This window comes from Vicugna pacos, chromosome 29, assembly GCF_048564905.1.
Source record: "Vicugna pacos chromosome 29, VicPac4, whole genome shotgun sequence".
Taxonomy (NCBI): domain Eukaryota; kingdom Metazoa; phylum Chordata; class Mammalia; order Artiodactyla; family Camelidae; genus Vicugna; species Vicugna pacos.
The window spans coordinates 8,453,881-8,598,059 of NC_133015.1; the positions used below are offsets into that span (position 1 = coordinate 8,453,881).

The 144,179-nt window shown below is 41.9% G+C and overlaps 2 protein-coding genes and 1 pseudogene across 2 annotated transcripts; 1 reads left to right on the forward strand and 2 right to left on the reverse strand.

The window, feature by feature from the left end:
- Positions 1–16,434: 16,434 nt before the first annotated feature.
- Positions 16,435–20,279, forward strand: HEY1 (hes related family bHLH transcription factor with YRPW motif 1). The gene is made up of 5 exons (XM_006202386.3): positions 16,435–16,706; positions 16,972–17,047; positions 17,196–17,279; positions 17,568–17,649; positions 18,531–20,279. Exons 1-5 carry the CDS (start codon positions 16,618–16,620, stop codon positions 19,112–19,114), a joined length of 915 nt encoding a protein of 304 aa, XP_006202448.1. The 5' UTR covers positions 16,435–16,617; the 3' UTR covers positions 19,115–20,279.
- Positions 20,280–77,289: 57,010 nt separating this feature from the next.
- STMN2 (stathmin 2) lies at positions 77,290–119,272 on the reverse strand. Its single transcript, XM_006202388.4, has 5 exons — positions 118,889–119,272; positions 100,930–101,025; positions 96,838–97,010; positions 84,543–84,734; positions 77,290–78,642 (listed from the first exon to the last, which is right to left on the reverse strand). The coding sequence occupies exons 1-5, from the start codon at positions 118,905–118,907 to the stop codon at positions 78,583–78,585; spliced, it is 540 nt and encodes a 179-aa protein (XP_006202450.1). The 5' UTR covers positions 118,908–119,272; the 3' UTR covers positions 77,290–78,582.
- Positions 119,273–133,187: 13,915 nt separating this feature from the next.
- On the reverse strand, positions 133,188–133,285 carry LOC116286045 (U2 spliceosomal RNA; annotated as a pseudogene).
- Between the last annotated feature and the right edge of the window lie 10,894 nt (positions 133,286–144,179).

Sequence of the window (144,179 nt, forward strand, 5' to 3'; positions counted from 1 at the left end):
GCACAATGTCCGCCAGCTTAGGCAACTAGGTTATGGGAGTGCCCTTTGCTGACTAAGGAATCTGGGAGGAAGAGTGGGGTTGGGGAGAAGATAAGCTTATTTTTAGACTGGCATCCTGACGTTTCTTTTAATTTCATAGGCGAGTCCAAAGGGTACTTAGGTCACTGGAGAATTTCTGAGGATGCATCCTCAGTTGAGAAGAGTGTGCACCCAAGAAGCTAAACACCCTTCTAGAAGCTTTTTTCATCGCCAACCCAGATGCTGTCCTAGCTGTGGTAAGGACAGTCCCCCTACACTGCGGCAAAACTGTGTGTGAACATTTTTCTGCACTCAACTGATTGCCCTCACTGAGTCATCACAGCATCATGCCTGAAGCTCAAGTGAGATGGTGTATGAGTAGGGTGTTTGTGACATGTTGTCTCTTTGGTAATTCTAGGTTTGAGGATGCAATCTTTAATGGGCTTTTTCTTTAACCTCCCTAGTGCTGCTTCTGTGATTATTCTGATACCATGAGGAGATAGGAGTGTATGGCAGACATTTGCTCCAAATGCGGGGTCTAGCCTACGTTGTGTTTGGAATTCACAAGTCACAAGCATAAGTTGAATGAGATCTTAGGGAGCAGCATGAGGTAGCAATTAGGAGCGTAGATGATGGACTCAAGTTGCCCCCGTTGGAGTCCCGCTCTACCACTACAGGCTGCGTGACCTCAAGTCTATCTTACTCTGTGCCTCAATTTCCTCATCTGCAAAGTGGGTTTGATTATGATACTAATGGAATCTATCTCATAGGTTGGTTAGCAAGTTCACTATAAAAAAGATGCTTACAAAAGTACTTAGCATACAGGAAGTGTTCTTTGCTTGCTTGGTTATTGATTATTAAAAAAATAAATTATTTAAAAATGCCATACCTTTTTTCTTTTTGTTGATATATTCTAAAACAAGTCTTAAACACTTGGGTATTGATTAAACTGTTTCTCTGTGACACTGCCTGTGTAACTCGAGATGGAATCAAAAGCCCATCCCGGCTGACCTTCGGGCAGGTCAGCACCACATTTGTGGTCCCAAGGGCTTCTCGGGACTTGGCTCCATCTCAGCCACAGGTGGTCTATTACCTTGTTTAGCCGATTACATCCAATTAAAGGGAAGGCCTTAATTTGCCTTTCAAGCACTTGTAATCAGCTAAACTGTTTGACATCACTTCCTGATGCTAAGATCTCCTGCTTCCTCTTTCCCACACAAGAGCAGCAAAAAGAAACAGGTATTCAAATGAAGGAATTTTCAAAGTCTTTCTAAATTGTTCCTGGAAGGTGATTTCTCCTTCCTTTTGGCTTTTGATGCATTTATAAATCAGTTTGGTAACCATCTGTTGCAGCTTTGAACTAAATGCAAATCACCTCTTTTTAAGTCAAAGGAATGGTAGAATTTTTTTTGTAAAAAATTAATGAGAAAGAATTTATATCGGGTAATTTTCCCATTATAAAATATATGCTTCATATGGAAATTTGAAAAATGTAGAAAAGTAAATGGGAAGCAATCATCTCTGTCCCCACACCTACTATAAACATTTGCATATATTTTCTTCCAGTCTTTTATTCTGTGTATAGATTATGTTTAATATAGTTCTGATCAAAGTAGAAATACAAGTCTGTGTCCTGAATTTTGCTTCACTTAATTTTTAAAGTTTTTCCCACATTGCTATAAATTCTAAAAATTTTAACGGGTTCACTGTATTTTACTATGCTTGATTATTTTCTATCATGGAACATGAATTTAAAATATAGTATTTTCAATCATTTTCCCCCAGTATTTTTGATTTCTTATTTAGGATTGATTTGAAGGAGTGGAATAGGTAGGTCAAAGGTTATAAACATTTTTCAGGCTCCTGATTCATACTGTCTGTTCTAAAATGTCTGTTCCCACTTAACCATCGCATTGAGGACAGGCAAGAGTGCATTAACAGAAGGTAAAATTTCCTCCTTGTGCTGTTCAGGGGAAGCTGACAGCATTCTTATCTCCTTCCCTCCTGAGTCCCCACCCTCTTTTTAAATTATTGTGAGAAAAAAACCATTTTAACCATTTTTAAACGTACAGCTCTATTGCTGTGAAACAGATCTCCAGCAGTTTTTCATCTTGCAAATCTGAAACTCTGTACCCACTAAAACATAACTCCCTTTTCCTCCCTCCCTGCAAAGTCTGGCAACCATTATCTGCTTTCTGCTTCTCTGCATCTGACTACTTTAGATATCTCATCTAAGTGGACTCCTACAGTCCTCCTGAGTCCCTTTTGCTGCAGCGTATCTACTTGAAATTACTTGCAGGGGGCAGTCAGTTACTCAAGTGTGACCTCTGTAAGAGGCAAACACACTGCCTTCCTGTCCCTTATTGCTACCTCTCCCACCAAGGCCCACCCTTCCCATTTAAGCTCCGTATCATAATATATCCATATGTGAGTATATATTCATTTATCTATTCATCTCCCTCTTGGATACTACTACTTGGATGCCACACGGTCACTTACAACACAATATGGCCCAGACTAAATTCATCATCTTACTCTATTTCAAACCTGTCCTTTGTCCTCCAAGTTTTCTGCCCCGGTGGCTCCCACAATCATCCATCCTGGTTGTATAAGATGGAAGCCTGGAGTCGTCCCAGACTCCTCTGAGTTGCTTATTGCCAAAGTAAGTTTGGTTCCCATGTTCTGTCAGTTCCTCCTTCTAAATATCTCTCCAACCTGGACCATCATCTCCATCTGGCTCCTAATTTCAGTCTCTTACTGGGTCAGTCCCCAACCTCCTCTCCGTGCCTCTAGCGTTATGAGTCCCTTCAATCCATCCTCCAAACTACTGCCTGAGTTATCCTTCTAAAGGACAAATCTGATTATCTTATTCCTTTACTTTATTTAGCCTAATTGCAGAAGATTTAAGTCCAAAGGCCTCAACAAGGCTTTTCATGATCCTACCCCACTCCCAGCCCCACGCTGCAGCTGTGCACATCAGTTTGCAAAGCACCTTACACTCCATCAAGACCCAGACGCCTTCTCCCCACTCTCTGCCCCTCCCCCACCCGCCATTACCTCTTCAGAATGCCCTGTTCTCCTTTCCTCTCTCGACCATTTGTTATTTGTCATTGAAGTGTCATATGAATCACCCTTTCTCTAAGAGCCCTCCCAAATTCCCCTGCCTGGATCTGGCGCCCTTCCTCTGGCCCTCAGGGTCCCCAATACAGACCTCCACTTCTGAGTCAGCCTTAATTATTGGTTTCCATCCTTATCTGTCTCCTCAACTAGATTTGTAAGCAACTTAAAGACAGGTTCTGGGTGTTTCATCTCTCCATCTCCAGCTCTAGCCAAGTGCCTGGCACATAGGAGATGCTCGAAACATCCTTGCCGGTTGCACATTGAATGCAGTTACCCTTGATCTTATTTCTCCACTGCTCTGCCACTTTCCAAGACAAGGGCAGAAATTTCTCCGTATGGTTACGGCATACAAAGTTATACAATGAGTCCTTATAAAAGTCAGCTTTCCTCTTCTTTATAGAAAAGTATTGATAACATGGTATCTTCAAAGTGGGGACTTCCATTGTGAGAATGGAAGCGTTACTGAATCTTATAACCCACAAAAAGCCAAGAAACACAGACAGCACACATTTTAAAAGTTATTTGTTTGTTTGTTTAATTGAACTATAGTCAGTTTACAATGTTGTATCAATTTAATTTCTGATGTACAGCATAATAGTTCAGTCATACATATACAGACATGTTTGTTTTCATATTCTTTGTCATTATATGAATGAATTATATTCATTACTACAAGATATTGAATACAGTGTTCCCTGTGCTATAGAACAGAAACTTGTTTATCTATTTTATATTAGAAAGCACATTAAAAAAAATTAGGCCCATGTATTTTGTCACGCTTACTACTGTCCTTTGTTAGTGGTCTCTAACACCTTCCTGCACCCCTTCTAAAAGCTTAGCACCAAAGTGCATGAAACTCAGACGCTTGAGTCCAAGGACAAGCCGCTGACTCAAAAGTCACAACTCACTGTGTTTCACTCCTCCGGTCTCCGCCCGCCCCCCACCATTGTACAGTGATGCAAGTGCTTGTTTTACTCCCAGCGTCGAAATAGGTTGTTTTTTTTTAACATTTTTTATTGATTTATAATCATTTTACAATGTTGTGTCAAATTCCAGTGTTCAGCACAATTTTTCAGTCATTCATGGACATATACACACTCATTGTCACATTTTTTTCTCTGTGATTTATCATAACATTTTGTGTATATTTCCCTGTGCTATAGGTTGTTTTTAATAATAAAATAAACACACTTTATAAAACACCTTTCCTCTATTATCCCAGTCTGGGAAAGACTCACTGAACAAAATTGCGAAAGGAATTTTGTAGAGCATTTCTTAATCAGGTTAGAAGTTTAAGGAGACTTTCTCCTTTAATCCTGCTTCTTCCAATGTTCCCGCCCTTTCTCTCCTCTCAACAATCCCCGCCCCGCCCCGCAAACACACACACACACACACACACACACACACACGCTTTTTGGCTGCGATTGCAATTCAGTGACATTTACTCCGCAATCCGCACTTCTTCCCCTTCCCTTCCCACTCCCACCCTGCAGGGAGGCCGAGAAGGAGGCGCAGAGGAGAAGGGGAGAGAAAGCAGCCCCTCGTAGTATTCAGCCTGCCCGGCTCCCTACAGGAAGTGATCTTGCTGCTTTTAGGCCAGCCACACGCCTCCCAGCCAGCCAGCAGCTCTAACTAATTAGCACACGTGATGGGAATTGGAAACAAAGTCGCCAACAATAGGAGCGTGGGAACCAGGACTGCGCCGCAATTACAGCTCCCCTCCCCCACGGCCCCCTCCGCCCTCCGCCGCCCAGGGAGGGAGCCAGCCGGGGCCAGGGCGCCCGCCCGGGGACTCCCTGTCCCGCGTCCCTCCGGTGGGCCCGGCCGCTCCTCTGCGCCCTCTGAGCGTCCGCGCACAATAACGGGAAACGTGTTCAGAGAACCTCAGCTCCTGCCAGACCACGCGGGAGGTCAGTTACCCTTCGTTGGACGAGAGAGAGGGAAGAAAGACGGTCACCAGACAGCCTCCCTGCGACAGCTTAGGGACCCGCCAGCTTAGGAGCGCGCGGCCCCGCCCCGCACCAGGCACCCCGCCGCACGTCTGCAGCGAGGGGCCGGGACTCCGCGGGGGACGCGCTTGGGTCTGCTTCTACGTGGGCCGAGTGCTCCCCGCCCTTTCCGCATGATGCTGCCAGGGGCTGCGGCCGGCCGGGGCCTAAGAGCAGCGACACCCGAGAGCACCCAGAGCCGGCGCTCGCCTTAACTAGCGGCAAGCAGCTCCGTGCGCATGCCCCCAGAGGTCTTGTCCAAGGTTATTTCAGCTAGGCTGATGGAAATAGGCTTCTGACGTTTCCCAGTGCGCTTCCACGCATAACAGCTTTATTGAGATATAACTCACATAGCCGACTATCCACCCACTTAAAGTGGACCATTCAGTGGTTTTTAGTATAGTCACAGATAAATGCAACATCACTAGAGTCAATTTTAGAACATTTTCATCCTCTCAAATAAACAAAAATCCAAAACAAAACAACACCCTCTCACTAGCTTTCGTCTCTCTTGTATCCCTCCCTCCCTCTCCCCTCCCCAGCTCTAATGTACTTCCTTGCCTATAGATTTGCCCATTCTAGACATTTCACAGAAATGGGGTCATGTACCATGTCATCTCTGGTGATGGCTTCCTTTTCCTCAGCATGTTCTCAAGTTTCATCCAGGTTGCAGCACATATCAGTACTTCCTTTTTAGTGCTGAATAATAGTCCAATGCATGGACTATAAACACATTTTGTTTATCCATACATTGGTTGATGGACATTTGAATTGTTTCCATCTTTTGGCCATTCTGAATAAACATTCACACGCAAGCTTTTGCATGAATGTGTTTTCATTTGTCTTGGGTTGTCAATACCTAGGAACAGAATTGCTCTGTTGTGCGGTCAAGTTCTGTTTAACTTGTAAAGAAATGGACAAACTGCTTCCAAAGGGGCGGTCAGTTCCCAAACAGGAATGCATGATGGTTTCAGTCTGTGCAGATCCTCACCAGTATTTGCTATTGTTTGTCTTTTTTGTTATAGCCACTCTAGTGAATGTGAAGTGGTTCCTCAGCTTTTCCCGTGCTAGATTGCTAAAGCCTTTCTGTGTGTAAGAACTGGACTTGCATTCTTGAAGGGTCATGAATGGTAACTTACTAAATCAGCTGCTAAAACACAATAGTATCACTGGTTCCAGTGAAAACTGAAGTCGAAAGTAATTATTTACAAATGTATATCTGACTGATGGCATAGAACTGGCCAAGGATGCTCTAGTTAAGAGCTGATTTCTATCTGCTACTTCCCCAACCAAATCCCCACCCCCAAATCTCAGCTTCTGTCTGTACCAGACAAGTTATTCTCATGCTATGTGATTAAAAATGACCCTCTATATTCAAAAACGTTAACTGGCAGTAGAATGTTACTCTGGTTTGTGTTGTCCAAACCCAAAGTTATTTTCCTGGAGCCAGGGTGTTTGATCAGGGTTCAAGTTTGTTTAGATATAAGCATAAATTCTCATTTATAGGAAACTGCTTTTATAATAACAGTTATAATGTTTCTGTTTACATGACTAGCTGCAGATCAACAAAGGGGTGGGTTACCATGTGACATTAAAAAATGCAGACAGTAAGTTGTATTTATAGCAATGAAAAGAGCGGGGGAGAATCCCCTCCTGGCTTAACCTAGTTATTTCTCAAATTCAGAAATGACTGTCATAATCTTCCACATATTTCAATGCAGCATTTTTCTGAAGCAAAGATTCCATATAATGATTAAAGCAGGAATATCTTTGGAATATAGTTGGAAGAGGTCATTATTTAGCCAGACAAGCCGCAAACACTGCAGGTAAGGCATTCATTGCATCCCTGCTTTTGTTTGGTTTAACTGTGATTCTCAGTCTTGGCGTATTAGAATCACCTGGGGAACCTGAAAAGCGTATTTATGCCAGATGTCATCCCAGATGAGTTAAATCCCAATGCCTAATTTTTGTTGGTTTTTTGAGGGGAGGAATAGGGGGAGACTAACTTCAATATTTTGTACCAGATCCCCCAGATAGATTTCAAGTGCAGCCAGGGATGAAGTTGGTCTAACCCCTGGTTCCCAAAGTGTCGTTCCAGGACCAACAGCATCATCAGGTGGGAAGTTCACTGAAATGCATATTTTTGGCCTGAACCCAGATTTAGTGAATTAGAAACTCAGAAGAGGGGCCAGCCATCTGTGGCTTCACAAATCCTCCAGGTTATTTTAATGTGTGCTAAAGACTGAGAGCTACGGCTCTAACTAGGAAGCCTCCACTTTGGAATCACCTGAGAACTCCAGACAATTGCTGATGCCTGGGTTCCAGCCCCAGCGATTCCGATTTTAATTGCTGGACATGTGGTATAAGAATTGGGATGCAAAAAAGACAAGCATCCCAGATGATTCTATCATGTGACCAAGTTGTAAACAACAGATCTGAATCAGCAATTCTTACAATATGGTCCCAAACAAGCAGCATCAGTGTCACCTGGGAATTTGTTTGCAATGCAGACTGTTGAGTCAATTTGAGATCTACAGAATCAGATACCCTATGGGTGGGGCCCAAGAATCTGTGTTTTCTGAAGCCCTCTCTGTGATTCTGATGCTCCCTAAAGTTTGAGAACTACTCATCTAAACAGCACAGTTCTGGGTCTGAAATACACATATTTAGGGTGGATCACAGTTCAATACAAAACCAGTGGACCCTGGAGGAACACAATTTCTCTTCATATAATTAATAGGTATTAAGTTCTACTATTACCACTGTAATGTTCATCTAGGTTTTAATTATTTTGCCTCTGTAGGTTTGAAGGATGATTTTCTTTATGCTTTTATCTTTATTTGCTCATTTATTTGGGTTTCAGAGGCCCGAACGTTTCATCTGACGGGGAAACAATGGCTTCCTTTCTTCTCTATGGAGCCCTTCCCATGGGAAACTCACTTGGAAAATCCATAGTTTTTCAAGTCGGCAGTGACTTTCTTAAACATCAAACCATTACCTCAACCCACAAAACCATCCTAACATTCAAGTCACTCAATATAGGAATTTAACATATATCCTGAATTAATTAGAAAAGTACAAAGTTCTTACCATTTGAAGGAGCCTAGCTCACTTCAAAGGTACGTACTCAGTATTGTGTATCTCATGATGAGTTTTTGATAGACTTGAAGCCAAGCAACTGGTTTTCTCCCATACTGCTCTCTATTAGAGCGAAGTTTCTCTATCAGCAAAGACAAACGGTCTTTCAGAACAATGGTTCTTACAGTGCGGTCCTTGGGTCAGCAGCAGCAGTGCCACTGTGCCCTTCAGGTAACTCTCATGCATGCTAAAAGTCGAGAACCACCACTTTAGAGCAAGAAATCCGGGAATGAGTCTTGACTCTACTGAGCAGGGCAGTGCAATCTCCATCCAATGACCTGCTAAGTACTGCTCAGTGTTCTTTCAGAATTTCTTTCCCTTTCTCCCCCCTCCCTGAAACCATAGCCTTAATGCATGTTCATTCCCAGAAGATACCCAACTCCAGAACTTCTTTCTACTACATGTGTATTCTTTTTGTATCACCTCAGCTATGTGGGAGAAGGATTCAAAACCTCCCCTTTTTGTTTCTGAACCTAACTAGATCACCTTATCCTGTTTCACTTTCTTTGTGCTCATGGGCATGGCAATGATTTTGCACTGGCCCATCCCTCTCCTGCTTGTTTCCTTCTACTCGAGGTCCTCTCCTCCCCACTCTGGCAGAGATCCCCACATCCTCTCCTGTCTTCTCTCCTAACTCCACAAATGCCACAAATACAGGTAGAGGCAAAAAAGGCAGCGAGTTGCCCTTGACCCATGGGCACTGAAGTGTCTCATCCTGCTTGACTCCTTCTTCACTCACCATCCATCAGCATATTCTTACCCTCTGGCTTGTACTTAAAAGGTGGGTCCAAGAGACCAGATTCCATGAATAAACTCAAGGGGAACACACTGTGAGAATTCCTCCCAGGGAACAATATGGATGGACTTGTGGGCTCCTTCCCTGTCCATCTGGTTACAAGGGAGAACCAGAGAGAAAATGAAGACAAAGATGACACTGGGATGGGCTCTCGTTCAGTCTTCTCTAAGGTTTTTGTGTGTCCACACAGTTTCGTGTTGTGGACCTAAGAGGGTTCAATTCAAGAAGGAAGAATATATATAGTCTATAGTATGGTGCCTTGTATAGAAAATCTTTAATGCTCAACAGTAGTAAAGCAAGATCTTGTGTGTGTGTGTGTGTGTGTGTGTGTGTGTGTGTGTGTGTGCACGCATGAGCATGTGTGTGCATGTATGTGTTTTAAGGGGATCTAAGTTCACATTGATAAAATCTAAAGAATTGTTCATGATATTTCTCTTTCAAGATACACTACTCCTTTTCTCTCTACCTCAATTACTAGCAGTAATTCTCAGCAGCAATTCCCCTCTATGTGAGGACACACACACACACACACAGAGAGAGAGTGTGCAAGCAGCCCTCTGATGTCTCTTCTTATAAGGGCACTAATCCCATCATGAGGGCCCCACCCTCATGACCTCATCTAACCTTAGTTACTTCCTAAAGGCCCCATCTTCATACCATGAGATGGGGAGGCTAGGACTTTAGCATATGGATTTGGCGGTGGGGGGGGGGGCACAATTCAGTCCAAAGCAAGAATGATACCCAAATACCTTTCACTTCTTTTATCTTCTTATAATTGGAATGTTGTCTGGCCCCACTAGCCTTTGAGTACAAACAAGGTCACATTAATGCCCAGATTACAATGACTCTTAACACTTTCTGCCTATTGGGACTTTGTCTACTTTCTAAGTTTTCAGCCTGGCCCGGACAGTGCCTCATTAATGTTCAGGACCAAGTTCACCCCTGCCAGGCCCTCCTTAAAACTGCTGCTTTGCCCAGTCCCTAGTCTTCCACTGGTCCATTACCCCACACCCCAGAGCCCCATTTGGTGATAAATATGTACAGGGGTGGCACAAGGGTTGTGCAATGACCCTGTCCCAAGTTCGCAATGTGTTGTCAGCTGGGTGCCAATCAGCACTGTTTTCCCCACCAGGATAATTTATCATACAAACAGCTCTCTCAGCTTCTGGTCCTAATCCTTCTCTTTACTGAGTCTCAAAATCTGTCCTCTCTCTTTTTCTTCTTTTCCTCATCTCTGCCCTGGGCCCCTCAATCAGAAGGTAACACAACAAAACAATACCATTCCTTTCAACCTAAACCCCAAATGGACAACTTAGGGGGTTAGGGGCCCACCAGTTTCAAAGACATGAAAGTCTGTGAATTCCAGTTTGGGGCTCACCTGGAACCTCCCACTATACTTTGAATTTTAATAATTTTCAATCATTTCAGATATATTTATGATACATATCTATGAACACACAAGTCCTAAATGATGAAACATTTGGACACAGGATCTAATGACACCGGACGACACAGATAAGGCAGTACTGCCTGAGCATCCAGGCAACCCAGGAAAATAGTCCTCCACTTCCACTGAATGCAGCTGGATACAGGTTTCAAGAAATGAGGCACAGACTTGCTTTTCTGACACCCTAAGACTGATCTCACTTATATCCAGAGCTGTCTTGAAAGTGTGAAATAAAAAGTTTCACTGAATTATTTAAATTTTGAAAAGACACTGCAAATAAATAACTGAAATATTTTAATTGAGGGAATATGTTGCCAATTACTGTTTGCATCATTTGAATTGAGAAAAGAATATGCTGTAAACTAGCCTTTAAGGGAAAGAGGATGCCATGGAATCAAACCAACAGCAGGGATTCAGATACGACTTTGAGCAAATCTACTTCTCTCTGCCCAGGCTTCTTGTAAAACTGGGAAAAATACTAATTGCTCCTTCCTGGGTTATTCTGAGGATGCAATTACAAGCTTAGTTCTTAAAACTGTGCCTGGTGCATGGTAAGTGCCATAAAAGTGCAGTGAAGAAGTCTTTACATTTTTTTTTTCAAGGAATTGTTCTCTCCGAATAGTCAGGAAAGAATTTTTAAAGCCAAAGTTATATCCAGAACTCAATAATACTTTCTATTAAGTTGCTTTTCACTTATGCTTCATTTTATGTGGGTCACCAGTCGTTCATCACAAGCAAAATGCATCCATCCTTAGGCTAGAACAGAATTTCCCAAGGTTGGTTCCTGAGGATGCTATTTCAGTGGAATACTGGCAGATGTTGTGTGACAAAAGGGTTCTAAAGTTGATGAGTTCCGGAAGTGCAGAGTTAGACACATGACAATGAGGCGTCTTTACTAAGGATTTCTCAGAGCCATTTACGCTCTCAGGCGCCCTGAGATCTCCAGTAGTTTCCCAAATGTCTTTGAAAACAGATTATTTTGCAGAGAATCTTGAAAGATTAATGTTCTGTGAAATGCACTTGGCATTTTAAATATCCTTTTTCTTTTTTTTTTTTTTAAAGACAGAGTGATCCATCCTGAAGGAATTTTCCTGGTTTGCCTGGATGCTTAGGCAATACTGCCGTATCTGTGTTTCTTGCAGGAGCAAGAAAACCTACAGAAGCATCCTCTTAAGATGCTCAGCCCAATTCAGGATGAAGGAGCCCACGTTATCACCACTGTAACTCGTAAGCAGGAGGCGTGACATTTGTATAGTAGTATACAAAATGATTTGTCTCATTTTACCTTCTAAAAAACCAAAACTAGTACCAAGGGATAATTCTTAATTTACAGATGAGAAAACCAAAGCTTGGAGGAGAGACGTACAGTCATGGACTCAAGGTCACACGGCTAGGTCAGACCCAAGCAGGCAACTTGGAACTCTCTCCACCTCTTGCTGTAGAACTTTGCTGCCTGATGGGATTCCAATTCAACAACCCCTTCAGGGCCAACGCAAAGGGTCTCACATCTGACCTCAGGAAGGAGAGAGGGCAGTGGAAATGCACTTTTGCTTGGCATCACATGCCCCAAGGCAATGTGGCATTTGAGACACAGAAGCAAGAGAAGGCAGCAAGCATGAGGAGCAGAGGAAAAGTGGCATTTAGTCAAAATTTGGGTCTGCCAGCTTTGGGTGACTGTATCTCGTGGGTTCTCATCAAGGAGCCATGTCTGAAGCCAGTAAGGACGCAACTTACTTGTTCACGTGCTCACAGCACGGCGTGTTCAAGGCACGTTCCTTAAAAAGAGACTCAGAATGCACAACTTTCACTAGTAATCAATAGCAGGTGCTTCTTTTTTAGGTCTACTCAAAATAACCTCGTACTCTTCACAAGAAGCATGGTTCTTTCCCACCATCTTAAAAAGCTTTCTAGAGAGACTGCGTTGAATATATCCAATTACTAGATACGTATTTATTTCTCATTAGATGTGTAACTAACTGAGTATCAGAAGAAAACTGAGGGGTAACCTAGTGTTCAGTTTATTTACTTATTGGTAAATCAGATACATTAATAGTTTATAGTCACAGACAATAGCTCATAATAAAGCTGCTGTTTAAGTGCTTACTCATGGTAAATCACTGTAAAATGCTTTACAAAATTGATCTTATTTAATCTGAGACAATGGAAAATAAAATTATTAATTTTCCCATTTCACAGATAGGAGAACAGAGGCTTAAAGAGGTTAAATAACTTGCCCGTTGTCATGCAGCTAAGATGTTGATCTGAACATGTCTTTAACATGCACCCCTGTGAGCAGCTGGATAGGGACTGTGGCTTCCCAGCTCAGTGCTCCAGGCCCGGCTCTGTGCCCAGCACCTAGTAGGGGCTTTATACAGGGTGTCAAGTGAATCCATAAACAAGAAAGACCCGGATGTTTCAAACACCAGCTGGTTTCACCTAAAAGCTGTTTCCTAAAAGGCATTTTGCCCCAGAATAGATAAAGCAACTTGCCTACAAGCCCAGACTAAGGCTGTCTCTCTTTTCCCCGGGCTGCGGGTGTAATCTCTGGCTCTCTGGCACACCGTTGCCAGCTCCTGTCTATTCACAATCGCCTACACTCACTAGCAAACTGACAGCGAGAAGGCTTCACTGAGGACACCAAAGTCGGGACCTCCACGGTGGCCAGAGCCTTGATGAACAGACAACTGAAGACTCAGGGCTTCTTCCTGGGCCATCCCCTACTGTCTTTTCTGGCCAGCTGGTCACCCTTAAGCCTCTTTCATACAGAAATGCTGGAGCTGCACTTTGAGAACGAGCTCTTACCCTCTAGAGGTCTGACCAGTTCAGCCCTTTGGAAGCCCGGCCCAGGCCTGGCCCTGGGAGTGAATTTCCCTAATCTGGGCTATTTCTCTCTTCGGGGGCACATGGAGCATCTTTTCTGCAAGAGAACACAGAGAAAGGCAACCAGCTGGATATAAATAACTAAACCCGGACCCCACAGACCAGGTGAGGAAATGGGCCTGCATGCAAACTGGAAAAGGCTGCTACCTCAAGAGCGATAAAACAACAATGCTCCCCCGCCCCATTCCACTGGAAAAAGGCCCCTTCTGGAGGGCTAGGCCCGGGCAGCTCCTCTCAGGCTGGAGAGGGGGTCACTTCTGCATGTTTGCCTTGTTCACAGTGGGTTGCTAAGAAGTTTAAAACAGTTCTTTGCTCAAAGCTTCCAGGGATAAATCCCCGCCATGTAGCAGGTGGTACAACATTGGGCCTCCTGCTTTCAGTCCAACTCTCTCCTCTGATGCCACCATCCAAAGGAGGGGCCTTGATCCCTTCTTTCTTGGCTCTAAGTGAACCACCAGGTTGACCTCACCTCCATCAAAATCCCTTCTCAAACTCAGAAAAGGCCTACTTAGACCTCAGAAAGTGTTCTCACCCCCTTGTATTTCCAAGCATCGACACATCTACAACTATTTCACTTGTGTATTATCTCCCCCTAGAATGTGAATTCCTGGACGCAGAAACCATGTAACTTTTGGCTCCCTGTCACATTCTCAGGTCCCAGCACAGTGCCAGGCACACAGGAGGCACCCAGTAAGTATTTGCTGGATGGATAAACGAATGAGAGCCCAAGTTAAGAAGCACAGGAATGGACAATTTCAATGTAGACCCCTTTTTTTGACAGAAAGTAATATTGAGTATGGGAGGAATATTTTGTTTAGGTACTAATGTGGGTGAGGAATCCTCAACCCCACGTTGTCTTCCCCTCTCTCTCACCTAGCTGCAGCCTGCCCACGCTTCTCCAAGGCAGCAGAAATGGGCCAAAGCAGGAAAGGCTGACTCATGGTAGATTCCAGAGGCTGGGAAAATTTACAGAACCACAGAGGGTAGTGCATACACTGACTTCTGGGGCAGAGTGGCCCATCACTCTGGGGGAAGAAACTGAAAGTCAGAGAAGTCTGGAAAGCAGAGGGGAAAGGGTGGATGGTTTCCTATGCCTGGAACACCAGGTTCTACAAGGGAAGTGGCAAGTGGCAATGATGTGCTTGACTGAAGACTGCGGAGGCTGAACGTCTGGTTTTGTGACTATAGCAAACCCCAGGGAGCTCTGTGACCTGCGAGTAGGAGCAGAGAAAGACGACACTGGGTTTATCCTCGGGTGGACAACTGACAAGTGGCCTCCTGGTGCACCAGCAACAAGAAATCCACGTTGGCTGATGGAGAGACGCAGCCTAGACAGGGAAGCAGAGGAGGCCATTAGGAAGGACTGAGGGGTCGGAGGTGAAGGCGAAGTGGAATAAGAGGGTCAGCGAGAGCCAGGAAGGGGCGTAACGTGTGTGGGGGGGTGACAGGCTGAGAAACGAACGTAAACGTATCAGGTTCAGGCCACTGAGAGTGCGTGGTGTCCAAAGTGTGTTAAGAGGGCACTGAGATCAACAATTAAGGGGGAACAGAAATGGGCCAGCAATTCGCAAAGGTGAGAATACTTCTGTCATCCTCAACTGTATTTATCAAGCGTTCCCTCACTGACAGGATTCCAAACTCAGCAGCCACTAGAGTGGATTCAGAGGAGTAGGGATTGCTCTGCTCCTTTGTCAGGGCTAAGGAAGTCTGGATTTCTAAATTCAAAGCAACCATTCGGCTGCTTCTACAAATCAGGAATCAGTCCGAGATATACTATATATATTAAAAAATCTCTCTTCTTGAGGACTCGTGGAACTTCACGTAGCACCCAGTACACGCCACGCCACGCCACCACCGAGGCCAGAGTGTGTGGGGTGCGCACCAGTGTCTATGGGCCAGAGACGTGAGTCCCCGCAGGGAGGGCGGCCTCAGACGCCAAAGCTCAGCCCCGCCACCCTGTCGCCCGCTGAGAGGATCTGGCCGCCAAGGCCTGAAAAAAACAAACAAAAAATATAATGAATATCCCCAGAGGCCTTTTCCCTCTCTAGACAGCCGAGAAAACAAGCGCTTCACTTCCCCGGAAATTAGATGCACAGGGGAATTCATTTCATCCTGGAGGCTGGGAAGCCCCTGCGGAAGCGCGACCGGCTGCTGGTGGAGACACAGCTCCAGAAACCGAAAAAGAACAGTCCCTGAAGTCATGCCTTCCCTGCAAGCGCCGGCTCCCGGGCTGGTGGCCACTGTGGATGGCGCCCTGCCCGTCCGCTGAGCGCCCGGCGCGCCGCCCGGCCAGGTGCATCAGGCCTGTCTCCGCCGGCGGCGCGCGCCTGCCGCGCCGGGCACGGGCGGCCCCGCAGCCGAGATTTACCGCGGCGCAGGGCGGCGGCTTCGGGGGCCGCCCGGCGCCCAAGCTCGGATTACAGGTTCACACCGGGGGCCCGGCCCGCGGCCGCCCAGCCCCCGCCGGCGCGCCCTCGCGCGGCCCGGCGCCCCCGCCTGCCCATTCTTCTCCATTCATGCGGACGCCCAGCGCCGCCGCCGCCGCCGCCGCCGCCGCCGCCGCCGCCAGAGCGGCCGCCGTCGCCGCCGCCGGCCGCCCGGATTGGCTGGCGGCCGCGGCGCCGGCACTTTCCCACGGCCCGCGGCGCGTGCGGCTCACCGGCGGCGCTGCAGGCGCGGCCTTGGCGTGTGGCCAGGCCAATCGGGGTGCGCGGGGTGGGGCGGGGCCGCGGCCGTCGGCAGGCTGGTGTCCCAGCCCGGCCTCCCCCGCCTGCCCGCCGCCGGCCCACCGCCGCCCGCGCCTCCTCCTTCCCCCCAGCGGAGGCCCGGCGGAGCCCCCGCGGAGCCGACGCACCGCCACCGGCCTGGGGAGGGCGCGGAGGGCGGGGGCGGGGCGCGCCCTCGCCCTCAGCCTCGCCCCCGCCCCGCCTCTGAATGGCTGCCAATCAGCGGAACGAGAAGCCGGATTGGCCGATGGAAGGCGGTTGCCCAGGAGCCACCACCCCGCCCCTCCGCCCCCCTCGCCCGCCCCCTCCGCTCCCCCGCCCTCCCCAGGGCCCTGGGAAGGGGCGCAGCGTGGGAAAGGGATGGTTGAGTTTTAACCGGAGGCAGAGCGTGAGCGGGACCAGTGTGTGCGGAACGCGAGCAGCCGAGCGCGGAAAGGCGCAGCTGCTGTTAACTCCTCCCTGCCCGCCGCGCCGGCCCTCCCCCGGAGCCCCTGCGCAGCCAGCATGAAGCGAGCCCACCCCGAGTACAGCTCCTCGGATAGCGAGCTGGACGAGACCATCGAGGTGGAAAAGGAGAGTGCGGATGAGAATGGGTGAGTTGAGGGCGTCAGAGCGGAGCAGGAGCGGGAGGCGAGCGCCGGCTGGCCGCGGTGACAGCGCTCGAGGGCCCGGGGCACGCCGGCGCCCTGCACTGACCTCTGCGCATCTCCCGCAGGCGTCCGCCCCGGGTGAGGGACCCCGAGGCGCTTTCAAGCCAAAGTTGCCAAAGCTGTCTGAGTACAGGGGGGACGTAGGGGCGACCGCTCAGATCACCTTCTCTCGCTTAACGGCGATTTTTCCCCCCCTCCTCTCATTCAGGAACTTGAGTTCGGCTCTAGGTTCCATGTCCCCAACTACATCTTCACAGATCTTGGCCAGGAAAAGACGGAGAGGAGTGAGTCGCTTTACAGTGCTCCTTTTTTGGGGGGGAGGGGGCGGGGATTGTTTTGTTTAATTAATTAACGGAAAGAACCACCTCTCTTCACCTTGGAATTTACAGTCATAATGGAAATGTCCTCCTTTGTTTTGCCTGCCTTCTACAGATCATTGAGAAGCGCCGACGAGACCGGATCAATAACAGTTTGTCTGAGCTGAGAAGGCTGGTACCCAGTGCTTTTGAGAAGCAGGTAATGGAGAAAGTAGATAGAGCCCTCAGTGTAGCTATGCACGCCTTCAGAATCCTTCCCCTCATGAATCTGAACCTCACCCGTGGCTTGGAAAATAACCGCGTTGTTTGTGCGGAGGGAGATGAATTCATCCAGATTCGAACATATTTTGCGAAGACAACTTATTTTGCTTTAGTCTGTACTTTTATGATTTACAAAGCATATATGTGCATCTATATTTTAAGTTGTTCCCCAAAGGCACTTGGTGCCAAAATTAAAAAAAAAAAATTCCCCTCTTCTCTTCTGTAGGGATCTGCCAAGCTAGAAAAAGCCGAGATCCTGCAGATGACAGTGGATCACCTGAAAATGCTGCACACCGCGGGGGGGAAAGGTACATCTTCCGTCTGGCGGGGGCCCTGAGTGTTGGGGGTAGAATGAACAGCTGCGGACAGCCAGAACTGGTGCATTCGCTGCCTTATATTTGCTGTGTGCTTTGGGGGTGGGGAGAGAACGTGCGTGGTGTGTGGGGCTGCCTGTCAGTGCATTTTCACGTGCACATTTCCTCCAGCGAACTCATCACCCCAACCCTCTGCAAATGAAGCTAATGCACCTTCTTTTGGAAAATACCTATTATGTGTGATGTGCCCATAAAATTGTGACAGCTCAAATCAGGTAGCTCTCACATTTATTGTTCTGAGGAAAAGCTTTTTTTTTTAGAGTATATAAGCTTAATTTCATATACAAGATTTTAAAAGAGTGAACTGCCACATGACTCTTGAGGAAAGAAATCTCTTGTGGTTAAGTAGAGAAAACTCAACAGAAGGTGGGAGACGGAGCTCTGTGTGCCTGTCTCCAGCCAGAAAATGCTTCTCTCTACATCAAGTGCCTAAAAGCCCCGTGATGATAACTTACATCTGTGTGTCTAATGAATTTCACTACTCTGTGGTTTTTCTCTCCTTGATGTATTTTTTGTTGTTGTTGAGGGAATACATTAAAGGAACGAACATAGTTTCATCTGCCGGTAGGGTATAATTCCAGTTTCTGCTTGGCAATTTCTAATTGGGCTTTGAACTTGGATTAGCAAACATATACTCCTCATGTTGATCAATGCAAAGATTTTGGTTGACTCCCAAGTATTTGGACTTTCAGAAGAGCCCGTGAATGCCGTTTTTTAAAGGATGTAGGTATTTGCCAGGAAGGGCTGCCTTTGGGATTGAAAAAATTCGGGAAATGAGCAACGCTCTAAGGTTTTTCTTTTGTTCTTTTCCTCAGGCTATTTTGACGCGCACGCCCTCGCTATGGACTATCGGAGTTTGGGGTTTCGGGAATGCCTGGCAGAAGTCGCCCGTTACCTGAGCATCATCGAAGGACTAGATGCCTCTGACCCGCTTCGGGTTCGACTGGTCTCGCATCTGAACAACTATGCCTCCCAGCGGGAAGCGGCGAGCGGTGCCCACGCAGGCCTTGGACACATTCCCTGGGGCAGCGCCTTCGGACATCACCCGCACGTCGCGCACCCCCTGTTGCTGCCCCAGAACAGCCACGGGAACACTGGCACCACGGCCTCGCCCACGGAACCCCACCACCAGGGCAGGTTGGCCACGGCACATCCGGAGGCGCCCGCTTTGCGCGCGCCCCCTAGCGGCGGCCTTGGACCGATGCTCCCCGTGGTCTCCTCCGCCTCCAAACTCTCGCCGCCCTTGCTCTCCTCCGTGGCCTCCCTGTCGGCCTTCCCCTTCTCTTTCGGCTCCTTCCACTTACTCTCTCCCAATGCACTGAGCCCTTCGGCACCTACGCAGGCAGCAAACCTTGGCAAACCCTATAGACCTTGGGGGACGGAAATTGGAGCTTTTTAAAGAACTGATGCTATAGAATGAGGGTGGGGGAAGACTTAAAATCCCAGCTGAGCTGGGCTGTTGCCAACATCACCTTAAAGTCATCAGTAAGGTAAAAAGAAAAAAAAGGTACACTTTCAGATACATTTTGTTGAAAGACAAAAAGTTTGTTGGTTTACTTTTTTCAAATTTTTTTTATCATGTCATGTATGAGCAGTTTTTAAAAACTAGTTGTTAAATTTTGTTCCAGACATTAAATTGCAATAGTGAGTATAAACCAACACTTGGTGATAGGTTTGTACTGTGCCTAATTTACTTTGTAAACCTGTCTAAGGAATGATTCCATTCTGGCCTCAAAGTTTTGGGAGGTTTAATATTTAGTAGTTTCAGTCTGTTCTTCTCCTTGTATAGTGACAGTGTCTTTTTAGAATTAATTTTCCAAACCATTCTACACTCAACGCTAACATGACGCTATTTGTTAATTTTTTTGGCAATTTAAGGTGTTGTATAAATAATATTCTTTTGGGGGGGGAACTATATGGAATTTTATATTTCTGAATAAAGCGTTGACAAATCAGATGATCAGCTTTATCCAAGAAAGAAGACTCGGTAATTCTCTGCCTCCTACAGCAGTAAGTTGAATGTACAGCCAGCAGGGGCCCAGAATCCGAATGCCTGACCGCTATGTGCCAGGACTTGCAGTTCTGGCTTAGTTAGGAGAGGTCCGCATTGGAGCTGGCAGGGAGGGGATGGAAGATAATTGCATAGACTATGCCTGCATTTACCAGCCTCAAGCAATGCAATGCATTTTTAAGCTCACAGATCTCAAATGCACAGATGTTAACATGGATAAGTGATCATGGTGTGCAAGTGGTCAATGGAATAGTCCAGTGGAACCTGTTAAATGCATAACCTAATTCTTCCCGGAGCTACCTTATTTTCTTTTAACTGAAAATTTTTCTGCTGTGTTTTCCTTTTTGGTGCATGGAAATGTGGTTATCGAGATACTTAAAAGGGCTTCGCTGCCTTCTGCTTGGTTTGTTTAATTTGATTTGGGCTATAAAAGCATCATTTTACAGGTTTGTTCCTTTAGCAGGTGTAGTTTAAATGACCTCCTCTGAACTGGGTTTGACCTCTGTTGTACTGGTGTGTTGTGACTAAATAAAAAAGAAACTCTTCTGCTGTATATGCCTTACATACTTTGGTCCTTCCCTCTGTTGACTAAGACAAGATAAATTTTCTTTTCTTTTCATTTTGCCTGGTTATCAGTTTTCTTATGTCTAATAATTTCATTAATCTTGGAATTCGAAGCTGCATGGATTTGTGCTATTGAATAAGGTGACTTCATTATGGTGCAGAGCTTTGGTGACTCCCACAAGGGGACTTCGCCCTCCAGCTGTTGTGTCAGGTGACCTGGCCCTCAACTGGCCATGCATGGACTCAAAACCTCAATGCAGATTGGAAGTTGGAGGGTGGGAGAGAACTCTGATGAAATCTTATAAAATTGTGTTGACCATCTGACAAATTTTTACTGAGAGCATTTACTACATGCTTAATTCTACGCTGGGAGAACAGAATATTTAAATTCTTTTCTTTCTTTCTTTCTTTTTTTTAATGGCAAAACAAGAAAAGCCAAACTGCTACCTCTGAGTCTGGGCACCTGAGGCCTGGTGAGCAGTGGCAGGCTGTAATTCGGCACCTGCACCACTCCAGGAGTCTTTCCTGGCCTTGTTTCCAAGGAATTTGCTTAACCCTGTCGTTGCATTTGGCTCCTGCACTGTGTAGTGCAGAAACCGACACATGCTTTAGGTTAGAACAAAATGCTGCCAGAACAGAGGCAGTCATCTGCGCCCTGGGGGAGAGGAGTGCCTTCCCATTGCCTTAAAAGTCATCCTCCTGCCAATTAAGGATGCCGTAGCTCGGAGGAAGGAGTTTGCCTTGATCCTGAGGGCAGAAGGAAGGAGAAGGAGAAAACCCACTCTGGCGGATGAAACAGAGCCTTCCTTCTCTTTGCCTGACCACCGGGTTCCTGCTCCCTCCTCTGATTAAGAAATGGGGATAAGGAGGCGAAGAGAAGTTTGGCCTTTGAACTTGAGCAGCAACTTCTGGGTCCCTGTGAATGGAATGGATGGCGACTGTGGCGTTTCTCTGATTGTGGGTTTCAAATGCTAGCTCCCACTCAACCCTCCTCTGTGTGGCCTCAGGGCTTGGTCCCTCCGTGATGCACGGTTCCATGCTTAGCGCTGCCTGCGCCACACAGAGGCTCTTTCCGCCTGTCATAATGCGGAGATGGAAAGTGTCATGATGATTTCTGCCAAGTGTCAGTTTCATTTTAGCAACCGTGATTTCAAATGGCACTACAGCATTCCTGAACAGCATCGTGCTCAGACCATCTTAGGTGCTCCCTGGCGCACAGGTTGAGATGGCTGCTAATGTGGTAAAAAAAAACAAAAGAAGCAAAGCCTCTCATTTTGCCGACCCTGCTGGAAGCATGGTGGAACTGTAAACGTGTGGCACATTCCTCTTATCTTATCAGTGATCCCTATGTCACCACCTGGTTAGTTTTCCTCTTTTTGGTGGGGGGATGGGAGTGGGGGTACTTTTCGAGATTACATAGGTATTCAAAGAAATATCTTGGTTTCTTTTTAAAATCCTTTAAGTTGACAGATTTCTGGAAATGGTAGAGGTGGAGTCTGGGAAACAGAATGGAGTTACGGTGATGAGTCAGAGGTACATAGAAAAATGAATGTAGAAAAACTCTTATTTTTATTCTGAACTGATGTAGTATGACAAAAATTAACATCAAGGACATAAGTTCCAGCATAATTTTATGCTATATATATATATATATATACACACATATATATACATACATATATATATATTTATGATACTTCTACACACATAAACAATTTTTATATGGCCTGTCAATTTTCCTTATAAAAAATAATATCACTTGTCACAAAGAATCTTGAAAGGCCTCAATAAGTATCTTTTATCTTCATTATATATATTTACCATGAATTAATGACATGAAATATAGGTGTGCAGAATTCTTGCATTAAAAAAGAACCTCTAACTCTAAATCTTTTTTAGATTTAGAAAGAAAAAAAATCCAAGATGTATCATCCTAATGTATTCACTATAGTTCAATTAAGATATGAATTCAGCTTTCTTTTGTCCCACTCTGTTACTCACAAAAATCATGGTATTTTAAACATAGATGACTTATATTTAAAATTCCTCAGAAATTTCTATCTCTAAGTTAGGCTTTTCCCCAGCCCTTCTGGTCTATACCAGTATCACAGCTTTGATGCCTTCATTAGTTTGCAGTGATGTTTTATAATTAAAATAACTTCAGAGCTAATATCATCTGAGAGACTGCTTCAAATGTGGCCCAATTTCTTTCACAACTGGAGCTCCAGGGAATGGGGGTTGTCTTGGGAAGGGGACCAGAATTCTGGTTTCTGCTCTGCTTTTATCTCATTGAGTGACCTTCGGTAAGTCATTTAAAATTCTCTGGACCCTGCTTTCCTCACCTGTCGGATAAAGTGGTTAGACTAGATGGGGGTCCCGGGTGCACACTCACAGGGGCAGGCACTTGTGGGGAAGGATGTAGGGGTATCGGCCAGTGGGTGCTGAACTAGGAGACACGTTCCTAGCACCTTCACTCTGCAGGGTCACATCGTTTCTACACAGGAATTTGGGTCTAGCATTACTAGATCTTTCAAGTTTTCAGGAGCGTCTCCAATTTTAGATTATTATGTGAAATTGCCCAGTTTATAGAGATTGGTAGCTAATTCAAGCAAGACTGGGCCAGTGGGCAGCAACCAACTCAAAGCTGCAGGGACTCCAATCTGAAAGCTTCTCTGAGGGCTAAAGTTTTCTAGTCTGTTCGTCATGCATGGCTTATGAATATGCTTAATGGATAAACACATGCCTAACATAAAATAAACAATGTAGTAATTAGGGAGCTGTAGGTGATATTATGTAAAGATAATGGGCAGAGGTTTTTAAAAATTATTTCTGGGTTGTATTTCCTCCTGGAGAGAGAAACTGAAATCATTCTATTTTTTCTGAGAGCCCCTTTAAAAAATTTTTTTTATTGCAGTGTAATTGATTTACAATGTTAGTTTCCGGTGTACAACAAAGCGATTCAGTCATCCATCTATCTATACATACATACATACATATGTATATTTTTCAGATTCTTTTCCAGCATGTTATTACAAGAAATTAAATATAGTTCCCTGTGCTATACAGTAGGTCTTTGTTGTTTATCTATTTTATATATAGTAATGTGTATCTGTTAATTCTAAACTCCTAATTTATCCCTCCCCCAAACCCCCTTTCCCCTTTGGTAACCATGGTTTATTTTCTATGGTTGTGTCTGTTTTGCAGATAAGTTTATTTGTCTCATTTTTTTTGGATTCCGCATATAAATGATACCATGTGATATTTGTCTTTCTCCGTCTGACTTACTTCACTTAGTAAAATAATCTCTAGGTCCATCCATGTTGCTGCAAATGGCATTATCTCATTCTTTTTTATGGCTGAGTAGTACTGAAATCATTCTTTTGATTTTAAGTCGGGACCCTTCACAGGAACCTTTTTGAAGGTGCTGTCGACTTGGTCACTTTACCAAGGAGGAAGACGGGGTCTCAGCCCGGTGGCCTTCGATGAAAGAGCGAGTGTGTAGCTTGCTGGTGACTCAGCACACTGAAGTCCTTGGAGGCGCCATCTGATTTCAGGAAGAAAGAAATGCCAGCAAAGAGCAAGCTGTTTTGAACCTCAACTTGAAATATAATGCCTGCCTTGATCTGGATGAGCTGCAGGGCTTTTCACTCAGATGTTTTAGTGTTCTGCTCTGGGGCGGGGGTCGGGGGAGGGGAGAAAGAAGCCAAGGGACCTAGAAACCCAACCTTTCTTTCTGAGCTGTCTGCAGGCATTGACCCGCATTTGCGTCAGAACTTTCCCCCAGGCCCCCAAGTCCCAGAGAAACCCCAGGTAAACAACTGTGGAGAGACAGGTGTAGGGAACAGGGGCAGGTGTCCGGATTTTGTGCCACTAGGCTGTGATATCATGCTTCTTTTAGCATTCTCTTGTAAAATTTCCCATTGTATTCACTATTATGTTTCTATTTTTTGTGAAGTGCTTCTTGTTGCATTTGGACTTTTAACTCAAGTTAAAAGACAATGCCTGAATCTGAAAACTCTTAATCATTCATGGGCCATTGCTAGGTGGTCTCTGGCTTGATTTAGCAGAAGAGACTCGAAAACAACCTATTAGGCAGAGAGAGACTGGCTGTCACCCCCGAGAGAGTTGATTACTAAAAAATTTCTGCAGCTACTTTTATTTATTTATGTTTTATTGTTGTTGTTAATATCTCCCCTGGGGCATGGCTTTGTTTCTGGTGTGTAGGAGTGCTTTATTCATGTGGGACTGAATCAGAAAATGAAAGAAGGCCATATCTGAGCCCTTAATCATCCTCTTTGACCTCATTTCCTACCACCAGCCCCTCCATCACTCTGCTCCAGCCACACCACACTCCGCTGTTGCTGGAACGTGCCAAGTATGTACTCACCTCCAGGCCCTTGCCCTGGCTTTTCCCTCTGCCTGGAATGTTCTTCCCCCGACTCTGGTCATCTGCCTGTAATCTGTCATCACTAGGGGCTCTGCTGTAAGCCCACCTTCCCCATGTGGTCTCCCCTTAGGACCCTATTTAAAATAGTCCCCCACCTTCACCCCCTCATCTCCCCTCCTGCCGCTCCCTACCGTCCCTTCCTCTTTTGTTTCTCTCCGCAGCACTTAGCATCATCTGATGGAATGTCTGTATATTTCACCGATCACTCATTACCTGTCTGTTGTACCTGGTGTGTTCGCTTCTACGGACAGTCACTTCCTTGGCGCCTGACGTATAGGAGGCACTCAGTAAACATGTGTTGAATGAATGAGTGAATCCAGTCCCCCCTTGTTACCACTCAGAAGTGGAACCAAACAGATTCAGACAGTTATGTCTCTATCCCCCTCCATTCCCCACCATGAATCTTTTATTCTAAAAACTACCAGAGAAGGTAATTTCATGTTTCACTTCAGTATTTCCACTGTTCTAAAATTTTGCTTAAAAAAAATCGAACTCAAACATTCTCCAAGTCTATTTCCATTTTGGCGCATGTTTAGTGGGGATGGATGGACACTGGTCACCTGTTTGATATGCTCCACAAAAGACCCTACTCTTACCTGGCCAGCCCACCTCTCTGGTTTGTTCCCATGTCACTCTCTGCCTTGCTCAGGAAACTCCAGCCACCACCTGAACCTGGAGCAAACCAGCTCTGTCTCCTCCCTGGTGCCTCAGTCCCTGTGTCCCTTCTCCCTGGAATGCTTAGTGGACGGCTCTTCCGTTTGGGGTTACAGCCCCACGTCACGGCTCAGAGGGGCCTTCCTCAGTCACCTTGGCAAATGCAGCTGTTCCCTTTCCCGACTCCTGTCACTCTTTATCCCCTGATGACTCCATGTGGAGTCAAGAGCTGGCTTGAAGCCAGATGCCTGGTCTCCAGATCCCAGTTCTCACTCTTGTTTAAATGCTCTGTTACTCAGTTTCCTCATCTGTAAAATGGGAATGTAATTGTAACTTATAGGTTTCTTGTGAGTTTTACATGTTGTATTTAATGTATACATAAAGTACTTAAAACAATGCCTGCACATAGTAAGCACTCAGTAAACACTAATTTTTTAAATACCCTACTCTTTCCCCAAAAGGCATTCAGTTCTTAATTCATCTTCACCTCCACCTTCTCTCCAGTTAAGGGGTATCAGCATTTTTTTAAATTGAAATATCATTGGTTTACAGTTTATTGTTTCTGGTGTACAGTATAGTAATTCGGTTATACATATGTGTATATATATATATTCTTTTTCATATTTTTTTCTATTAGAGGTTATTACAAGGTATTGAATATAGTCCCCTGTGCTATGCAGTAGGACCTCATTGTTTATCTCTTTTGTATGTAATAGTATCTACAAATTCCAAACTCCTAATTTACCTCCTGCCCTTGCCCTTTCCCCTTTGATAACCAGAGGTAGTCAACCTTTCAGGATGGTGATGGGGAAACACCACATCTGCATTTATAGAAATGGGGAAAAAAGAAATTCTATTGTGGGAACAGACTACATCCACCCAGGCTTCACAGAAAAGCCACACAGATGAAATGTTTAGACCAAATGTGACCAGGTGAATGAAACTGAGATATCAGAGCTTGAAATAAGTTGGAGTCTGGAGGGCTAATAAGTAAAATATTTATACTCATGTTTTGAGTGTGTAATGAGTGAGTCTTACGGAAGTGGAGACAAGCAGTTGTCAGGTGGAGAGCCACATCTGCACACAGGACAGAGACAATGTAGGCTGTGAAGGGGGGGGGGACCTTCATTCTTGATCTTGTTTCTGATTATCAAACAGCCATGGTGTGTAGCAGGATTTTGGGGGCAGCCTTTTCTGTTGGGGGCACAGAAACAGTCAGGACCTCAGCTTCTAAAGAACCAAAACCCACTTGGGATCCAATGCGTCCTTTAGGGTTTTTATTAAGAGGACAGACTATCCCTGCCATGTTCAACAATAGCCCCCTAGCTGACCCCATCCCAGCTTACACAAGGAGATGGGGAGAGCATGGGAAAGAAAATGATCCTCACTGTGGGGAGCTGGCCTGGTGGGTCTTCTCTCTCCCCTCCCTGTGGATGTAGGAGAGTTCAAAGGTTTCATGAGGGATTGCCGTAGCTAAAGGAGGTTACAGGAGTCACAGAAAGTGGGTTCGGGGCTTGGACCACTGTCAGGGATGAAGGCAGACAGAGCCGCCTCCTTCTGCACAGGTTGTGGTTCTTGGAAAGGGAGGGGGTTAGGGTGAAGCTGAACATCAGCCATCTCCAAATACCACACACGTCATCTATTTGGAGAGCATCGCATCCTCAGAGGCCTCTGGAATCAGAGGGAAAGCGATAGAGCCAGAGGGAGAACACGGGTGCCTGCCCCTCCCTTTGACTTATATGAGAAGATGTCTTGCTCCATCTTCTCACAGTAACTCATGCCTGTGGTTCTGGGGGCACCACTTATACTGCAGCAGAGATTTGTACACAGAGATGCCAGAATTGGAGGCAGGGTGCTTGAGTGGGGAGGAAAAAAGACTCGAGGAGGGGAGAGGGACCTGCTGAGATGAACTTAAGTTGTAGCTGGTATTAATCTCTCTCCAGCCAAGAAGAATTCCCAAAGGGAGAGGATAGACCAAAGGATATCTTTTAGCACACAAGTACGTAAAACTGATTTTGAAGTTGCTTTTCATTTTCTGCCATAATTAGGCCTTCCTAACCCCGGAAATGTCAGTAAAAAGTCTGATTACAGAGTCATTTCCAGTTACCAATGCTCTAGGACAGTGGATCTCAATTTTGTGAGCATCCCTGGGGAGACTAAGAAATGCCTGATGGCCGATCCACACCCAGACTGGTTACATCAGAAGCTCTAGAGGTAGCATTAGTATTTAAAAAATCCTCCAGGTGATTAAAAAAATATACAGCCACAGTTGTTCATTGTTGCTTTGGGGAAACGAGAGGAGAGTGATGTGGAGCTTGGGGCAAAGCAGTCAGGGAGGAGGGGAGAGGCCAGTCACTGAAAGGTTGCTTGTGAAGCTGATCAGGGGACAGCCAAGCAGGTGGCAGCCCTTGGGCTGTTACCCCCTTACCTAGGAAGCCTGTATAAGAGTGGCAGTCTTGGCACATGAAAAGACGCTCAATATCGCTGATTAATCAGAGAAATACAAATCAAAACTACCATGAGGTATCACCTCACACCAGTCAGGAAGGCCATCATTCAAAAGTCTACAAATAGCAAATGCTACAGAGGGTGTGGAGAAAAGGGAACCCTCCTACACTGCTGGTGGGAATGTAATTTGGTGCAGCCATTATAGAAAACAGTATGGAGATTCCTTAAAAAACTAAAAATAGACTTACTATGTGATCCACTCTTGGGCATATATCCAGAATTCAAAAAGATGCATGCACCCCAATATTCACTGAAGTACTATTTGCAGTAGCCAAGACAAGGAAGCAAATTAAATGTCCATAGAAGGATGATTAGATAAAGAAGTTGTGGTGTATATATACAATGGAATACTACTTAGCCATAAAAAGAATGAGTGAATGCCATTTGCAGCAACATGGATGGACCTAGAGATGTTCATAGTCAGTGAAGTAAGTCAGACAGAGACAAATGTCATATGATATCATTTATATATGGGATTAAAAAAATGAGACAAATGAACTTATTTACAAAACAGAAAGAGACTCAGACAAAGAAAATAAACTTATCGTCACCAAAGGGGAAGTGAGGGGAGGGATAAATTAGGAGTTTGCGATTAGCAGATACACATCACTATATATAAAATAGATAAACAACAAGACCCTACTGTATAGCACAGGAAACTATATTCAGTATCTTGTAATAACCTATAATGAAAAGGAATATGAAAAACAATATGTGTATATATACATATATATATATATATATATATATGACTGAACCACTAGGCTGCACACCAGAAATTAACACAACATTGTACATCAACTATACTTCAATTAAAGGGAAAAAAGAGCGGCAGACTTGGTCCAGTGATCCAAGGGCGTAGGTGGGTAGTAAATGCTGGTCCTCAATGTCAACACTGATTTTCACTGATATTTCCCGTGGCTTGAACTAACTTGCATTTTTCTGTTGACGTGGAGCTTGGCTCCCTTCCAGAGGCACTGAACGCTGGCTGCTGACCTGGAGCTGAGAAACTGCCCCTCTAACCATCTTCCAACCATGTGGTTTCTAGACACAGTGCAGTCAATAACTGTGAAGGAAACACATCTTTCGATTAATACAAAGACTTATGTATTGCTGTTTTATTTCAGACTTGCTGAGCAATTTAATTAGATCAAGTTATTTTGACATTAAATACCATAATGCACATGTATATTCTTTCTAATTCGATTAAAACATTAGATGTCTCGGTGAATGTTGAGGGGTAAAATGTTAGAGGCTTCTACAATCACTCCCCTCCCCTTCCCACTGCCCAGGGTCTGCCATGACATTGTACCTCTATTGAAGCAGAAATCATCCAAGTCCTTCCAGCAGAGAATTAACTCGCACGTGAACAAGACTGGTACACATTCCTGCCGCATCAGTCACCTGTGGTACTTGTTAAAAAATAGAGATTACTAGGACTGATCCCAATCTACTGAGTTAGATGTGGGCAGGGGTGCAGGAACAGGTTGTTGAAAACCTGGAGGTCCACGGATGTAAGTAGTCCTACAGGATTTGGGGATGTCTGTTCCCATCACTCCTTCAGGACTCTTCTTGCTCCTGTCATCTCATCACCTGTGACGGTTGTGACTCTCAGCATCTCCGGCTCCCACCCACTGCCCCTCCCAGGATCCTGTCTTCTGTAATAATGAGAACACTGACAACAACTGTGTCCGCAGCAAAGACTGCTGCTTGTCTACTACGCCATTCGTTCTCTCCTTTTTTATTAACAGAATCCCAGTTTTCACGCAGGACAACAACGTGGCCAGTCTTAAGCCCCCATTTGAGGTATGTGTCATCGTGGGGCTACACTCTGCTCAGTGTGCTGCAGTCAGGGCATTGTGCAGGATTTTTGAAAGTAAAGGTAGAGGTGCAATCTTCTATGCCTCTTGCCTCTTCTTCCTCTTGAGGGTGAATGTGTTGGCCGGAGCTCCAGAACCATCCTGGACCTTGAGGTGATGAGCTAAGGGCAATGGAGCCAAAGAGAGAGAAGGATCTGGTCTCTGACGTTCAAGGAACGGCTGCTCTGGCCAGGTTCTGGACTGACTGCCTTGGGACTGTTACTGCCTGAGAGAAAAGCAAACACTTCTGTGTTTGAGCCATTGATAAGCTTGGCTTTTTAGTTATTCACTGAATCAAATCCTATGATAATAAGTAACGTTTATCGACCATAGCCTCTGCATCAGGCACCGTGCTAAGCTTGTTCCAAATATTTTCTAATTTAATCCACATAAAAATCATTTAAGAGACATTCCATTATTACCCGCATTTTATAAATTAAAAAATTAACCATAGAGAGATTTTAAGTAACTTGTTTAGTATCACTCAGCTAGTATGTTCTGAGTGCAGTATTTGAACTCCAGCAGGCAGAGATTAGGAACCAGACCCTCATTTCTGTATATGAGGATGTCACTCTTATGAGGTTCCTTTGGTGTCAAGAGCTGAGAAGGTTTGTGTTCCTCCTGAATGAACCAAACCTCTTTCTCTATTTCTCTATTATTATTGATTCTCTATTATTATATGAATTCCTGCCTACAGTTTTTTCTAGTGAACTGTCCTCAACCCTTGGTCCTTGGAGGAGGGAGTCTGGGGAGAGAACTAAGGAAATGATCCAAAGCTCTGCTCCTGGGCTTCTAAACTTATAGGACCAGTTTGCAAACAAACCAAGTACAAACCAACAAACCAAAAAAACAGGTGATGGACGTAGAGTTCAAAATTTTTATTTTTCAAAGTAAGCTCATGAATAAAAAAAAAATACTCTCATCTTCCATGAACAGCATTTCATGAAAAGAGCAAATTTTCATGTGAGAGAAACCATTGAAAATAATCACAAAATAAAGGGCAGTCCTTTAAGCCAAAGAAATTTAATTATACATTTAGCATTTGAAAAATATAGTTTTCTCTCTCTCTTTTTTTTTTTTTTTGAGGACTAGTGAAAATGTCATCGGGATTTGGGAAACCTCTGGGACCTCAAAAAAAGGAGCAGAGAGTTAAAAAGTGGAACTGCTACTGGAGGATGAAATCAGGCCAAGTGATGTTGACCACATGTAGCAAGACTGCTACTTGACACCAATACCCATTCTCTCTTTCTTCCTTAGTAATGCATCTCTGGTGTTTATTTGGAGCAATATCCAGCTAAAAAAAATTATCTATACATCCTTGCAGGTAGGGTCGGCCACGTGACTAAATTCTGACCAATGAGATATAAGCAACCTGGCGAATGGGATTTCTAGAACTGCGCTTCACTGGAGCTCAGCTACAAAGGGCAACCTCTTGTCTCCCCCCCCCCCCTCCTGCTTATCTTGGAGGACGTGGTGACTGCTGACTATGGCATCTCTCTTGAACTGAGGAGGGCAAGGCAGAAAGGGGGCATCCTGGGTCCCTGATGACATCTTGGAGCCCTGAACAGCCCGCCTTTGGACTTCTTTTACATGAGAGGAGAATTTTTTCTTATCTAAGCTACTACTTAATTGTTTTCCTGTGACATGCATCTGACCCTAACAAATACAAAGAGATAACTCCAAATCCATGTTAGACAAAGAGAATCATAATAACATTAGAAAAAACTTCAAGAAATTGGCTGTCTTATTTATTAGAAAATCAAAGTCAGTGCTGTGAAGTGGCTTACCCAGAGACACATCACTCAGCATTCATCCTACGAATATTTATTGAGCTTGTCCTGTGTGTGACTCTTTGCCAGAAGCTGGGGTCACAAAGACAAAGCAGAGTATGATTCATGTTACCCAGAAACTCACAAAATGGAACAAGATCTTTCTCCTTGCACTGTGAGCTAGGTGGTAGACGCTGTCCAGGGACCCTCAACCAGGAGGCTAAGACTGGTCCTTGGGAAAGAAGGACATGGGACAAAGAGGAGAGGTGTCAAGTTGCTGATCACTTGGGGCTATCTTGTAACTTGGAGAAAAAGAAAAGGAGGCAAGAGAAGAAATGGCTGTATTTAACTTCTGTGGTAGTCAAGACTAAAAGGATGCATGGAGACAACGACACAGATGTCCATGTTCTTTTTCTGTAACGTGCACATATGTGTGTAAAATCACATTCACACATGCACACACGCAGCACATAACACGGGAAAAACTTCTCAGGATTGCGTTTCTCTTGCTCCTTTAAAAACATCTTGTGCGTTTGGGTGCATGTTTATATGGCATGGGGTGGGGAGGTGAGGGGCCCCTGGGGATTCTCTCTGAATTCCCTGGGAGAGGAAGTTCCCTAAGAAAGCAGGAGCCACTTAAATTCCCACCAAACAACAAAGGACGCACAGCCAAGATAAAAGGAGAGTGGGGGTGGAGAGGAAAAAAAAAAACGAAACAAAACACCTCACCCTGCTTTGGGGAAGCAGGTGCACCCAATACAAACAATATCATTTCTTCTATTATTTGTAGAGTTTAGGAACAAAACAAAACAAAACAAAACAATACTCCACTCCTCCCCTCTGGGGCAGGGGAGGGGGAGGGGGAGGGGACCTCCAGGGATGCTCAGTGGGATGAGATTTAAAAAAAAAAAGATTGCTTCTCAGCATATGTAACAGAAAAGAAACTAAATACAAAACTAACAAACAAAAGGAAAAGCCGGGGACCACCAGACAATGAGGAGGAGCGGGCCAAATCAAGTTAAAACAGCACAATAATGTTACCTTTGGGTGTGTTTGTGGTCAGCCTCCTGTATCGCCATCAGAGTTAATGAAGTGTGCCGGGCACATTTTAACGGTTCCTCACAGGGCTTTTTGCTTGAGACCAGTCCACTGGAGGACAAAGACACAGTGTTTCTGTTTACACAGGGGTTGCCTCAGCACGTAACACACACAGGCGCTTGGCAGTAAGGACTGCAGGAAAAATCAGAGGTGGATGGTGGGACCTCAGATGCCTCACTCCTCCACTCTCCTGTGCCCCTTCTGAAACCTGGGAAGGCTACGGCAATGTGTCTGCCTGGCCAGGTAACATTTGTAAAAATAAATTATTTTGTGCACTTTCAGTGGCCCCCAAATTTATAAGCTTCAGGCCTTACAAAATTTGCACCCACACTGAGCAGGCTTTATTAAGGTTTCCATTAAAAGCTCTCCCCACTTTTTTTTTTTTACTAAAAAAATAAACCCCTTGATTTCCCAGGATGCAAGGATGAGGACCCACGCACGGCGGTAGCCAAGGCCAGAAGTCCCAGCTGACAAAGATGGAACAGGACAGAAGGTGTGTCTGGACAGTGAGAAGATTAAAGAGCTCCCAGGTGAGTTTGGGTCCAGGTTCCCTTGGAAAAGTGTAGCAATGTCGATGGACAGGACTCCCCACTTGCTGAAGCCCTCCACAGCCTGTACAGGGATCTGGGCTAGCTCTCTGGTATTTTACCATGTAGTATTTAATGTGATTTTGGCCGCATACTTGAAGGCTCGAAGAACTGCTGTTCACGTCTGCTGCAGGGCTGGGCAGGGGAACTGGCCTCCACGGGGGTCCGCAGGCTGGCTCTGCCCAAGGATGCAGTCAGGTCTGCGCGTATCTGGGGGACGGTAGTTACAGGAAGGACTGAGGTGACTTCTGGGAAGAATTCAGGGGAAGAGGGAACTGAGAAAAACTACCAGCCTTGGAACACCAGGGGTTGCTTTGAATACAACACGGTGTCTGTCATCTAGATTTTTCTTCCAGCTCAGTCCCCAAGGGTCCAATAAAGAGGGTCCAGAAAATTAAAAAGCCGTTTCACTACAATGGCTGTAATGGCACTGAGACCCCCCAGGCTGAACCACAGCCTGCTGTGATTGTGATAAGGGTGTTTCTTCCAGAGGTCACTGTCAAAGCCCCATGGAGCACAGAACTAGCCCCGCTCCTTCCCCCGGAAGGAAGTCTTCTGAGCACAGAGCATCTGGAAAGGGTGCAGAAAAGACATGATGCTTCTGTGGTCTTGGCAGCTTTGGGGTGATGCGGACAAGTTTGGTGGCCGCTGTGAAATTAGGGCAACAGAAAAATGTTATCACGAGGCCAGAAGAACACGTGAGCTGTCCCTGAGCCACTGAAAAAAAGCTAGCCATGGGGAGCTGGGCTCGACAGCAACCACCACAGTCAGCACAAGGCAGCAGTGACAACATAACAATGACGATAAGGATGACAGCACAGGTTGATAATCTATGTTTGTAAGAATGCAATAGTTTACAGTAGCGTATGATTACCGTGGTCCAGGTATCAACACTCTGTCTCCTCTAATGTTCAAACCACAGTAAAGGAGGTGCTCTGATGGGTCCTATGATGACAGCTACTCTACAGATGGGGAAACTGAGTCTCCAGAGGTGGTAAGTAACTTGCCCGGGACTAGCACACAGCTAGCACGTCCTGGGGCAGGCAGTCTAGCCTGATCTGTCTGACTCACGAGCCCACCTTAACTTTCGCATACATGGTAGTGGGAGCAAAGGAAACCAAAGAAATAGTGCTTTTGCTGCTCTTGCTGTGAATTGCTTTCAACCATCAGATTGCTGGTGTGACCCGGGAAACATATAATATTACTGTGATAATTAATTAGATTGTACGTGCATTCTTTGTGTATTCATTTCTTGAATGACTGTAGCTAAGCTCTGGGCTATGCGGACTGGTGTCCTTCCATTTTATGAAGAGCTCATGCTAAAATTCTAAAAAGGCTGTGTGCTCTTAGAGGTTTCCTATTTCTATTTTGTTACATTTTCCCCCCTTCTAGGCAGTTTTATTTTGCACAATCATAGCTTTTATCTACTTATATCCCAGTGTAGGAAACACCTTCTTCATTAGCTATGTTTACATAATTGGACCAAAGGCTAACCTTAGTTTATTTCTTGCAAGTCTGGCCAAATTGGGAAGGTTGAATTGTGCCTCTCTGACTGAAGGGAGGAAATTGGAAAAATGTTCTGCCAAAGTGCGCTCACTGATTTACTGCCGTTGTATACACAAGAATCAAGGTTTATTGTCTGCTTACAGAACTCGACCATGCATAACTAAAGGCATCATTCTGTACAGGTAACTTAAACGGATTTGTAGAGGAGTCACTGTTCTGGCGAAGAGGAAGATATTTAACTTCATGGAAGTCGAGAGCCCTTTTCTGGACACCACACCTGCTGAGAAGACAGAATCCATTGCAAATGTAATGGTTGAACCAGAATTTCCACACTGCAAAACTCTATGGCTGATAAAGTTTTGCTTGCTGAGTGAGAACACAGTTTGGCATTTAAATTCGCCTATTGTTTATAACATATTTCATGGAAACGTTGACTTTGGAAAGGTACACGCTGTGATCTTGACTCTGTATAAAACTAGTTGGGGGTGGGGGAATCATAAGTTTAAGGGGAAGCCTATTCTCTTCTGGATAAAAATAGTTCCACTCACTCGATTGCTTTGCAAGGAAAACATCAATTAGATTGAACAATGTTCCCTGCAGAACGTAGATGCCGCGTTGTCTCTGGACACCTCCTTTGAATTTGGTTTGGACTCTGTCATGTCTTCTGTTAGGAGGAAATTATCAACAACAAGAGGAAATCCTGTACTAGTATTGAATAGTCCTTATTTTAAAGGTACTTCCCTTCGTGTGGGAATTGTATGCATCAGAACAACACTACAAAATGTCTGAATTACTTTACAAGGTTGACTTTCAGCCCCATTTTTTTTTCTAAAGATCAACTTATTGTGCTTAAGATATAGTCAATTGTTGAGCTAGACAGCATTCTTCTTGAGCTGCATGGACCTCACCAAGGTGGGGTGGAGGTTAAAACAGCCACAGGAAGCAAAAGGTCCTTAGAGACACCCATGTATTCTAGCACACACAATGACTAATAAATGCTAAAATTACTCTGGAAAGAACCCTTGAGTCACAAACATTTGCCCCCTTTTCACCTATCTTCAGGCTGAGGGGAACTGGGCAATCCTGCCTGTGATTCTCCTCCAGTTGGTTTGGCTCAGCCAAGGGATGGAAGGGAAGGGATGACGACTGGGTCTTGAAGACCTGAGATGGAAGAAGAAAAACTGAAACTTACTTTTCTGCTTCTGAGAGTAGCTCCTGTGGGGAAGGAGCTGCTTAGAAGCAGAAGGAGCCCAAGGGAATCATCTTTATCTCAAAATCTGGCTTCTCGTTTAGTCCACGAAACTGATAAGCAGTCCGTAAAGGATGCCTGATGCAGTGTTCTGCGTGCCAACCCCGGCCGCCATGCTTCTCAAACATTCACAGCAAAAGGAGGTGCACCTGGAGGCCCAGGGGGCTTCGCTCAAAGCAATCAGGTGCAAGTGCAAACATTCCTTGAATTCCTGTATCTTGTCTTAAAAATTCATAAGCCTCTTGTATTCTGCTCCACTGGTGCATCAATGTTGGCTTCCCTGTAAGTTCAATAGACCATTCCCTGGTGATGGAAATGTTCTCTATTTGCACTATCCCATACAGTAGCCACTAGTCACATATGGCTATTGAGCACTTCAAAAGGACCTGAATTTTTAATTGTATATCATTTTCATTAATTAATTAATTTTTTATTTTTTTTGGAGGGGAGGTACTGGGGATTGAACCCAGGACCTCGTGCATGCTAAGCATGCAATCTACCACTTGAGCTATAGCCTCCCCCCTAATTTTAATTAATTCAAATGACTAAATATGACTAGTTGGCTGCCCTATTGGACAGGCTAGTTCTAGATGGATACGTTACATTAAGTCACCGGCTTCATGGATTTCCTGTGAATAATAAATAGTAATTACTTTTGGGGACATGCATTGCCTAATGCTCAACCCTGGTCATGGGTGGATCTAAGTTCACAAGGCAGCTGTGATGCTGGCTGTTCTGCATTCTCTCTGCGGCTCTTGGAAGCCTGGCAGAGGTAAACACCACCACCGCCCAGCACCGCTCACCAGCCCGCAACTTCTCTGTGTCTTGTTCAGCACAGCTCTTTACTGCCTGGCGGGTCCCAAGCAGCAACCATGTGATTTCAAGAAGCCCAAAGATGCTCTGCAGAAGGACCACGTGGATGCTCCCTGCTCAGAGTGCTGACCCCAGACCTGAATCCCCCACGGCCGTGTTTTCTGTTTCTCAGCATGACGGTGCACGGCGTTTCCACCAGGGAACACTAAGAAGAAGAATTCCTGCTGCCATTGTCCTTTGCCGAGAGCATCCTGCAGTTCCCACAGCAGGACTTGCTCCAAGCTCAGCGCTTGCCAAAATCCTCTGGCTTCTAACTTCATTTTAGCAGTTGTGCTGAAGTTTCCTTTCACATGCTTTTGCTAATGAAACTTGACAGTCCCAGCATCGCATTATCTTTAGACAAGGTCCTTCCTAGCTACCCTTGAACCACCTGCAGGATTTCTCTTTTTTTACCAGTCCCAGATAGTCTGCTTTTGTAACCCCTAGCCCCCATGTCATACGGGTAGACTTGAGTAAAGAGCTCAGAGGCATTTATAAATCCCGTTTTTCTAAACAAATTCTGATGAATATATAGTGCACTTCAGTTTATTTAAAAGTATAGGTGAGTAGGGCATTCTGATTGATAGACAATTTTAGCTTACTGTACCTGCCAAGTGTAGGTTAGCCAATTTTCAGAGAATTCACAACAGTAGAACAGTCTTAACGAAGCTGTGTAATGCCACACAGTGCAATGTAATGCAATCTTTCTTTGGTGGCTCAGAAGACGTTTCAGGGTCTTGCAATGCCTTCGACTCATTATTATGAACAGTAATTACCCTTCAGTTGTACAGCATGGAATAATTATGTTTATTTTAGTTTTCCAGTAGGTTGGATTCAAGAAAAACAGATGTTTACTGCAAATAAAACACTTTTTAATTTTAATTCTGTTAGTGATCATGTTTTAATTTTGGGGCTCCATGTGAATCAAATTTATTAAGTTACATTATTGACATTAATCTTGCTCTTACAGAATGCTTAAAATTTATTTATATAGTCTAGGAATTAAACTAAAATCTGAAAAACATTCCTTTTAAATAAAAGTGCTTTTGAGACAAGGTGCATTCCAGAAAGTTGAGTATCAATCAGGCTTTTGAAGAATGAATCTTGTATAAGAACATTTGTTTTTATGAATATTAAAATAATGTATTCATCATAATAAAATGGAAAGCACAACATTTTTTAAAAAAGATCAATATCTTATCACAATAAATACCAGCTGTGTGATTTTTCTCCTAGTTTTTTTTCTATGCATGTGTATGTAAATGGATTTTTATGTATTTAAAAAAACAAGTACGTGAAATAAGCTTTCATATTATGCTTCTTTTATTTAAGATTTTGCCATGTAATTGAAGTTTTTGAAAATAATTCTACATGGAAACACTATAATTTATCTAACTATTTCTCTTTTTTGACATATAATTGTATTTTCTCACTATAATATATAATGAAGTTGTGAACATCCTGTTCACAAACTTTGGAGAATCTCAGGTTATTTTCTCAGCATATATTCCTAGAATCATTACTTGCAAAGAATATGAACATTTTAAAAGCCCTTGACATTTATTGCACAATTGTTTTCTAGAAAGGGTGTACCATTTATTCATCCATCAACCACACATCCATCAACTACAAGTGTCTCCTAGCACCCGCTGCAGGACTGGTGGTCTGAGCTGAAGCTGCAGAATAAATCCGAGGGGTCTGGGTGGACCTGGCCTCTGTCATTTCCTACCTGAGGGGCCTGAAGCAAGTTATGTAATTTTGCTGAACCTCAGTTTCTCAAATGTACGTGGAATAGCATGATGACAAATTGAGGTGATGATAAATCACAGTGTATTATTCAATGCACAGTAAGTGCTTAATAAATGCTAGCTGTAAATATAATGGGTAGTTGAAAGGTCTATTCTAATGGGCAATGTGATACCTCATGTTATTTTATCTTGTATTTTTAAAAACTTTAAAAGTTAGTAATGATATTTACTTTCCTATTATTACAGAAGCAGTCCCAGAAAAACTAGAAAAGACAAATCAGTATGAGGGGAAAAAATACATAATCCCAATTATCTTAACTTTTTGATATATTTGCATCTGTACATTTTCTTTTTTGGGGGAGGGGAGTGTTATTGTATTGACAGCTTCCTTAATGTAGTCCCTGATTGTTGTTTCATTTGTTTTATGTATTTAAAGAGTAGTTCTATTTTCTTTTAACTGGCAAACTTGCATTTATGATAGCAGGTTTGAGAGTAGGAGGGCTAAAAATCTTTCCACCCTCTTCCAGGGGCCAGGTTTATTCTGTTTCAACTGGTCTTGCATTTCTGCACCAGGATTCATGTTTCTGCACCCAGTCCCAGGCAAGTTATCTTAGGGTTAGCAAGCCCTGGACCGGGCAATCTTTCCCGGGCCAGCTCCGCCCCCCAGGAAGTCAAAACATCATAAAATATATAAAATAAAAAATGAGGTGACTATAGAGTTCCATCAGGATGTTTGTACTTCTAGGAGAAGCCTCGATTGCCAAAAGGGCTAATTTCTAAAATAGGCCCAAGCCTATTATCTATCTGGTGGGTCTTTCTTCATTTCGATCAGATAATGAGACTAGTTCTTGTGCAGTTTGTAGTCAGCTTGGCTTCCTGGTTCTCACACAGCGGCCTGACATTGTTGTGTTTGGATTCACGACACGGCCAGGGGATGTTTACATCCCCACCCAGACAGCTGTGCTCATTGAAACAGAAGGAGTGAGGGTGATGTTTACTTCCAGAATGGTGAAACACTGAAAACCTAGGGCTCCAAAAATAGATGACTATTTTATTTAAAGGTGAACTGGAATCGTTTACCTAATTCAGCACTATCTTCTGATGGTTTTCCCAAGTACAGTGTAGGTTGAAAACGGTCTTCAGCTATTTTGAAAGTGTCAAAAAATAGTAGGTCTTCGAAATTCGGCAGATTTTTTTCTTCCTGGCACAATCAGAAGATTTGGAATCACGGTTGAGAGACTGTTTTCATGTATTTACTCTAAGTTGGCCAAGTCTGGGAAATTACGGAGATAGCTGGTCCTTTTCTCATGAGTTCTCAGATTCAGGATGGCTGGTTTGATGGCCAAACTCTGAAAACTCTTGGAAAGCTTCCAAGGACGCCTTAATCCTAAAACATCCTGGTCCACTTAGGAAGAAAACAGAGGGTGCAGAGGAATCTACTTTACCAATAAGATGCCACTTCCAGGGGTCCTAGGAAACCAAGATAGTGCTCTTGGGGGTTGGCTTTAAAAATATTACACAGTTTTCACCCTGCAATTCTCGAGATAAGACTTAGTGCTGTGGATAAGCTGAGCTTTCAGGGAAGAGCCTCATGTTGGTGGTCACCGGTGCAGAAGGGCCATCTTTCTATCCCCTAGACCCAACATCAAACTTCCCTACCCCTAGAGGTGTATTTCTCACCCTTCCTATATCACTCTCATTATTTTAAAAGCTAATCTTAGAATTGCAATAAGAGAAAATTCCGATAGTGTTGCAGAAAAGCGTGTGACAGATTAGTGTTACAGTTCAGTTGTTACAGCAACCTGGATCCACGCAAGAGACCAAGCAGCACTCGGAGAGTTCAGGGACTCAGGTTTATTACACCAGCAGGCCCAGAGGAGTTAACACTCCAAGCTTTGAACCCCCGCTATAGGTTTACACAGGCTTTTATAGGCTACCAGTTTACACTTTGCAACATCGTATGCAAATAAGGTATAACAAAAGTTGACTAATTAGGAACAAGCTTTGTAGAAATGGACCAAACAGGAGTGAGAGAAATAACCAATCAGGAGTGAGCTTCGTGCAAATGAAGTACTACAAATGGACCAATCAGGAGTTAGCTTAGGGAACCAATAGAATTTTAGGGGTAAGTTCCACTTTTCCTAGAAGTAAGCCCTTTCAGAGGCAAAAAGTGAGATAGAGCCGCTAGGTCAGGGGACTGGATGGTGCTGGCAGGACAGTACTGGCCCTGCTTGGGGGTCCTGCCGGTCTTTTTTATGGAGCTTCCCACCTCAATAAGTCTCAGGAAATCAAGCTTATTTAACAGGAGCAAACCTCTTTCAGAAAAAAAGAAACCAGTTCCTAAAGACCCTCAAACATGTTTTGAAATCTTTGCATTCTCTGACTTGCAGAAAAGTGCTGTCAGAGCCTCAGATTTCCATTATTCACACGCAAGTGGAATCTTAGCAGACTGTCTGAATTTAAATTAATTTTTGGCTTCCTTGCCGATTCAGGTTATCTGAGTGGCATAGACCATTCATTGCCTGCTCAGTATCTATTCCTGCCTTCTTCCTGAGTGACAGGTGTTTAGCTGAGCACATTCCTGCCTAGAACAAGACGTATTTCCAGCCCTCTTTCTGCCTTGGGATGGCCAATTCGTTCCAAGTGGAATTTTTTGGGAGGGACTTCTAGAAAGTGTATCTTGTGACAGGGACAGATGGAAGCAGGGCATTTTCCCTTGACCATCCTCACTTCCTCAGTGCCTACCTAGTTCATGGACTTGATGGTTAGATCTTCAGCATCATAATGGGCTTTGAGGTGATCTTGAAAATGGAAGCTCTTGTGCTAAGGATGTTGGAGCAGGGAGACAGGAATGTGGGTCTTTGATTATCCTGTGCTGCCACTGTCACCACTGTAGACTACTTATTCCTGGACTTCTTCACTGTCAGAAAATCATAAGCTGTCATCTGGTTCAAGCCATGAGTCCTATTTGATTTACTGTGTTAATCAATGCTTATCCTCTCATATTATTGAGAATTGAATACATTTGAGAATTTCACTTACCTAATGCTTAATGAAGCTTGTTGAGAGCAAATTCTCCATGGACTACATGGGAGGTGGATATAAAAGTGTACAAAAAAAAATCTAGGAACCAAACATAGAACTTGACTCTAAAACCTATGCTCAAAAATCATATATTCTAATTTCTCTAAATAGCAGGGAAACTGCTCACACGCGCATGCAGGATTGTTGGCTTCGGCTCAGGCAGACCTGAGTTTGAATACAGGGCTGTGCCTCTGACCAGCTGTTTGCTAGTTGGCTGCATGATCTTGGGCAAGTTACTCAACTTGCAAATGGCCTCCTAGTTCTTCACCTCCAGATTGGGGAAAAGGGTACGTACCTCACATTTGTTGAGAGAGTTAAGTGAGATGGTATACCTACCACAGAAGCCAGTAAAATAAAGTGGGCTGAGCTGACATAACAGCATGGAAAACAAAATTTAGAGAGTTGAAGGGAGGGACAAAGCCCAAAATACAGACTCCGTGGCCCTTTTCAGCATATTCCTGCGTTCATATATTGCTTGTGCCCTCACTTCTAGTCCCTCCGTGACCCAGCCTGTGCACCATTACCAGCTCGCTCTTCTTAGGGCTGCTTCCATTGCATGACCCTGCAGCAGCCTGGCATTGAAGACACTGCAAGATCTGGTCAGTCCCTTAGTCTCTGACATCCTTTCTAACACTTCAAAGCCTAAAGTTTCTGCCCTAAGTGCCCCCACCTTCTTTCTAGGCCTCCCACATTTCTGTATCTATTTGGGGCACCATGGCCCAGTTCCTCATGCGTGTAAACCTCCAGAGCCAACCCAAGCCCATCTCTTCCCTAAGACCCTTCTCAGCTCTTTCTACTTTCCTGCCCATCAGTCACACGATTTAGCAGTTACTCGTTGCTTTATCTTATTCTCTGATATATGAATGCTTTTCCTCCTGGTCACAGAGCTGGTTTTATTGGTCTGTGTTAGAAACAGGTCTGATGCATGTTTGACCAAGGAGCAATGGCAGCGGGTGGTTCAGAGCCCAGGAAAGACCGGCGGGGTATCTCCCAAGCTGCTCTCAGGGAGGTGTTGCCTCCAGGGTTTGCCAAGGGCTTAGTGTCAAACCTTTAATCTTGCAGGCGCAGAAGCCTAATTTTATTCTTTTGTTCTCTCAGCAAAGTTGATTGAATTTACCATAGGCACTGACGTTTCCAGCCCACCCAATCTCTCAAGGGCAGGCTTACAGTAACCAAGTTTATTTGTAAATTAAGCATTCAGGTCCCTTTATAAGAACCAGAAGTGCTGAGGGGACTAAGGCAGTGCTCTGGACCCTTGGCTGGTGCACGCAGCCTCCATGGGCCTAGGGGAGGATCCTGATTTTCCTCTGAGATTGCTCAGTGAGTTGAAGACCTTCATGTTTCATGCCCTGAGCTGCAGTCAGCCTGCTGCATCTCTCTCCCCCGCGGCTCTGCTCGCTGTTGGACCACACGTGCCAGCGCACAGTACAGGTCCCTGGCCGGACCTGGCCACGGTCCTGGGGCAGGTTCTCTACCCAGCACTGCGAGTGTCTGACTTATTCAGGAAGCTGTTCTGATGCTTCAAGTTGACCGGGTCTGTTTTTCCAGATACCGATTTTACATTTTTGTCTCTCCGAGGTCTGTCTTACCTCTTTGTTTTTAAGTTCCTTGGAGGTGTCTTCCTGCTGCATCAAAGCACTGATAGCCACGTGCTCTGTGGTCATGACCTCCCGCCTCCCTATGGAGACTGAGGGGCGTTTAGCAAACATTTGCCACTGGATTGAAGAAGGGTGGGCATCAGAAGATTTATACCCCGAGGACAGCTTTGTTGCCTCTGAAAATTAAAAAGGGATGACTTATTTCTTAGGTTATTAGTCAATCTCAAACTGAGTTGGAAAAGGGGAGCTGTGATGGCGTTGCTCACTGCCTGGCTGTTTAATTGGCACCAGGAGTCTCCTCTTTATGCCTCAGGCCAAGTGTGCAGGGACACGGGTCATGTATGAAAGAGCCCCAGGTACGGCCCCCTGGGTGATGGCCTCTAGACTCATCTCTCAGGGGAGCAAGACCTTGCGGAAACGTCTGCAGAGAAAGGATCATGTGCTTTCAGAGCTGCCGTGGAACTAGTTGGCAGTTTTCTTTACAGGAGTGAAGAAGGGGGAGCTTTGTGGGTTCCTGCCTCAGCCCAAGGCTATGAAGCCAGTACCAAAGTCCTCTCGTGATCCCTTTGGTGGGAGATCTCGGCAGCCTGGTCTCTGCGGGAGAGGTAGCTCTCTGTTTTCTTGCTGTTGTTTCAAACAGGACATGACCTCTAGTCATTGAAAAGCTGTTTTTATTCCTTCTTCCTTGAGACAGCTCATCCTGACGCTAGCTGCTTGCCTGGGAGGGAAGAGAGAGGAAGGAAAATAAAGAGAGAGGGAAGGAAGTCCCTGCCCCACATGGAGTGACCCCGTCTCCTTCCCTAGAACGTTTAAGGATGCCTGTCAGTGTGCCTCCCCTCCCCCACGCGACCTCCCATCGCATTTCCCCTGACTCAGCCTCCTCCAGCCGGGTCCCAGCTGGCCACACAGATCTCCCACCTGCAGCTCGGCCCTGCCTCCTTCCCAGACCAGTCTGGGCTGGAGGCAGGAAACAATTAAGCAGCTCCCAGCCCTGCCTCCCGCAGCATCGGGCCCTCCCCTCCAGACACCCTCGCCATTCTGCTCCCTGAGGATGCGTGTCCCTCTGCTGACCGCTGGGTGGCCGCCTGTCTGTCCTCTGGCCTCCTGTCTGCTGGACAGGACATCTTGCAGCTGACTTTTGCAGCCTGAGCCTGTCCCCCACTGTGACCCCTGGTCTCTAAATCTGCCATTCCACTTGGGACCTCAGAGCAGTGACCTCAGAGGATCCTGCTCCAGGAGACTTCACGATTCTGCCCTGTCCGGGGGTCTTGAAGTATGTGATTTGGGAGGCTTTAGTTCACCTGAACTGTCCCCCTGATGTGTTCACTCTCTTTATCCTGAGACTCAGGGAGAGGTGTCTGTACTTCTGTTTGTACTTTCTGTACACAAACTGGATGGGGTGGGGGGCCGGGGTAGGATAGAAACTTGGCATGCCTTCAGGCAGAAAATCTTTAATTTCTATTCAGCACTTATTTAGTGGGGGCGGGACAGCATAGGGGAGAGTGGTTTCCATTTTTTTCTTCAGAATCTTGTCTCCTTTTGTGGCAGAGTTTACTTTTTGACCATTCTGTAGTGAGTCCGGGGTTCTGATCGGAGGTACAATGGCTGTGCTTCCAGGTACATTCCCTGAAGATTTTAGCAGTCCTCGTGGAGGGAAGCACTAGACAGCTCAACAGGGCTCTGGGCCTCTCTAAATATCCTTGGTACCTGGACACCCCTCACCCTTCACCAAGCTGAAGGCAGTGTGTCACGCTAGCCTCTGGCCATGACTCCAGCTTGCTCAGTTTTCCTATGTAAAACACTTTGCAGACTCACTCACCTTGAGATATAATCAGCACTTTGCAAAACAAAACAAAACAAAACAAAACAAAACAAAACAAAAAAACAAGCGTAGCTTTTAGAAACAAGGATAAATTCCAACATATAGTTTATCCCCTGGGACCCAGTGGAGTTTCTTCTCCAGGGCTTTCCCTGGCCCGGATGAAAATGACCCTTCCAACGAGCCTTCCATCTGATCCCTCAGGACATGTTTCTACTCTCATAAATTTTGCTACCAAGACCATTTTAGGGGAAAAAAAAGCCATTTTTGTTTCTTCTCCAGGAAATTGATTTTGACATTTCCATCCTTATGGGAGGCTTCTGATGGAAGGCTGTGCACAGCTGAATGACTGTGTGCTGTGGGGTGGACACAAAAGGCCTCAAGAAAATAAATAAAGTGGCCAAAGGCCTTCGAGGAAGGATCTATTTTCTGACAGTCTTCCAGATTTTGAAAAGGGTACAGGTGGGGCTGGTTTCAGCAGGCCCAAAAGGGTCACAGAGAATGGCCACTTGTATTTGGAATCTTCTGTTGTGAGGTTGGGAGCTAGACTGATAATATATTCGCTGCTCAAGGATCTCCCCTGTTGGACATGATGGTGGAGAGCAAAAGTCCCGAGATCAGACTGCCAGCATCTTCGTCCCGACTCCACCATGGACAATGCCTCTTTTCTCGGCTACTTGACTGGTCCGTCCAACCTCAGTTACGGCAAATGTTGCATTATATTTTAATCAGATGTTCATACCTTTCTTTTTCACTAGACTGTGTGCTTTTTGACGGCAGTGGTCATTTCCTTTTCAACCATCCATCCTGTAGCAGGCACTTACACATGTTTTTACCTTACTCTATTCTACGTACAATATTGAATTGTCATTTAAACTCACCGCAACCCTGTAGAAGAGATACAATTAGCCCCATTTTACAGAGGAAGCGACTGAGGTTTAAGTTACTAAGTTATTCACCCCAAGGCATGCAGTTAGTATGTGGAAGAGCCAGGGAAACAGCCCACTGCAAGAACCCAGAAAATGATCCCCAAATCGACTTGGTTCCAAGACTCAAGCTCTTAAGCCTGATTTTGTTTTCCTTGTCTAATCGTGAGCGGTGCTTGGCGAGCCTTCAAATCTTGTGGTTGACTGATGCGCTCTGCGTCTTTGTCAGCTGAAAGGGGTTCCCTCATTGTTCTCTAGCGTCTCTGATGATGAAAATGTATTCCTTTCGCGCTGCTGTCTTCTGAGGCCCAGGAATTTTTTTTTTTCCCGCCACATATCTGTTTGCCAAGAAGTACTAAGTTACCAAGTAAAGGCCATTCAGTTGTTCTTGCTTCTACGTCTCCGGTCATACTTTAAGAAAGTTCTCTTTGGGAGCATTTCAAATCAGTTCTGGATAAAAATATACAGCTTTCTGAGAAATCTGGCCATTTTGGCCCCTGTGGGAAAGTGTGACTTTGGCCTCCAGTCATATCTTTTATGGCCTCAGAGGGAGGCTAGTGTGGGAGGTAGCAAGGCTGTGGCTCCTCTGAAGATAAAACCAGGCACAAATGGGAATTAAAAATGACCTTATTGTTTCCAGACCACCAGAGACAGCTAGGCGCGTCTTTATTAATGGGATCTACTGGGGTTGTGAATTTTGGGGACAGTGGGGTGGGGGGAGCCAGAGGAGTGGGGACTGGCAAGCAGAATTAGCAACCTCCCATTGCAGTTATATTTTAATGAATCCAAAAGATTTCAAATACTTTCTGTGCTGACACACCCCAGGGTGAGGCGTGGAAAAATCATCACAGCTCAGCCGTTGGGGGTTTCAGAGGTAGAATGAGACACAGGAGCCTGCTGATGGGAATCCCTGAAGATCTGGAGCTGAAAGATGTGATGGGCTGAAAAGGCTGGGGTGTGCGTAAAGAACCACCCCCACCCCCACCCAGAAGATCAGGCCGGGAAGTCCGCCACCTAGTCAGTGACTCGAGCACTTGTCACTAGTGGAGCCATTAAAATGACGCTAATCTGGTTCAATGGATGCTCCTGCCTTCTCAGTCAGAGAAAGCTCATGGTCTCCGGTGAGGCAGGGAGCAGAGAGCAGAGCCAGGAAGCCTGGTCTATTTCTGAAGAAAACTGAGAAAGGAAGGCTGGTGCTGAAGCCACCTGGGCACATCTGTGAAAGGATGGATTACCTTTCGTCAAGGGATTACTAAATGAAAACAATAACACAACACGTGCACACACATACAAACACACTCATGCAACACACCCAAATGCCGTATGTTGAAGCCTGAAACCGTGGCCAAAATTCTGGCCACGTGTAAGTTATTTTACTTTTTACCATGACTGACTCAAAACTCAAGGGTTGCTAAAGAAATTGGAGAGGGTCTTCAATCCTCTCTTTACTTGCGTATCATTGACGTTCTGCTGGTATTACAGGGTTAGCAATTTGCTAGCTGGTCCCCAGCAACTGGTTTTATTTTTTATTCTATGGATTGTATGAGCTGTTTAACTGACTACTTGTATTAGATATTTGCTGAATGCAGGTGTTCTGCTGGATACGTGACTTGTGCAGCTCACGTCTCTAAGAGCTGAGCTGCATCACTCCCATTTCTTGGAGGAGGGAACAGGCTCAGAAGGTTCAATGACTTGCACTCAAGGCCACGGAGCTGGTTAGAGCCAGGATTCAAATGTACATATGGAGCTGGTTAGAACTGGGATTTAAATATAGGTGTCTCTGACTGCAGGGTCCTCCATGGCATTGATGATAAAGCTTCCTGGATCTGGTTTCTTCTGCTGTAATTAGCTGCCTGCTTGCTGAAGACAGATTCGTAGCCTATTTCCAGTGAGTATACAGAATCTGGTAAGTGTTAAGTATACAGAAATGTGTCTTTCTTTGTGGTATATACATATATGGAATATTAGCCATAAAAAGAATGAAATATTGCTATTTGCAGCAACATGGCTGAACCTAGAGATTATCATACTAAGTGAAGTAAGTCAGAGAAAGACAAATATCATATATCACTTATATGTGGAATTAAAAAAAATGATACAAATCTTATTTACAAACCAAAAACAGACTCACAGGACATAGAAAACCAACTATGGTTACCAAAGGGGAAAGGAGAAGGGAGGGATAAGTTACGAGTTGGGGATTAACAGATACACATTACTGTATATAAAATAGATAAAAAACAAGGACCTGCTATATAGCACAGGGAACTATATTCAATTTCTTGTAGTAACACATAATGGGGAAAGGAATGAAAAGAAAAAATATATGTATATGTATAACTGAATCACTTTGCTGTACACCTGAAACATTGTAAATCAAATGTACTTCAATAAAAAATTTTAAAAATTCTGTCTTTATTTTTTCTATCCTTATTTCCCCATTTCCAAGATGTATTTACTTATTTCTATCATATATATGATAAACATATATATCATAAGCTGCCTAAAATTTTTGGGGGCAAGCTATTTAAAGGTTGCAATAGCAAATTGAAATGAAGCATCTATGTAAATAAATAATTGTCTAAATTCAATAATTGCTAATAATTTTTCATAGTCAGAAAATCTAGCATATGTCCCATTTCTCATTTTTTACTGTCTTTCTTCTCTCTCTGCCTGCCCTTTCTCCCCTCTCATCCCCACTTTTGAGTTGAAAAAGCCTAAAGCTACTGCCGGACTTTTGGCTATAGGCCAATTATTTTTCTTTTTTAACTGATTGACTCAAACTTAAATATCACTAAAGACATGTTTAGGAGCTTTTCCCATTCTTATTTTGGTGTCACTGAAGTTCAGCTGAAGTTAGTTATGCAAGAGGTCCAACTGTTTTATAACAGATAGTTTGCCCAGGCAAAGTATCAAATGGAATGCATTATTCAAAGCTAGTGTACGTTATAGTTTTATCTCTTTGTTGAGAGAGAAAAACTGACCATCCTGGTCACTGGGGCTGGGGGTGGGGCATTTCCTTTAACCAAACATATTCTCTCAGCTTGGAGACAGATTTAAATTCTTCAGGTTGATGAAGTAGCCCCCTTCTCCTTCCTGAGTAAAGACAGTTATGTCCACCAGTTTTTGGAAAATCGCAGGTTTAGCTCACTGGCAATTAAGTCAGAACAATATTTCTTGGTAGTTTCACGGGCAGATGCACAGAATGTTTAATTGGCACAATAGGGGACCTTTAATTTTTAAAGTTCTGTTGTTTTATTATGTATTAGAAAAAGTATAATTAACACATCACATCATTATTTTAAGGATATAAGTTCTTAGTATAAATCTAAAAATAAGAAAAAAATGAGTTGATTTTGGAGGCAATAATAAGTAAATAATTATCCTGGTGACAGCACACAGGGATTATTATTAAGATGGTAAGCTGATAGCTAAAGCCTTGGAAACTCTGAGTGAGGACAGTCATTCATGGAGAAATACGGGATGAAACAAGGCAGCTGATGGATAACTGGAAATCCTGTAGTAATTGAATTATTGTGCTTTGGAATTTCGGACGCCTTTCTGCCCCTCTTCACCTCTTGAAACTTCGCTAAATGTGACCTTGCACTGAATAAAGGTTGCTGTGGTTTTTATTGTTAGTGTGCTGTTGATGGAGTTTCTGCTTATCAGCATCATCCATTGCGGCAGATTCCTCTTATGTCTCTTGGGTCATAGTTTTTCCATTTGAGTTTCAGTCTTCAAGATTTTTCCTCCATATCCCTTAACTGAAGTTTTGAACATTCAAAAAAAAAAAAGGGCAGCTGATATTTTTCATCATCGTTTTAAATGGTTGTCAAGGATTTATTACTAGGGTTTTAGAAATATTGACACAACAATAAAACATGTTCATCACTAAGTGTAATAAATCCAATGGAATCATGACCCATTTAAGAAAAGAATGCATGAACGGGTTCTTCTAGACCATTCAAAAACTTTACATCTCTGCTTTTCCTCCTAGAACTTCTCCACTCAATGGTCTGCAAATTCCCTTTGTATGGGCCACATTAAAACCCCCCAATATAGTGGGACTCATTGGGTTGGCCAGCTCTAACCCCATAGATGTGCCTCTTCACATGGAGTTCTGCACCATCCACTTAATAGGAGACTGTTTCTCAGACCCAGCACATCAAGCTGTGATCAGGTGGGGTCATTTAGTGAAAAGCATGGATTGAGGTAGAATTCTAAGGTGCTGCTTACCTCCAGTCTTGCTGCTATATGCTAAAATAACCCCAAGTTAGATTTTGCTGTTACTTGCAGCCTAAATCCTTTCTCATTGATCAATTGTTCTTCAGTCGTCTGCTTAGATGACATTTCCTCTGAGATGCTTCCCAGAGCCTCAAAGATGGGATTTTAGGGTTCTTTCCTCTGAGGACCCTACTGTAGTAAGCAGTGCCTCCTCCGACCTTAGCACTCAACTGTTAACTTATCTCTTTTTGTCTCATTAGAAGGTAGAAGTTGTATGTAATACACAGTTCTGTCTTCAGCACTTACAGAGTGGATGCTCTATGACAGTTATTATACAAATTAATCAATGTTGTTTAATCAACATATTCCCTAGAGAAAAGAGCTTTAAAGTAAGAGTAGAGGAAATGGCTGTCTCCCATCTCTCTGACCACATTCTCTGTCCTTATAGCTAATTTGCTAAAGAGCTGCCTTTTGAAAGGAAGATCACGATGTCCATGGACTCTTGATCCAGTGGCTGAATTGATCCAGAATTTTTTCATATATTATTCAACTGTAGGTCCAAAACTTTTAGTGAGTGTAAGCCCACAATCTCTTCAGCTCAAGTGGATCTTGCTTTGAAAGAACTCAACTCTTCTACATGTGAACCCCAAGCCCTGAGTAATTCAATTTCCATTGTTCCTTTTTAAATTAGTAGTGCACTATCTGGTAAGTGGTTTGCACATTTCTATGCATCATATTGTATTTCACAGGTATTGGGTGGCTTAATATTTATTTAGAGAACCCATACTAACTATGGACTAAGGGCACTTAAAATGGAAAACACAAGATACCTTCTAGTTTAAAGGGTTATTTTGTCCTGTTCTATTGTAAGTAACGTGCAGAGGAGAAGGAAGAGGACACAGCAATGCTGGCAATTCCAAGAGCAATGAGTGACATGCTCAGTCACTCGGGAGAATAGATTTGCAAAGTAATGAGCCACCGCTATGAACTTATTGGATGTAACCACTCTGCCTTGGGGATAACAGAAAAACTGGCTGGACAGCATCAGAGGACCCATTTTATAATAACCCATAGTTACCTTAAATATCATGTTCTATAATCCCTCAACGGAAAGCCTACTGCTATAGCATCGAGACACAATACTAGCCTCAGTCACCAAAGAGCAAAACCTTAAGTATTTCTGCAGTTTTTGGTCTGGTAAATGTGTCATGCAGTTTACTTTTCAAAAAGTGACACACAAAACACTTAATTCAATTCAACAATAAAGTTTGGCTTTCAGGCAATTTCTTGAGTGTGACTCCAACAGGTTTTCCTGGGTTGACTCCAGGCATTTGTAAGGAGTAGCGCATGAATTAACGGTGGCTGTGCATGGAAAATTAAGTGTTACCTTGCTATTTATGCTGCTACAGCCCTTGGTGCAAATCCCAGCGGAAGACCTACTTCATGAATGATTCCTAGCAGGATATCCTTCCCGGTCCATGATGCTAGAGAGAATATAAAACATACGAGGGAAAAAATGCACACTTGGGCTTTTCATTCTTTATTACCTTGGTGGCGTGGTCACACACTCCTTTTTTTTTTTTTTTTCAAAGCTATAAAGTTTTGGTGCAATGAAAATCCTTCCTGCCAGGTTGCCCAGCAACAACTGAAACTTAGAAAATGAGGACTATTTCACACTGGTTACAGAGACAATCTTGTGCAGAATGAGATGGTCCTCTTAAGAGCCTTCTATTTCCTTTGTTTATTCAGGTTAGTCGTATCAGCCCATCCTGGTTTACTGGGAGGCAGGCTTAGTCCTGCCTGGTCTCCATCTCTGGTCTGGTTCGGTGGAGACACACATGGGGGTGCTTGGTCAGTGCTGGCTTGGGAACAAAATTGGGAAGAGGGACAAGTTTGTCTTCAAAGCATTTCAATCTGTGATCTCTTCCCAAAATCACTTTTCATGGGAATACGTGACTACATTCTCCTTATAAAAGTGACGTGGTGTGATGAGCCTGAGTTTCCCTTGACCACTCTTCTTAAGCCTCACTTGTTCTCAGAGGCCACGGTTATTATCAGTGAAGAACATTCCCCATGTATTTATGTACATGTGTGTGCACAGGGAGGGACATGTTATGGGACATGGCTTTGTGTGTCTGTATGTGAATTTGCTTTACAAAAAGGAGTATCAGACAATAAGTTCTGTTCAGTCACTTGCATTTTTCAATCAACAATATTCCCTGGAGATTTTTTTATATTTATACTGTTCTTTTTAAATGTGACGTGTGTTCTTTGGTGGGGTGTACAAACAAAAGTTGACCCAGCCCGTCTGTCTTTGATAAACAGGTGTTGTTTCCAGTTTCCTTTCACTTTCCTAACTCCCAGAGTTGGCCAATTTCTTCTAACTCTTGGGCTTCCAGGGTCAATGCATTGTTTCCATGACACAGAAGAGGACCCCCTGAGCCCACTGGGTCACCTCCTATCATGTAAAATTTCCCTTCCATCCACTGGGAGGGAAGTGCCAGGCTAAACTAACTTATTCTGGGCGGTCCTCCACTTCAGAACTTTGGGATGGCTCCCTGCTCCCTGCAACAGTGGTTCTCAAACTTTTATTGAATATAAAGATTGTTCGAGGTGCATATTAAATATGCAGAGTCCCAGGATTCCTCCAGACAGCTTGCTTCAGGGATTCTGGGGTGAGGCCCAGGAACCTGCATTTCAACACATACATCCAGGGGGTCTGTTGGGAGCAGCGTCTACATTTTGAGCGATAATGACCTAATCACAAATTTCTTAGCACTTTCCCACCCCTCCCCCACCTTACCAGGCCCAAACTACCACCCTTTTCTGTTCACACATCAAGCTCCTCTCTCTGGCCTACAGACGTACTTATGTTTTCGAACTTCGCTTGTTTTGTTTCCTCTGCTTAGACTTCCCTTTTCATTCTGTGCTTCTAGCCCTCAATTCGACCTGGCAAATTTCTTCTCATCTCTCAAGGCCCAGTTTAAACGTGACTTTCTCCACAAAGTCTTCCTTCATGCTCACCCATCCTCTTTCACTTGGTCCTTTATTCTGCTGCTAATAAGATGCGTGCTTGGGCATACATGCATGAGTGCGAACACACATATTTTTTATGTCTAGCTATATAGGGTCCCCGTATATAGTTGTTAAGGTTGTGTACTGCACAAATCTGGGGGGCGTCACTCACATGAATAATTATTACTTATTTATTTTGAAAAATTTCTAGCAAGTAACAAGAAGCTGTCAAGAAAGACAGCTTTTTCAAAATTGCACAATGCACCACTAGGGAAGCCCAGAGGATGGTTGAATAGGGTCTGTTTTTTCCTTAGATTATAAGTCGTTTAGGGAAAGAATTACACATGGCAGAGGGACCTATGATTTAACACAGTATTATGTGCATAGCCATCAGCACACAGCAATAAAATACTCAACATCAACTGAACAGTTACTGTGAGTTAGGCACTTTCTAAAGACTTCTCATGTTTTAATTTATTAAGGTTTTTAAATTCTCGCAACGACCATGTGAGATAGCTGCAGTTATCATCCCGTTTTAGAGATGACAAAACTGAAGCACAGGGAGGTGAAGTGACGTGTCTGAGGTCACACAGGTGGGATTTAGCTCAAGCAGCCTGACTCCTAGTCCAGTCCAAGCTCTTGACCTTCCAAATATGATTATTTGAATTATTGTGTTCTGACCATAACTGAATTTATTTACTTTTCTAAGGTAATATTTAGGCACTATACTGTGTATCCTTAGACATTATGGGGAAGGGGAAGAAATTAATAAGAACTAATGTGTGTGTAACCGTCCACACAATTACAAGGCATATGAACATATAATTGTCATAATAGTTTCCATTTTATTCTTTTTATTAAGTGCATCTTATATGCTAGGCATCTCTCTGGAAGATTCTTTACATGCATTTGTTATTCTATTTAAAAACTGCAATTACATGCAAAAATAGGTAATATTAGTCCCACTAAACAGTGAAGAAACCTGAGACTCCTGAGCTATGAGCCCAGGGCTGCCCTACTCAGCACCCCTTGACCTGCCCATTTTATGGAAGAGGAAACAGACGCTCAGAATGGTTAAGAGCCTTATCCTTGTCTTGTGACTCAAAAGCTCCTATGCTCTGCTCTACAGCATGTTAGCCCCTAGATTATCTTAATATTGGAACCAGAATGCTCCAATTGCTGTCATTTTAACTGTGCGTGATTGGCAAACTTAATAATGATAAATCTACATCTTTGGGGGGGGATGGGGGATGGGGAAGGGTATAGCTCAGTGGTAGAGCATGTGCTTAACATGCAGGAGGTCCTGGGTTCAATCCCTGGTAAATCCATTAAAAAAACAAACAAAAAAACACCAGAACAAAACCCTAATTACCTGTTGTGCTGCACCTCCAAAAAAAAATCCAAAAGAAACAGGTGAAAATCATTTTTAAAAAACCCTAAAAAGCCAAAAAAACTACAGTTTACAGATGGGGAGATTGGAGCTGAGAGAGTTTCAATGATTTGCCCAACAGATCAATAAATGGCTAAGTGGGAACCTCCACCCAGGGACTGTGACTTCCAATGCATTATCAATGGCTAAATCCAAGTTCCAGATTGTGACATTAACAGTTGTTAATTACTAATTCAGAAGGCCCATTTCCCCCTGAGCATCACCAGATTGTCTCTCCAGAGCTGGTATCTCCAACGATAGCCAGCAGCTCAAATCGCCACCCTTAATGACCTGATCACTCTTGAACTTCCGGCATTAAAGCAAAGATACACATGGCTCTGATTAGAATGCCAGCTACCCTCAGCTCACTTGGGAAATGTGGAGCCTTCAGGGAGTGGAGGGGGATCAGAGTCACATTCAGCCCAACTCCCTGGAACCCAGGGAGAAGAAGCCACGTGCTGTGTGTTCTACTAGGTTCTGGCTGGAGGCGATACACTTGCCCTTGCTCTGAAGTTGTGTTTTGACAAGTGTAGCTTCGAGCCTGCATCATCTGGGGAAGCTCCTCAGCTCACCATTCTGCCTCTTTGTTGCCAGGTGTCTGGGTATCCAGGGCTTTGGGGAATATTTTAAGAGATGCCTGTGTGGAGCATCGGAGATGGGCTAAGGCTGGTTTGGAAGAAGGCTGTATCTGTTGGAGACAGACTGCCATTCTGGAGTAGGTGGGAGTCCCAGCTTTTAAATGCAAGGCCACCTGAATCTGAAGCCCCAGTTTTCTCCACCTCCCAACACCCACGTCACCATTGACTTCCTAACTGGGCGTTGTCCGCATCCTCCATTTTACAGAGCAGAGCATGGAGGCGCAGAGGGGTTCCCCGATGAACCCACACTTTAAGGCCACAATTTGATTCCTAACCTTAGGACCACACCTTTTGCTTTGTGTTGTGTTGCACTTTAGACTGGCTTAATAACAGAGCCAGCATGGGTATGGCTTTTTGAATAGGTTGTTTCATTAATCTCATTTTATATAAACCAACAATCAGGGGCTCACTAACTAGTTGTGCAGACATCACCCACTCTGCCAGACCCTATTGATAATCTTACCACCGCAAGAGGCTGTTACGTTCCAACCTCTTGTTCTGCTGCAATGCTGCGGACCCGGAGGCAGGTGCGAGGCCCGCAGGTGTTACCGCAGTCGAGTGTTCACGGTGGGTTTGAATAATGAAGCGGGCTGTGCGATTCTGTGCAGGATGCGCAGCCAGGAGGGGGTGTGAGTCAGGGGTTAGTCCATCCCTCTCCCCCACACTGGGAGTTTTTCCTTTTAAATCTACTTACCTGGCCTGGCTCCACGTGCCTTCGGCTCACTGTGTGCCTGCTCTGCATCAATGAATCTGACAGTCAGGCTGTCGCACTGGGGCTCATGGCCTCCTCCTGGGGACATGTGGGCTAGGGGGGCCGTTCCTGCCCGGGGCGTGCACACTGCGGAGAAAGAAAATCCCCCAAGATTTCATAGCTCCTGTGATCCAGGCACAAAGTGATTTGAAATGAAGGAGAAGTGGGCGGGCAATCATGACAATACAGCAAAAACCAAAACCAAAAGCAAAGACAAAATGCAAGACCAGGCGTTCAGGCGAGGGACAGAATATTATCTACTTTGGGGCACACGCAGAGGCGTGAATCCGAGACAGGTAGAGAGAGCAGAGGGTAGGCATAGCTCTTGCCACGAGGAGTGGTAGTTTCTCAACACCCATTGAGGTCACGGAGGAGGCAGGATGGCCCCTGGAAGAGGAAGGCATTTCCAAGCGGAAGAATCTGTGAAGTCTGACGCCTCCCTGTGATGGGGAAGGCGGAACTGTGGGGTCCGATGGTCAGGGTCAGTTCCTGCAAGAGATGGGCAGCCCCCAGGCGATGCTTGAGTCTCGTTCTTCACACACTTTTTGCCACAGGATTGCAGCGCTGACAGCAGTCAGCCTGCAGTAGGAAACATCTGGTGCCAGCTGATAGATACCTGGCCCGGGTGTGTCAAGAACTGATAACATCCAGTTAGGAACTAGGTCCAGCCAAGCTCCAGGATCATGGAGATCACTGTTTTCTGAGTTCCTGCCTGATTCCTGTCTCGTTCCTCAACTGAGATTTACCCTCCTGTTTCCACAAGTCTCCAAACCACCCAGGTAGAAGCTGTGACCCACAGCTCTGAAACATTGTCTCGGAGTCCCTCAGTGCTGATCTGGACATCCCTGAAGTAGCTGTGGAAAAGTCACGACTGGCTGGTGGCTGGCATGTCCCCAGAAAGCATTTCTTAACTCATGATGTAATCGTACTGATGAACTAGAGTGTAAGCCGTGGGAGGAATATTCCCGTGAGCTTCTGTTTCTAAAATTGCTTAATTCCTGCCAGCGCCTCAATGCACAATCAGAAAATGTACTGTGGACTCACTGGAAATCTTATGTCAAAAGTGAGAATATTTCTGCTGTTTTGTCACAGGCAGGGACCGATTTGGAGAAAAGTAAATCTGATGTACAAACTCCCAGACTGGATTTTTTTTAGGCTCAAATTCCTCAACGTCTAATAACAAAGTTGTCTCTTCCTATTAGGAGTGCCAGACCACAGAAGAGTTTTCCCCTGAGAATCTCTCACATCTGGATCGGAAATTTAAAAAACTCATCAGTCACTTCTACATAGTTGGTAGGTTAGCAAAATACAAATATAATGGCCAGCTTTTCCCCTCCCAGCAGAGAGTTCTCGCTGATTCACCTGCAGACAAATAGTTAAACACGACGACAAGGTGGAGACTCCGCTGATGAAGATGAGTGCCGAGGTCCTAAGCCTTCAAGACTTTGTTCTCTAAGAGTCCTGCTGGGGAGCTTGGGCTGTAGAGAAATGATTTTGAATCACTTCGGGGAGAATAAAAATAACCCCCTTGTGCAGATCACACCCAAGCTCAATTAAATGGAGTCTGGCGGGAGACCTTGGTGTCTGTAATTTTATAAAAGTCCTCTAGTGGATCCAAGTGTGCAGCCGAGGCTGGGACCCACTGCTATAAACAGACCGTGCTCTGCAAGGCCAGCGTCTAAATCTAAACCAGGTTGTAGGTGTGATGGGACGTTGAACGTCTCGGCGTGACCAGAGTCCCTGGGCAGGGGCAGGGCACCTCTGGCCTCAACCTCCCCACCTAGCTTGCTGAGAAACAGGATGGTTTTCCCTGTGAAACAGGCTGAGGGCACCTGGTCGTTTCAGATCAGTCCTTTCACTTTCAGGAAGTCGGCAGGAATGGCATCACGCCGCAGCAGTGGATGTCATCAGGCATTTGGGTCAAGCCTGCCAGCTGGCAGCTCCCAACAGGGGCCCCCGCCATGCATGCGTTTCACTTCTCTCTCCTTCACTCATCTGACTGTGCCTCTGCCTGCCTGTGCCTCTGCCTGCCTGCCTCTCTGCCTGCCTGTCACTCACTTTATTTATTTATATTGTTTTTCCAACAGTTTTTAAAGGGGCGCCCTAGGGAAATATTATTATAAATCTTTAATAATGGAAGACATTAACGACTGGTTGCGCAGGTTCCTGTTCCTCTGGATGTCCTTACCTGGTCCCTTATTCTGGAATTCTCTCAGCTGTGCACTTGGTGTGTCTCAGGATTTATTTACCTGTTCGATGACCAGAACCCCCACGTCCACGTTTCTCTGTTTACATACCATTTGCCTTCTTCACGGGCCACCACCAGTCCTGCCTTCTTGGCATACCCTGGCCATCTGCTGCAGCACCTGCCTAAGTCTTAAAGCACTGACTGCCTCGCACAGCAAGCAGATAGATGTCTAAAGATATGTCTTGTTGCCAGGTGGTGGATGTCATTGGTGTCACCGTGTCATCGATGGCCCATTCACTTAATGGTAGGTTGCACTTCCCCAAATAAGCCACAGCAATCATTTCAGCCTCGTATACCCTTCCAGAGTCTTGCCATGGAACCCCTTGAGGCTGGGGGAGCCTTGTGACTTCCTGTACAAACAGGATGTGAGCAAAGTGAGGTGAAGTTAGAAAAGTCTACACAGCACCTCCCTGACTATCTTGGGACACGTGTCTTCAGAGCCCTGAGCTGCAATGTAAGAAATCCAGTGACTCGGAAGCTGCCGGGCCAGGGGGGCCATGCAGCGACCCCATAAAGACAGACAGAGATGCTGACGAGCTCCTAGTCATCTTCAGTTCCCCAGTGGATGCCACGTGGTGCAGAGAAGAATTGTCCCTGCTGAGGACTGCCCAAATGGCAGACTTGTAAGTGAAATAAGATTGTTGTGAAGATTGTTTACAGGCCACAAGTTTTGGGTGGTTTGCTCTGCTTGTAAGTAACCAGAACATTACTTTTCTTCCTTCCTAACACAGCTTCAGTTTGTTTAGCGCTCCACCACCAGCTCACGTACCTGGCCTAGACAAATCTCAGCCCATCCCCTGTTCTAGGGGTGGCTCTATTTGGTCTAAGAGTATAGGAATATCTATCTACTTGTCAGTGACTCTTTCAGGATTCAATTCAGGCCCCAGTACAAGAGGAGAGGTTTGTTGGGGACTTCTTGGTACATTCTTTTTCTCTTTCTTGGGAAAACTTCTGGAAGCTACTTTTCCCCTCCCCCATTAGATTCCTGTCATGTGCAGATGTGAGGTCCAGGACCACGACATCTATATCATTACCAGTCAGAGATAAGTCTCCATCATGGAGGAGAGCAGAGGCCAAGGGTATCACAGAGGAATGGAGCCAGAGCTGCTAGATCACACCATTCCTGAAACCCACCCTACCGCAAGACTTCTCACTATATGAGTTTTCTATTAAGGTCATGTTTTGCTGTGAGTCATGCAGACCTAAAGTCACTATGACTTAAACAGTTTAGATGCTTAATTCTTTTTCATGGAAAAGTCTGTAAGAATACAAGTCAGGGCTGAGGTGGGGAATCATGTTCTATGAAGTCCACAGGAACCCAGGATTCTTTCAGATAATCACTTCACTATTTCTAGGATATGGACCTGATCCTCTGGGTCTCAGATAATGGCATCCATTTTCCAGACGAGTAGAAGGAGGAGGGCATGAGGAAGAAGAAGGCAAAGTATATATACCACATGTGCTGTCTCTTGGGGAAGATTCTTAGACGTTGCCAAGTACACTTTGGCTTATATCTTGCTGGTTAAAGCTTAGTGTGAGGGAGGCTGGGAAGTTAGTTTTTATTCTGGGTGGCCAAATGCTCAAGTAATCACGGGGCTTATATGGCTATGGGATACTGGGGAACAATTCAGTCTCTGACACAGTGAGGCAATGACCTTCTTTGCCATTCAAAATGAATTTATATTGGATTTTCTGTCAAATTGTAGCCAAAGAGATCTTGACGAATACACTCTCTTTCTAGTGTATAATCTAGAATACTCTTCTTTCACCAGTCTGTGTTCCCAGAAGTTTAAGTCCTGGGGACCTCAAATTAACAGACAGTAGGAGTAGCTGAGTCCATTTCCCCTCATTCATCTTCTGTCTTTTAAGGGAGAAGCATAGCATACGGAGGGTCTAAGGCAAGGATGGAAATGTCTTTCATACTAAATGCCATCCTCATCACACTACACTTGCAGGAGGGCAGGGACCATATCCTGTAATTTTTTGCTGTTATAGCCTGGCACCTATTACAATGCACCCAGTAGGTGCTCAATAAATCTTTGTTGAATAAATGAATGACTAAATGAGTTCTGATAGGCTGATACAGATTAACTAAGAAGGATAATGTGTTGAGGAAGATTCCAAGGCTTCGTCTTAGCTGAGCCGTGATTAGTTACCGATATCTGCCGTGAGCTCAGGACAAGGGCTGTCAGGATATTTGCTGTTGCTGGTGATTGATGGAGAAATATCTCAGGTGGTTTCTTTATAGCAAATATCTGTTATTATGCATCTTATACATATTATGCAGATTTACTTTCAATTAAAAACCACCTTTTCCTATAAAATTACATTTTTTTTTTCCACATAAGAAAACCTGTGCCGGTAACTTGCCCAGGGCAGGAATTAATCAATATTTGTTAAGTGTCAGCCATGTTTTCCAAACTCAATGCACAGTCAATTAACCGCCACTGATTGATGTGATTGAATGAAATAGTTCTGCCTACGCCTTCATGTGTATTTACCCCAACTAGCACGTTTCTAACCTAAAAAAGAAATATAACCAGTGCTTCACAACTTGGAGGTCATGCTAAACTGAAGGAGTAGCAAATACCAGTGAGGGACTTGAACCAGTTAAAAAAAAAACCTATGTGAAGATGGTTTTCATTTATTTTCAAGGAAAATAATTCAAAGTATATGTTAAGCTCTAGGAGCAGTGATGAGGACAAGAATGTCAAAGTAGTTACGGTGATAATGGGATGCTAGTGAGCCCCATGTGTGCAATGTGACCTCCAGTCGGGGAGATCAGGGCTCTTTTGGGTGGGAAACCCCATGGAGGAGAAAGAACCAGTCCTTCTTGCAGAATCTGAGCACCAGGGCATCTAGAGTGCCAGGTCCAGATTTTGCACCCAGATGCCCCATCTTCAGAAGAGGCTCATGTGAGTGGAATAAAAAGAGAAAAGCACGTGAATAGGAATGGTTCATAATAACCAATGTTGATCAAGGTCTTTTAATGTGTTGGGCACTACTTTAGCGACTTTATGTTTAATTTAGTTCTTATACAAAGCCCATGAGGTGGCTACTAATACTTCAAGGAACTAGGGATTGATTTACGAGTAGAAATACAAGGAGAGCATCATGCATAGCTTGACTGAGAAGGATCAAGGAAGAGGTCAGTGTTGTTCACCCAGGAATACACTGTAATTATTTAAGACCAAACCAGGGTCACTTGTATTTGACTTAGAACATGGCGAAGAGATGTGCTTCAGGAAGTCAGACTGCATGCTGAAGACGGCATTATAATGGCAGTGGGCTGGTCCAGATTGGTTCTCAGGGTCGTGCCCTTTTGAGATGCTGGACTGTGTGAGCATGAATGGAATGGGCAGCCTCTGTGGGTGTTGAGTTTTCCTCCAGTAGCAGTTCCACATAGGATATTCCCCCCCCCCCAGCTCCCCGGCAGGAAATGCTAGAGGAGATGCAGGTACAGGAGAGATTTCTTTGAGGTGATACCCCATGATCTTTCTAACCCTTAGGGGTTATACAACTTTAGATTAGAATATCTCCAACTCTAGACATTTTATTAAAATTTTCCATTTCTTCTTTCTCTCTTTCTCTTTGATGCTTTCTTCCTTAAAAAGAATTAGATGACAGTGCTGAGCACAGGAGTGGGAGCATTTTAGACAGATGCACTATTGACATCTCTTCCATCTGTATGATTTTTTGTGGCCGATGAGTTACTGGAAAGAGACAGAATGTTACAGAAGAAAAGCTGGCTGGAGCATTATCTTAGTAATGGTGGCAAAGGAGAGAAAGCAAGTAACAGAGGATCTCTTATAAATCCACTCATTTCTAGCAGCTCTTCTGTCACCCTACATCCTCATGTGCCTGATCATCCTTCTGCCTGGAAACTTCATGAGGAACTCAGAACATATCTTAAACAAAGCTACCATGCTGAACTCTGTGACAGAATACTCTTGCCCAATAGTCTGGGAAAATGGCCAAGATGAGTACAAGGATGAGGACAAGACTTGTCAGGACTTGTAGAATTTGTGTCATCCAGCGTGATGAAAGGCAAGGCAAAGATGGTGCTTGAAGCCCAGTTCCCTTCCTCAGGGAAGCTCTGGGTTGTTCTGGGCCAATGTCTGAATGTCCTTAAATAATGTCTAATTCCCTGCTGTCCGTGAGATATTAGATTGTGGAGGGGACTCTGAAGAGAGATTTCAGTGATGGAAGAAGAGAGAGCACCCGTGATCAGGAGCAGAGGAAGTCACGCAGCACGTAGGCGGTAGAACGTGGGCTAAGACTGTAAATCCTTCTCCCCTCCTTGAACGTTTTCTCTCCAGTGTCCCAGCATCTGCTAGTTAACTGACCAAATGAAGGGCTGTGGTTCCCTCTGATGATTATGACTAGTGATATTCTCTCATGAAGCTGCAGAGACATTAACATCAGGTGGCGTTCGTTCCACACTTTCATAGCGATTTGAACTAAAGTTTCTGTAAAATGAAAGAGTGATTGAGCAAACATATGAGACTCCTAAATGACTAAAGGGATAGATTCGATACTAACAGGAACTGAGCAATGGAAGGGGGATGGAAGGGGCAGCAGAGAGCTGCCTCCTGCCAAGTGACACGAAATACGGAATCCAGTAAGAAGACAACTGGCTACTGAAATTATTTTGGAAATACTTATCAGCCGCCAAGCACACACTGGGATCTCCTCCCTTCTGCCATGTGGACCTCTAAGCATTTGAGATCATATCTTCAAAGAAATCAAAAAAAAAAAACAAACCCTGTTGACTGACTTTTAGGACTGGCTCTCTGACTGCTAGTGGAGAGAGTAAGTGCGACCTTGGGCTATTTGTCAAGGCTTTGATGCCTTCCTGTGCTTCAGGTGCCGATCTGCAAAGCTTGCTGCTCTGAAGGAGAGAATTCTATAAGAAGAATCAGAATAGCTAAGAAATTCAATTTTGCCAATAAAGGTGCTTCCATTCCTGGCGTTTTCCCTCTGGGGTTCTTGTATATTTCAGGAGCGCTCTAGTGACTTGAACACTGGGAATAAAATCCGATCTCCCCGAGGTCTTCAGCATCTTCCCCAGTGATCTCAGTCCTATGGCCTGAGTCTTTCTGCCTTTTCCTTCCTTCCGGCTGCTCCTTCATCTGCAGGCTTAATGTGACCTGGAGATTTTCCTTTTAGGAAAACTGAGCTTGTCTGCAACCGGGGGTGTGCAAAGTGTCAGGGCTTCTGGGGGCAGAGCTAAGTGCCGATGGATGCCCGTCTGCTGCCTGAGCCAGGACCGGCCCTGCGACAGTTGCACTTTAACAGAAGCTGTCTGAAGAGTTTGCTGTGCTCATTTCCAGATTGTTCTTTAGGCCCAGCTGTGCTTCTTCATTCTTCAAAGTCTAAATGCAACGTGCTAGGGAAGTTCCCCGTTTCCCAGCCTCTGTTTTGCCTCTGGTGCTAGAGAATTCTCTACAACCCCCTTCAACCAGGAATCTAGATTCTTTTTCTTCCTTTCTTCCCGCCTCCCTCCTTCCTCCCCTGTCTCCCTCCTTCCCCCTCCCTCTCCCCCTCCTTCCCCCTTCCTCCCCTTCCTTCCTTCCTTCCTTCCTGTTTCTTTCTTCCTTTCTTATAGTCCATGTTTTATATTAGCTCTTCAGACCTAATCTGTACCCTTGAAAACGTGTGCCCTTTCACCAATGTCTCCCGATTTCCTCCCCAGATAAAAATCTAGTTTCTTATCCTATTTTTAGTTGTTAAGTTTCAAACTGGATTAATGTCTCCTACAGCCTCTAAATTTAGCCAGGTTTCCAAGTGGAAACCTGACACTGATTCTATGACACAGGTAACTGACAGGCAACGGCTGGGGTGGGAGGCAGCTTCAGTGGCAAACACTGAGAGGCTGAGAAGAAAAATAGTGAGTTTGGCACCTGGGGGCTCCTCTGAGGTGAGGAAGGAGCTTGTGATTCTTGAAACAAAACCACTGATTCTCCAAAATAGTCTAGTGAATTCATTTCTGCTGAGAGTCCATAGAATTTATTTTTAAAGAATTGATGCAATTTTTAAAACCTAAAAGACTTCTTTTTGTTTATCTCTTTTCTTTTTTCTTTCATCATCCTTCCTCCTTTTCCCTCTTCCCCCTTTTTTTCCCCTCTTGCCAATATTTCCTAATGAGAAGAATCCAAGGAAAGTTATTTCTTCATTGAAAAGTAGAGGATCTGCACAAATTCTCCATTACATTTTATGATGCTCTGGGTGCTTGGTTTATACCACGCTGCTGTTTTATGATGCCTATCAAGGACTATGGGTACAGGCATTAGGAAAAATTGCCTTTTACGTTTATTCATTTCATAGTTCTGTCATCCACTGCCTTGGCTTCTGCATTTAATAGGCAAGAAATAGAACTTGGAAAGATGTGGTGTTCCAGGCATTTAAAACTCAATGCGGCCACTCAAGGGGACTCTAAGCCTGTCTCTGACACCAGAGGCCTTGCCTCTGACACTCTCGTGCCCCAGAGAACCCAGCCTAGTGTCTCATCCAGAGCGATGCTCATTCAACTCTGTGGAGATGGAGGATATTAGCCTGAACTGGCAGTCGCCCTCAGTCTACTGTGTCTTTTTGGAAGGAAGAAACTGTGTCTTTAAAAAAGAAAAACAGACCAAAGCTTTCGGTCCCCCACAGTAGACATTATTTACCATAATAATTAAACTATAGTACATGATTTGTGCCAAGTGGTGACAGAGTTGATTTTTAGGTGTATATGCAACTCCTGGCTTTGCAGAATACACACACACACACACGCACGCACACACACACACGCATAGAGTGGTAGGTCATCTGTTTATTCTGCTATAATTTTAGAAAAGGGATAAAGGGACACTAAGATAGTTACAGCTTGGGCTGTAACCATCTAAATGTGCCCAGCCAGCTTGGGCATTATTTTAGTTATCATCCCACGTTTTATTTTTTTTAATTTTAATTTTAATTTTAATTTTTATTTTTATTGAGTTATAGTCAGTTTACAATGTTGTGTCTATTTCTGGGGTGTAGCACAGTTTTTCAGTCATACATGAATGTACATATATTCGTCTTCATGTTCTTTTTCACCGTGAGCTGCTACAAGATCTTGAATGTATAGCCCACATTTTAGAATTCAGTGACTGTTATTGGCTTTTCCCTGTAGAATACTCCAGAAATCTCCCAGCTGCGAATGCTAGCATGTGAGCTTCTGCATCGCGTGAGCTCTGTGTGCAGAGCCCTGTGTGGACAACGTGTGTGATGACGCAGCAGGGCAGTGGAAAGAGCAGACACGGGGTAGACAATCACAGGACAGCTCTTTGGCTTCTGGAACCGACCATCTCGCCGACTGAATAGAAAACGCCTGCAAACCCATCATGACTCCCCACCTGCCCATGCGTGTGTGGCTGTTGACTTGTTCTTAGCTCGTCAATATCCCCAAAGAGGCTGTTAGAATTTGTTTTCCTGGAGCATCGAAAGATAAACTATTTTTTCCAAAAAGGAACTGATATCTGCAGATTCCCATCTGCATGGCTGTATTTTGTACACACGTATGCGCACCCGTGGTTTTCCTTGGCCAGGGTGGGTCCCCTTTGGCCTTGCCTGAGGTTTGTCACATTATTTCACACGAATGGTGACGACTAAAAAATATCAGGTTTTCCCCCCAGCTCCTGGCAGCCTGGCAGCTTTCAGCAGGTGTGGTTTCAATTTAGCCCCTTGGCCCCTCTTAGCAGGATCATTCTCACCACAAGGTGAGGGAGGGTGGAGGGGCCACGCTGCAAACCCCCTTCCTGAACACGATCTCCAGGAACCACTTCTAAGGAAGTGGAATGAAGGCAGCGTGTATTTTCTTTTCTTCCCCCCTTTAAAAAATTCTTTGTTTTTGGGAGGGTGGAGAAGGGAGGTAATTATAGGTTCTTATTTGTTCATTCTTTAATGGAGGTACTGGGGATTGAACCCAGGATCTTATACATGCTGAACGTGCAGTCTACCCATGAGCGATACCCTCTTTCCATGTGTAGAATTTTCTACCAGCAAGTTCAAACCTCTTGTAGACGAAGCCCAGGTGATCTCAGCACACTTTTTCTTTGGAGGAAGGTAGGGCATCCTATTTACAGGGAGGGAAACTGAGACACAGGAGTGAATTTACTTTCTGGAGGTGGTGGGGAGCTTTTGACAGACAGGAATAAATGCCTCCAACAGGCCGCCACCATTTTTTTTTTAAATTGAAGTATAGTCAATTTACAATGTTGTATTAGTTGCTGGTGTACAGCATAGTGATTCAGTTATACACACACATATGTATGTTCTTTTCCATTATAGTTACTACAAGATATTGAACATAGTTCCCTGTGCTATACAGTAGGACTTTGTTTATCTCTTTTATATATAACAGTTTGTATCTACAAATCCCGAACTCCCATTTTATCCCTCCCCACCCATTTCCCTCCCTGGTAACCATAAATTGGCTTTTTCTATGTCTGTGAGTCTGTTTCTGTTTTGTAAATAAGTTCATTTGTCTTTTTTTTTAGATTCCACATGTAGGTGATATCATATGATATTTGTTTGTCTCTGTCTGACTTCCTTCATATGATCATCTCTAGGTCCATCTATGTTGCTACAAATGGCATTATTTAATTCTTTTTAATGGCTGAGTAATATTCCATTGTCTATATATACCACAACTTCTTTTCCAGTCATCTGTTGATGGGCATTTAGGTTGCTTCCATGTCTTGGCTATTGTAAGTAGGCTGCTTTCTTGGTTACAGCCTCCTGCCTTCAGCTTGGGCACAGCAGGACTGATTTTGATTCCGAGTGGGTTCCGCTCACTGATTCTCTATCCAACAATGGGAACAAGCTCTCCTCATGCCAACCTACTTCCCCTGAAGTCCCAGAAGAACCGTCGCACTTTGAGGCTTTTGCTGAACAAAATATAGGTATTTGATCCACGAGATCTGATTGCCAAGCTAGTGGGGCCTCTTGGTAGCTGTGTGGTCCCAGGAAATCTGAGATCCAGCTTCCTTATGTGTAAGATGGAAATGCAATATTGATGACAGGACAGGGTTTTTATGAAGGTCAAATGGGATAATACGCAGAAAGTGGTTTTCTGAGTACTCTTCCTGTGTTTCTACTTTGTTCTCCTTTATGATTTAGTAAAGAGTTTTACAGATATTGGCTTATGTCAGCACTTCAGGGGACTGAGCTCACCTCCCCTGAAATGAGCACGGTGGTGGGAGCGGATGGGCTCAAAAGGAAGGTACCCAGCCAGTGCAGCTACAGTTCTTGGGAGGCAATGCAATGAAGCGACTGAAGATGTGGCTGGAGATTCCTGCTCTACCACTTGCTAGCCATATGACCTTTATCAAGTTATTGAACACTTTCATGTCTCAGGTTCCTCATCCATGAAATGATAATAATAAAGATTTCCACTCAATAGGGTTTCTGCTGGGAAGATTAAATATATTGATAAATGTAATCTGCTTAACACAGTACCATATACTAAATATTACGTCAACTTCCTCTTTTCACCAGGAAGCTCTACTTGGGAAACTAAATTTTGGAGATTCTGCATTTTACTTTGTTAAAGGAAATGATATTATCTTAAATTCTTCATGCCCTGAAAAATGTCCTAACCTCCCATTTGCCACTCTGATCCAGATTTTCTAGTCTCTGAATCATACGTTTTGTCTTATCACCAGGATTTCTTCCTCGGAGCACACTTTCACCATGACGTTGGGTCCGTTCTGTCTGTGGAACGTCACCTTTTTTTCTTACCTTGGCTTTGTTCAGGGTGGTCTCATACACTGTGCTCGTTCCTACCTCTATGATTTCATTAAGAATATTTTCTTGCTTGGAAAGTCTTTCATTCCCAACTCTTTCCCCACTCCCTGTCTCCCCTCCACAAACTCTACCTATTATTCCAGATCTAAATTAATCCAACCACCTAGCTTGCAACTATTTTTTTAACACCTTTATTGTGGTATGGTTCCTGTACAGTGAACTACACATATTACAAATGTGCAATTTGATGAATTTTGAAAGATGAATGGAACCACAGAAATCACTACCACAATCAAGATAGGTAACATTTCCATCACTCTCCAAGTGGTACAATTTTTGAATTCCCAGTTGACCCCTTCCCACCCTCCTTTACCCCATGGTAACCATAAGTTCGTGATGGGTTATCTTCACTAGATGGTTCACATGTACCTGGAACTCAGCATATTTAGATCTGGGCTCTTTATCCTCCATTCCTCCCATTCATTATCTTAAGAGTTTCTCTCTTACTGATGCCAGCCAAGGGTGTGAGTTGAGGACACCCAACCACGACCTTATAGAGATTAAGAACACCCAAGAGAAATACATCATCACTGACCCTGCTCATATTTTATCCTTAATAGCAATTGGCTGCCATGTTGTCTTGGTTCGACACCCTACCTAATTCTTTATTCCATTCTTCTTATTAGCTGTTGTCTCAACTACTGAAATAGACTCCTAATTATTTCCTTGCCTCCAGTCTTGTCCTGCTCCTAACCAATTAAAATCATCTTTCTAATACACAAATGCAATTGCCCTCATCTTGTCTTTTGATGCTGTCAAGGTTTTCCGTCGTGTAAAGCTGAAATCTCCTTCCCTTTTGCATCTGGTTTCTGCCCCCATCCTTGCTCAGCTTGTACTCTGACTTTAGCCCATCAGTGAGCCACCACACCATTTCCTGCCTCTGTGCCTTTGTGCACTCGGCTCCTTCTACCTGGAAGACACCTCACTCATGAGTCTACTTGGAAAACACCTTCAAGATTCTCCTCAAATGTCCCCCTTTTTTTGAGGAGTTTCTTCTAGTTCCCACCATCATCTTAAGCATTATGTTTATCTAAGTTATCTATCTACAGATACATACCTATAGATGGGTATTTGTAGACATCTATCCACAAATAGTTCAATCCTCAAAATACTCACAGTAATATATATAGTATATGTATATTACTATACACACACATACACACACTGAAAGTAAACCATTTTTTCACGCTGCCTCCCTTACCAGTCTGAGCTCCCTGCAGGTGGGATTGTGGGTTAGTCATATCCCCCTTGTTTAGTGTGATGCTTCACATGCCGTAGGTTGTCCGTTAATCTTCACTGAATAAATTACAAAACAGAATAAATCATATTCTTTACAACTAGAGTGTAAAATCTACAAAGGTGAGCACCTTTTATATACACTCTTGCATCTCATTCATGTTTGGAACTTAATAGACAGTCAGCAAATATCTATTGACAATCTCCACTGAACTCTGCCACACGGAAGTAGAGTCTGTTTTATATTGTTATTAACAGACGTTTTTATGCATACATGCCATGTGCTCGTAATTAAAGTTCCTTTCGGGTAAGGACAATATTTTATATATCACTCTCCCCACAGTGATTCATGTTTAATGAATGCCCATTAATTGAATAACCAGGTAGGAAAGCATGGATTATTTTTTTCCAGCTTTTATGGCTTTTTATTTCCTGGAGCAGTATCTGGTCTGTCCCATTAACGATTCCTAGTAAAGATGTTGCTGACGCCTCTGGGAACAACCTTCATGGGGCCAGGCAAGGGCTCTAAGCTCTTTCTACACGTTCCAATGTGCTCGGGCAGGAATAACATCTCTAGGTGTCTCAGATCACACACTCTTGAAAGCACCTGGCCACTGCCTTTTGCCAGGAAGTGGCACTCTCCAGGGCCTGTTCATTCCAGCCCGCAGGGCATCGAGCGACGTCTGGGCCGCCTGTCAAACTTGGGTGGCCGTTTTCAATTCTGCCCCAACCAGCAGCACGCTCCTCTGTGTTTTCTTATCTGCCAAGCAAAAATGATAATTGCCTCTCATCTGTCTCAATGAGTCATGATGAGGCTAAACAAGACTATTCAGTATGAAGGAAGCACCAGTGGGAAGTGCTTGAACAGCATAAACGCTGAGTAGAAACCGGAAAATTCCTTCTCACTCGGTATTAATACCTGCTGTGCCCCATCACTGAGTGATGAAAATTATAAATGATTAGGAAGTAGAGATCTGGTCCATCAGACAAGGATAATTAGAGAATTATGAATATGAAACGCCTCTTTTTTTCTTCCGTCTTGATACATTTTAATCCAATTACAGTATTTGTCATCTTCAAGGAGTATGTCTTTTATTAGTAACGTGAAAGGAATGAATAGCTTATGTCCGGTTCCTCTATTTCTTCACAAATGGGTCAGACAAGAGAGAGTCCCTGAATGAAATGATTGCCTGGATCAGAAGAGTTGCCATCACATTTGGTCAGACATTGCCCCCTGGTGGTCCAAAATGATCTCACCTTTCCTCCAGAAAGGGAAACAAAACAATCCAAAGGTGACACATCCTAGCTCGAGGGTATCTGAGAACCTGTCTCTCTCTCTCTCTCACACACACACACACACACACACATGCAACTTCTTTCCCTACTGTCTTCCCTCCTCCACCATGTTATTGACACCATCATCAATGCCGTGAACACTTTCAGAATTCCAGTGCAAGCTTACTTGTTCACCTTGACAGGTAAGGAAGCATTTATTGAACACCTGCTCTGTGCCAGGCATTTGCTATCACCTCAGGTAAGAATTTTTGGACAACTTCCTCTTATTTATCCCTGGATTCTAACAGAGCATGACTCTCAACATGTCATGGTAATTTCCCCAAGTTGGATGAATGTGTGCATATGTACGTTTATACCTGTGTGTCATCACACTCCCCGCACAATCATGTCAGATCCCTGAAAGCAAGAATCCCACGTATTTTGCTCAATAGTTAGCACTTGGCCAAGTGTTTGGTACTTACTCATCCATCAATAATGCTTTGGGGGTAGGTGGGTAAAACACAAAGAACTCATTTCAACTGCAATGTGATGTTGCTGAGAGGAGCCAACGCAGGGAGTTAGAGGAACTGGACATAATATCAGAGAGGCGAGCCGGCCAACAGGGGCAAGTGGGAAGGGATGGAGATGTATTCCAGACAGGTTCCTAAAGGAAGCAGCAGGTGCGTGAGCTGCGGAAGGAGGCAGGTAGCCCATAGAGAGAACAGCGTGCACAAAAGCATGGACCTGACAAAGGGCATAGCGGGTGTGAGCTGTGATGATTGATTCAGTGATGTCGGAGGGCACCATGTTCAAGGCCATCCAGTGGACAATGCGCCGCCATTGTCAGAGCAGGAGGTGACTACCTTTGTCTTCTAGGAGGATCATTCTGGATGGCCTCAGAGGTGAGGACCCGGTTGTCTGTTCATTTATAAACGAAGGGCCTGGTGTGCAGTAGTCGCTCGGTAAGTGCTGAAGGCAAGCACGAATCAGTGAGAGCCGGCGGAGAAGGACAATCATGAGGGTGGTTGATGGAAGTAGAAAATAAATGAAGGGAATGGGCACGTGTCTGTGAACAGAAGAAAGAGCAAAAGATGGAGAATGAACGTGACAGTTTTCTCGGATTGTGTGAACTCCATGATGGACCTGCAGTGAATGTTGGCTGAATGACTCAGTGAACAGTAGGGCTTGTTACCAGAGGACAGTGAGCCGAGTCTGTTGCAGTGAAATTCTACAGACTGTGCAGAGTTTCCTCCCATGTTTATCGTGGGCCAGGTGTTGTGCCGGTTGAATTAATCAAGTCCTACCTTTGTTTTTGGTTTGATGTACTTCCCATTCTGTAATGTCTTCATTATATACGCCATTGAAAGACCTAGACCGCTAATTTGTTTAGATGTAACCAACATTTCATAAGATTTCAACTGTGAAATGAGTGGAGAAAAACCCGTTGAAACTTGGATATCACGCCTAGAAATGGACCCCTATGAAAAGTTCAGAAGCTCTGTTCTGGGTGTGTGGCCATGGAAATTATCTTTTGGTTTACTCGTAGGGTAGGATTTTCCTGTAAACTCATAGATAGAGCAAAACCCACTTTGCAGTAATTTTCCTTACATGTTTTTCTCTTTATGGAGACTAGTTGAAATTCTGGAGGTTTTTTTTCTTTTAAATAAATAAATTACTTGAGAGTGAATTTCACTGCACTGCAAGACCTTTCTAGTTTCTATTGCAGCTTCTGGAGGACCTGAATATTTAAGAACCTAGCACAATTGGTCAGTAGCTGGTGGGAAAAATGGAATAGAATTGTTTTTAGTGGGGGAAATAATAGCATGTCTTTATGCTGATGCTGTGGAAAGAAAAAATGATGAAGTGGGAGAGAATTCCTGGAGCAATCTATCCGAGTGGGTGAGAGGAGGTGGGATCCAGTGCACGAATGGAAGACTGGCTTTGGAACGCTCGTCTGTAGTAACAGACAGGAAGGCAGAACATAAGGGTGGGAGGTGGACGGATAGGTTGGTGGGAGTCTTGGAAATTATCTTCTAATTACTTTATTTGCTCAGTGAAGGACACTCATAAGCTAAGTGTGAGGATAGAGGGGGAGGTGTTAGAAGTTTGAGGAGGTTTTAAGTGAGCATAAGAATAAAACTAGAGAACTGAAGTATGATTTCTGGGAAAAATTAAGGGCTGCCTTGGAGCTCATGTTCATGAATTTAAAGAAAGACCAGTGAGAACATCTGTGTGATTTTTTACAGCTGCATTCATCTGCATGGGTACAGACATGAACTAGATGGAGAGTTCATTTTGCTAGGGTAATGGGTTTGGCCAACTGAGAATGACGCACTAAGGGAGGGAGTTGCAGAGATGTGTAAGGGAGAAACTGCAATAATTGCCCCTGGAAAATAAGCTGGTGAGGAGGGGAGGGATGACTGAGGTGGGCGAGGAATGTGTTAAGTTCTATCAGCAAACTGGGGTCTCCATGTGATTGAAGACTAGGAGTCAAGGTACCAAAGGGATTCGGCTGGAAAGACGGAGACAGTGATTAAAGAGTGGGATGATGGAATGGAAATAGTGGAAAGATTATTATTACTGATAGTGATAAGGTCTAGGGAACAACCAGGAGACTGAGTGATTGAGGAGAAGCAGAGAAGCAAGATCACCAGAGAAAGGGATGTCAAGGAACTCAGAGCAGAATGTGGAAGCTTCATCCATGTGGGTATTATTATTATTAATACAGAAACAGAGTTGAAGAGAGTGACAGTGATCCAAGAACTAAACATCAGACAAATCAGAGAATGTGACCTGGGGGTTGCTGGTGAACCCCAACAATGAAGACAAGAGGCTGGGTAGTCTGGGGACATAAGGTTCAAGAGTAGGCATTTGATTACAAATAACAGATGCTGGAGAGGCTGTGGAGACAAGGGGGCCCTCCTACACTGTTGGTGGGAATGTAAACTGGTGCAGCCACTGTGGAGAACAGTATGGAGATTCCTTATAAAGCTAAAAATAGAGTTGCCATATAATCCAGCAATCCCACTCCTGGGCATAGATCTGGAGAAGACTCTAATTTGAAAAGAAACATGCACTCCAATGTTCAGAGCAGCACTATTAACAATGGCCAAGACATGGAAGCAACCTAAATGCCCATCGACAGATGACTGGATAAAGAATCTGTGGCATATGTATATATATATATACTACTCAGCCATAGAAAAGAATGAAATGATGCCCTTTGCAGCAACATGGATGGACCTAGAGGTTATCAGACTAAGTGAAGTAAGTCAGACGGAGAAAGACAAGTATCATACAATATCCTTTATATGTGGAATCTGAAAAAAATGAATCTAAAAGGCAAATGAACTTACTTACAAAACAGAAGTAGACTCACAGACATAGAAAGCAAACCAGAGGTTACTGAAGGGGAGAGGGGTGGAGGGATAAATTAGGAATTTGGGATTAAGAGATAAACACTACTAGATATAAAATAGATAAACAACAAGGCCCTACTGTAAAGCACAAGGAACTATATTCAATATCATACAGTAACCTATAATAGAAAATATTCTGAAAAAGAATATATGTATGTGTAACTGAATCACTTTGCTGTACACTTGAAACATTGTAAATCAACTATACCCCAATAAAAAAAGTGGGTGTTTTAGGGAGCAGTTAGAATGACCTAAAAGTGACAAACAATACATTCAATGAGAAGCTAACAGGGGAAGCAGAATCCTCAGAGGAGAGAGGGGAAGCCATTGTTTCCATTGGGAATTTCCATTGGGAAAGACATTGTTTACACGGGAAATTTAAGGTTGAAAGGAGACAATGCGGGTACAGTATTCAGCATATAAATGCCAGGGATTTATTTGTTATCAAACCCTAAGAACCGTGCGGGTGCTGTCCTTTCCCATTTCAGAAGAGAGTCTAGTCCAGTTAGACTCCATTTCCTCAGGAACAAATGGGAACCTCAGGCTTCAGTGACCTGGACTAGCTGCCAACTTAAGGGGTAAGACTCATGAGCACAATCAGCAGCCCAGGTGATGTGATCTGTTGGGACCAGTATTGGCTTGATGGTGCGTTGCTGAAAGTGTTGCCATGAAATTCCTCATCAAGGGGCTGCCTCCAAGTAATTTTATTCTGTTTTTCTCTATGGTTAGATGTTAGAAAGTTTTCCGTTTTTTGCAGAAGTTTGTCTGATCATCTCCAATGGCCCTTCGTAGACATCAAGCTTAATTTCAAGCTCAAATAATTTAAAACCAAGAAGATATTATCAGACTACAGAGGAAGGAAAGAAGATGGGAACTAATATTAATTAAGTGCCTACATATGCCAAGCACTGTACTAAGAATTTTTCTCATTTGAATTCACCTGTTCATTTTGTTCATTTGTGTGTATGTGTGTGTGTGTGTGTGTGTGTGTGTGTGTGTGTGTACTGAATCCGTGCTAAATACTTGGGATCCTGCAATACATTAGACAAAGACTCTGTGTCTTGGAGAAGCTTATGGTTAAATGAGAGAAATGGCTAAGCAAACAAAACATAATATGGTGTGACATATGTTAATAATGAATAATTATTGCATATTTACTACGCTCCAGGTGCTGTGCAAAATCCTTTACATTAGCTCATCTAACCTCATCAATAGTCTCCTCAGACATTATATTAATCACCTTACAATGCTGTGTTAACAAACCATGTTAAATCTTGGTGGCTCATGACCATAAATACTCACTCTTCTCACGTACTTTTTCTGTTTCAGACTGTGGGTCCGCTGGGCTTGGCTCCAGGCTTATGACTGGGTTCAGGTCTGCTCATGTCCACATCCTCCTCCTAACAGCAGCTCCTCCAGGACAGATTCCCAGGACAGATCATAGAAATGGACGTCTTCGCTAAGTTAAAGCCTTTACTCATGGCAAATCCATTATTATTCTATTGGCCAAGGGTCAAACCCAGCATCGGCGGGGTGGGGAAATATATCCTGCTTCCTCCCGTGAGCCTCTCATGTTGTGTTAGAGATGCAGGATCATTGGTTCCCTGAACTCACCAGTCTCTTAGCCCTAACCCAGCCCCAAGGTGCTTTTTTTTCTATTGTTTCATTATCCTGCAAGTGGAGTTGTTCATCTTTTTCTTCTTGAATTCTTTTGTGTCCCACTTTTTTTGAGTAAGATTGAATGCGTTTCATTTCACACTCCACCCTCAATGGAAAGGTGCCCTGACTGACACAGTTACCCTCGGTGTGGCCGCCACCAAGAAGCTCCACACCTGGGTCCATTTCACTGCAGTGGGGCTGCTCGAGTGAGCTTGCAGACAGACAGCATCAGTGCAGCATCAGTGTTACCTGGGAGCGTGGTAGGAGGCACATCCCCAAGCTTCTACACAGACCTCAGGAATCAGAAACTCTGAGGCTGGGGCTCAGCGTCCTGTTTTTAACAAGCCCCCCAGATGACCCCGAAGCATGCCATAACGTGAGGACCACTGGTCTAGGGATGTCCACAGACATAACCCATTCTCACCGGTGTGGTGAGATTTGGGGCTGATCTACTGATCACTGGTAAGGAGAGTAATGATGACAAGTGGGTGTTGTGACCTGGAGCAAAACCGCTTACCCCTCTCTGGGCCGTAGTTTCATCACCTTTGAGATGAGGCAGTTGGACTGATCAGCAGTTCCAGTTTAGGGACCCACAAAAGAGTATGAGAAGTGTGCTGACTTATTTCTGATATTTCAGAAAGCTTCAGAGAAATTTGGTGTTTCTCCTCCAGATGCTGCAAGGACTGACCAGTTCTGGGCTGAAAGAAGCTACGAGCCTGTGAGCTGCTGGTGGTGATTCATCTTCATATTTCCAGGGCTTAATCACAGGATCTGGCTCAGTAGAAGCCCAGCAAGTAATGTTTTCTGAGCTCAGTTATATAAAAATCAGAGTGAAATGCAGCTAATCGGAAGCTCTGACTGGCTTCCCAAAGGAAGATCACAGAACTCGTGTTTTTAAGGATGCGTGGCAATGGGTGCAATGCCAGGGTCCCACAAATAAAGGATGTTGAAGATCGGGGCCAGGTGGCCTCCACCCCACACTTGGCTTGTTAGCACTCCCATGGACGATGGCCCAGTTTACTTATTCATGAATCTGTGTGGTTTCAATTATTTATGATTTTCTGCTAAAACTGGCTGTGGTTCCTTCGGTCCTGCAGGGTCCATCTGGGTCATTGACAGGACCCTGCTGTGCCCATGTGTGCAGTAGCTTCATTGGCAGTGCAAAATTCAGCAGTATGGCAGGGAAATCACATTTTAACAGGCTGGGGAACATGTCCTCTGGCCACATGGGAGCTATGAGGTGATGCCAGGAACCTTCCAAGCGCTTGGAAGGGGGGCTCTCTTCTGCAGAATGGCTGGTCCCAATCGGTAGTATCTCCTTCCACCTTGAATGTTTTTAAGAGGAACAGATTGAAAACCTCTCCCGCTGTGTGGGCCTGTCAGAGGGAGCGAGAAAAGCCATGGTTCCCGCTGATCCAGAAGGGAAGTGAATCAGCAGGAAACCCTGGTTTCCTTCAAACTCGAATTATTGTCTCTTTGCTTAGGAGACTGTCTTATCCCATGGCCACCCTTTTAAAACCTGAACTGTAGCGTCAGACACATGGAAGGGCGAGAGAACAGACCAAACCTGTATTAGTTCACAGAACTCCAATTCTTTATTAATCACAGCTTGCTCACAATGACATACAGGAAAATAGCACTAATGAAGAGTAAATATGCAGGCAGCAACCTTCAGGAGTTGGGAGTTGGGGGAGAAACGACTTCAAAACTGCGATAGGTACTGATGGTGGGTGTCTGGTGATTCTCGTAGTTGGCACAAATGCCCTGCCTAGCCCCTTTAGTGGCATCAGCCCTCAACAGATGGAGTGATTTTTTTTTTAAATAATAGGCAAGATCGCCTCACACTGGGGAAGAAAGACCAGCTTACGTGAAAGTCCGCAGTGTTTTTGACTTTGTGCGTGTGTTTTAATGTAACAACCAGCTCACAGTTTCCAAGTGGAAAAATATTCAGTAGCATTATGTACTTGTACTATAGGTAAGAGCTTAAAAATGAACATCAGCAATCATGGCATCCACAAATAAGCCACCTGACACAGTAATTCATTCCATCAAAAGAACTGAAACTAGAGAATTAAGCCCACTTCATGAAGAGCGATTTCGCGGCTGCTTGAACCACTGGGGTTTGGATCTGTGTTCCGCACTTGAAAAGGTTCAGCTTTTTGCTTCTACCCAGATTGATCTCAGACCTGTCTTTTCGTCCATCCCTTTCTACAGCCAAAGCACATTTGTAGCACATAACCCAGTAGAAGCGGAAGTAAATGCTAGGAGTAGTGGTTTTTCTCAGCCTGGTTTTGTAGTTTCTAGGCAGTTAGTAGATTATGAGCAAACAAATGTGGCGGATTGTGTGGAGTTGTAATACCTGTGATCTAGGTGTGGTCTCGGTCAAGTTCAGAGATTACAAAGCTGTCTAGGTCATTAGGCAATGGTGGGTTTCTAGCACCAAAGACTGTCTACTGACCTCATTTTTCCGTTGGAATGAAAAGGGCAGGGAATGGAGTTAGACATGAGGGCTTCAAAAAGAACAGACCTAGCAAATTCATTTGAGTGGAAAGACACAACATCAAAAGCCTGTTACAGGACATGTAAGATTATGAAATAACTTGCATAATGCAATACTCGTATTTTTTAACAAAAATGTAAGTATTTACAAAATAAGATCCAAGGTATTTTTTTAAACATCAAGCAAAACATTCTGCCAAGAGACCGCATTGATTTTTTTTTTATTTTTGATTCTGTTTTTTTTTTTTTATAATGAGTTCTTTTTAAACCATGTCATACATTTCCCATACTGATACCGCATGATCCATTATAATATAGGCAGGGGGATTTACTAATGGTGGGGCGGGCCATACCCTCCGTGGCTTCAGCCGGACAGTTCAACCTGGAGTTCCTTGTTCCTGCGCACCTCCGCAGCATGCCTCTCCTGAAAAACACGAAAGTGAGAAGAAACATCACCAGCCTCGTCTGGTCCACGGAAAGCCATGAGGGCTCATCCACTCCTTTGCATCCTATGTGCTCAGCTGGAGGTAACCCAGTTTGGTGTCTACCTTTAAGAGGTAGTCTCATTTCAAAAGAAAGGAAAACATTTAGGGTCATATTACAGAAGATAATAGGAGATGAACAGTGTCTAAAAAAATGTTATCACTGCATTTGATTAAAACGATGACCTAAAGGTCCTATAATTAGTTTTTGGCTCTTAGGTCTACTGTATAAATCCAGAGAATAGCAATAAAATATTGTATTGTTTTCTCTATCATTTTTAATGGTGTTTTTCTATTTCTCTCACATTTTAAGGGTTTGATAATTGCCAGTGGACACTCTGGGGTGGGGGGACTAGATGCAGAAGAGGACTTTTTATATACTTCCTAAGTTCTTAATCCATTAGTCGACGCCTTTCAAAACGTGAGTCCGAATGATCTCTCTAGGCTTACTCTACACCCTTCTCCAGCTACGTGATGTTTCAGTTCAACAGAATGCAGTTTTCAACGCTTAAGATCCCTAGTCTTCCATCTCCACCTATCAGGAGAGTAAATTTACTCTTTAATCCCTCTAGCAGTTGTCTTTCTCCATAAAGATTTTTTTTTTTGAAACTGAAAACTAAAAGTGATCTCACTTTCCAATTGAAAACCTGTATAAATCTTCCCTTTTATGTGGCAGCCGTAAAAGGTCAAAAAATAAAATTCTAGCTTATACTCTGGGTGTTTCTGTTCTTGTCTCATCTGCTCTGCTAGGCAGGTGCTTACATACAAGCTCACTGAAGGCCAGGACTGTATTTTCTCACTTCTGTTCCAGGTGCAGAGCCCAGCAGGGTGTTTTGCACACAGTACATGATCAGATGCTTATTTACACAAGGAACTGAGACACTACACTTGGTTCGGGAGCTAAACTTTCTCAGGAGGGGAGCTGCTGGAGGAAAGGTGGAATGGTATTTTGAGTTCATGGTTTTGCATCGAATGATTACAAGCATACAGTCTTGCCTATCCTAGGTGCAAAATCAGAATTTGTTAAACTGAAATTGAAAAATGCCAGTTATTCTTAGTATTATTTATTTTTCTCTTTAGAATAGTTTTTTATTGCTATTTCCCCCCTCTGTAGCTCCAGAAATTTCTTGTGACTCTCTATATAGATTCCTTTAGTTCAGGGGCAATGACCTTGACCAGCTATAAAGGAAATCTTATCATTAAACGCTATTCATCTCAAGGAGTCTCTGCTTATAGGTTCTTTATAATACTAAGCATTTATTAGGCACTTAATATATACCAGTTCTACACAAGCACAGACTTTACCTGTGTTAATTCCCTCGATCCTCACAACAGTCCTGTGGTTTGGAGGCTCTATGATGGTTCCCATTTTACAGATGCAGAAACTGAGGCACAGAAAGGCTAAGTTGCTTGCCCAAGAGCACATGACTAACAAGCAGCAGAGCTGAAATCAACCCTGGGAACCTGGCTTTACAGCGCCCCCTCTTAACCACTGCTGTGCAACCCCAATGCGAGCGTGAGGAGAAAATTTAATAGTTGTGTGGAAAAATGTGTCTTTTCAAATGCAGGTTCTGGGAGAAAAAGGCACATCCAAGGCATTCCTTCAACAATACAGAATTAGAGTAAGCAGGAGTTTGACTCCCAAGAAAGAATTTAAAAGCAATTTTATTTAATTGGTTTAAATGAGCTTTTTGTCTATATACAAAAGTCATGAAGAGAAAGGGAAAAACGTGTATAGAGAAATCATGTCCTGTTTGGTAATGTCCCTGGGGAACCAGCATGGACAGCTCTCTTCCTTTCTTTTTGTTTTGCTATTATGAGAAAAAAGATGCCGTAAAATGTTTTTCTCATGCAGAAGGAAACTCATTAGTAAGAGCTGAGATCTGACAGAAGTTGAGAAAAAGCCCAGACCATCACTCTGCTAGGGAAAAACCAGCCTCAAGTCTAAAGATTCATATGAACTCAAATTTATAATGTAACAGGAAATGTTATAATAAGTAGGCTATCTTGGAGCACACTTTTTCGTCAACTCAAAATTAGTTGTAAAGAAATGGATTTTTGCCGTTGGAAAGAACAATTATAACCTTTGAGCTTGAGATAACATGAAAAAAAGGAAAAATAGTGTTGATTTTCAAGTATTTTAGTAAATCTATTATTCGAAAATTTTACATTCAAATCGTCAAATATATATTCATGAAATTGCAATGTAACTTTATATAAAAATGTGGGAGAATCAAAGGCAGATATGCAGGAGACATGTAATTTTTAGAAGAGTCTGTTTTTCTTACTAGTAAACTGTTGGCATTTACTAGTCACTGAAGCAGCTGTGATTTGGAGTCAAGTCTATCATTGATAATATTCATTTCGTTTTTGAGCTTCTAATATTTGCCAGCCACTGCCAGACACACTGGGCTGGACAGACTGAAGCAGATCTAAATTTAGGATGCTCCCTGCAGTTTACCCCGGGCCTCCCATCAATATTGTGTAATAAATAGTGTTTTAGCATTATATGCAACTGTTCCTTTGATATGCAAAAATGTATGAGAGGTGGTTTTAGAAAACATTCTGATTCTCTGAGAAAATGCGATTAGAGATACTTCTGTACTGGAAGCCAAGACATCTGATATCTTTTCTTTTTTTCTATTTTTCCCTTTTTTCCCCTTACCTTTTAATATTCCCTTCACTTCACTAGATAGCAAATGTAAAAAAGCAGCTTGAACTAGATAAATTAGGGTATCAATGCATGAAATTCTGGTATGTAAGTCTATTTAAATGCAAATCGACATCATCAGAATCCTTCTTTTCACTAATAACTATGCAATTCCAATACCAAAGAGGGGTCAAGAGTGGCTGGGCGTGCAGGAAAGTGCATTTTCATACATGAAGATGACACTGCTCACGGAGGAGTATAAACTTCCGTGCTGCTGCCAAGCCTGCTTACTCTGCAGTGTGTTGTGAATGACAAAGTTAGAGCTTGAGCTTAGCATGAAAGTGTGGAGTCAAAGAGACATGGGTTCGAACATAGGTTCAAACCGAGACTCCATGATCTACTACTTAGCTTTGTGATCCTGGCCAAATGGCTTAACCTCCCTAAGGACCAGGTTCCTTAGATGTGAAATGAGGATGATAACAATATTTCCTTTCAGCATTGTTGTTTGGGTTAAATGTGCCTGGCCTACAGTGAGACATCAGTAAAGGCTAGTTATAATCATCTTTTTCCTCTCATGATTCATTTTTCAGACATATCCCATAGGAAATAGTTATACAAATGGCATTTGTGAATCAGAAGGACAGAAAAACAAAGTCGGATGAGAAGAATGAAAGGTTGCAATGGATGGAAATTGATAATGGTTGAAAATCTATATCTGTAGAGTTATTTATCATCCAAATCATCTCGTAGAGCAAGAATCAGTCTGGCTCTCTTAAGAAAAAAACATTAAAAAATCATTTTAAGCTGCATCATATTACGTGATACGACTTTAACTAAAATAATAACTATAATGTTTTCACTTGATCTTTCCTCTATTGTTAGAGGTGAATATATCAATTACATTGAAACAGGGTCTAATTTCTGGACTTTGTGGTTGGATAAGGTAAAGGAGTTGTCAAGGAAGTCTGTTTTTTTGACTTCTCTCATCCCTGAACACCATCTGAAGCTCCTTTTTAAGTCCTGGGTATGACTATGTACAGCGCTCAATTTGAGTGACAGAAACAGATCAGCCTAATGTAGGTCTCTGTGGCACAGGCATCCTTCTGCCCACTCCCCCCTCATTTGATTCTTTTCTATATAATAAGTGGAGTGCTGAGATGAAGTGCTATGGAGACGGAAATGGAAATTTGAAAAAGAGTGTAACATTACTCTTTGAAGGAAGAAAGAAGACTTTTATGGAACCAAGAAAAAAATACTTAAATATAATTATGACAGCATAACACAACCTATTTAAGAAGCCTTTGGCTCAGTGGTTCTCAACTCTGGCTAAGCTTTACAAATAATGGCCATCTCTGGGTTCTGCCCAGACAATGACATCATTTTAAAGAAGCTCTTCAGTAGATTCTAAAGGGCAACCGGGATTGCTTTTGCTTTAGGCTTACAGTTTCAGCTAAAGGTTTTGTGCTAACGTGGCTGGGATTCCCAGAGGTCTGTGGGAATTCAGCAGTGAATGATGCTGAGAATACCATCATAGCCTCCATCGAAGGACACCTTCCTCTCAGTCCAAATTGTGACCCATCACCATCTAAGGACATTTCCCCATGCTCTGCTCAAATGCTCAGTTCTTTCATTTGAGGAGGAGAGGGACTGAGGGCGGGAGAGTAGGCAGGTTGCTGCCAAAGCTCACATGGAATTGTGTCACATCTCTTGGCTAACTGACAGGGCCAATGAGGGTGTCAAAACGGTTAGCCTCATGATTAACGAACAGGTGTCATTGCAGTAGTAATCATCTTGATGTGGCAGATTCCAGGAGAGCTTCTGTTGTGTTGTGTATGTGGCCCGAAAAATTACGTGGGCTGCATTATTCAGCACAGGATGAGATGCTGTCATCTGAGATTTATATCAGAACAGGCCACAAATCTGGCTAGATACTGGAATACTGGAATAATCTAGAGAGTTTAAAAAATATATGGATGCCTGGATCCCCTCCCACCCCCATCCCCACCCCAGAGATTCTGCAGCCTGATGTCAGGAATATTAAGCATTCCACAGGTTGATTATCTCCAGGACCAACTGTATGCGTGCACGCGTGCTTGTCTGTGTGTGTGTCTGTGTGTCTCGGGGGAGGAGGTCGATCCCAGGTAAGAGTGGAAAGAGAGAAAAAAGGAGCTGCCCAGGGCTGGGGGGATGGGTGACGGTAAACACACACACAAAACTTAATTGCCCATTAAAGTCCAACACTTCTGTAAATACTAGCTAAATATGCAAATTTTATGAACTATTTTACAACTGAAATCAAGAAGGATATGCCGTGCCTATGGATGATTTCAAATACAGTAATTCTCCTGAATTGCCCTGGATTGATGTAAATCTTGCACTGGATATTAAAGGTGTAATTGAGAACCCTGGCTTAAGATCAGCATGTCCCATTCCTAGAAACACCACTTGACTTTTTTTTAGAGCCTTGGGTGAGTGGTGAAGGTTGAGTCACAATCATCCCGAATTAAAGATACAGTGGTTCTGACAGGACAATTTCCAGAGGGTCTCCAGCACTGCTCATCCTGACTGATGGGAGCGGGTGTATGTTCAGGTTGGTGAGAAGAAAGGCACCAGGATATCACATCTTGAGGAAATGAACACCTCCTGCTAGTTTTCCACATAGATTTTCCTACATGGAACAAATGGGCTTCCCACTGTTCATAAATATTCTGTCTTTTTCTGACAAATATATTTTTCCAAATGTATGGAAACATGTCCAAATATATTTTGACCAAAATATTTATGTAGGTAATAACACATATGAATTAAACATTAGACCAAGTATTCAATCTATTATTTTACCATAGATTATTGTAATTCATTACTATTAGGATGAAATATTTAGTATTTCCAATTTTAAGTTTTCCAGTAGATGGGATTCTTAAGATTTATACTGAAGCCTTTTATACATTTGAAAAGCAGGACTCAGCCTCCCTCTGGAAAATGTGACAGAATTCCAGCTTTGAGCGGCACTCCCATTCTCAACCATGTTGCCCACCAAGGCAACGCAGACCCCCGGGAGACCCTGCCCATGGGCTCGGCTGTCCTCTGCACCTGCAGCAGGTTATGCCTCTGGTGCCCGGGCATTTGAGAATCCATCTGGCTGTGTTGCACATGAATGCATGCACCTGCTCAGCACTCGGTTATGATTACCTTTTCCTGCAGACGTTCAATGATAGCAGCTAGATTAGCCTCACGGTTTTCCTTAATTTGTTCCATTTTCAGGATCAGCTTCTCCTCCGCCATTTTGCTGAAGTTGTTGTTCTCCTCCAGAGCCTTCTGGAGGACTTCTCGCTCGTGTTCCCTCTTCTCTGCCAACTGCTTCAGCACCTGGGCCTCCTGAGACTGGGGAAGAAAAACATACCCATCTCAGAAACACCCGAATGCAAGCCTGGAGGAGTAATGGTCCACGGATTGGAGAGCGAGTTCTTTTCAAATAAATGGTACTTCTAGCCCTGAGCGCTGTGGTCAGTTCCCTCCTCATCCGCTGGCCTTGGAGCTTCCTATAGAATATGGTGAGTGAACTGGTTAGCTGAATTGTCAGCTGTGAGTATTTTGGATAGACTGTTTTAGAAGAAGAAATGTTTAACCCTCATGGAAGAGTTTTTGTTTTTGTTTTAATAGGTTGCTGCTAAGCATTTATACAACAGGGAATGCTGTAATTAACTACCGGACGGCAACAACCATAGAAGCCCGAGGAAAACAGGTGAGGACTGGGGCAAGTTCCCTTCCTTTTTCCGGCCTCATTGTTTTTTGATCAGCCCTAGGCTGGGCCCTGCAATGAGCCTTTTGACTTCCCCCAATCAAATCGTCAAATTCACTTTCTCATTTTATTCCACACCCACCTCCACCCTTTTCTCTCCCCATGCACCAAATTCTCTATGGAGACTTGTGAACAGTGCAAACTTCACATCCATGTGGCCACAGACAACAGAAAGTCCTTTTCTGGCCCCATCGTGAATATGCCGAGGCCACCTGGGTCATCTCTGAAACTCTGTAATTGCTCAGTGATTACAGCAGAAACATCAGAGTCCTGAGCACCCCACTCCTGCACTCCCCCCATGTTTTGTGCACTGTAATTCTCCTGCAGCACTGGGAGGCTGTCTGGTCCTGTACAATGTGCATTAACAATCATTGGGCACTCGATAAATATATACTAAGGCCAATATCCACCTCCAGAGATTCTGTGGTTCTTTGGTGAGACCCCGAAATCTCTATTTTTGATAAGCATCCCTAGTAATTGTAATGCAGGCAGTTCATAGTCTATGTTTTGAAAAAATATAGCGGCATGGGCTTTGGTGTCAGGCCTGTGTTTAAGTCCTAACTGTGTTACTGACCCTGGAGGTGTTAACATCATTCCACATTCATTTTCTCCTTCACAGTTATGCAGCCAAGAGAAGTCTTACCCAATACTGAACTATCCAGATTTAAGGCTAAATTATTACACACCCATCTTTCCTGGGTAATTCCCTGGGATCAGCTGGTCTCTGACGTCAGCCTTCACGGGAGTAGTTGTAAATGTAAATATCTAAACAATGGTAGATTAAAAAAGCATTCCACAGGCTAAGCATTGATTTTCATTAAAAGCATTAATAGGAAAACATTTTAGTTGATGGTGGTGGTCGTGGTGCCTGATTGGAGAGATCTTGATGTATAAACAATATGAAGTCTGATGGGAAGAAAATTCTCTTCAGATAAAGTCCTACAGGAATGGTAAAATCAGGCAGCCTTAAGAGTCTCTGTTGACATGTTTATTCTGAAGTTTATCAGGAATATGTCTAGTGATTCATTGGAGATTAAGCAGGTCATTCTGGGAACCAGCCCCACTTCTTGTTTTAACCCCCTAATGGTTTCACTGACATCTTCAGTAGACCCCTTTCATTCCTGCTTTGTGACAGCTTGCAAAAAAAGAATATGAAAGATGATTAAAAAAAAAAACAACAAAACATTAACACAAAGTCAGTTCAAACTCAAGTGGAGCCTTTTGGGAAGAAACATGGAAAAATATTTTCTAGCTTGTTCAGCCTCCTGCCTCTAGGTGGGGCTATTGGTAAAGCATTCTACATTGATTCTGCATTTCTACTGCCACCAGGACTACTGAACTGTGACAGGGAAGCAGAGACTGCCTAAAGGGTGTGTGTGTGTGTGTGTGTGTGTGTGTGTGTGTGTGTGTAAAGTTTCTCTGAGAAAAGTCCTCATGAAATTATCTTTTTGGCAGATGGAAAAAGATAGTATCTATCTCATAGGATTGTTAGTCAGCCTCAAATGAAACAATGTTGGCCAGGTACTCAGCACAGTGTCTAACATGGAGTAAGTTCGTACTGAGCCAACAGCAGCCATTATTATTGAAAGTAAAACTCAAAACATTTGTGATGAGGAGATGATGGAAACTGGACCTCCTGGTACAACTAAACTCAAATATAGACTCTTGGTTATCAATCTCATGAGTGCAGGATATATGTTCCCATTCCTTTGCATATTGACAGGCAGTGGGTTCAGGGGTCCTCATGGTTGATGACAGCCCTTCTCTAACCCCCTCTGGGCCAGCACACGTCTATGGAATGAGGCTGTATTGACAGGAGTTTTCGCAGGTAAGTGAGCACCACAAAGAAGAGGCAACGACTTCAATCTTTCATTTCAGCAAATTCAATTCAATCTATGTAACTTCCAGCCCAGAAAACGTTCTAGAGGGAGAGAAGTCCGGGTTATCACCAAAAAGCAAAAAGGGTGCGATGTATCCAAGAATTAAGGGTTAAGAGGAGGGCCCTCGGTTTCTCCTGCAATGTCTAGAAAACCATGGGGCCAGCTGCAGAAAACCAGCTTTTTTTTTTTTTTTTTAGCAAACACCAAATTTTTTTTAAAAAAGCAGTTACTTTCTTTCCCTCACACAGCACAAGCAGCAGTAATTTGCATATTGTTACTTGCTTTCAGCCACCACGCTGACCTACATCACTGGAGACAAATTTTTAGCTTAGAGCTCTCCACAGCCAGACCAGCCAGCAGGAGAGAAGCTGGAGGATCTTAAGCAGACCCAAAGCAAAACGATTAAAATAAAGCAAAACTAAATTTCACTTTTCCAACTCCGCTGTAGCAGTGCTTTCTGATGGCGTTCCTCCGTACAACACCGTCCATCAGCCAAAGCTGCTGGAGGCAGCCGTATGTGAACTTTCTGCTCAGTGTGTTAGCAAGTCCTGGCCTCTCCTTCTCCTCCCATAGATCAGTGCAGCCCACGATGCCCTGGGTAGGAGCTACCTGGAATTTTTTTTCTTTTTGTGGTCATTTCTCACATAGGGAGTTACCACCGAGAGTTATCAACTACGTCATTTTAAATTTTCAGATGCTGAAATTAATTTTGGCACTTTGTTAAATTGTGTTGTAACTTAATGTTTATATTTGCATTCTTCATTTTCTTTCGTTAAAGAGCCAAAGACAGTCAGGAGACAGCAGGGACACAGGATTGAGCAGCGAAGGCCTTGGCATTAAAAGGGTATTAGAGCAACACACTCCTTTTCAAATCTCTTGACTTGATGGGACACGTTTGGTCTGTGTGAACAAACGCTCCCGCAGGGCCGGGATTGGTAACAGAGTGAGGCCTTCTGCATTGAGTGGATGTGGCGTCTGGCCCAGTTTGAAAGGCCTCGATTAATGGAGTTAGTACTTTCGTAGCCGTTGGGGCTAAATGAGATTACCCAGCCTAGGTGTCAACTGCCTTTCTTTAGCACAATTAGCGGGGTGACACAGAAACAGAAGGCAGAGCGTTTTCACGTGAGGCCCCCGCTAAATGACAAAGACCTGCCAGATGGGGCCAGGCTGCCCTTCAGGGCCGCTCACTTCCGTGGAATCTTTCCTTCACACCGGAAGGGAATGTTACAGCCACTGTTGCCACAGCCAGTGCGTTATGTAATAATAAAACATAATAATTAATATATATTTAATTATTACATAATATAATAATATTATATATGTTTCAAGTATTCAAAGCTCAAGCCCATGGGAAAAAAATACAGGGTGAGAACTTAATTATGGAAAGAATTCCTCACCAAGAAAGTATGTCTGCCTCCCTATTTTGGGGGGGGGCAGCGTGGGTAATTGGGTTTATTTATTTATTTACTTTTTAAAAAAATTATTCTTGGTGGGATAATTGGGTTTGCTTATTCCCTTATTTTTAGAGCAGGTTCTGGGAATTGAACCCAGGACCTCAGGCATGCGAAGCACATGCTCTACCACTTTGAGCTATTCCCTCACCCCTGCCTCCCTATTCTGATTCTCCCTCACAAGGTCTCCAATCTTAAATTCTTCTGTGGAGCTAATAGCCATGAGGGCGTTTGCCAAAGTCCCTAAAGTCTCTGGAACTCCATTGCTGCAGAAAATCCTAATTCTTCTTCCTTCCGACACAGCCTAGCATCCAGATGCCACTGTCTCTAACCTCTGTACCTTTATTCCTGGGGAGAAATTGATTCTCCCATGAATGAAGCTTCGTCTCCCAGTCATAGCATCACTGGTTCTGATTCTAATATTTCTATGCATGAGCAAATAAGCATCTGGCCCCGAGAACTGCTCTCAAACATGACGTGGAGTAAGTGGGTGTGGAGTGAAAATGTGTAATATACAAAAGTGGAAGCATTTTCCTTCAGACCAGCAGAAGTAAAGTTTTTGCTACATGGTCAAATAGGTATTTTTACTTTGTTCCTTGCTTGGGAAGATTAGCCAAAAAGAATCTTGATAGCACTGACTGATACGGAGGCTGGAGAGGTGGGATTAGCCAAAGATTGTTAAAGATAAATTGTTGAAGGGGAAAGGATCTGACCCTGGAGGAACATTTCTGAATAGTGCATACTTAATATTGAAGGTCACTGAAATATTGAAATAGAAAATAAGGGCATGATAATGATCAGCTGGTGTAATGCAAATGTCAAGGCAAAGTATTTATAGAACCAAGACATCCAACGTGACATTCTGGGAGACGAAGGGACCGTCTCCATCTTGCTATCATGACAGCAGAGCCGTATTAGTGGTGAACACCTATTCAAGGCATAAACTTCCTCACACTGAACTCAGTTATCACTGCAGTAATTACATGAGAGATGTGTGAAGGGAAAAATAATGAGATGGTGAGAAGAGTTATTGTACGTTGAGGAGCACTTTAACTGGGTCATTTTCCAAAGAGGTTCATTACCATTTCTTATATTACTGAGTGTAAGAGTTTAATTACTGTATAAATAAAATGGAAGATAAATTTGAGTTAAGCGGTATATAAAGCTCACTTCACTCTGTGTACACATTGGAGATTTAAGACGGTATTTTAAATAGTGCTACTTTCTATTTCTACGTGTTCTGAAGTAAAGACATTTCTACCTCTTTATTTTCTTGTCCCTTTTATCATTTTGATATATTACTTGCCTTCCAGAACCGTTTATCAGATGCTAGATTTCCTGTTACAGAAGTGCTTTTATGGTGGTAGGTTAGATGGTGTGTCTCTAATTTTTGGATTTACTGTTAACAATGAAAAAAAAAAAACATTAGGAACCCAGCTAAAGTCACAAATAAAGGCTTGTTAAATTTATTTATTTAGATTAATTTATTATTAAATTAAATATAATTGTGTAAAATTATTAATGTTATTATTAAAATTAATTTAATTAAAATTAAAATTTACTTGTGTGAAACAAAAGGGCTCAATATTCACTTTGTGTTGAAGAGTCAGAAACATAATAAGACATTTTAAATGACTAAAATCCAAAGACTTTTAGAATGAGCTCTTCTTCAAGAGTCTGTAATGCATTCACTGTGGTTAACTCCTAGGAAAAGAATCACAGGGGTGATTCACCTGTGTTGAACTGTGGATGACGTGTCACGTTCTCCAAGGAGGAGAACGCTCCCTGAATGTTGAATTGTGAATAAGCTAGGACTTTAGTTCATAATCCATTGCAATACAAGCCACCCCCTCTTTCCCTGGATTCGACTTTAATTACCATCTACAATGTGAGAGGCCAACAAACGGATAAAATAAGTCTAGCAAGTTTGGTGACTAATGATCCACTTTGAGGCCGTATTATTAAAAACAAGCAAAAGCAACACAACTTTCCTTCGGAGTTTGGAGTGCCAGTATCGCCAGTAGGCCAGTTATAGCTTACTGGAGCGGTCTGAGTAACATTCTTTTTAATTTAATCTATTTGAGGGTGAGATTTTATCAATGTCATCCAATTCCTTAAGTTTTCATCAGTTTTTAATAATATTAATTTTTTTCAAGCCATGTTTAGTTGGGCTGAACACTATATATCTGTTAATCATTAAACTGTCCTTCTTTGTAATTTTATAGGTAATACTTTAGAATATTTAAAAATATTTATGAAATATACGGTAACATTTCAGTGTCTGTGTTAATGGGAAACTATAAAATCCCGTGTTTGCTAGATCATTATTTCCGTGAAGCTGGGAACTGGATGTGTTTTGACACAATAATAGCTGACGTTTTCAGAGTGCTTGTGAGACGTCTGCATGTGGAGTGACTCTTTTAATTCTAGCAATAACTCCAGGGTGTAGGATCTATTGTTGGGCTCATTTTACAGATGCATAGAATAAGACATAGAGAGATTAGTGACTGGCCCAAGGTCACACAACTATTAAATGGTGGAACCGGACTTTGATCACAGGCATTCTCTTTCCCACGTGTTCTTAATCACTATGCTTTTAAAGAAGCTCTTAAGCACTGTGCTTGGCTGATGATAACCATGTAATTTCTTGTCCAATCTGGGATGCTTATGAGATTGAGATAATAATGATTTCAAAACAGCAGGAAAAGCTGGAGTTGCCCTGGGCCAACTGGGATGTATGGTTAATTTAGTTCTGCTGCCTCTCACTAAATTAATGTTTGTTGAATAAATAAATGGATGGATGGATGGATAGATGGACAGATGGATGACTAAGGTGTTCATGTCATTTCATCCTCGTGGGCGAGCTGCAGTATGGAAACTTTAATTTCAGATAATGAGCTTCAAGCTGACCTCATGAGGGAATGTGATCTTATAGAGATGAATACTGATTCTCAGAGATAATCAAAGAAGGAAGAAAAAATCGGAAAATGGCTTATTCCTTTTCTACTAAAAACCCCTTCTACTGACTAATCAATGGAGCATTAATTCTGGTTCAAAGGACCCTGAGGAAGGAGCGTTTAATGGACTGACCAGAAGGCCAGAGCTGCACTAGTTTCAACAGGTGGAGTGAGGAACTGGGGAAACTGCCAAAACATTCAACACGAAGTGCACTCGAGCCCACGTGGAGATGCCTCAGTGGCAGCCCTCCAGCTATAAATCCAGAAAGCTCTAGCAACACAGCCTAGATCACTGTTGCCAGATGTGGTCCTAAACTCCCGGAAGCAGGCCTTTCAAACGTACTGATGGAGGGGGAGGGGGAGGGGGAGGGGGGATTCATCGCCTTTTTGTTTTAAAAGCCCAATCAGAAATCATATTTCGCCTCTGTGTCATGTCTCTCTTTACATTTACTCTGAGTTAGAATTATGTCCATTTAGTGAGAAAATGCTTATTTTATGATAATCAAAAATATTAACTGGCAGTTATGGATTGTTTTGATTATAACCAAGACAAAAGGAATTTATTAGTACTTATTTAGATGTAGCATGTTTGATAGGCAGAATCTTGAAAAACTTGTATCTTATAGGAAAGGGTGTGAAACCATGGCAATAAGAATGTTGCTGGTCGCTGGTCTGGGTTGGACATCTGTGTATTTTTGAAAGCCTTTAGTGACTCCTTATTTCTTAGATAAAATGGAGTTTGCATTGCCACCTAGTCTGGCATTCGAGGCCCTCCACAAGCTCACCTCGCTACTCTGCAACTTCCTACCCAAACCCACTGGCTCAAACTACTGGTCTACCCCCTGCTTTGAAACCACACTTTCTGTATTCTCACCTTTGAGTATCCTTTGAGTTCTACATCTAGAACACATTCGTGTCTTCTCTATTTGATTAACACTATTTATTTTTCTATTCACCCAGCTTTTTAAAGAAGATACTTCTCTGAAAAGATGCTGTGATTCACAAGTAGTGAAATGACTTCCTTTTTCAGTGGAAGTCAAAGTCAAGTCCTTAATCATGCTACTTTCTGACCTCGATTCCTACCAGTCTCTCCTTGCTCCTTCTGCTTCAGTCATACTGCCCTCTGTGTTATTTCTCAAACAATCCTAGCATACTCCTATCTCAGGGCCTTTGCACTTGCTCTTCTCTTTACTTCAAATTCTACCCCCCAGGGAAGAGCTGCAACACTCACTCCTTACCTTTCTGCCTTTTTTGTTTGTTTGTTTTCCCTCACTATCTTTATGTCTTCTTTCAAATGTTCTCATATTCAAGAGGCCTTTTCTGACCACCCCATACGAATAGGACCTTTCATCCCAGTACTGACAATTCTTTGTCCTGCTTTATTTAGTACCATATGACATGTTATCTATTTATTTATTAGCTATTTCTCCCCAACTGTAATATAGAGTTGATGAAATATCACTAGTGGCTAGAACAGTGCCTGTCAAATAGTAGGTGCTCAATAAGTATCTGTCAATTGAGTGCTTTTCCCCAGGCTAAGAATTCTTTGGACTGTAGACTTTATTTAGCCCAATTTCAGAAGATGTCATTTGGAAACTTACTGACTAAAATTTTGTTTTAGGATAGGAGGACGAAATAAAAAGTCAAACCAAGTTACATATTGCTCTTTTAACATTTGGCCCTGCAAGTCATCATTGATTTACTTATTTTAAAATATTTTTAGTTCTAACTATTGCCAGGCGCTATTAAACAAAAGACACACTCTTTACTTTCATGGAGTTCATACTCTAATGGGGTATACAGGGGTAAATAAATATGCAAATAAATATATCTTTGCCAATTGGGCTAATTACTACAGAGGAAAGATCAACCTGAGTACCATGAGAGAGAATAACAGATATAGGCTGGGCTTGGAGAAGCCCCCTCCCCACAGTGAGGGGCTGACTGTAAACTGAGACCCTGGGCTCCCATAGGTAGCCAAGGAGGATGTGTGGGATTTAGATCCTACTACTTACAGTAGGTCTTAAACGTCACTCAGGTTGGTTCTGATGATGTAAAGATTGAAATCATAGCATGGAAGTTTCTTTCTAACTTTCTGAGTTTCTATGTCAATGTAATTTCTTAGAAACTACGTAAGAAAACAAAGTTGAATCTGAATAATTATCTGGTACCAATTGGAAAAAGTTTGACAGAATCACCCCCCATTGATGACTAGAAGTTTTCTGGTTTAATTATCTGTATCTTTGCTGTCCAGCTCAGTAGCCACTAGCCACATATGGCTATTTTCATGTTTCTGTTTATTATATTAAATAAGACTGCTGAAAAATTACAAATACGTATGTGGCTCACATTATATTTCTATTAGTGCTATTCTATAAAGTTGCATTGATTGCTTGTTTTCTTTCTATTTGTATGAAAATAACCATGCGGGATATTGACAGGTTGAAAAAAGAGAATTACAAATCGAATAATGTATGAGCTAAATAATTATTCTAATTGTTATAGTAACAGTAAACATTTACAGATAAAAATTGTAGGTATCTTTAACGTTCCCCGTCTTCTGGTAAGGACACCTCAGTTTTCTTTGGGGACTCTATTCCTCCACACGTCCCTCCCCAGGGATCTCACCTCAACGCCTCTGCAGGTTAGTGGTGGTCATGTGATCCATGCTAGCCAATCAAAGTACTGCATTCCCTTGGCCACAATGGCCCAGGGTTGGGCATGTGACCCAGGATAGGTCACTGGGTCTCAATTTCAGGACTTCTGTTAAAACTCTGAGGAAAAAGAAGCTCTTTTTCTGCTGGAATTGCTAACTGGTGAGAAAAATAATTTCGGACTGACTGCTTGAAAATAAAATTCCCTGGTACTGAAACCAGTTAGATGTGGAAAGAAAAGAAAGATCTAAAAGAAAGTTTTCTGACAATACCAGTCTCCTGGATCAAGTTGCTTTTGAAGCTGCAACCACTCCAAGACTTTTCAGTTACATACCCTCTTTCTGCTTTAGCTAGTTGAGTTGGGTTTTGGTTATATGCATGTCCTTACTTAGGTGGTTATTGAAATATACACATTTGCTGAAGGCTCTTTAAACAGAGTTAACAGTTTTTCCAATGAGTGCTAATTAAGTGAGCAGAACTCATTAGAAAAAAATCAATTAATGATTTCTTAAGTTGGCACTTTCTGTTAATTAGTTATATTTTCTTCTAATTAAAACCCTACCACCAGGACATAATCCATATAATGATTTTTGCCTTGAAAATTTTAATAAGAGCAGAAATGTGAAGGAATACTGATTTTAAAGGGTTCCCAAAAAACATTTTTCCTGGGTGCCGCAATGCTAGATGATTGCATTTGTAAATGTCTTTTAGCCACGTGGCCAATTTCTAGGTCAATTCAATTGTTTAACTGTGTAATTGTTGATAATTTATTGTCAGGGTGCATGAATTTTTACCAAAGTCAGTAATTAGTTAACTCAGGGAATATAACGAGAAAGCCCATTTAATTCTGATCATCTGTATGTTCTTCGTTTTCTTTTAATAATTTCCTTTGAATCAGCAACATCCTGAACCGTGGTGTTGAATTTTCACCTCTTAAGTTTCAGTTTCAGCTCAGTTACTGACTTTGTATTCTAATTAAGTCATAGCATCTCTATTTGTCAACCTATGACCTATTCCTATACCTGTGACCTGTAAGATGCCAGTGTTTTGGTGAGAACTTAAATTGCCTTGAGTGCAACATGCTCTTTACTATTGTAGTTAGTTGTTTGTATCTGTCGGCAGCACAGTCTTAAAGGGCTCTAATTCTGAATAGGTTCAGTGAGGTTTACTATGAGAAGAGAGCTATAACTAACACCAACTGAAGCTGACACACGTTTTTACAGCAATTTCCTGTGTATGTATGGGAACTGACATTAGTATTAGTATTAGAATTAGTAACTTAATTTCCTCCGTTTGAAAGTATCTATAGCAACAGTAATTCATCAAATACAATAAATACATATGTAGAAATATTTATCAAATGCTTAAAGAACTTCACTTGAGTAAGAATTGAAATTGTGATCAGTATGTTACACAATATAGAAACATTTTCCAACCACGAAGTTTAAAACAAAAAGCATTTTTGGGTTTAGAAAATTTAATATAGGATTTATAATCTTTGAGCTTTGTGTTTTGATACCACATATGTATGAATATGAATCTACGTGTGTGTGTGTGTATGTATATCTACACACGTACACGCAAACACACTATGGGATTTGTTCTGTGCTCCCTGTTAGAGAATTCAGTCTTTAGGGGAGGGACCATCTTCATTTTACTTTGTAACTACCCAACATAGAAGTGTTTAATATATTGACTGATTCTTGATAAACATCTTAATAAAATAAAATGATTATAAATGCAGAGTTTCCATTCAAATCATAAGACCATGAATGGAGCATATTCTTAGTGACTACATGATTCTAAAAATACATCATGATAAAGCCAGTGGAAAATACAACATCGGAATGAACTATTTGAAATAATTTCATTTCTGTTAATCCAGAGCATCTCAATGGGACAGATTCCTATAATCAAATAGCTGGTACATATATATTCACACCTAATTTCTGTCTCTATGTATAAAGTCCTTGAGATTTCTGAGTGCCCTCCATTTTTAATACCTTTGGCTTTTCTTAGTCATCCAATTGTGGAAAATTAAAGATTTAGCTCTCTAAGGAAAAGCTCTCTAATACAAACTAGGACCAATGGAAAAAGAGAAAAAAATGCCATCAAGGCTTAGAAATGGTTACGGGAAGATATCCAGAGATTCTGGAGAGGGTTCTGATCTTGGATGAACCAACTTGAAGGACAGGGAGTGAGACCTTGAGGACAGGGGCAAGCTTCTGGCCCTTATCCTGGAGGGAACAGCATTTCTGGCTGGGAAATAGCTCAGAGGGAGAATCTGGTGATTTCTAGTACCAAAGAAAGCCATGCACTACACTGGGAGCAAGAAGCAGACAGGGAGGGAGGAATCACCACTTAGGCGCCACTTCCCATCCCAACCCCTGGAGTGAAGCTACCTAAGGCTGAGCTTTCTTGGCATCGAGGATGGGTCAAGGCAGGGAGGCATCTATCAAAAAGGATCCAAGATGCGAAAAGGGCACTAGGGCATTGAATTTCTTTTGGTGTCTGAGATTTCTGGTAGCCTCAAAACAGCAGTTTTTACTTTAACTAGCCTGGCTCTGTGTCTAGAAGACCTACGTGTGTTGGAATGGTGCAGGTTCAGGCAACACTGTCCCTTGGAACTTGTGCCAAAAGTGTGTGTGTGTGTGTGTGTGAGCGTGTGCTGGCGAGGGGCTAGGTGGGGTGGGGAAAGGGAGCGAGCGGAAAGCAGTATTTAAAAACCCATGGGAAAAGTTACCTTTCTTCTTTCCTCTGCAGCCTCCAGTTTTTTCTGGATCTCCTCCAGGGACAGATCTTTCTTCTTGGGAGAAGCTAAAGTCCGTGGGGCTTCTGAGATGGGAGATGGTGGCTTTAAGATCAGCTCAAAAGCCTGGCCGGAGGCACGTTTGTTGATTTGCTTCACTTCCATATCTGAGAGATGAACATTTGAGAATGTTAAGCAGACCGAGAACAAGTGTGGGTTTACTCAAATAATTTGAATTCTGGCAATTAAAAGTAGCCTTGTTATTCTGACAAATAAAAAACAAAAAGCTCCATGTGATCATTTACTCTATGTTTTTCTGAACACATAGACTTCTTTCTTTAGTACAATTATGGCTATATTTTAAATGAATACATATTTACAGAGTTGGGAAATTCAACAATGTCTATTGGCGGTTGAATAATGATGGATACACTCAGGAAAAAAGAGCCTGGATTGATTTTAAACTGAACTTTACTATCGTTTTGAATAAGTATGAGTCTCAGAGGAAAATCAAGTAGCACAGATTTATATTTATTTATTTAATTTATTTTTGGGGGAGAATGACCATGGCTGGAGGCATTTTCAGACTAAATAACGAGGAAAACAATGAGGTTCCTCCAGTTCTCTTATATAATCCTGTGGCCGGAAGTCAAGTTGCTGTGTTAGAACCGACGTAACTCCTGAATGGTTGGAAATATTTGGCCCAGTCAAGGCTGATGTGCAAAGCCTCCTGCCAGTCCCTATTTTGCCCTCCAGTGTGTTTGTTGGTCTGAGTCTTCAAGCAGGACAGTGCCCACCCTGGGGAGGACACGGTGATGGGTCTCCCTGTCTTCAAGGTGCTTATAGTCTAATGAGGACAATAAGACAGGATCCCACTGTAATATCTTTGCTCCTGTTTGGTTGCTACTTAGAAGGTCCTCTTTCAGCATCACTCAGCTGTAGACAGGAGCCGGGGAAGAGGCACTGTGGTGGAGGAGGGAGGGGGCGACACCTGCTTATCTAATTTATCCATTCTGTAGTACATGTAAAAGCCATTTAAAATCAATAACTGCATAATTTGCATAATAAAGAAATGAAAAAAACTAAAAAATAAATGCATCATATGATTTGTAATGTTAAAGAATATGATCGATAATATAAATTAGAGTGAGAGGTTGCATCTACTGGGACATTCGTGTAATTACACAACTTATAGCTTCATAAAATGTAACGATGCTTAAAAGCTCATTGGACAGCTCTCGTTTTTAGATGAGTATTTTTTATTTTGAGCCCCAGATTGCACTTCTCTCATTTCAGCCCCCTGGTCCTTGTCTTGTCCTCTGAACCAATCCAGGGTCAGGCCAGTCTCTGTTGTGCACAGCCATCTTTCAAGTCTTTGAAAACAGTTATGATTTTTCCATTTCAAATCTTTCCCTAAGGCTAAAACATCCACAGTGCCCTCAGGTGGCGCTGCTTGGAGATCTTTACCACTGCACCACTCCCCAACCTCATAGTGCTCGCTGATTTATTCATGTCCCATGAAAATTGTGGCAACCAGGCTGGCCAAGTCTCCAGGTGAGTTCTGACTAGAGCAGAGCAGAGAAGAAATATCACTTCTGTTTTCTTTTTTTCCCCCTTTAATAGAGGTACTGGGGATTGAACCCAAGACCTTGTGCACACCAAGCACACACTCTACCACTGACCTATTCCCCCCACCTTGAAATATTACTTCTCTTGATGCAAATATTAGCTTCCATTAATGTTCTTTTAGCAGCCTGGTTAGTTCATTTTAAGACTGTGGTCAGATAAAACCCCAGGTGAACAACAACTGGCCTTATTTAGATCCTTGAATGCCAACAGATCAGATAGACAAAATCAATTCAATAAGTTTCTTAAAAGAGACATTTTTTTTTCACAAATGTAAAAATGTTAAAAAATTTCCTGAAGGCATCCAAGTTTATACTTGTATCTTAAATACAATTCTATAAAAATTATAAATGGATGGAAAAGGATTTCAAGAGAACATGGGCAAATCAAAACAACTGATTTGATAAGGTGGTGAAATTTCTAAAGGGACTGAGTTAGAGACTCTGGGATCAGAACTGCCCGGATCTGCATCCACATAGTGCCTCTTCCTAGCTGTGTGATCCTGGGGGAGGTAATTCACTTCTTTAAGCTTTCATTTCCTCACCTAAACTTTGGAGATAAAAAGGCACCTTTCTCATGAGACTGTTGTGAAGATTAACAGATAAAGGATACTTGTCCAAATTAATCAAATTATATATGTGAAATATGTGCAGTGTTTTGTATGTCAGTTTCCCTCAATACAGCTGTTAAGAAATTAAATTGTAAAGAGATTCAAAAGGAAAGGTATAAAGGTTACTAAATATAAAGCACAAGCCAAGCACTTAGTGTTTATAAATGTAGACAATAATAATAATAGTTATTATTATTAATTCTTGTTATAACACTTGTCTGCAATAAATACTTCAGATTATTAGCTAATATAGAAACACAAGGCAAAGTTAAAGACTTTGGGAATTTGAAGTTGTCTACCAATTCTTTTTGGAAGCGGTGCACAAGCAATGTTGAATTATCTAGTTAACTTCTAAGACTCAGCTTATATGTAAACATATAACTTCAGATTTTTGTTTTCGCCTCTTCAATCCCTAAGTGGGCAGAAACCATCACTGTCTTCTGGGTCTTCCCAGTAAACATGTATAACGTCTGTCTCAGCACGTAACCACACTGGGTTCCACCTACTGGTTATACATATGTTGGGCCGCAAGTGCCTGGAAGAGGCCAGAGCCGTCTTCATCCTCAGAGCCTCAGTGACAACACATAATGAGATATTAGAGTCTCAGGAGAAAGAGAGCTGGTTACTGGTCACAGCAACTCCCAGCAGATTCGGGATCAGCCTATTGTATTTGCTGACTGAATGAACTTACACAAAGTAGGCATTGGGCCTGTATTCTAATGAGACTTTTGGCTGGAAACTGAAACCTTTAGGCATGAAAGACATTTCCTTGTGAAATAATCAGTTCATATTTATGATGCTTGTGCCATGATAGAATAATTTTGGAAGAAAAATGCCATTGAGTCTGGGAATATTTTAAAGGCACAAAAGGGGTTAATTGCCATGGACTCCTTCACTTTATCTTTAATGTATTTCTTTATATGTATGGGAAAGAAAAATCATCGTGAGCCAAACAGGTAGCCAAACATGCCTCAGCTTTGGTCTAAGGCACATAGAACTGCAGCACATAGAACTGCACCAAACGTTTTGATTAAATGGACTGAGTTAAGTGAAGATGTTATTATTGCTAGTGACAGCTAGCATTTTGAGTGCTTACAAGAGGCCAGGCTCTGGGCTAAACATGAAACCATTTAAGCCCCAAAAACCTGCATTAAGCCACTGAAACCCCACAGCAACACTGGGAGGAAGACACTAGACTTAAATGGAGCTCAAAGAATCTCAGTTACTTGCCCAGGGTCATGTGGATAGCAGCAGAGCCAGGAAGGAAATCAAACTAAGTAGAATGAATCTAGCTAAATCAAACCCAAAGGGTTTTGCTGCAAAATAAACTTCACAGCCTTGACAACTCTTCAGGATTTAAAAAAGAATCCACTTTATCTGGGGCTTCGGTTATAAGTCAGTTTTATTATTGGAACTTGTTAGGTTGTTGACATATACACAAAATATGGGGACTTTAGAAAGACCATTATACTAAAGCAAAAACTGCTGGTGGCTGATTTTCTCTCCTGAGTTTTCAAAGTATACAGCATTTTCTTGTAAACTGTGATCTGCTCTAATTACAGCCTAGTGTATTATGTTATTTGTAAGGAAAAGCCTCTGATGTATTTTGGATGTTGAAATGCTAGATGTAGCACCTGATAGCAACTCGCTTTATTTCTTAAGACACATCAATGGTGCTGTTATTAGCATCAAGCTCATACTGCTTTGAGCAACAGGCAATCAGTAAGTCCTAGCAGCTAGACCTGGCAAGTCAACAGTAAGATCTACCAAATCTTGATCTCATTCTACCAGGAGCTGTCAGAGGGAAACAAATGCATCCAGCAGGGGCGTTTCTGCTGTAGGCAACTCACCATCGTAAGTGTAGATGTTCATGTTGCGAGGTTCCGGGTAGAAGCAAGAGCAGATCAGTGACAGCATGGACAGCTCCTTCATTTTTTCCTTGTAGGCTGAAAGACAAGGCCCAAGATTAGCATCGTTCGTTTTCTGGGTTTCCTCTGAGCTCTTCTTTTAATCCGAATAATGTGTGCATTCTCCTGGAGAATGAGAAATGCCAGGGAATTGCTCTCTTTCAAAAAATGTCAGCAAACAAAAGATGGAAACAGAACCCCAAGGCGCATATTCCTTATTACACAGAACATAAAACACGTTACTGCAGGTGAGAGAAAGGGAGCTAGAGGAGGAAAGGAAGGTAGAGGCAACTGAGATCCAGCAGGGCAGGAGGGAGAAGCAGGAAAGGTACGGAGGAAGCAGGAACAGACAAAATGGGCACCGAGATAGTCCATTCCAGTCTGCGTGCATGCAGGGCTGTTGTAAATAAGTCAGATTCAGGATGTGTCCTTTGTTTGAGCCTGAATTGCCACAGACTCATTTGGGAAGATGCGGAGCGCTCATGGAGACAATTAGCAAGCAGGTGCATCCCCCAGGGACCAACATTGCACACTTCCTGATACCTCCCTCTTCCCACACAAGCCAGAAACCTGGAGCTGAGATCTGGTAGAGATCTCCCTTCCTCTCTGCGCACACAGTTTGGATGCCAAGCGCCTGCAGGAGTTCAGACGATGATCTCCTCCCTCCCTCGCTCGCCCCCGCCTCCCAACCCCCACTCCATTTCCCCCTTTCTCCTTCAAGAGGCCTCCTGCCCAGGCCACCTTGGACGGCCCGTTATCCCGGTTGGACATCACCAGATGGGGATAAGGAGGTGGGGTCCTCTCACCTTTGTTGATTATTTAATTAGTGAGATTAATAAATTAAGGAAAATGGAAGAAAAATAATAGAGATACTGTGCACTAACTTGTGAGAAAGTACAAACAGATGGTGCTGTCCTAACACATCAGATCTCACGGGGAGCAGGTGCCTCTTGACAGGGTCTTCTGATCATTATGTGACCAGGGGAGAGGAGTACATAGGGAAGACTGGCATCCCTAGGTTGTTGGGGCATTGTTGCCAGGGGCGTCTTCAGTTGGCCAGTAGGGGGCGGATTCAACACCTGGATGCTTAAGAACTACAAAAAGTCAGGTTGGGAAGGTTCTAAGACATCATTCAGTCAACTGTCTTCCCATTTGTGAAAGAAACTGGCCCACAGAGGCCAAAGTCAATTATGGCCAGTGACTAAGCTGTGGCCTCTGGATAAAATGTACTAAATCATTCTGTCTTAAGAGAACTTCTTCTGGCTCTACCTTTAGGATGAGGGTCAATGTGTCATGAGGGCTGGACATGCTTGCACACAGTTGAACCACATGCAAAGATCACATATTGTCAGATTGCATATGGTTCAAACTAACACATCCAGAGCGTCTCTCTAGAAGAATCTCCTTCCCTGTTTAGCTTAAGGAAACTTAACGTAAGCAACACAATTTGCCTTGTGCCAGCACAGTCCTGCCAGCACCCATTCCGAGAGATTTTATTGGATGCGTTTGGCATTTTAGAGGGCTGAAACCATATTTCTTTGTCTTAAGTGTCTATTTAGTTAATAAAATTATGTCGCTTAAAAAGGTCCAAGCAGATCTTCACATGGATGCTCAGCATGAATCACAGTATCTGTCACATGAAAGCATTTTGTGGTTCAATGCATTTAATTCTATGAACTGATTAAAACCTAAACAGCAAGCTTTGTAGGCTTGAACCATTTTTGGTAAGAGAATGCCATATGGCATTCAGCACATTTTGCAAAATTAAGGACACATTAGAAGCACACATTAAAGACATCAACATTTTTAGGTAGGGACAATCCAAAAGCAACATAAAAGGTTTTCGATCTCATGGAAAAGAGACCTCTCCTACACTGTTGTTGGGACTGTAAACTGGTGCAGCCACTATGGAAGACAGTATGGAAATTCCTTAAAAAACTAAAATTAGAGATACCATCTAATCCAGGAAATCCCACTTTTGGGCATACACTCAGAAGAGATGAAAACTCTAATTTCATAAAGATGTATTCACCTCAGTGTTCATAGCAGCACTATTTACAATAGCCAAGACATGGAAGTGCCCATCAACTGATGATTGGTTTAAAAAGATGAGGTGTATATACACAATGGAATATTACTCAGCCATGAAAAAGAATGAAATATCGCTATTTGCAGCAACATGGATGGACCTGGAGATTATCATATTAAGTGAAGTAAGTCAGACAGAGAGAGACAAATATATGTTATCACTTATATGTGGGATCTAAAAGAAAATACAAATGAATCTATACAAAACAGAAACAGACTCACAGACACAGAAAACAAACTTACCATTACCAAAGGGGAAAGGGGTGGGGCAGGGATAAATTAGGAGTATGGGGTTAACAGATACAAACTACTATACATAAAATAGATAAGCAACAGGATTTACTGCACAGCACAAGGAGCAGTATTCAGTGTCTTGTAATAACCTATTGTCCTTAGTTGGCTGTACTGCACGATCTTGATTATATACTGTTTTGGGCCATTCAATACTGGTTTTTGATGTGAAATTTTTGTTTACTAAACTATAAGCTCTCTGAAGGCAAATGTTGCATCTTAACTCACTTATGAAATGATTTACAGCATAGTTCTGAGTGGAACAGAAAGCAGTTGCTTAAGAAGTCATTGGCTATTTTGTTCATTGGTTTTAAATGTCTCTCAATAAGCAAGTTTTTATGATCACCACCTATGGTCAAGAATTTCTGTGAGGAATTATGGAATTACAGAGAGATACAATAGATGTGTCCTCAGTCTCAAGGAGTTTTCAAGTCAAGGAAGCGAAGTATATTGATATAAAAATCAACAAAAACACATGCAGAATAGAGTAAGTGTCAAATAGAGGCTCAGATAATTAGCACTAGAAACTGAGAAGAACCTCAAAGTCCTGGGGCTGAGAGGAGGGTGGTCAGGAATGGCTTTACAGCCCGGGCTGCCAGATTTAGCCAATAAAAATATTGAATACCTAGTTAAGTTTTAATCCAAATATTGAATGGGATGGGACATACTAAAAAGCATTCCTTGCTTTTCTGAAATTCAAATTTAACTGGATATCTTATATTTTATATGGTAATCAAAGCAAATGGACCAGGATCCTAAGACTGACTAGGGTTGAGGAGAACAAAGAAGAGAGAAAGTTTATGTGTTATTGTTGATGTGGAAATGGGCTACTGAAGACACCATAGGGAAGGCTTTTATGGGAGGTGTAGTGAGTGCACAGAAGGACTGATGACTCAGCTCCAGCGAGCATCATTCACTGCATGGTCTTCGTGAACGGTGTTCTCTCTGCTTCAGAAGACAGCATTCATCATTCTCATAGATGACACTGCAATGGGATTTTTAGGAGTTGGGTCCTGACAGTAAGTCCTCTTTGAGGTCAATTTTGCTCTGGGATTTTGCGAAAGATGCTTTGATTTTTGCTCATGTGAAAAGGTTGTTGTGATTTAAAAGATTGTGTTTACATGAAAACAAACACTGATTTTTTATAAGAATGTTAGAATGTCAAAAATTTTAAACATGTAAGCTTAAGAGAAATTTAAGCTTGAGAGCTTAGTTGTGAGTCTACCCTCAGGAATATTTAAGTGAGAAAGCTTGCAAGCATGCAGTTGGCAATGGGTTGGCTCTGGTTTGCCTGCATGGTTCTGGTTTAAGCCTATTCATAACATGTCCTTTCACTGTCAAAAATCTGGCCATTACAGCCATCCTAGCAATAGGGAGCCACTGAACGTTTTGAAAGTGGAGTTACCTGATCAAAGTCTCTTCTTAGACTTGGCCATCTTATGCAGGAAAGACCCGTCACTAGGAGACACTTGAAAAACAACTGAATGAAGCTCAGCAGGTAATGCGGTATGGCTTTGGGAAATGGTAGTGTGAAGGAAGGAGGAAGGGAAGATGCAAGAGACTTTATGAAAGATGAATTGATGGAAAAGAATAACTAACTTTGGAGTCAAGGGCAGAAGGAAGAGAGTGAGAGATCTTTGTGGATGGGTAGCCAAGGGAAGCTTTCCAGAAGTGTCACTAAAACTGAGTCTAATAGGATGAGTTGGCCTTGCAGAAGATAGAGCAAGGGATGAGGATCTGAAATATATATAATTTGGATAAACTATCTTTATTTACAATAAAACAAATCCCAAGCGAATGCAAAAGCTATTAGAAACATGCTAAGAAGATTTCACTATTGGTATTTCATACTTTGGGTTGATGATCATTTTCTTCATTGGTTTTCAGAAATCAGCATATCTTAATCTCTTCACTGTACCCGAACGCCAAGCAGAGTACGCACGTTTGTAAAGATGTGGGAGGAGATAGCTAATTCCATATAATTTTTTTTCATAGCTGGTTGCATTTGCTATTAGCTATTAATGTTTGAAAGTAAGCCTATTTCTCTAGTAAATTCATTTAAATTTCAACCCACATGAAGTATAATGATTTATAGCAATATCCACTTAACCTAGTGGCATCTGGACACTGAAAGCTTTTCCAGTCTTCTGAATGCCTACAGTGAACGATGAATAGTGGTAACAGCTGTTACTCCCTGAGCACATAACGTACCAGGCATGATGCTATTTGCACGTGTCTTCTCATTTGATCATCTCATCAATACTATGAGCAGTAGTATAATCAATTCAGATTTACAGATGAAATTAAAAGACTCAGAGAAGCGGTGTAGCTTGCCCAATGTGTGGTAGATAATAAAGCTTGGAGTTTAATTTGAATGTAGGTCTGTCTGACTCTAAATGCTTTGCTCTTAACACTTCCCCAACAACTAGCTCAGATGTATTAACACACCTGCACTGTCTACATATTGTTTCTAACAAGAAAATAAGACATATTATTACTGATTTTTAATAATCAGTCCAAGACTTTTTCCCCCCATTTTCCTTTGGCATTTGTTCTTCAATTAACTCCCTCATATGAGTTATTGACTACACGGCTACAGATAAGTGTAGAGGTTTATAGAAAGTGGAATGTCTTTTTACTTATGGATTTTCCTTGGTGCAGAGATGGCTGGAAAACTCAGAAAGAGTTTCTCAAAAGAGATTCTTAATATATATCCTTATTATATGAATAAATACATCCTAATACACTCATAATACAGCTAATGAGGTAAAGGGGGAAAGCAGTCATTATCTGGGTATTTTCAGGAAAAAATACTTTTGCATCAGTTGTTTGGATATTTTAAGAAGGATATGTTTTGGCAGGCAACGGCCTACATTTTCTTTATTTTTTATTTTTTCTTTTCCCTGTGTGTGTGAATCTGGAGATTGTACAGTTCCTTCGAGGAACAAAGAGGAGCTGGGGAGAACGATACAATGGGTACCAGAGATTTAATTATCAGGTTAGATCCTGGGATAGATTAACACAGCAGAGATTTTGTTTACTTGGTAAAATATGAAATGGACACGCCCACACATATTTTCCCATTCTTCTAAATCTATATCACGAATCTAAGTATTTTGTTCAAGCTTTCAAATACATAGTTTTATACATACTGTTTCAACAAGAAAATAATTAAGAATGTTATTCATATAAATCATCATATTAATAATGTTAATAATTATTCATGACAATATACTCCATAGTTTTCGAAAGGGCCAAATAATTAAAAACAAGCAGTTTAAAAATGCTCAATGTTCAACTTCACTTGGCTTGTGTGGGAATCACTGTCATCAGTGTGAGGTCTCATCCTTATTTGGTTATTTGATTTGAAATCAGTAATATTATAAAAATATCTTCTGTTTATTCATCCTGGGAAAAATTTTATTTGACTCCTCAGTTCTGGCTAATGCGGAGTGTAAAACAGCAGTGATATGTATTAAGACTTCCTGTTAACGTGTGAAAGACAGTTCAGGAATGCTCTGGAAATGTCACTAATACGCTACCTTGGGAGAAGTATCTCATAATCTTGGAATGGACTGCTGGTCTGTGTCCCAACACAGCGGTGTTCTTAACAACTGTAAGAACACAGTCATTCAGGACACTGGATGCCTGGCTGTGGACTTGTGTTTTGGGGACTCTGATGAAGGATGTTCAGGACCTGTTAGCATATCCCTTTTCCTCCCTCCCTTTCTCATGTTTTCCCCGTGACCATTTCAGTCCAGCAGGGAGGTTTTCTTGGCAAGTCCCAAAATACTTGATGTGAATTCAACCTAAATTTCTTCTTCTGAAAGATCTCTGGGCAGAAAGTAAAGGACAAAGTTAGGTGATATACAGAAGGCAGGATTTTTAGGTCCCTGACACTGGTTTTACAGCAAGTAGATTTGCATTGGTTTCTAAGAGATTTCACTGACAACATGTCTTTACTTGAAGCTTTCCAATTTATATAAACTGTGAATTAAATGTACCTCTTTCTTTGGGGACTGTCATTTCCAGATAGAGGAAGCTTTAGGACCTGGTAAATTGGGAGCAATAGCTGTGGATCTTGATGCTGGTGCCAGGATTTAAGTGACAAACAATGGGAGAAACAGGGTACTCTGCAAATTGGTTCTAAAGATGGGAGACTTACACTCACAGTCATTACAACTGAACCCACACTCCACCACTGATCTCCTAATTCAGTTCTCCCCTCTCTCTCCCTCCTATTATCTAACTCTTTACGTAGATGGGAATTAGTTACCTTTAAGCTCGTTTTTTGGTGCCTCCTTTCTCCATGTCATAAAGCAAGCTCCTGGTGCTCATTTTAACTTATTTTGACCATGCTGTATGTTATTGGGGTATATGTGTATGGACTGTGTTTGGTAATCTGATTGCTTTGGGGTCGTAGAGCCCGAAGTCACATATTTTCTGAGTCATCTGTCATCCTGTTTAGCAGTACTTCTGGGAGCTTCACCACTGTGATTTTCTTCTTGAAAGATGAAATAGACTAAAACGATTTTATTTAAAACATCTGCATGCTACATTGGCTTCCATTTGGACCTCCAAAAAAAAAAAAACCTTCTGGTTGATGAATATGTAATTGAGGATTCAACATTTAAATGAAAAAGACATTTCAGATTTTTAAAGATCTATTTTAACATCCCAGAAGATCACTGATATGAGGTAATGTTCTAGATATTTCTGCTATGATGATGTAATGCTAATTGGCACAAATACAGATTCAGTTTGCATTTATTCCACTCACCTCTCCTGACAAAAATTATGGTCTCTTAAACTATAATAACCTGGGTTAGGGGGGAGTTTGAAAGATTACTATTTTGATCAGCCAAAGCAACATACCGTTTCTGTAGGAAGAGAGATCAAATCAAATAAAGGGACATTTAAGAAGGTCAAAGTTATACAACCCATCACGGGCTTTTACAGAAACATATGAGCCTCTTAATTTTCAATTCCACTGATTCTGGGCAAAGTAACTGTGATGAGGAAAAGAAATTGGGTGACATGAATCCGTCCTTGTGATCAAAACTGTAATAAGAGCAGTAAATTGTACCAGCTTGGGACCTCACCTTACTCCAGGTCAAGCTCCTGTTGAATTTAATGAGAATACTGCTGTATCATGCAGGGGTCTTGTTCTTTTATCAAGGGGAAAGATGAAAGAAATTCTTATAGTCCTACAGCGAGACCAAATGACACAGTGGTTTCCAGGAGTAATGGAAGCACGTTATTCTGTTTACGTTTCAGGATTTTATCACCAAGCCTAATTCAGGTGCTCAGGGATTATATTTCTCTTAAGTCCCTAAATACTACCAAGTAGTATACACAAACCTAGGTGATAGCTAAATTGGTTGGGACTTAAATGAGATACAGCCAGAGTGCAAAAAGGAAGAGCCTGTTCTTCTGGCTGAGGGGGTCTCACAGAAGAACGGCTCTTCTGTCCCCTCCCTGCCGTCTCCTGAGCTGCTTGCCACTGCCATTTGAGGGCTGCCATGACTTTCTCTGAACTGTGTCTCCGAAATGGCTGAATGTGGTACCCAAGTGACTGAAGTCTCTCCCCATTGCTGTTGAATCTTTTGGCTGAAGAGTAGAAAAATACTTCACATCCATTCTTAATTCAGTAAAGCTCATACTTCCTCTGCAGACTGATTACTGCATGTGTGGGGTGAATTCTAGAATCAACAATGTTTTGGTCATCGGTGATAAGAATGTTGGTTTCTTTATTCCCTTTGCTGTTAACAGATAGCTTTTCATCAGAAAGTATGCCCTGACTTCCCCTTCACGTGGATCTTAGAATGAAATCTGACTATGACTCCTGTCTTAGTTTTGCATAAGGTGGTATAAGACCGCAATTACCTAGCATATTCTCGATGAAAGCAGGGACTTCCAGAAATGGAAAATGCAAGACATTATAAGTGCAAAATTAAAAAAAACTTATAATATACGATTCATATGACTTTTACTTAATGGGCTAGCTGACTTTATATATTATGTCTTTTTATTGAAGTATAATTGACTTCAGTATTATATCAGTTTCAGGTGCACAACATACTAGTTTGATATTTTTATACTTTATAAAATGATTCCCACAATAAGTGTGGTTACCATCTGCCATCATACGATGTCACCACAATATTGTTGACTATATTTCCTATGCTGTATGTGACATCCCCATGACTTATTTTATAACTGGACGCTTGTACATCTTAATTTCCCTCACCTATTTCACCCAACCCCCCGCCCTCTCCCCTCTGACAACCACCAGTTTGTTCTCTATATGAGTCTGTTTCTATTGTTTCGTTTTGTAGATTTCACACACAAGTGAAGTCATATATATGCATATATATAATATTCATACATACATATATATCTTTATTAGACCTGTATTCTGGCCCTAGCTCTAAAGCTTACCATATGTGAACTTGACTAAATTCTTTGAGCTAAAATTTACCTAATTTTTTTTTTAAATTTTTTGGGGGGAGGTAATTAGGTTTAGTTATTTATTTATTTTTGGAGGAGGTACTGGGGATTGAACCCAGGACCTTGTGCATGCTAAGCATGCATTCTACCACTTGAGCTATACCCTCCTCCCACAAATTTGCCTATTTTTAAGCAGAGTGGCATGTGTACTGTGCCCATCTCATAGGGATTATATGAAGGTAAAAAGCATGGAGTGGCTGAATATGTTTTGAGAACTACAAGGTCCCATATTGATAGATCATGTGATCTAATTTTTCTTTTGAATGTTTTCAATCTTCTATGTTTATCTGCTCCTCTTTTTTATTCTAACAGGAAAAAGTAGGTCAGAAGGACAATGAAAAGACAATTTTTAAAGTGACAGAAGTCTTGGATCATATAATCTGTGCATCAGAAGACTAGAATCGACTTGGGTAATTGTCCATATTTTTGAACAATGGTTAGGAGAAGGATGCTAATTGGCACTTCTCAGATAAAGCTGTGAGACTTAAATAACAACAACAGATGTGAGTGTTGGGGACAAAAAAGAACCACATGGTAGTAAAAACAATTATGTTCCAAAGCAGGGTCCCAAGGCAGGCTGCAGTTACTAACGCTTGGTAGAGTCTGGAAGTGATAAGTGACACCTTGGTGCGACTTTCTGGTCTGTTTTGTAACAGTCAATATTTTATAGATTGAGCTTTATCACGTGAGTTAGGTTTCTACTTACAAGGAAGCCCAACCTAAGAGACTATTATTACGTTTACTGTAAGCAGTTTTGTTGAATGGAAATTAAATTTTATGACAGCCATTTATAGGAAAAAAAAACTTCCAAAAGAAGAAGTAGAATGAAAACTGAAACTTTAAAACACTCTCTTGTACAAGTATTTGTGGGACTAAGTTTAGATAAATTTCATCCATTTCTTTTTATGCTGTTCTAAAGACATACAGCTAAAAGCCTGACAGATTCATATTACTGATGATCTATTGTCATACTAAGTAAATATTTGGACGTGCAAACTCTGACATCCAAAGTGCAATTATTCCAGAAGAATAACTGCTAAATAAGCACTCTTACAAGCATTGCTTTATGATTAAAAAAAATCAATTCCAGATTACATTATGTTTAATGTACTACACAAGAACTACAATTATCAATTTTTGGCACCAAAACCAAATTTTTGGAATCTTGAAATTTTTCCAAGTATTAAATATTTTAATCTGGAGGTCAACAAAATTACAAATGAGAAAAACCTTAAAATTTTGGTTATGGCTTTACAGTGAAATGTGTGGCTTCTTTTCTTGAGCACGATTTCTAGAGAAGCAGTATTTCCAGATGACTAGCAAAGTGATTGCTGAAATGCATTAATTAACCTTTACATTCACATAAAAGTGTTTTGTGAGAACAAATGTACACAAAATGTTATCTTTAATCATGACTAATAAAAATGGGTTATATAAACACCGGTTTTACTACTGCAAATGTCTACTTGACAAATGACAGGACCTGCCTCCTTTATTAAAAGATAATTACAAAGGTCTCACAAGGGATTCAGATCTCCTGCCTGCCTGCCTGCTTTGAAGTAGTAAGATGAAGAGAGTCTTGAAGTAGTATCTAATGGTTATATTAACTGTTGATGCCTGAGTTGCATCTCCCTTTTAGCTCTAGATTTAGTTCATAAAACAAAATTTTAAAATTAAACATAAAGGGTTTAGGGAAAGAGCTAAGGATCCATTTTGAAATGGGTTAACCAGGCAGATACTGGTAAAATTAAGTCAGGGTTTTTTCTCCCAGGACTGGGCATCACTGTGTCCACACCTGAAGTCCCTGCTGTGCTTAAATGAGCCTTCAGAGAGCCAGGTGGTTCCATGCATTACAGCCCCTAAGGTCTCATAGCTCCCTTTCCCCCAAAGCCTAAATCATGGCAATTAATTTAATAAGCCCTAGGTTAGCTGTTAAAGCTAGTCATTAATATGAAGGTATTTCCTCTTCAAGTTGTGCTCGGGAAGTTAAGACCATCAGGCCTGTTTAACAAAATGGCGGCATCACTGGTTCGACCTCCATGATGGGAACCCTCTGACACGGAGCAGATACGAGAGAAGCTGGTACTGGTTAAAGGCGCGGATTCTGGAGCCAGAGGCTTGGGTTCAAACTTTACATCTGACGAACTGTATGACCTTGGGCAAGTCACTCCTCCTCTCTGTGCCTGAGTATCCTCATCTATAATAGGACCTACTTTTTAGGGCTATTGGATGATTAACACAGCTAATATGCATAATGTGCTTAGTGCCTAGTGTGTTATATATGCTGGATAAGGATTAAATCAATTAAACTCACTTCTTGCAGACACTCTGAAATTTATATCTATGCCAGAAAAATGATTCCTGAAAAAAAGCCGTGTCACAGAAAAATTGTTGGTTGAAGGACCAGTCAGGAAATTTTGGGGCTTAGTCTTCAAGGTCCACAAGTTTAGATTTTTGTTATCTCCAAATGAAGTGTAGGTACAGCCACAGCAGACTGCTAGGATTAAATGTTTAAAACACACATTATTTTTATAACTCTGTCTTAGCACGTCTTCTACTTTTTAAAATGTACCAGGAGTTGCAAAAATGGAAAGTTTCCTAGTTTTCAAGACTCTGAAATGATCAGTTAAAGACAACAGGAACAAAGGAATAGATAACTTTGAGCCTTAAGCCAAATTCATGGTGAAACAGTAGATTCTACCAACTCTCCGGCCAGTTTTATTGGGATGTTTCCTCTACTTGAGAAATGGTGAATTTCTCATTTGAGACATTTCATGCATAGAACCACTTTTGCAGGATAGCATTTCCAGAAATGTGATCATGTCTGCATGGTCAGTCACCCACTGCGTGGAAGGCTGACATATGATACCTTGGGTAATATTCCTTGGAGACCCATTTTTTTTTTTTTTACCTCTAGGTTGACTTTCTTAGAAAGTTAGTATCAAATAATGGAGGTCCTTTATTGGCTTAAGTAAGCAGAAAACACACACACAATCTGTTTTCAAATATCCAGCCATACTCAATAAGTTATTAATAATTTTCTCATATGGTATCCAGGAAGAAAGGCTGCTAGGTAATTTGGTAAGTAATAAATATGGGATATATTGAGAGAATTCCAGTGCTGCTCAATCCTCTGTGTTACTTTCTTTAGTATGTAGAATGTTTCCAATGAATTAGCCATATGGTAAATGGGGTTACAGACACTTGCACGATGTTCCACAACTAAAAGTTTCTGAATTGAACTTTTTGTTCTGCACGTTGTTTTGTAAGTGACAGTAAACTAGCAACATTGAGTTGTCATCTTTCTCAACTGTGCCACAAGCCACATTTTTTTTCTTACACACACACACGCACACACACACACACACACGCACACACAGCCAAATTTTCATTTCCACATTTCTCTTGAAGGTCTTCTGCTGAATCCTGCAATGTGAATATATTTTTAAAAATCTAACTAAAAGAGAATGATGACACAGAACACACAACTCCCAGAGGAATGAAATCCCTAAGTGTATGAGTTTGGAGGTGAAATATTTTGTAAAAATTGCTATAGGCTTGAAAATGTTAAGACATGATGCCGGAGCTTATCGTGGGAGGAGCGCGTGTATCACAATTTCATATTTCTAAAACGGATGTGTTTGGTGGTTAGAACCAGCATCAGCTGGGAGCTTTGTTAGGAATGCAGAATGTCTGACTTCAACCAGACCTACGGTATTAGAAATTGCATTTTAATGAAAATTGCAGGTAATTCACATGCATAGGAAAGTTTGGGGAACATAGTAATATGAATCTATTAAATATTTTACAGATGCATTATAGTTACACGAAATATAAGATAAAAAGAATTCCCTACCAACACAAACATAAAAATATCCACTTTTGATAATCCTAAAAATTAGTTCCTACTTATCTGTTTCTTCTTATTTCCTTAAAATTAACATACATTTTCTACTAAACTAAGAAAATGACTACAAGGAGGTACTCAATAATTACTGAAAGCCGACAAAACATTAGATTTAAATGTTTGAGCTGAAATCACACTGGATTTGGTTTCAAAGGTATCCTTTAAATGGAAAAGAAAAAATGAACTTAGAAAGTAGGAAAAATAGTAACAGCCAGTTTGGGGGCCCCTCTCAGTATCACATTATATCTACCTGCTTCATCTACTAACTTGCAAGCTCCCTGAAGGTGGGGAGGGACATTCAGGTGTGTCTTCAATGGTGAGGACATTTTAAATAAATGAATAACTAAACAATGTTTTTGTTTAATTTATTCCTTAATTTAAACATTGAAACATTCTGTTCCCATATAATTTTGATATTACTACTGGCCATTTTCTACTATTTATCTACTGCAATCCCCTCAAGTAACATAAATGATATTATAATAACAATGTAATGATATTATAAAGTAAAATCTTAAGAGAATGATTAACCAGGACTGACACCTACTTCCAGATTATAAAGATCACTTATTTCATTTTATTTCCTTGAAGAAGTGTACAAACTGTCTTCATCCACTAGGATAAGCATGCTATTAACTTATTGAAGAAGTAATTGAGTGCTCCAGATAAAAGAAAATATTTTGTTAACTAGCTAGTATTTGGAACTGGGTTTAAAATCAACCTACTTCTTTAGAGAACTTGATTGCCCTCTAGTGGAGTTAAAAGTTAATGCAGACACCAAGGTTTTCCAATTCAGAGATCTAGGAAAGCGAATGAGCTTTGGGTTCTGGAAACATCTGGGTAACTGGCTAATTCCGGTTTTTTGTTTTTTGTTTTGTCTGAAAATTTCTTGCATTTTTTCATATAAGGTCACAGATCCTGTGACAATAGAATGATGTATGTTTTTCGAGGGCCAAAGAGGCAACTGATGTGCACCGGACTTAGGTATCAACAGTTTGGGGTGGCCACACCCAAAGCAGGTAGCCACCTGCTCTGAGGCCAGCTTCTTTCAGCCTGTGTGAGCAAGGGGATCCTGGGGTGGGGTGGAGTGTATGGCCAGTTGGGAGAAAAAACACCAGTGATTGATAAATCAGAAATTTTCCTAAAGATGGTGTGGATTTATCAGTAACAAAAATCCTTAATTAATTATGTAATTGATTTGTCTCCCATTTCATTTTGAATTATACAAATTTACCTTTAAAATTCTGCTTGATAACTGCTACTAGATATTCACAGAACTGAGTAACTATTTTGATCCTAAATCATAGGGAGGAAAGCCATTTAATTGTGTGAACTGGCTTTATGGCACTCTGCGAGGACATTTCTTGAATCTGATTAAAACGTAGCCATTTGCAGCATTTCACCACTGAGAACTAGTTATTTGATGATAGACAGATTGTGCCAAATGATTAAATGCCTATCCCACGATCTATCCATTAATAATTTAAAAAAGACCATGAAAGTAAGTAAAAGTGCTTTTAATGTAACAAATAAAATTCTGCTAAAAATGTTAATGACTAAGGGCAGAGACAATTGCTCTAACAATAAAAAACTCCCTTCTTCCTTAGAATAATTTACTACAAATCTTAAATCATGTCACAAAACCATGGTTAATTTTGACAAAATAAAGTTGTAGATTTTGATATGATAAACCATCCAATCTCAATTATCATTTAAAAATGTATTTTCTTTCAGAGAAATTTACCATGCAGAGACAGTCACTACCAGGTGTATTAATTTTATCATTATACCAGCTGCCTGCTTAATGCTTGCTTACTTCAGGCAAAGCATACTCACCTTGTATAAACTATATATATATGATTGAGTGATAAGCTACTGCTATTTCTCTTTTAATTTTATCCTGAAATTTTGACCAATTCCTCCTCTTTACACTCCTGGTTATTTATATATCCATTTAGAAGGTGCCCACTTCATTAGAGAAGATAACAGGGAATATTATATGCACGGAGTACAATCATGCTGAATACAATAATTGTTTAATGAATCAGGAAAAAGCACCCGCCCTGGTGATTAATTGATTATGCTTTGCAACTGGAATGATTTCAAAATCCATTATTTTAATAATGCAGAGGCTGTGCTGCTTTTCATGATTTGCTTACTCATGGCAGAAAGGGCCCTTGCATTTGTCATATTTGGGGTGGGATTTTTATTAATAGGATAGTGGCTACCATCTTACGATCTAAGTTTTTATGCAGAATTGAGACAGTAGCAAGAATTAGCAATTGGAAGGACAGTTTCTAAATAAAAAGAAACAATTAAAATTGTGCATAACCTATATTTATATATTTATGGATCCAGTCTACGGAATACAAGGCGAAGATCATAATATTTTAAATATGTATATTTTCATCCATTGCAGCCACAAGCAAGTCTCTGCAGAGAATTTTCCAGCAATCTTTGGCACACAAGCCCAGCCCTTAACAAGCACCTGCACTTATATCTGACCCACATGAGCACACATAATTCTTATAGGAACCAAAAATACATTTGCTTTATAACCTAAAGTGCACAGGAGAGTGAATTCTTTTTTTGTTGTTGTTGTTTTTGTTTTTTTGGAGGAAGAAAAGAAGAAAAGTGAGTACAACAAGGGTTAATTCTTAATCAGGGCAATTCAAATCTTTTGAATGAATATGGCCACTGAGTCATGAAATAATAATAATAATTTGAAATAACAGCAATAACACTGATGATGATGAGTTTGCAGACGCCTTCCTGCAGCATAAACCTCTCGGTGGGGGTGCAGAGCAGAGCGAGATCGCCCCCATCCCCCGTTCTCAGAACCTTTCTGGACTTGCGGGCGAGCCGCGAATTTTGGGAAGTCGGGGTAGCTCAGGACACTGCGCAGAAACCTGTCTCCTGGGCTGCATCCGCGGGGTCTAGCGCCCAGCTCCCGGGAGGGGACCGCAGGGCGCGGCGCGGGACTCTGCAGGGCTGGCTGCGCTCCACGCGCCGCCGGCTCGCCATGTGCGCCCCCACCCGGCCAGCGGCTGTCGGGTCTGCGTCCCAGCTGGGAAGGGTGGGGTCGAGACGCCCCTCGCTAGAGGAGCAAGGGTCTCTCCTACGGAGACTATCCAAGGTGTCGCCACCCAGGAGAGCCTGGAGAACAGAACGTGGGCTGTGGGCTTTGGCTGGGGGAAAATAGCCCCAAGCTCCGGGAGTTGTAGGAGGCAGAGAAGAAAAACCCTCCCCTCACTCCTGGGAAGGGGTCACCTCTGCGGGCCTGTGGCCGGCTAGGGTGCGGCCGCGCCTTTGTGTGCCCGGGCGGGGCTCGAGCCAGCCTTTCTGCAGAGCCGCACACTTGTCTGGGAGGGGCTCGGCGCTGGGATCCGGAGCAACACCCGGTGTCTGCGCCCATCAAAGTGTGCCTGGGCTATTCTGAATTGCGGGGCTATAAACGGGGGCTCTAGGACTGCAGATCTCTCAACAACCCCTCCCCAATTCCCTTCCCTTGCCCTGCATCTGAGCCCGAGGTCTTCCGGGCTCCGCCTGGGAGGGTGGGGCAGGGCGGAGCTGTCCAAAGCGAGCCCTTTTCGCAGCTTTTCCCCTTATCCGCATCCCGCACTGGGTTCCAGGGGAGGGGTGCTTCCAGCTGCCACCCGATCTCGGGCCCCTCCCTGCCTGTGCCCCTAGCGGGGACCGAGCACCGAGCCACGGGGCACTGGAGGAGCAAGACGAATTAGGGATGGAGGCCCTGATCTGGAGCCTTGCTTGGTCTCTGTGTCTCGACTATCTGTCTGACACAGGCTGAGCCTATGAAAATTGCCGATTTTTGGCCCTGTTTGACCTACAAAAGAGATATTTCATTTGGCTCAATTAAAGACCTTGACCTCTTTTGCATCTGTATTATTATATATACTCATATCTAGGTCCCAGAAGCTTTTCCCGAAAAAGATCGAATGAGTTCAAAGAAGCTTTTATCTGCGTCTTGCCCAAGCACCCCATGTAATGTGATTTTGAAAAGACTGTTAACCCACTTTTCCCCCTTCTCTCTGTAAGGCAGAACAATGAGGCCAGGGTGGGGAAGGCGAGGGCAACCGCCAGGTCCCACTCGGAAGCCGAGGCTGGGAGTCAGGAGCGCGAAGCGCGGGGCGTGGCGCTGCTGTCCCTCCAGGGCTGGGCTCCTGGGCGTCGCGCTGCGCTCCCCACCCGGCCCCCTTTCGGCTGAAGATGCTGCACCGGCTGGGGGGAGGGGTGAAGGCGCTGGCGCGGCTCCGCACAGGGTGGGGCCGTCCGCATTGTGTGCCCAGCGCTGCAGGTGCCTGCCCCCCCTCCGGGACCGCCCGTCCTCACACAAAGAAACCCCACCCCAGCGCCTGCGAAACCGCTGTCCCTCCACCCCTCCCCAACCGCGCGCTTCCCCGCCCCTGCAGCTGCCCACCCGCGCCCTCTGTGCCCTCCCGACTTCCTCTCTCCTTCCCCTCCCTTTCCCTAAAACAAAGGAGTGTAGGTCCCCCCCGCCCCCGCCCCGCGCCCCCACCCCCCGGCACCGCGCCCCAGGACTAGCGGTTTTTCCGACCAGACAATACCATAAAATTTGCCCGGTTCTTTCACCCGCCTTCCTCGTCTCCACCCATCTTTCAAACAGCCTAGATGGGACCGCTTTGACTTTGCATTTTTCTCTTTCCTTTCTCCCACCCTCCTTCCTCTTCTCTATTTTCTTTTCTTTCTTCCTTTTTTTAAAAATAGAGAATAAAGAACGTTACAAAGCACTTTTACAAATGTCCCTTAACCCCATTTAAGTCTTACAGTTAAGGTAGCCCCTTCCCCCTACGACTGAGTCCTAATTTAAAATATGGAAACAGAATAAATTGTTTACCCACGGGAAGGAAACTTACCTGCCTCTACCTTAAAAAAAATCTTCGCTTTAGATTTCCAAGTATCCCCTCTTTGCCCTCCCCAAACCCCAGAACTGCCTCCGTCCTTCCTGATTCCTATGTTCCCAATAACGTCTTTTTCTCTATAAAATATCTCTAAAATAGCTCTAAGAGAGAAGGGGAGAGGTGGGCTCCAGGTCGAGCCGAGGAAGAACGAGGCGCGATGCCTTACCCATTGCTGTTTTAGCCATTGTAGGGATGTGCAGAAGCTGAGCGGTGGCGAAGGCGGACAGTCCAGCTACAGCAGCGGAGAGAGCGAGAGAGAAGACTGAATAAGGCACTGAGTCTGCAGAGTGGGACCGTGCGAGAGAAAGAGCAAGAGGCAGGAGCCCATGAATAATTATCACTCAGAAGCTCAAGCAGATTGGCTCCCAAGGTCCCCTGACATGACTCCCGCAGAGTCAGAATCTCCAAGCATTAAATATTGATCGGCCAATGGTGCTGGAGTACAAAGTACCAGAATGCAGTTTGAAATGGAAATCAGTCCTTCCCTGGCAGCTCCCCCCATTTTGGGGGCCTAGTAGTACAGTCCAAGTAGAGTGGAGCCTTAGCCTAGGAGCCTTCTAGGAGCTAGAACTGGGCTGTGCCTACCTGGGAGCCAGGAGGCTTGACTTGATTCACACATGTTTTGTTGCACAAATCGAAATTAAAAAAAAAAAAAGGAAAGAAATTCAGAGGCCTGAGAAGTCTTCACAACATGCTGGCTGTTGGAAACATCTGTTTAAACACTGTTCATGTTTTCTCTTTCACCTTTGGCCATGTCCTTGGTAGATTTTTGTCTCCCAGGGTGACCCCATGTCTGGCTATGGTGGCAGCTCAGAGCAGAACTGCGCTATGATCCTTTGCCTCCTAGCATAGCTGGGCCCAGATGTCTCTGGACTATTGAGGATCTCTCAGCAGAGCAAGGCCTGATGTTTTCCACTCTTGGCACAGAAGGAAGGGGCTGTCTGGGAATAAGAACAAGTAGTTATGGTCTACCTGGGGACCTTGTGGAAGAAGACGAGAGTTAGCCTCCTGTGCCTGGGTCCTGTCCATCTGGTAACAGGGCAGAACCAGGATGACTGTTGGCCTGGGCATTGGAGGACCCATGGGTGGGTGGCTGACATGTTGCCCTGGAGATGTAAGATTACATGGGTTGAAACCTCAGTGACCTTTCCAGAGCTCTAAGGAAAACCCTTTAGACAAGAATAGAGATGAAAGGCATGATCTGGAGCATGATTTTTTTTTCTAAGATCCAGAGTCTCCATTGAGATAAGGCAAAGAAAGATTTGTTCATGTTTCAGGCTGAGCAGTGTGAGGATCTCTGAGACCAGTTGCAAAAAGTGACTTTTCACTACAAACCTGATATTAATTAATTCATTCCTCCTCACTTAATGAATGCCATTCATTAATTCATTCTTTCTCCCTTGACTCCCATAAATATTCATTGGGCATTTACCATGTGCCAGGCTCTGAGGATGCAGGAGTGAGAAAGATTTTAGGACTTGTTCTCATGGAGCTTTTAATCACTTAATTTAACACTTCTGTGACTTCGCTGAACCTTCCTCCAATCTAGGCCCATTCAGAAACTGTGGTTTAGACGTTTGAAAAATAGGGATATAATCCCTAATTCCATTGCATTTGAAAACTAAAAGAATAGCACATTGTTGAAATCATGTACATGTACAAAACCCTGGCAAGTTTTTAATTTTATAGAAATGAGTAGAATTTTTCTCATGAATGGAATAAGTTCTTAGCAGCTTTCTATCAAACCACCTTTCAAAATGTCATGAGGCTAGAAGCCTCATGAATAATACGCAGTTTTGAAAGCATAAAACCATTTGAAAATAACCGGGTACTCTCCTTGGTGCTGAAATAAATTTCTTCATCTCCTATTAACCTGTAAGACATTTTAACTCCGTGGACATCTTGCTGAATGATAAGAAGCTACTGGAACTGGAGTTCTGATCTGCTGAATCATAGGAAAAATAAACGATAAAGTGGAGATCAATAAAATCATTTATTGAACAGGAAGATTGGAAGATATTTTTCCTGTCATTGCACAGATCTGTGACTATGACACAGCAAGAGAGCAACATGGAAGTTGGCAGGGTCTGGAAATAAATACCCTTTTCTCCTTCTCTATGGTCACTTCCCACTTTCAATGTGAGACCCAGTCCCTCTGAGTGGAGTAGTTACCAGTCATGAGATGACAGATGGTCAGTTTGTCTGTGTGACTAATATCTTTAAAATATTCCTCTTCTCCCCACCACACCTTTTCCCCTCAGGCTATGTGTCACCTCTATCTATTCTTTAGGTTTCTTGCAGAATAAGATTCCTAAGTCACAGCATTAATGTCTTTGACAACTACCGTTGGCAGTTGAACAAGATCTGTTGCACTTTTGATCACTACAAGTAAAACAAAATAAAACACACACTTTACAGTCTAATCTCTCATTCTCTGGTGGACATTACTTACTGATGAATAGAAATGTGAGATGGAGGTCAGTGTGCCCAGGAGCAGGTGTAAGATGTGTGACTTTTTTCTATTTCTTACTTTCTAGGTGCTAGCCACCTAACCTGAGTTATGTATGATTTTTAAATAATGTCAAGCAGGGGAGATGGTAGGTAAGTATGACTTACTATAGGATATAAAGACAGTAGTCTATCATCAACCTGCTAAGAAAAATTAAATTCAAAGAGCTGAGTTACATCAATTATTGTTTCTATTTTCTTCTAACGTAACAATGTCAGTCATGCATCTCAGCCTGAAAGGGTAGAGGCAAAACAGGGACTGAGAAATTATCTCATATTCAATAGTTTAATCATTATTCATTCATTTGTTCAGCTAATTCATTCATCCAGCAAATACTTAATGAAATTTCAGGCTTTTGTATTATGAAATCACCCAGGCTTCTCCTTAGTGTTTAAAAATTATAAATAAAGAAAATATAATACCCACCTCTTTAGGATAATGTTATTAACTTTGGAGGATGAATATTATCCTGTATATCAGTTAGAGTACTTTTGGTTGCAAAGAACAGAAAAAAAAAACCAACCCAAATTGGCCTTGATAATAAAAGGGGATTTGTCAGCTCTTCTAATTACAGAGACTCAAGTGGGCTCCTGAGGTCTGAAGATGAGAATCAGCTTTCCCTGAAGCAAATGGTTTTGATGGGGATGGGTGGATACCCAAACTGAAGAATAGCTATTAGATCTGTACAGTGTAAATAAGGACAACATTACCTATCTTGCAGGATTTGTTGTAGACTGAAGAATTACCACGTGTAAACTGACTAAATCACCATACGTATTTGATAAATTGTAGCTACGATGTTTATGGCTTTCAATACGTTTAAACTTTTGAAGGGTTTTTTAAGGGTAGGAACTGAGTAGTGTATATCTTTATAGCCCTTTTAGTGCTTGGCTCCGTAATTCACATGGTAGATAGTCAATAAATGCTTGTGAAAAAACAACAACAACAGCAATAATAATTTTCAACACTATTGAAAATAACTTAAGATGATTGAACCCAATGAAGCCATACAATGCTTCCAACCACCCTTCTTTGTTTAGCGAATCTTGGGAAAGGATCCTAAGCTGTTTACTATTGTTTCTTTTTTAAAATTTCTATTTATTTGTTATTGTATTACTTAATTATTTTTTATTTTTGTGGGGAGGTAACTAGGTTTATTTATTTTTAGAGGAGGTACTGGGGATTGAACCCAGGACCTCGTGCATGCTAAGCACATGCTCGACCTCTTGGGCTATACCCTCCCTCTGTTTCTTTATTTGTATCCTGCCTCATTTCCAAAAGGACATAGGGGGATAAAGCTCATGTCAGTAGAGGGCCCTTGTTAATTTTTAAAATCTTTAACAGCAGTAAAAGGAAGTTGCGGAAATCAAAGACAAGCTAGCAGAGATTTTAATTACTGTGGGTTTCAATGTGTTGTGTGTTATCTCTGCAAGGAGGCCTGAGGTGTTGATGTCTTTCCAAACTGGAGAGGAACAGTTGCTTTGGAGGATTAGCTGATGTCATCTAATACAGTCATATGATTTTCTGCTAATAATAATCAAGTGTTTGGGGAAAAATTTTAAACTGATTATTAAAAGTTAGTGAAATATGAAAAATATTGTTAGAATTGAATTAATTATTGTGATCTGACCTCAGTTGATTATCAAGGAAGTTTATTTAAAAAAAAAAAGCCATAGAACTGTTTTAGGTGGTGGGAACTGCAGTAAAAGCTGAAGATATCTAGAGATGCATCTAAAATAGCAACATATGAAAAAAGTTAATTGACTAAGATTTTGATTATTTTGCCATATTTAAACACTTATAGATTAATAAAAAATAAGAAGGATCAGTGTCTCTTAGTAGAACCATCCAATATGGTTTATTTAAAAGGAAAGTCATTCTAAGGAGAAAGTTAGTGTTCCTTATTAACAGTGAAATCTATATTGTTCAGGAATTTTTCCAATGATTTGCAGTTGATTCTGTCGTGGAGAATGAACATACATTATTATTTTCCTCTTAGATTAGTTATTAAAAATGAAGACTGCTTAGTTAATTATGATCTCTTTTTTTGTACCTAGGGTTTTCTTTATGTCCAAATGAGATCTAATGACCATATTAGTCATTAGAACAATTTACCAGAAGCAAAGTGACTTACTGAAATTATTTAAGTCCTATTGATGATTTTATAATTGAACGTCTCTGGAAATGAACTTGCCCTAATTATAAGAAGGACTTGATATAAATTTAAGAAGTTGAATCCTTACATTAAATTGATAATGTTGAAAAACTATTTGCTATCTTGGCAGCAACTACAATAACATTTTCCTTCTTTCTGTGAGTTGATTTACAGCTTGAGTCCAAAGAGAGCATTAGCTGGATACCACGGAAGCTGGGAAGTTGATGCCCCTTGGGATTCCACTCAGCATTTTAGCTTACAATACTCGAGTGAGAACACAATGGAGACAATATTGAAGTGCCCGGAAGAGAAATCTTGGAGAAGTGTGACTCACTCCATTTATCCCAACGGCCTTATTTTACTTTTTAAACAAAAGGCACAATATAAGTATTGCACTATACATATAGTTAACATTAGTTACCCAAGAACTTTGTTTTATTTAAATCACATCTGGAAGGAGGAGGCGGGGCACTCAGGAAAGAGAAAAGCAAAGGCATTTTATTGTACTGCTTTCCAGAGATACTTTTCCATTAATCATTTATTAACTCATTCTCTGACCCTCTGAACTTCCTCTGCCCTTATCCTACTTTATTATCAGATGGACTTGAATTAATAGATATAGGTAGAACTTTTAAAAGGCCATTTCATCAAATATTCAATTTGACAGTAACATCAGCCTTGAGTTCCACTACGGATAATAAAAATCTCATCTTTTCTTCACACCTTGATTGACTCTTCTCCCCATCCCCCAATTTCTTTTCAGCAATTCAGGTCCACGACAGTGAAGCAATGTACAGATTATGCAGCAAATGGTGCCTATTGTGGCAGGAAAAAAAAATTTCCCACAGATTTGCTATTTGGTTTTATTTAGAATGTGCAGGAAATGTCTTATTTTGGAAGGAGGATTTCAAAAACTTGTGCATACATCTTATATTATCAAAGCTAAGGACATTTTTGTGATGAACAGTTTCAAATGGGCACAAAAGAAGAGAGAAAATAACAAACTAGTATCAATCAAGTTAAAAAGTTATCAAGATTTCCTTGCTTTATTTTTTATTTTCCCACCTCTGTTAAAATCTTTATGGGGAAACAAACACCACTTAAATTTGCTCTTACGTACTTAAATATCTCTAAAATATATGAAACTTTTCTTACATAAATGCAGTTCTATTATTACACTTAACAATTTTAATAATTCATTGGTATCATCTAATACCTGGCCCATAACCATATTTTCATAATTGTCTCAAAAATGCCTTTTTACAGTTCGTTTGAGATGGTGCATGCATTCTATTCAGTTTTATGTTTCTCAAATCCCTTTTTTCCCCCTCAAATTCTCTTTTAATCTGGAGCAGACCTCCTTTCATTTAAACAATTCCTGCCAGTGAGCTATTGCAGAAACGGGGTCACTTGTCTTATGAACTTTTTCACATTCTGGAAGTACCTGTTTGTTTCCACGTGGTCGCTCAAATTCTCCCTGTGTTTCTTGTAAATGGAAGTCAACTTTCTAGTCTTGATTAGACTCAAGATCGTCTTGTCAAAGAATAATGCAACTCTATTCAGTTTAATTAAAAGCACAGCTGACCTTTCCTCACATGTGATGGAACCCCATCATGGCTCCAAGGCAAGGGGTGGTTTATAGAAGCAAAACCCACAGCATCTGAGGAACGGTGAAATATTATTTTTGTGTGAAAGGATTCCTTAACATTTATCAGGGGAACAATTTTCTCAAAGCAAGGTGGCATTTATCAGGAATGGGCAGTTGTCAGGGAAGGCAACTTTAGGTATTTATGAGTTTTCTGAGAAATCCTGTGGCTGAAAGTGATATGTTTTGTTTCTGGGTATGGTTCTCACTGGACTCTTGGCTGGACTTCTGCTGAACTCTCCTCCTTAGTGATGGTAAGACCACACTGTTTCCCTATTAGAATAACTTTGTCCTGCTTCTGGTCAAAGTCAGCTGAGTGAACCATGGTGGCTTCGGCCTTTTTGATGCCGTAGCATCAGCTGTGTGTCAGCCTGGCACAGTGGCTTAGTGGCAGTAGAATAATTTTTAAGCATCAGCATATCATTTAGTAAAAGTGACAAGATATGAATCATAAGCATCAAAAGAAATACTTGGAATCCCACTGTTTGTACTTAGTTTTTGATTGGCTTGGAACCAACTAGGAGTATAAGTCCCATGGATCAGTTTGGCCAACTTTAAAAATTGTTGTGCCTATTCTATGATCTTCTTCAGTCCTTTTCAAGACTGTATAATATTTAATTTACCATAATTTGTTTAACCAGTCCCTACTGATGAACTTTGAGTTGTTTCCACATTTAGTATTAAAAATAATTCTGCAAAGAATAACATTGTACATTACAAAATTCATAACTTGCCATTTCTTGACAAATACCTAAAAGTGAAATTCCTTTCACATATTGTCAAGTGAAACGCATCCTTGAATTTGGCTACAGATAGCTTATGCCAGGTCTTCTTTTAAATGCAAATAGATGAAAAACTGGACCAAAATTTCCAAGACACTATCCTGTGCCACACAAAGATGTGTAAGACACAGACTTTGTAATTAGGAGCTTGCAGTTTAATGAGAGAGATGGATATCCAAAAAGACTATTTCAGTGTGTTTTCAAATATAAAGCATTTGCAAAGATCTATACGCGGACTCGGAGTCTTCAAAAACAAGATGGACAGAAACTATGCAGGCAAAATTATTATATTTATTTTACATCTATTCCTTGACTATTATCGGTCTTGTTTGTTCTAATTCTTATTTGCAAAGTGGCCCCAGAAGACTAACGAATCAAGCTGAGTAGATTAAAAGCAAAATGTAAATAAGGAGAGAAAATTACTCATGTGAAAGGCAGAATACAAGGCTAATTAATACATTCTTTGGGTCCTAGTGAAGAAGGGACTCTGCAGTTCATATTTAAAATCAGGGTACTTTATGAAAACAAAGAAACTTTGAATTCTCTCTATATTCAGTATCTGAATGTTTTCCCACTTGGGCTGAGTGAGGTTTCCTCCACCTGATGAATCATTATGCCCAGGGGCCCCCAATGTTAGATTAGACGGAATGCTTTTTTACCACGTAGTCACCTGGACTTGCTTTCTGCCTGAGGTTTTTAACTCCCCCTCCTTTTCTAGAGGCTTCAGAAGGTCTATTATTATTAGGAAAGGACCGTTCTAATTTTCCGCTAAAAAGCTCAGTTAAAGATCAATGTTATTCCTTCCTACTTGGCATTTGAGTGATTAGAAAAACTTTTCCTCACTTGTTAGATGCTGAGGAAACTAACCGAAAGGGGGAATCCTGGGACAAAGGCACATGAGCCTGTTTCCTCACTGGAGAAGCTGTTCAGGAAGAGCTGCAGGTAAGTGAATTTCTCCTTCAAACAAATGTCAGTCCAGACTAGCACTATGTATTGCAATGCTGCCCTGGGGAGAGGGGAGAAAGAAAAGAATGTTAAGGAGATGTCTTGGCTAATAGCCTTACGTGAGAAATAACCTGCCATTTCTCAATCAACGTCATTTCCATGTCCTGCAAGGAAATTATTTATGGGCAGGGGTTATCTGGCAATTCATACATCATTTTGATCCACATCTGCCCTCTAGGTTTGGTCAGATGGATTTAGAGATTTAATTTAAAAAAAGTATCACTTTCAGCTGCTCCTTTGCAGTTTGGTTGACCTCCCAGGCTGAGGTTGTATTTGTATTCATGGACTTACTGTATTTTCTTCCTTCACGCCAGGTAGAGGGGAGTACTTGAACACATATCATGAGGCATAATAAAATCATAAGCGTTAGAGATGGAAAGAAATATGAAATTGACCACCTAGCTACAAAATAGGACTTACATTCCAACGTATGCTCATCAGAAGAAGACACAGAAGCCTGTTTCTCAACGGCTTCCAATTCTTTTTGATTTTTAACTCATCGAATAGATGAAGTATAACCATTTCATATTAATAAGTGCACATTTTTGAGACTTACCTTGTAGTAGTCATTGTGGGCTTAATCTATACATTACTGAATTTGATTTAATCCTCAGGACAACTTGATATGATAGATACTATATCATTTTACAGGCGTGGAATCTAAGGGCTAGGAGAGCCTAATAATTTGTGCAAAGTGACAAAACCACTAAGATTTGGGCCCAGGTCTACCTGATTCCAAAACATGTGCCCTTAGTAACTATGCTTCCTCTGTGTGGAAACTTAAAAAAAATATTTTGGATTTAGAACATTATTTTAGAGTTTATATATATGTTAGAAATTTGATGTGCTATCTTGGGGAATAATGAGAAGGGGTCGTGACCAAGGATTTGAAGTCTGGGCACCAATTTCTATGGCAGAATATGTGGATTCTAACCATCTATATTTATTTAGTTCTGTGTATATGAGTGAATAAATGGGATAGTAAGTGTTTAACTAAGAAGTTATTATTTATACATGCACAGTTATGGACATACACAGAAATTCCTTAGCTGGTTGATGGGATTGCTACATGCATGTTCCTGCTGATCGGGAGCCGAGTACACCATTTCCTGTGGGATTGATGTTATTCATCATGTTTATGCATTAAGACTAATCTGTAGAAAGCCCACAATTTTATTTGTTTTTTGTGGTCACATCCTCAGACTCATGAATGCTGCCTGGAATATAGTAGACAATAAAAAAACATTTTGTTGAATAAATGAGTGAAAGAAACGGAAGAATACCGCTAATCCCATTAAAGACGTAATTGTTATTTATATTATTATAACCATTGGAGGATACATTCAGAATTCTAGCTTGGGATGTCAGTAATTTATCTCTCCTCCCTCCTTTCCTGAATACACAAAGGTCTGAGTGGAGACCCTTCATCTAGTTACTAATTTATTTTGCACAACTTGGGAAGAGGTCTCCAGTAGGCTTGGGATCATTGCTTTAGAATGAAGGGCTGAGAAGGGCACCCTGGAGGCTGGGGGCGGAGGCTCCCGGAAGAGGATCTTGAAGAGGTGTAGGGGTGTGTGGCAGGGATGTGAGGGCAGGTTAGTGTGTAGAAGGAAGGGAGGAAGGGAAATCTTCACTGATAATAATGTAGAAAGAAGAACTCCTGCAGCCTGATGTGTGTGTGTGTGTGTGTGATGGGAAAATACAATTTTTATTGTAGAGTTATCATAGGAATCAATCCATTCCTAGCCACGGCATAAGTATATGCATTCAAACTTCAAATCTCAAACCATTCATAAGGAGCAATCTTCAAAAGAGACAGGAGATTCAGCCATACCAGACTAACAGGATTTGGGAGTCAGGGAAATTGCGTTTAGCATAAAACTGAGGAAAATGTAGCTCTTACTCTATTTTTGATTCATTCGTATTTCTTGAGAAGAGCTCCTTATAAGCAAATGATGTTTTGTGAGGCAAAAAGAGTCCAAGGAAACAAACAGAACACTTCCACAGAAATGCTTGGAAGTAGGTTTGCATTTCTTGTTGCCTTATCAGTCATTATTGACTCCAAAAATACTAGCAACTCTGGAAGAAATGGAAGGCATTTCATTTCTCTCCCGGTCCACATGAGCTTCCCAGAAGACCTTATTAGACTTGGAAAAACTAACGAGAATGAGGTCAAAGCAGGGAAAGGCTGTTGCCTCTGCAGTAGGAAAGGGGACTCACCCCAGAAGTGGAAGGGAATAAAATGGAGCCCTTGAAGAAACTGACTCCCTGATGAGCCTCTGTGTCAGAGAACTGAGTAGGTCGCAGGGGAGGCCCCCTGCTGAGCAAGACGGCGCCCGTCTGGCTGCGCACCCTTGTCAGGACTGCTTCGGGGTTTTAAGCAAGTTCCTCACTTGGAGCAGCTTCCGGGAGAGAAGTCTGCCATTGCTCCTGAGTGGAATTACTGATCAGGAAAACTTGTGAGACATCTTTCTAATTCATGCTCAGATAAAAAAAAAAAAAAAGAAAAACCTCTCTGGTAGGGAAGGAGGAAAACCCTGTGTGAGTCTCTCATCTGAGTAACTTCTGGTTTGGGGCCTAAGTTGGCGGTGTGCTCTCTCATGACAGCTACATGCATTGTGAGCCATTTTAGAGAGAAAGCTCAGCCTGGAAACGTGAGACGCCTGACCTGGTGCCCTCCCTTCCCAGCTCTCCAGTTCCCATGGCAGCAGCTCCCACACCAGAGAGCAGAGGGTCACCTTCGTGTCTGCGTCATTTTTGCTTCCAGTGTGTTGCAGGGAGCTTTAGAAAATTCTAGGCCTGGAGACCAACCTTAGTCACCGTCCTGATGGGAGGGCCTTTTTTGTTTCTAGTAACCAAGCTCTTGCCTGCTTCCTGTGGGCAGCTCACTGCCTTCTTTCGGTAGCCCAATCCTAGGCATAGCCCTGTCTGTCCTGGTTCTCCTGTAACACTGCAGCCTTGCCTCACACCGTCTCAACTCTCCCAGGGACCGGAGTGCAGGCCCTGAATCACGGCCTCCTTGGCCGGGTCCTTGCTGCCTGCTGATCAGCTTGCTGACTGCACGACTTCCTGGGCACCGTGCCCCTGGGCAGGGGCCCCCTCTGAAGCCGGCTGTGTTGGGAATGTAAGGCCCATGAAGGCAGAGATCCCTTCTGTCTTGTTCAGCATTATATCTCTAGGGTCCCAAATGGTGCCTCGCATGTACTCGGTGTCTAATAAGTTGTTTGTTTGTTTGTGTTTTTTTTCGCTATTAATACCACTCTAGGCAACTGTGTTGCCCCAACTAATCCATCTTATCTAATTCTGTATGTCTGAGGTCTGACCCTCCCTCCCTGATTGATTCCCAATACAGACATCCGTAATTTGGTTGGAGTCCCACACTGATTATTATTCATAGGAATACTTAGCACTTTTCATCATCAAAATGTCTTCCAATTTTAGTTAATTAATCAACCACAGATTTGTATGGAAGTGACTATAAAATCTGACGTGTGCTGATAAATCACTGTAAAGTAGCATGACGGTTTATATGGAAGGAGATGAGAGTGAAGTTTCTTTCAGATTAACTATTGTCGGGAAGTCAACCTGAAGAGCCTGGTGTCCCCATAGTTCCCCAGATCACCTTTGTACAATGAGTCAGGGGTACCTGGCTTCAATCTTGAGCCCATCAATTCCTGCCTGCCTATCGTGGGCAGGACTTCTCACCTGTCATCTCAGCATCCTTGTATGTGAAATGAGGGTGATGCTAGTACCTACATCAGAAAGCTGTGAAGATTAACGCAGAACACTGGAAACTGCCCTTGGTACAAAGGGAGGGTTCAACCTATAACTAACAACCGTGCAACTCCATAAAATTGTTAGTTAACTCAGAAAGGTGACAGGTCCTGAAATTTTGAAGCAGTGGAAATTTACTTTCTGATGCAGTTCAAAGAGTGGGAAGGTTGTGGAGCCAGAGGACCAGCACTTCCTCTTCTCGTGAGATGGATGAATTTGGACAAACTGACTGAGTCACAGGAATGCAATGGAATAAAGCCGTTTGGAACTTGGTCTCGTATCCTGGCATCTATATCTATATCTTCCTAATCTATAAAGTGTGCATATGAGGAATTACTTTTCAGAGAGTATTAATCAAGGCAATGTTTATAAAGCTTAGGGCCCAGCAGATGGTAGGTACTTGATAAGTAGTTATTATTCTGGAAAAATAAAAATATTTTTAGTGCTTAATATCATGTATAGAGTTAGATCTAAAGACATTTTAGTTAATGAAAATTGAAACATACCTACCTTGGATTTTAAGTGAAACCATAATGTTTAGAGCTTGAAGGTCTGAAAATAATTTCTACTTAATTAAAAAAAAAAAGCAAAATAATTTTCAGAAAAAGGACATTTTCCTCCAGTTCTCCCTTTTTTTCCTTCTCTGAATCTTTGGAAGTCTGCTTCACTTGAGTCCCTCACTCTACTGATAATGCAGATTAGGTTTCTTTATTCTATTTTGGAGTTTTCCAATGCAAAACTCCTTTCTTTGGTAAAAATCTCATTGCCCTTGAACTTAGATCTTTTTCCCCTTTACATCTGTATTTCTTGACATCATTATTATCACCCTCCACCATTTAATTTTGGGTTCGCATTCCTTTTATTTGTGTTCACTCTCTGCATCTTGATTGCCACCTCTCTCCACTCATTTCTGCCAGCTTTGAAATGTGCCCTGGCACCCACCCAGGCCCAGGGTAGACCAATGCCATCACATGAGTGACTGCAGAAAGCCTTGCACGGAGTTGTCTTAGAGTTTCAGAGGGGGTCTATGGCCAGGCAGCTGGGGAAGGTTATACATGAGAGAGCTCATTGGCCTAGGTGATGTTTTAAAGTCTCAGTCTTTGTCTAACTCAGAAGAGCTGGGCAATGCCATCAGATGTCTTTCTTACCATTGCCCTTATTGTGGTAAGTGTATCACATGAAAAAAGGAATTTATGCCGTTGTGTCTTTGTAGGAAAGGAGAGAGAGGGTAAAAAGGCATATTTTGGTAGTTTATAGGAAAAAAATACATCCTTGCAATGTTAGTAAACAATTTTTATTTATTTCAAAAGTGTTCAGAATTGCCATAAAGTTCTTTTTAAGAAAAAATATAATTTTTGGCTTTTATATTAATACAGTATAGAATTATTGTGTTTCCCCCATCAACATCTCATTCCTTCAGTTTAAACCAAGTGCACAGATAGAAATGTTGACATAGATTATTTCCAACTTCAGTCCCCTTGGAAGAAGATCAACTAGCCGCTATCCATTGACAAGACACCACTGTGAAAATCCCAGAAATCCAGCGGTGAGGCAGAAGCACCCACTTCAAAGCACAGAGATCCAGAAAGACCCAACCTTCTCTTGGGAGGTGAGGAGGAGCGGCTACACTCTGACTGCATTGCCCCTCCCCTGGACTGCACCGCGACACACCAAGGGGCCTCTCTGGGCATCTGGGTTTTCCACTGGGGAAAACAAACAGCCCAACATGGACATCCAGCTTCTTTATCATTGCTTGGTGCTTCCCAAGAAGCCCAGGGAAACCTGCACGGCTTGACTACTGAGAATCAGATAGAAACAGAGGATGGAAGAACTTACAGCAGCCAGCGCTGTCCCTGTTAGAGTGGCTACTATCAAAAAGACAAGGAGTAACAAAAATATGGGGAAAGGGAACCCTCGTGTACTGTTGGTGGAAATGTAAATTGGCGCAGCCACTATGGACAATAATATGGAAGTTCCTCAAAAAATTAAACATGGAACTACCATATGATTCAGCAATTCCACTGGAATATATATCCCGAGAAAATAAAATCACTGTCTTGAAGAGATATCTGCACCCCTATGTTGATTGCAGCATTACTTACAGTAGGCAAGTCATGGAAACAACCTGTGTCTGTTGACAGGTGAATGGATAAAGAAAAGGCGAATGGAAAGAAAATAATGAATAGAGTATATATATATTTGAAATTTTTATTGAAGTAGAGCTGATTTACAATGTTAGTTTCAGGTGTACAGCAAAGTGATTCAGTTGTACATATACGTACATATAAATAATGAATAGGGTATTGTTCAGCCATAAAAAGGAAGGAAATCCTGCCATTTGCAACAACACAGATGAGCCTTGAGGACATTATGTTAAATAAAATAAGTCAGGCAGAGAAAGACAAATACTGTCTGAGCTCACTTATATGTGGAATCTAAAAAAAAACTACAACTCAAAAACAGAACCAATTGGTGGTCGCCAGGTAAGAGGTGAGAGGGGAAAATGGGGGAAGGCAGTCAAAGGGTAAAAACTCCCAATTGTAAGATGAGTGAGTTCCGGGGACAGAATGTACAGCATGGTGACTGTAGTTAACAAGAGTGTACCGTATTTTTGAAAGTTGCTAAGAGAGACGATATTAAACTGACAAGAACAGATACTACACTTGATCTTAGCCAAAAGACCAAGAAGCGACTACCTCCAAACTTCTTTAAATCCTCCTTTTCTCCCATTGAACTGCTCAGTTCAGCTTGACAGCCCAGTACCTAATCTTCACAGAGCCCACTGTCCCTTCCCCACCCCACCCCGCTTTCACTCTCAAGTTCAGAGATTTTATTTCCTAGTCCCTGTTTCCTACACATCTGAGCTCTTTATTATGTAAATTGTCTTAACCTCTTTGCTAAACTGTTGTCTTCTCCTAAGAATACACATATTCTAAACCTGTTCAATTTGCTAGCCCCCCTGTAGCTACTGAGCACTGGAAATGTGGCTAAGCCAATCTGAGATATGAGGCAAGTGTATACACACTAAATTTCAAAGACTAAGTATGAAAAAAGAATGTAAACTATCTCCTTAATAATTTTAAAAATTGATTGCATATTGAAATGATAATATTTTGGATCTATCGGGTTAAATAAAATATATGATTAAAATAAAAAAAAAAACAAGTGCACAGGATTCACCTTCACATAACATTTCTGAGAGCTTGACATGAGAAAAACTTTGCTTTTATTATGTAGTATTTTAAATATTCAAACTCTTTTTCTTCTAGTGCACGAGCCCATCATTTTTCACGTTTTCATTGTCGCCTCAATGAATGAACTTATTTCATTGCCACCAAGAGAAAAAAAGACCTTTATTACACTACAGAATCAAAAAAGATTATGAATAATTATTCATATAAGCTACATCTGCAAGGCAATTAGAAGGAGTCACTTGTTTTTTTTAACGTCTCTGCGAGATTCCTCCTCTGACTCTGCTATTACAGGTCGATGCTTCCAAATATGAAAAAATAGAAATAACCTGATTTTCAAATGGAAAAAGATACAGAGAAATAGTGCCTAAAAAAAAGTCAAATATCCACTCAAGTGCATTATTCCGAAGTATATCTTGTTTTATTCTTTTTCTTCCTAATCTGTCCCATTATTCATGAATAAAATGAACCCATTGAACCTTTTTGATTTAGTACCATTTGTTGAGCTTATCCCAGGCTAAACTGAGAACTAGGCAATGCCTGCTGTTAGCATCCTTTCTGAGCCACCTTATTCTGTCGCATTCATCTGTATGGTCCTCAGGCTACTTGGGGAGGGTCCCCCACTAAGTGCAACACTTGGTTCCTCCTTCCTAGATATTATCCCAGATCACCTTTTGATAGTGCATGTATGCAGAAGGTCATCTCTGCAAATGACCTACCATAGCTAGGAAAAAATGATGTATGATTTTTAAAACACAGAGAAATCCAAATGACAAATATCCTAAGGATAAAAAAATAGCACAGAGGAAAAGAATGGACGGTTATAAAATAAATTGAAACATTTATTCTAAGCATTAAGCAAATATAAAGTTAAGTAAACGTTGTCTTAATATCATTCAAACCTTGCCTTTTTTTTTCAAAATGGTTTTATCCATTAGGAAAGATTATATTAAACATCATTTAAATATTCAAGCCCTGAGGCACAACAGGTCATGAATTGTATTAATTTGCACAAAATGAAAGTTTGCATAAATGGCCAAACATAGTTTCCATCCTAGAATATTTTATCATAATTATGAAATATCGTATTCAAGTGCTAGTGGATGGCTTGAACAAACTGGAAACATATCACCAGTTCAGTGCTCTGACTGTGAAATGAGCAGTATTTACTCTTGAAAACTTCACTCAAGTAATGAGGCACATTAATTCTGAGCAGTGCTTCAGTTATTGCTCTGAATTTAATCTAATCTTTTAATTCTTCTCTGCCTATAAAAAATTCATGGACTGGGTTTCATGTATCCCCTGTTTCTGGTAAGCACATACCTTGCTTCTAATTTGAGATATAGCTAAGAACAAGACAGGGCAGGGGAAAATGCTTGATCTTGCTATAAAGTACAAAGTACACGACCAGAGAGAGCTCATTAAAGTCAGAAAATACCTTATGTGAAATTTTGTGAGAGTCTCTGACTAACTCTACTCTTGTGATAGTCTACTTTGGAATTCAAATACTACAAAAATACTCATTTTTTCCCTCTGTATTTCCCCGAGCTCTGAGATCACTCATTTCTGTCTCTGGTTCATCCTCTCTTTTCCTGCTTTTTGCACACCTCAAAACTCCTTCAAGTTCAGCCTACCCATGCCTGGCCCTTAACTATCCTCTCTTGTGTTTTATTTTTTTTTATTATTATTTTTTTAATGTAAGCTTTAGTTCACTGCTAGAGATTTTCCTCGAGACTTTCTTTACTCTTTCAATGGAAATGTGGCTTCCTCAAATGGCACTATAGATGTAGATTTGGATGTGGATATAGATGATAGACTGTTGCCTTCTTTTGTGATTTTTGTGAACTCAGAAAGGCTCCACCTGTTCTCAGCAATTCAGTGCCTTTTACATTTCAACTATGTCCTGCCTTTGCTTCATTTGGACATTGGGTCCATTCTACTGTTCACATTACTCTCTTCCTATTTCTTATCTCCCACTAAGCAATTAGCAACTTAAATATTCACATTGAACATAAGATGCCAAACCAAAGTTCCTTACTCAACATACTACCGGTGACCTTAACTTCCACTTCCTAACACTATTCTTATTACTCTCACATCCTGGATTTTGTCATTACCAACCCAGCTCCATCGCATAGATTGCCGACTTGTTTTTATCTGACACTGAGCTGACATTTTTTTTTGGTTACAGTTGCTACATCTTAGTCACTTTTTTCAGGAACAAGCATTTTCTCTCTCCTCCTTTGTCCCCTTTGCATAGGTTGGTGCAGTAGAGAGAGTAAGAGGCAGAAGGTCTGAGTCTCTGTCTTCTTCCACCACGAGGTAGCTGAGTGACCTTAGTTCACTTCTTTGGTTTTTCAGCTTCTTTTTTTGCACAATGGAAACAAAATAAAAACCTATTTCACAAGATGAAGTGAATTCTCAATGGACTGAGTTGAAGTTCTGGTGAATATTATTGAACCTATAAATCGTCTTGAAGTTGTTGTTTGTGGTTGCAATCACAAGGGAAATATTTTTAACCAAGCACCATAATGAGCAGTCACCAAGCATGCCCAGTCATCTTGTAACTGTAAAATGATGACATGTTTGTAGGCGTGTGATAGGGAAGTTCATCAAGAAGACGTGACCACTGGTTTGACCTGTGGGCTGGACCTGGCATTGGAAGGCTGCTCACTCCACCCCTTCCCCCATCCTTGGAATGTGTGCTCCACTTGCCTTTCCTGAGCTAGGAGCTACCCAAGGACACAGCCTTGAGATAGTAATGTGGTGTTGCAACCATCTGGACTATGCATGTGACTGAACGTTTTAAAGCCTCTCTGTAAACTTACAAGATTTGGAAGTGGGTCAGAAATCTACTTGTCTTGAGGCTGCCCAAGACAAGGCATGTGGGTCGATCCCCCCTGCCACCTGCCAGTCTGGAGCAACCTGCCTCTTTCTTCCGTCTCACCTGAGCCTCCGTGTCCAGGGGCAAATTCCAGATTATGCCCAGCAAACTTTTGAGGAGGAGCATATGGAAAGTTCTAGGAGGTCTGACCAATGCAGATCTACTACACAGCCTTCGGTGAGTAATAAATGAGCTACTATCTGGAAAACATTTTGGCACATGGATTTATTTACCTCTTTGCCTTTCTGTGGTATCATTTCTTGGATTTGCTTTATCTGCTTTTGCATTTAGCTCACAGAATGTTGCTGAAAAAGTCATTTAGTGGTGAAATGATTTATTACGCTGAAGATTTATGACATCTAATTTCAGTTGGGCTTCCACCATCACTCCTTTCTTTTCTTGTTTCTCTCATAGATCACTCTCCCTGACCTGTCATCCTTCTCTCCCTAGGCTCCTAGTACCATCTTCTCTCTTCATTTCAGTCCAGCTCATCTCACAAAGTAGACTTATGTCTTTTAACTGGACTTAGCAGCTATGAGAACTTTGTTTTAAATTAATGGTGTATCATTCATTACTATTCCTTCCAAGGTGAATCGCAGAGGCAAATTTGAGTCTTTTGCCTTTTAATTCTATTTGCCTTTAGTTCAGTTTAATTCAATTCCTTTGCACCTCCAGTTACTTGCTAAATCCTATATTCTTTCGTATTTTTCTTATTAAAATTTGTGCTATTGTCCTAGGTCCAGTTCTCATCATCAAAATCTGAGTGTCCTCAATGAGTCCTACCTATTTCTTATCCAGTTCATCTTGCACATTTCTCTCAACCTAGATTTTTCTCCAGAGCCAGGCCTCTTGTCAACACACCCATCCTACCCTGGTCCCAAATATTACATACACTACTCAGCTTCCATTCCTGCATGGAACTGTGGAAAAATCACCAAAGTTTTCACAGAACACTGAGCCAATGGCATCAATCTTCCTTAGAAAACAACTTATTCTGATTAAAGGAGGGAAGGTGTACTTCCAAGGAATGAGACTCATGGAATCGTCTAGCTTCCCAACTTACACAGCGGTTGTAGAAACCACGGGGTGAGTCAGGAAAGAGGTATTTGGATACAAAATTCACTTTTAAGTTCTGACTACTTGATTTTCAGATGGTTTAAAGGAAGCTTTTGCTTCCATCATCTGAGAGTTCTCCATGAAACAGCTGCTCATAAGAAGTCTGATGCCAAGAAAGATGGAATACATTGGCCCTGAAATGGCTCACACCATGAGAGGTTATTGCCATGGCTCACACCATGAGAGGTTATTGCCATCTAATGATAACCCATATTATCATTAGAAAAACTTAAATATCTCTTTATTCATTAATTCTTTATTAATCAATATATTTTATGTGTGCCTATTACATGTCAAGCACAGAGCCAGTTGGTGACAAAATCAAAATCCGTATCAGGTCTTATATATCAAAGCCCACGTTTGCTAGACCACAGCCCGAGGCCTTTTCCTAAGCACATGCCCAGGGTGAAAATATTTTTCTCTGTTTCACTGAAGAGTAATAAAGTGATTTCTAAACCATAGTAATCATAACTTCAGATGAAAGCAGTCAGATTCACAAAGCCTGCATACTTAGGGCAACTAACACTTTTGATTCTCGGGCAATTACGGATGGAACAAAGGACAATAGATCATCTCACTCTATGATCCTCTGAGATGGTTCCAGGGATATTTTCAGTGTTCTCCATGGAGCAAAGATCTGAAAGCTTCTTCATAAACATAGATTCTTATGAGACTCTGAGATCAAGTTCAGATGAATGCAGTTTAGTTTCATGAACGTGTAATACTGTTTTGAGTGCTTTTGATAATTAACACAGAAACAGGCACAGATGTAAGGCCTAGTCTCTGATTTCAAGGACGTGAGAGTCTGGTTGGGAATAAAGGGCACATACAAGTGAAACAATTAGTAAGCAACAGTACCAAATTCTATTAATTAAAATAATGCGGTGATGGCCCAGGAGAAGATAGGCCGATAGAGCCAAATAAACTACAGAAGTAGAACAAAGTATGTTAGAGAATTTAGCACAGAAAAAGGTCAAGTTTCAATCCCTAAGAAAAAATGGGCTTTCTCTACTATTAAAAGTAGAATTGAGAATTTTGTCAGGGAGCTGAAAAATAAAAAGTATCTGACAAATTAGAAAGTAATGCAAAAAAAAAAAAACATTATTAAGGACATAGACGTTTTATAATGATAAAAGTTTCAAGTTGCCAGAAAAGTATAGCTATTCTAAACTTGCATGTTTCTAAAGATGGCTTCAAAATATAGAAAGCAAAAAGTGACCTAACTGAAAAGAAAAATAGACCAGTTCACAATCAGAGTAGGAGATTTGAAACAATTGTCTTGCTAACTGATAGATAAGGCAGACAATAAATGTCAGGGTGTAAAAGAGTTTGACATCAAGTACAGACTGCACCTAATTCACGTTTAGCTGATGTTGCACTCACCAACTGACATATACATATTCTCTTCAAGTACATGTGGAATATTTACCAAGCTTTTATGTGCTGCCCATAAAGCGAGTTTTAACAAATTTCAAAAAATTTTGATTATACAGAACATGTTCTTGGATCTCAGAAATAAATTACAACAGACACTCAGGAAATCTCCTTGTGTTTGGAATTTAATCAATACACTTTTAAATGAATGATGGGTCAAAGAAGAAATCATAATGGATTTTATAAAATCTTTCGGACTGAATAAAGGAAGACACATGTCAAAACTTGTGATGCCACTAAAGCAGTGTTTGAAGGGAAATGTGTGGCCTTAAATGCATATATTAGAAAATAAGAAATATTAATTACCTAAACCTGAGATACTATAGAAAGAATGTCAATATAAATGCAAACAAAATAAAATAGGGCACATTATAAAATGGAATACTCTGCAGCTTTAACATAAAATGGTATATAGCTAAAGAATTAATGTGCCACGTTGTGGAAAGAAAGAAAGAGTTTGTTAAAGGGGTTATCAGGGTTTCCTCCTGTTTATATAAAAATGTATATGCATTGAAATATGTATGAAAGTACACACACTAAACTCTAAAACAATGATTCCCTATGATGATAGTATTTTGGGTAATTTTTCATGTTTTCTTCATATGCTTCATATTTGAAGAATTTAATTCATAAAAAGTAATTATTAAAAAAACTCAATTAAACTCAATAATAAAACTATTTTTATTCTAAACCCCCCTCCTCCCAAACTGATATGAGATAATGAAAGAATCATCTGTGACCAACCTCTGAAATGTGTGGATTTAGCCATTGGGTAATTTGCTTGCTCAGAGTAAGGAGAGATCAAAGAAGTCTTGTAAGTGGTGATGGTCAGGAAAGCCTTCAATGAGAAAGTCAGAACATAAGCTGGGCCTTGAAAAATGGATAGGTGGAATGCAGTGGTTCTGATAGGCCAATATGGGTATACTCTGTATAGGGGCAAAACTGTACTTCACTATAGATTAGGTTTTCTGTGTGAGTGTGCACATTGAAGGGGTGGCAGTGGAAGATAAAGCAAGCGTGATTTGATTCTAATCTCATTTAATGGCATCAGCCTTAAGTTAAGACAGAATCTTACCTTGGATATTTAGACTCTTTCCTCTCTCCCCATGCCCGTATCCAATTGATTTTCAAGTTTTACAGATTTTAGATTTCAAATATTTCTCATCTGTAACATCCTCCCTACTCTTCTTTGAGATTCTGATTATTTCTTGTATATATTCTGCTATTTCATACCTCTGTGCCTGTGCTCTGGATGTTTGCTCTAGCTGGAATGCCTTCCTCACATGTTTTTCCTCCTGGCTAAGATCTTTTCTTTTCTTTTTTTTTTACTTTTAAATCCATGCTTAAGTAACTTTTTTTTAACATTTTTTATTGATTTATAATCATTTTACAACGTTGTGTCAAATTCCAGTGTAGAGCACAATTTTTCAGTTATACATGAACATATATATATTCATTGTCACATTTTTTTCTCTGTGAGCTACCATAAGATCTTATATATATTTCCCTGTGCTATACAGTATAATCTTGTTTATCTTTTCTACAATTCTGAAATCCCAGTCTATCCCTTCCCACCCTCCGCCCCAGTTCTTTTCATTTTTAAGATTAAAGTGAGGCATCATCTCCTCAAGGATATCTTTCTTGAGGGATAAATATTTCTCTTCTAGGCTTCTATGTTATCTTTACCTTTATCCTAGTGGTTACCATGTTATATAAAAATTATCTCTTGATATACTTATTTCTGTTACTTGACTATAAACCTTGGAAGGGTAAAGGCTGTGTCTTATTCAATTTTGTAACCACAAAGATGACACAGGCACATAGTAGGTGTTCAATAAATGTTTGATAATTATTGTCATTGTAAAGTGATGAGGAGTTTGGACCTCAGTCTGTAGGCTTTATTGATTCCTATTGGGTCCCAAGATAAGTTCAGATACACAACGAACTAGGTGAAAAAATTTTCCTATTCTCTTCTGGAATTTTTAAATATTTTTCTTTGTTAAAATTTTAAGATGATATCTTACTTAAGTTATAATTTAACTCTAACCGGGTATGTTATTGAATTCTTCAGTACATGAGCAAAATCCATTAGTCATCAACTTCGCTATGTTATGTCTATGACTGCTTCCCATCGATACTATTTTAAAAAGTGTAATTTGGACATTAAGTTGTAGAGACCTATCTATTTGTATTGGGCTTCAGGTGATTTTGAAAATATCAAAGCAGAGAACGTATAATTTAGCTAGTGAATTCATTGATGTCACTTTTATCACTGCCTGTGTTGAGACAGAAAAGCTAAAGACCTTCTCTTCTGTAAAGACTTCATGCAACAGAAGCACAAAGCTCTTGGAATCAATGATCCCTTTATATTGGTCAATCAAAAGCACAGATAAAAAATGTGTTTTGAAGAGGGTTGAATTTAAAGCCTGGAATTTTACCAAGGCTAAAGTTTTCTCCAATCCACAGTCTTCTCAATCCATCCTACAAAATTGCTTTTTATAATGTCAAGTAAAAGAAGCCTTACATAATGAGTGACTTTGGTGAATCCATTTGTCTTGGAAATGGTGGAGTTTATTTGTAATTTGCAGCGGAATGAGAACAGAATTAGTCTCTTTAAATGATGTCATATACTCCAGAATCGCTGACATTTTTTCTAATAATCTGAAGTGGGGAGTGAAGGAACGTATTTTCTTTCAACATGTCACCGGGTGAAACTACAGGTGTCTTAGTGACCCCATTTTTGGACTTTCACATATTGTGCATGTGCTGATATCATTTTTTGGGCTTTCTGGGAAATTACAAAGTTGACTTCTTCAGAATGGTTAGAGTTACTTTACTAAGAAGATTCATTTGGAAGAAAATGTCATCTACTCTGCCTATAGAGGGAGCGCTTGTTGTGCTTGAGAATACACCTGGTTTTATTGATTTGTTGAAGAATGATGTCCACTGTCTGTTAGTCATTCTCTGTTAGCATCCATGGCATCAGAGATTCCGAGAAGAATCCCAAAGTAGTCTATGCGCCACAAAAATCCTCCAATTTAGGAGAGCCAGAATCTTGAATTAACATATCTTCAGTTAATTTGTTAGAAAATAGTAGAGAATAGAAATATGCCTTTAAAAATAACCATGTAGTATATAAATTCATTTATATACATATATATAATACACAATAAATAAATATGCTTTTAATGTTTATGCTTGCTTTAAAATACATATGTAAATAATCCATATGAAACATAATGTTTTAATAAAAACATAATACATGATATAAATATGTACACATCTTGAAATATATATAATGCATATGTCTTTAAAAACAGTTGTACAACAGAAAGGAATACAACATTGTAAATCGACTACACTTTAATTAAAATATATATACCTTTAAAAATAAATATATTTAAGTTAATATACATATAATATAAATATGCACTGTATTCTAAGAAGAGTAATTTGATTGCAACCAGCAACATATGAAAGCACCTTCCTTCCTAAACCCTTTCCAACATTGGATATTATCACTGGAAAATATTTTCCATCACTTTGGTAAGTGAGAAAAGTATACTATTATTATTATCATTGTTATTTCTATTTTTAATTCTTTGATTAGTATTGTGATCAAGTTTCCTTTTAACATCTTGATTTTTCTTTTGAGGTTGATTGTCGCATTCATTGCCTATTTTAATGAGAGTTTATGTATCTTTTCTATTATCCGTCTGTTCTCTTTATGTAGTAAAGACTATGTACTCTTTCTCCATCACACATATTGTGAATTTGTTTTTCATTAGTGTCTTGTCTTTCAACTTTGCTTAGCATGATTTTTTAAGTGCTTTCTCACCTTAAAAATGTATAGGTTATTCAGTTTAATAAGCCAGTGGAAGAGTCCTCGTTACACTTTGAAACGGACTGAACTTTAGAGAAGAGATCTTAGAGACTTTGGTACTTGGATACATATGAGTATTTCCAGGTGCTTATCTCCCCAACTCCCTAATTTGTAACCAGTCATTCTTCTGGCACTTGTGGAAAATAGTCTGGGGTTAGTATAGTTTTTCCTTTGCATGGACTGTTTTTGCTGAAACTCTTCAACATTAGAACTTAGTTTGGTGAACTGTATTTACTGGCTTTAGCAAGTAGTAAATAACAGATTCCATCCAGTTGGCTGAAGAGCATCTTGATGTTTTTCAAGGAAACCAAGTTGTTAAGTACTCTGTAATATATCGGTGAATGACTCATTTCAAGATAACGCATACGTGGAAAAATAAAACTTGGAGTCTAGTTCTTATTTTTGAGTATTACTCACGCTCACTACATGTCACAGATACTGAAGTATGGCACAGATATTGAAGGAGTAGGGAAGAGAGATTTTCCAGGCTAGAAAAACAAAGAGAAGACTGGAATTCAACTACAAGTTCACTTAAGGAGAGACAGTAGGGACTTTCAGTGAGGTGTACATTCTCCCTAGTGATCGGTGCATCCAAGCTCTGACATAGAAATATTCTCCCCAAGACAGCTTCTTCTATTGTAAGAAAAGAATGCAAAACTTGCATCCTTTCAACTCTCCTTTAAGCGAAGTAACATTCTCTTTGGAGTCTCTCTTTCAAAGGATGCTGCTGTTGCTGTCAGGATTTAAGAGAGGAGTTCAGGTCAGAGGCACAGTAAGCAAACATCTTTTAAAATGTGGAAGCAAAGACAAGGGTTGGCAAGGAAAGGGACATTTATAGATGGAAAATTTATAGGCATTTTGTGTCAGATGCAGACCTGTTGTAAGAGTTGTTGCGATCTGTCCTTTCCCAGGATTACGGGTCCTGACAGAGGAATAGGAAATCCTTATTCTCCAGGAGGAGTGATGGTTTGTTGGCGATTTCTGCTTGGAGGGTCCCCATCTTAGGTCATCCTGCTTAGGCTGCTGGACTAGTGAAAAGGCAAATTTCTTGGATCTTCTGCCTTTTTTTCCCTCAAGGC

What these genes read in the sequence shown, in the direction of transcription:
- STMN2 (XM_006202388.4), bottom strand. An exon ending in CTGCAGAGGAAAGAAGAAAG is followed by an intron (nt 84,735 to 96,837) that starts GTAACTTTTCCC and finishes TTTCTTCCCCAG; the next exon opens with TCTCAGGAGGCCCAGGTGCT. An exon ending in TTGAACGTCTGCAGGAAAAG is followed by an intron (nt 78,643 to 84,542) that starts GTAATCATAACC and finishes CGTGTTTTTCAG; the next exon opens with GAGAGGCATGCTGCGGAGGT.
- HEY1 (XM_006202386.3), top strand. Translation starts at nt 16,618, where the DNA reads ATGAAGCGAGCCCACCCCGAGTACAGCTCCTCGGATAGCGAGCTGGAC. An exon ending in GAGAGTGCGGATGAGAATGG is followed by an intron (nt 16,707 to 16,971) that starts GTGAGTTGAGGG and finishes CCTCTCATTCAG; the next exon opens with GAACTTGAGTTCGGCTCTAG. An exon ending in CCAGGAAAAGACGGAGAGGA is followed by an intron (nt 17,048 to 17,195) that starts GTGAGTCGCTTT and finishes TGCCTTCTACAG; the next exon opens with ATCATTGAGAAGCGCCGACG.